The sequence below is a fragment of the Balaenoptera physalus genome, assembly GCF_965194825.1.
Source record: "Balaenoptera physalus genome assembly, chromosome: 7".
In the NCBI taxonomy this organism is placed as follows: Eukaryota; Metazoa; Chordata; class Mammalia; order Artiodactyla; family Balaenopteridae; genus Balaenoptera; species Balaenoptera physalus.
Window position 1 is genome coordinate 91,671,644 of NC_138886.1, and position 132,627 is coordinate 91,804,270.

Here is a 132,627-nt window from a genome sequence, read left to right on the forward strand (position 1 = left end):
ACTGTTGGTGGGAATATAAATTGATACAGCCACCATGGAGAACAGTATGGAGGTTCCTTAAAAAACTACAAATAGAACTACCATACGACCCAGAAATCCCACTACTGGGCATATACCCTGAGAAAACCACAATTCAAAAAGGGTCATGTACCAAAATATTCATTGCAGCTCTATTTACAATAGCCAGGACATGGAAGCAACCTAAGTGTCCATCAACAGATGAATGGATAAAGAAGATGTGGCACATATACACAATGGAATATTACTCCGCCATAAAAAGAAACGAAATTGAGTTATTTGTGGTGAGGTGGATGGACCTAGAGTCTGTCATACAGAGTGAAGTAAGTCAGAAAGAGAAAAACAAGTACCGTATGCTAACATATATATATGGAATCTAAGGAAAAAAAAAAGGTCATGAAGAACCTAAGGGTAAGACTTGAATAAAGACACAGACCTACTAGAGCACGGACATGAGGATATTGGGAGGGGGAAGGGTAAGCTGTGACAAAGTAAGAGAGTTTCATGGACATATATACACTACCAAACGTAAAATAGATAGCTCGTGGGAAGTAGCTGCATAGCACAGGGAGATCAGCTAGGTGGTTTGTGACCATCTAGAGGGGTGGGATGGGGAGGGTGGGAGGGAGGGAGACACAAGAGGGAAGAGATATGGGAACATATGTTTATGTATAACTGATTCACTTTGTTATAAAGCAGAAACGAACACACCATTGTAAAGCAATTATACGCCGATAAAGATGTTAAAAAAAACAAAACTAAAAATAGAACTACCATACGACTCAGCAATCCCACTGCTGGGCATATACCCTGAGAAAACCATAATTCAAAAAGATTCATGTACCACAGTGTTCACTGCAGCTCTATTTACAATAGCCAGGACATGGAAGCATCCTAAGTGTCCATCGACAGATGAATGGATAAAGAAGATGTGGCACATATATACAATGGAATATTACTCAGCCATAAAAAGAAATGAAATTGAGTTATTTATAGTGAGGTGTATGGACCTAGAGTCTGTCATACAGAGTGAAGTAAGTCAGAAGGAGAAAAATAAATACCGTATGCTAACACATATATATGGAATCTAATTTAAAAAAATGGTTCTGAACAACCTAGGAGCAGGACAGGAATAAAGATGCAGATGTAGAGAATGGACTTGAGGACACGGGGAGTGGGAAGGGTAAGCTGGGACGAAGTGAGAGAGTGGCATGGACTTATATACACTACGAAACGTAAAATAGATAGCTAGTGGGAAGCAGCTGCATAGCACAGGGAGATCAGCTCCGTGCTTTGTGACCACATAGAGGGGTGGGATAGGAAGGGTGGGAAGGAGACACAAGAGGGAGGATATATGGGGATATATGTAGAAGTATAGCTGATTCATTTTGTTATACAACAGCAACTAACACAACAATGAAAACAATTATACTCCAATAAAGATGTTTAAAAACAAAACAAAACAAAAAAAACAAAAGAGTGGCTTAATAAGGTTATTGAGTTATTGAGATGTTAACTAGACGTGGAACACAATTCAGTTCTAAGCTACTTTTGGATAGTAGACAAGAACTTTCTTTCTCAGTCTACTCATGTTGACTTCTGAATAATAGAAACAAAATGTAATAAAGAGGTAGTACACGAAAAATAATATACCTATCCCAATGCAAAAACGTTTTCTATTATAGTTCCCAGTAAGAATGTTAAATCAAAGGGTTATCGTGACTAGGAAGAGGGATTCAGGTTAAAAAGTTATTTGTAAGATTGTAGGATGAACTTCAAACATTAAATGAGACAGAAAGAGAAGATGAATCTCTCCTGAGACAAAGAGAGAAGGAAAGATATCTTTTGCTCTGGTTTTCTTCAGCATACACTTATGGTGCTTACTATGTGCTGGGCAAGGTTCTAAGTACTTTGCAAATATTACTTTGTTTAGTCTGCATTAACAATCTTTGTGGTCTAGGCATTATGTTACTCATGCTCACTTGAGGAAATAGATGCACACAGACATTAGGTATTTTTTTCTGAAGTCACAGAGCTGGCCCAGGGCAGTATCAGGCTTCAAACCCAGGCTCATAGTCACTATGCTGCCCAGCCTGTTTTCCTTTCTAGAACCACATGCAATCGGCCAATGTCAAAAGCATTGAACATACTTTCCCTTCAAGAAGAAACATATCCATGAAATTCTCTCCCTGTACTTGCATGGAGCACTCAGTTCTCTGCAGCCCCTGAGCCCTTCTGCCTATCTGCATATCCAGGTAGACCAAAGAAAGCCTTAGAGATAGAATACATATATAGATATATATCATATATATGTATTGTACACTAAACACACCTAAATCTCCATTTCCCTAAATCACACGTATACACATACATTCTTGGTCTCTGTGAAGGCTAAGCCATTGTGTAGTGGCTTTGGGTTGGCTACTGAACCTTCTAAGTCTGTTTCTGTACCTATAAACTAAGAATAAATGCACTATCTACCTCACTGGCTGAACAGAACTTATATTTTCCTCCTACACACGTACATCTTGGTGCTTCTCATTCCTTAGAAAATTCAGCTGTCACTAACACATTCCCTATTCTTAACATGAAACACTTCTCCCTCTACTCCAGACACAGATGACTTGATCAGGGCACATGTATTCAGAGGAAGTGTGACCTTATTTAGGCTGAACATATTAGAGACACCAAAATCTAGAACCAGAGATACCAGGACCGAGATGGTCAGAACCAGAAGGTTAAGGAACTCCTGGAGTGAAGGCTGCATTTTAGGGACTGTCCTGCTGGGGTCATGAGCAAGTAAAGGGAACACGTGGAACCAGGAGGAAGTGGCAGCTGTTCTGAGAAGTAGAGATGGTGCTTCAGGCAGCTCTGAAGGTACAGAGAGGGTACCTTTAGGTCTGAGACATCATTCTGCTACTCCAAGCATGGGCAGGCTATCTCTGTCACTTTGTCTCCTAGGAAACCCCTCTGCTTTTGGCTTCAGACAGTGTGCATGAGATTGTGGTCACTTGCAATCAAGTGATTTCTAAACTTGTGGGCTTATTGTAAAGATTAAATGAAATTAGACAAGGAAGCACCCCCCAAGAGAGTTGTAAGGCAACCAAAAGCACCATCCTCTGACATCTGATGCAAATTAAAACAAAAGGAGCAGAGAGCAGGCCACCCTAGGTTCCTGGAGCATGGGCCCATGTGTGGTGTGGTGAGTCCAAAGGGACAGGGGGTGGGGCCAGACCTGATGGGCAGCACAAAAGGTCTGCAGACTTCTCTAGAGATGAGCAGAGGGAGTGAGTCTGTGTTTGGGGAATGGAGAGGAATTGAAGTCATATGCTAAATTCACCAAAACTATTAAAAGATAGTTTGCTCCAGCAGAACCCAGCAGAGGTGGAACCCAGTGGAGGCAGAACCCAGCAGAAAATAATGACCTTTTAGGTTTGGAGTGTCCTTATTCACAAAAGAACCACAAAGGTGGGATCTTTGTTCACGAGCCGGGGGTCAGGCCAAAGCTCCTGCAGTGGGAGCTCTGAGTCCAAACCACTGGACTAACAGAGAAGCTCAGACCCCGTGGAATATTCATCAGAGTGCGGTCTCACAGAGGTCCTCATCTCAGCACCAAGACCCAGCTCTACCCAACAGCTTACAAACTCCAGTCTTGGAAGCCTCAGGCCAAACAATCAATAACAGAGGAACAAAATCCCACTCATTAAAAAAAAAAAAAAAAAAGTGACAGCAAAAAAATATGTCACAGATGAAGGAGCAAGGTAAAAACTTACAAGACCAAATAAATGAACAGGAAATAGGCAATCTACCTGAAAAAGAATTCAGAGTAATGATAGTAAAGATGATCCAGAATCATGGAAATAGAATAGAGGTATGGATTGAGAAGATACAAGAAATGTTTAACAAAGATCTAGAAGAACTAAAGAACAAACAAACAGAGATGAACAACACAATAACTGAAATGAAAAATACACTAGAAGGAATCAGTAACAGAATAACTGAGGCAGAAGAACGAATAAGTGATCTGGAAGACAAAATGGTGGAAATAACTCCTGAGGAGCAGAATAAAGAAAAAAGGATGAACAGAATTGAAGACAATCTCAGAGACATCTGGGACAACACTAAACGTACCAACATTCTAATTATACTGGTCCCAGAAGAAGAAGAGAAAAGGAAAGGGTCTGAGAAAATATTGCAGAGATTATAGTTGAAAACTTCCCTAACATGGGAAAGGAAAAGGCCCTGGGTGTGTGTGGAGGGGTGTGCTGGGCCTAGGCTCAGTGTGACCAGAAGGGGCCTTGTCGTGTGGAGCGTCAGGCCTGGGATCTGCAGGCTCCCCGAGGCCCACTGGGTGGGGGGAAATGCAGGCCGCATTTCCTTCTGGTCCTCCAATCCCCTGAGGGTCTCTCCCTGTCCCTGTTGTTCCCCTCGTTGTGAATGGGCCCCTCTGTGCATGGGAATCCCTCCCCTCCTCCAGCTGCCCCTCAGGGGCACCAGTCCCATCTGGCCTCCACTTCTCCTTCCCCTTCCCTCCCCCCATGTCCTACTGGGTCACTCAGGGGTTCCTCCAGTCCTCTTAGGTGTCCGAGGTCCCCCACCAACACCTGGTAGGTGTCCTAGCTGTGAGGAGACGCCAACTCTGCATCCTCCTACTCTGCCACCTTGACTCCAGCCCCCCAGCTTTTTTTCTGATGGAGATTTCCATGAAGTCTAGGAGCTGAAATAATAAATAAAAACATGTAAAAAGAGGGAACAGCCACCACCAATTACGGCAGATTGGCTCTGTGCTGGGGTCCTTGTTCACCACTTAGCTAGGCTTGCTCTGAGCCTAGGGATTAGCCTGAGGTGAAAGCTTGAGGTCTTCTCAGGACTTTTCTGAGCATGTCATGCCTGGTCCTGCATGTGGCTTTCTAAATTCCCCTGCATACAGGCTGCTTTGAAAGTCCTAATTTCCCAAATAGTCTCACTTCCAGCTTCTACCTTGGGCTTTAAATGGTCTATTATATTTCTCCACCCAGAATCTCTTGACCCAGGCATCAGTTCATTTACAGTTGCCTTGTAGTTTTACAAGTAGCACCTGCCATTTTTCTGTGTTCTGTGTTATGCAAAACAGACAAGAGCATCTTGCTTCAGGCTTTCAGGCTTTCGGGTTTCCCCCTGACAGGTTGGAATAGTGGTACACAATAATTTGTAAATAAGGTCTACTCTGCTCCAACCAGTTGGAATTGGAGAACTGGAAACCAGGCTGCTGCTGGCTCAAGACTAAGACCACTGTTATGTTGGGAGGAGTGGAACAAGAGTAGGTAAATGGCCACAAAACTTTCCTATCTCTTTGGAGATGATTTTTTCCAATTGGGCATTTGCTTGGTTGTGGAAACCTTTGATGATTTTCCAGAGCTCTTACAGAGTTGGTTTAGAAGCTTCTGATTGGTTTTTGTTTTGAATGTTTCTGTAGGGAAACGAGAGTTTGAAACTTCCTAGACCATCATTTTGCTGCCATCTTTCTTCCTTTAACTTTTGATATAAATTTTAGAATAAGCTTGTCTATTGTGACAAAAAAAAAAACCTGTTGGGAGTTGATAGGAATTGCATTTAAACCTACAGATCAATTTGGGAAGAATTAATATTTTACCATATTGAGTCTTCCAATCCATGAAAATAATATGCCTCTGTACTTTGCTTTTACCACTTGTTTAATTGTTTTCATCAGAGTTTTGTAGGTTTCATTATACAGATCTACATTTTTTAAACATTTATATTAAACATCTCAGTTTGAAGGCAGTTATTGTATACATTTATTTATTTATATTTATTTGTAGCACTTTTTATTTTTCTTAAACTGAGGTATAACTGACGTACAACATTATATTAGTTTCAAGTGGACAACATAATGATTCAATATTTCTATATGTTGCAAAATTACAACCACAATAAGTCTAGTTAACATCCACCATCATATATTGCTACAATTTTTTTCTTGTGATAAGAACTTTGAAGATTTATTCTCTTAGAAACTTTCAAATATGCAGTACAGTATTTTTAACTAGAGTTGCCGTGTTTTGCATTACATCCACATGATTTATAATATTTATTTTATAATTGGAAGTTTGTATGTTTTGACTACCTCCAGCCTTTTTGCCCACCTTCCTCACGCCCCACTTCCAGCAACCACCAAACTGTTCCCTGTATCTGTGAGTCTGTTTTGTTTGTTTTTCATTATTCCATATATGTGAGATCATACGGTGTTTGTTTTTCTGTGTGTGACTTATTTTGCTTAGCATAACACCCTCAAGGTCTATCCATGCTGTCACAAGTGGCAAGATTTTATTCTTCTTTATGACTGAATAATATTCCATTATATATATATATATATATATATATATATATATATATATATCTCACATTTTCTTTATCCATTTATTCATCACTGGACATTTTGGTTGTTTCCATAGTTTGGCTATTGTAAATAATGCTGCAATGAACATAGGGTTGCATATATCTTTTCAAGTTAGCATTTTGATTTTCTTTGGCGAAATACCCAGAAGTGGAATTGCTGAATTATATGGTAGTTCTATTTTTAATTTTTGAGGAAACTCCATGCTGTTTTCCATAATGGCTACAGAAATTTACATTCCCACAAGCAGTGCACAAAGTTTCCCTTTTCTCCCTATCCTTGCTACCACTTATTATTTCTTTGCTTTTGATAATAGCCATTCTAACAGGTATAAGGTGATACCTCATTGTGGTTTTGATTTGCAATTTCTTGATGACTAATGATGTTGAGCATCCTTTTGTGTACCTGTTAGCCAATTGTATATCGTCTTTGGACAATGTCTTTTCAGATCCTCTGCTTATTTTTTAATTGGAATTTTTTTGTTTGTTTTTGAGTTGTATGAATTCTTTACATGCTTTGGATATTAACCCCTCCCCTTATTGGATAGATGATTTGCAAATATTTTCTCCTATTCACTAGGTTGCCTTTTCACTCTATTGATGGTTTCCTTTGCTGTGCAGAAGCTATTTAGTTTGATGTACTTCCACTTGTTTATTTTTGCTTTAGTTGCCTTTGCTTTTGGTGTCAAATCCCAAAAAGAAAAAAAAAAAAAAAATCATTGACAAGATTGATGTTAAGGAGCTTACTGCCTATGTTTTATTCTAGGAGTTTTTATGGTTTCAGGTCTTACATTCAAGTCTTTAATCCATTTTGAGTTGAATTTGTGTATGGTGTAAGATACTGGTCCAGTTTCATTTTTTGTATGTGGCTGTCCAGTTTTCCTAACACCATTTATTGAAGAGACTGTCCTTTATCTATTGTATACTCTTGGCTCCTTTGTTGTAAATTCATTGACCATATATGAATGGGTTTATTTCTGGGCTCTCTGTCTTTTTCATTGATATGTGTCTCCCTTTATACCAATACCATACTGTTTTGATTACTATAGCTTTGTAATATAGTTTGAAATCAGGGAGCATGCATTTTCCAGCTTTCTTCTTCTTTCTCAAGATTTTCAGGGCCTTTTGTGGTTCCATACAAATTTTAGAATTGTTTGTTCTGTTTCTGTGAAAAATGTCACTGGAATTTTGATTGAGTTTTATTGAATCTGTAGATTGTTTGGGGAGTATGGACATTTTAATAATATCAATTCTTCCAGTACATGAGCATGGGGTATCTTTGTGTCTTCTTCAATTTATTTCATCAATGTCTTATAGTTTCAGTGTACAGGTCTTTCACTTCCTTGGTTAAATTTATTCTTCTTTTATTCTTTATGATACAATTGTAAGTGGGATTGTTTTCTTAACTTCTCTTTTGGTTAGTTTGTTATTAGTGTGTAGAAATGTGACATACTTCTGTATAATGATTTTATATCCTGCAAATTTACTAAATTCATTTATTAGTTCTGACAGTTTTTCGATGGAGTCTTTAGGGTTTTCTATATATTGTGTCATGTCATCTGCAAATAGTAACCGTTTTACTTCTTTCTTCCCAGTTTGGATGCCTTTTATTTCTTTTCCTTGCATAATTGCCCTGGCTAGGACTTTAGTGGTCGTCTTTGTCTTGTTTCTGATCTTAGAGGAAAAGCTTTCAGCTTTTCACTGTTGAACATGATGTTATTTGTGGGCTTGTCATACATGGTCTTTATTATGTTGAGGTATGTTCCCTCTATACCCACTTCATTGAGAGTTTTTATAATAAATTGATGTTGAGTTTTCTCAAAAGTCTTTCTGCATCTATTGAGAGGATCATACGATTTTCATTCTTCAAGTTGTTAATGTGGTATATCACATTGATTGATTTGCAGATATTGAACCATCCTTGCATCCTAGGAATAAATCTCACTGGATCATGTTATATGACCATTTTACTGTATTGTGGAATTTGTTGTTTACTCTGCACATGTTTGTGAATTTTCCAGTTTTCTTTTTGTAATCAATTTCTAGTTTCATACCATTGTAGTCAGAAAAGGAGCTTGATATAATTTAAATCTTCTTCAATTTGTTAAGATTTGGTTTTAGCTTTACATATGATCTATCCTGGAGAATGTTCCATGTGTACTTGAGAAAAATGTATATTCTGTTGCTTTTGGATGGAATGTTATATATATATGTTAAATCCATCTGATCTAACATGTCATTTAAAGCCAATCTTTCTTTATCGATTTTCTGTGTGGATGACATATCTGTTGATGTAAGTACGATACTCAAGTCCCATACTATTATGGTATTGCTATTTCTCCTTTAAGGCCTATTAATATTTGCTTTATTTATTTAGGTGCTCCTATGTTCGATGCATAAATACTTACAAATGTTATATACTCTTATTGGATTGACCCTTTTATCCATATGTAATGTCCTTCTTTGTCTCTTGTTACAGTCTTTGTTTTAAAGTCTATTTTTTCTGATATAATTATAGATAGCTACCCCAGCTTTCTTTTGGTTTCCATTTGCATGGAATATCTTTTTCCATCCCTTCAATTTCAGTCTGTGTGTGTCTTTAGCTCTGAAGTGAGTTTCTTATAGGCCACATATAGATGGGTCTTCTTTTTTAATCCATTCAGCCACCCTATGTCTTTTGATTGAAGCCTTTCCTCCATTTACATTTAAAATAATTATTGATAAGTATGTATTTATTGCCATCTTGTTAATTGTTTCCTGGCAATTTTGTGATTTCTCTGTTCTTTTCTTCTCTTGCTCTCTTCCTTAGTGGCTTAATGACTTTCTTTAGTTGTATGTTTAGATTCCTTTCTTGTTATCTTTTGTGCATCTACTCTAGGTTTTTGCTTGGTGGTTATCATGAAGCTCACATATAACAACTTATATTTTAACAGTCTATTTTAAGTTGATAACAACTTAAGTTTGAATGCATTCTATAGGTCAAAGTTTTTACTCCTCCCTCCTCACATTTTTTGTTTTTGATGACATATTTTACATGTTTTTATGTTGTATATCCCTTAACTAATTATTTTAATTATAAGTCTTTTTACGAGTTTTGTCTTTTAACCTTCATACAGCTTTATAATTCATTAATCCACTACCTTTACTATATACACTTACCTTTACTGGTGAGATTTACACTTTCATGTGTTTTCTTGTTACTAATTAGCGCCCTTTCTTTTCAGCTTAAAGAAGTTTTTTTAACAATTCTTGTAAGGTTGAGTTAGTGGTGATGAACTCCTTTAACGTTTAGTCATCTGGAAAACTCTTTTATCTCTCCTTCAGTTCTGAATATAACTGGGTGAAGTATTTGCTGGGTGAAGTATTCTTGGTTGGAAAGATTTTTCTTTCAGCACTTTGAATATATTGTGCCACTCCCTTCTGAGCTGTAACATATCTGCTAAAAAATCTGATGATAGTCTTATGGAAGTTCTTTTGTATGTAACAAGTTGTACTTCTCTTGGTGATTTTAAGATTCCCTTGTTATCTTTAACTTTGACATTTTAATTTTAATATTTCTTGGTATGGATCTCTTTAGGTTGATCTGCTTTGGAGCTCTCTGGGCTTCCTGTATCTGGATGTCTGTTTCTTTCCCCAGGTTAGGAAAAGCTTTCAGATATTATTTCTACAAATGTTTTCTGCCCCTTTTTCTCTTCTCCTTCTGGAGTTCCTATAAGGTGAATGTTATTCCATTTGATGTGCCATAAGTCCCTTAAGCTATATTAATTATTTTCATTCTTTTTTCTTCCTTATTCTCTGATTGGATGAGTTCCTCTGACCTGTCTTTGAGTTCACCTATTCTTTCTTGTGCTTCATCTTCTGTATTTCTAACTTCAGTTATTGCGTTCTCCAGTTCGGTGACTTCTATTTGGCACTTTCTTATATCTTCTATTTCTTTGTTGAAGTTCTCACTGTTTTCATCCATTTTCCTTCTGAGTTCAGTGAGCACTTTTATGACCATAACTTTGAACTCTTTATCAAGTAAATTACTTATGTTCATTTCATTAAGATTTTTTCCTGAGGTTTTATCTTGTTCTTTTTTTGGAGTATAGTCCTCTCTTTCTTCATTTTGCTTGACTCTCTGTGTTGTTTTCTATGCATTAAGTGAAATAGTCACATCTCCCAGTCTTGAAGAGCTGTGTGACAGATGAACCTTGCCATTTAACACTGTCTACTCTTGGTTGCCTCTCAAACCTTTGTGATTGTCTAAGCAGTTTATTTTTAATAGACTTGGCACACCCTCCCAGCAGTTGAGGGTGTGCCAAGACCAGTGAGCATCCCAAACTGGAGGATCTCAGTCAGCACCTAGATTCAGGTTGATAGGAAACCAGACAATTTGGTAACAGCTTTTAAAGAATACAAATATATTCGGTCCTGTGAGATTGCAAGTGTAAGCCTTGCTGGGCCCCAGAAGCAAGCAATCTGAAGATATTCCCTGGGGAGCAGTCACAAGAAAACAGGGCTTCAGATAAGTGTACAAGCTCCATTCTGGGAGATACCAGTGAACTGTAGTAAGGCAGAGTGAGGGTGGAAAGATGGTACCCCCAGCCTACCTTCCTTGAGAGCACATCCGTAGCCTCTAGATGTGTGCTGAACCTGAAGCCTGCTCTTAAGTCTTGTCCCTACTAGCAAATAGGCCTTTTTCATGTAAAGGCTGGGACTGTGTCTCAGTCTGATGTGTAGTGGTACATCCTGGGGGTGGTATCCTGCCAAGAACTGTCTCTCCAATTGTTACAGTCCCATGGGATGCAGAAAAGAGATCCCTCCTGGCCTCCAGAGCCAGGTGATCAAGGAGCATCCCCTGAGTGGAGACCACAAAAATGGGATCTCCCATCTTGGAGATTCTGGCTCTCTGGAGCACATCAGAAGGAAAGTGTGAAGATGATGCTTACTGGCTGGAGTGAGGCGGTGGGAAGAGTGCAAAGATGACACCATCTGAATGAAGGGGAAAAGGGAAAAGAAAAAAAGAAAAAGAAGAAAAATATATATATATAGCAAGACAGAGGAAGAGCAGGGAAGAAGGAGCCAGCTGGCTGGAGCACAACGTTGTCACCTGCAGGAAAGGAAAAAGGGGGGAAAAGATGGCACCTTTCAGCTTTATCAAGGCAGAGAGAGAGCAGGAAGATGGCACCCGCCAGCCTCTGTCCCTGGGGAGTATTCCAGCAGGCCCCTGTTCCTCAGATTAATGCTTTAAAATTGGGAAGTGAGTCTCTTTCACAAAAAGTCAGAGTGCTTTTCAAAGGGCTGCTTCTGCACTTGGCCCTGGGGCAGGTGAGTCTGTGCACAGGCCCTTTAAGAGCTGTTCCTCAGTTCACCACAGCCCTGTGGGTCTCATGGGATGTGCCTTGTTGGTCTTCAAAGTCAGATGTTTTGGGGGTCTATCTCTCAGGTGCCAGCCTTAAAAGGTGGAGTGCCCAATGTGGGGTCCAAACCCTTCACCTCTCAGGGAGAAGCTCCAGGTTTTGAGCTCCTTCCTGATTGTGTGTCTCCACACCAGGGATGGGATTTATGGAAAAATTGTGTCTCAGCCTTTCCTACCTGTTTTGATGTGGTTTCCCTCTGGTTTTCCTGATGTGAAGGGGTTGCTCCACCATCTTTTAGTTTTTTTCAGAGGAAATTTTTCCATATGTAGCTGTAGATTTGGTGTGTTTGTGGGAGGAGGTGGGTTCAGGATCTTCCCATGTTGCCACCTTGAACTGGAACCTATTTACTATGTTTTAAATTTTGGTTTTCAATCGTTCGGTTTGTTACTAGTATATGGAAATATGATCAATGTTGTGTATTAATGTTTACATTAATGTAAACAATGTACAATGTACATTGTTTACATGTAAACAATGTAATGTAAACAATGTTTACAATGTTGTGTATAGATCTTATATTCTGAGATCCTGCTAAAGCAATTTATTATAATTTATTATGAGTTTTCTTATACATTCCTTGGAATTTTCTATGTAGACAATTATGTCATCTGTAAATAATGACAATTATATTTCTTCTTTTCTAATATGTATGCCTCTTTTTTCCTTTTCTTACTGTACTACACTAACTAGAATCTAAAGTACTACATTGAAAACTAAGAGATGAGAGTGGACATTCTAACCTTGTTTTTGAACTCAGGGAAAAACATTCCTTCTTTCACTATTTCATGTGATGTTAGAAGTAGGTTTTCTGTAGACGTTCTTTATTAGGTTGAGGTAGTGACCTTCTATTCCTAGTTTTCTGAGCATTTTTAATATGAATGGGTGTTGAATTTCGTTAAATGCCTTTTCTGTATTAATTGGTGTGACAGTATGTGTTCCTTTAGACTCAGTATGGTAGATTACATTGATGATTTTTTACCATTGAACCAGGCTTGCATCCCTGGAATAAATTCCACTTGGTCATAGTCTGTTATCCATGTGGATTCTGATGGTAGGTATTCTTGTGGATTTCTTCTAGTAGGGTAAATTACGGTTCCCCAAAAAGGTCCGTGTTTAACCCCTCCTATGACAATATGTGAATGTTACCTTGTATGGAAAAAAGGACTTTGCAGCTGTGACTAAGTAAAAAATCTTGAGATGAAGAGATTATCATAAATTTTCTGGGTGGGCTATATATAAACACAAAGATTTGTATAGGAGGGACATAGGAAGAGTCAGAGTTGGAGAGACCATGTGATGAGGGAAGCAGAGATTAAAGTGATGCACTTTGAAGATGGAAGAAGGGACTAATTCCAAGGAATGCAGGCAGCCTCTAGAAGACAGAAAGGGAAAGGAGGCAGATTCTCCTGTAGGGCTTCAAAAGGAACAAGCCCTGAGACACCTTGACTAATAGACTACTGAGCTGCAAAAACTTTCTTTCACAAAGGGTCAAGGAGGGCTGGGAGCACATATGTGCTGCCCACCTGGACAGAGGAGGACCTGTGAGGCTGACCTACAGATTAGTGGAGGTGGAGAGACATGAGCCCCTTTCTTCTCCAAGCTCTTTGCAGGGTCCAGCAGAGAGCCATGTCACCTGTGAAAGCCTGCGGCCCCAGTTTTGCATGCTGATGGTGTAGGGGTCATGTTCAGGGAGTCCCTGTTGTCCTAACCCCTGCCTGGGTCCTGGGGAAGGAATCAGAACTCAGAACCTGGAGAAGAGCCTTTGGCCAGCAGGGAAGGGGCGTGAGGCCCGGGGCAGGTCTACAAAAGATCAGAGCATCTGAGTGCTTTAGGAGGAAGGGGCTTCAGAGGTGGGTCAGCACAGGCTGTGACGGAAGCTAAGCAGACTGGGAGGGGGGGCAGTTCAGGGAGACAGCAGGGGTCTGCTCCCTGCCCCTCATTGTTTGCTCGTCTCACCCTTATGAGCGGGTCATTTCCCCTGCTTTGATGATTCAAAGTCTCTGCCGGCAACCGCAGGACGGTGACTGAGGCCTCCACACTCCTCAGCATGGATCCCAGCTCCCACCCAGATCTGGGGCCGCAGACACCTCTCCCCCACCCCTGCTGCCCCTGTGAGCAAGCTGTTCTTGTGAAACACAGTCATAGTTTGTCAGGAGGAACTGTTTCCTATGGGAATACAAATCAGTGTTGATACCAATACACACACATGTCCAGCCATGGGTGGAAAGGGAAGGGACAGTAGTTCTGGGGTGTCTTTGCACAGCCCTAGGCCCCTAAGGCCAGTCCCCACAGCCACAGCCAGATGGGTCCTCCTCCCTCAGTTGAACGAGATGCTGCTGCACGGAAATCCCACAAGTTCCACAAAGGGGCCCAACTGTCGTTTCCCTTAGACACACCTGTAACAGGTGCCCCATGAATTTCCCCACGCCCATTCCCCTCGTTGCATCCTCACTGGGATTAAGAGGTAGCTGCCTCAACCACTCTCCACATTGCAATAATCCCAGTGGGACTAGAGAACGCTCCCGCTATGACGAGGCAGACAGTCCTGTCCCCATGGCCAAGACTTTTCCTCTCTGGTCAGGCCACCCACACAGGAAACTCTGGATGAGCGGAGGGTCACCCCAGCGCCATCGCCTGGCCACTTCAGGGAAGCAGAGAGCAGCTCCATAAAGACAAGGGCCGTCTCCAGGCTCCGTCCTAGAAACTGGTTAGTGTCCAGAGGGCTGAGAGGCACAAAAGCAGCTCTCCCTCCCCAGACGGTTCAGGGATGCAGAAGATGCTACAGATGCCCCAGAAGGCCCCTAGCCAAGCAGGCTTTAGAGAAGCGGATGATGAGGGGGTCCCTGGGGAAAGTGAGAGCTATGCGTTCCCAGGGGCAGCCTGAGGAGTCCTTGTCTATGTGGAGGAAAGGTTTGGCCACCTGTAGATCCATAGCTCCTGTGACCTCCCTCACCCTTCCTTCCTCTCAGGATCGCTCTCTGTGGAGCAGCTCCACACGAAGAAGATGACAGTGGCCTGAGAGCATTTCCCACCAAAACTATCTTTATTCACAATTTTCATACATCACTCCGAAGGTCCTGCCCACACCCACCTCCCCCACCTCCCTAACCCCCCACAATCCCAGGATCAGCACTGGGGTGAGGAGGAGCCCCTAGGCTCCCCTGGGGGCCGCCCTGGGGGGCTCGCCCTGGAGGGCCGGCCCGGCTGTTCCCTACTGGCTGCAGTGCTTCCTCGTCTTCTTCCTCCTCTTCCCTGTGACAAACGGGTCACGCTTTCTCTTTCTCGGCTGTGAGGGGCGAGCCAGCCCCAGAGCCAAGGCTGGCCTCGCAGAGACCCCGTGGCCAGCCCCGGGGATGGGCAGCTTCTCAGCAGTGGCTGGGCGCCCACACAGAGCCCGCTTCCTCAACTTGGGAGCGGCTGGTGGAGCTGGGCTGGGGCCTCTTGTCTGAGGGGAGGGGGCCTGGGGAGCACTCTGGGCCCCCCAACCTCCAGGGGAGGCCAGGCCTGAGGCAGGGGCAGGACTCTGGGACAGCCGGCAAGGCGGCAGGCTCTGCGGAGAGGCCAAGGGGGAGGCCAGGCTGGGGAGCGCCTCCTCGTCCTCACTGGACGCGTCCCTGGGCCCTCGGGCCTCCGGAACAGGAGACGCCTCTCTGAGAACAGACGCATCCCTGGGTCCCAGTAGAGGGCCAGTGCGCCTTTGACCCTGGGGAGGGGAGGGCCGTCCGGCCCGGAATGGAGAGACCTCCTGACGTCCTCGAGAGGGAACAAAGACTTTGGGCCCGAAAGGGCCAGTGTCTGCTCGGATGGGCCTATGAAGAGCCTCAACATCAATCTCTGGTGGGCAGGCTTCATCACTGACCCCTCGATGGCGGTCTTGGTCGTGCCTCTGGGCACCTTGGCCGGCGTGGGACTCAGATGGACTTGAGCCCATTCCGGGTGCACTGTGGCTCGGGGCTGCCGGCCCATCCTCGTCCTCTTTCAAGGCCAGGAGTCGTTTCTGCACCAGCTGGTAGGAGGGAGGAGGACAGTGACGGCTCCACGCGCACGTGTGAGAGGAGGAGCACTGGGCAGTGGGACAATGGCCCTGGGGGGGAGGAGGGGACGGGGGACCCCAGGACTAGACTCCAAATACAGACACGGTGGCATTCCTGCCATCCTCCTGCACCTTATTCCCAGCTGTGTGTCCTTCCCTCCGCTCCCGGCTCCCCATCCTCTCCTTCCTATCACCCTGCGCTGCACCCACCCCAGAGACGGCCTTTCCCCATGCCAGGCCTCCGAGGCAGGGAAGGGACGGACAGAGCCATGTGGGCCTCCTTTTCTGGGGCACTACCTCTCCCCTGCTCACTGGGGTCCCTCCGTGCCCTGGTCTTCCTGGGTGTCCCTTGTCTCCCCTGTTCTACCTGCGATCCCTCCCTCCTCTGGCTCCCCTGGGCCACCTCGTTTCCCCTGTCCCGTGGATCACCTGGGGTCCCCCCTCCCCTGGAGTCCCCTGGCACCCTAAGTGTCCCTCTCCCTCCCCTGGCTCACTTCTTCAGGGGTGAGTCCTTCCTCCTGCTTCAGCTCCTCAGCAAGGGCCAAGACATCCAACTGTGGGTCTGGGGAAAACAATTCTGCCGGGAATCGAGGATGAATGACTGCCTCCACCTTGGACAGAAAGAAGGGGCTGTGAGCATCCTTGGCCAGGTGTGGCCTGTGACACAAGAAGACCAGGAGGGAAAGTGAAAAGCAGAGACCCACCCCCACTCTCCTCCACAAGGCGGGGATGGTCAGCACACACACACACACACACACACATGCACATACACAGTCACACACAAAAGAGCACATATACAGCTGCACATACACAGACACACAAAGGCATACACACAGACACAAACATATACACACATACATCTGCGTAAACCTCCCCTAACACCAGGCTCAGGAACAAGGAGCTGAGCTTAAGTCCCATCGGCCTGAGCAGAACCCAGATCTTGGGTGCTGAGAGTTCCATGCCCTGGCATTTTGTAGACCCCAGGCTCCAGGGCCAGCCTACCTTGGTGACAGAGTCTTCTCGGGAACGCAGCTCGTCAGTGTAGCTCAAGAGACACGGGTCCAAGTAGGTGTCGTCCTCTTCCTGCTTCAGCTCATTTCCATCCTTTCCACATTCTGCATGTGACTTGCCTGGGGCTGAGTGGACGGGCCCCACCAGCGCCTCCATCCTGTCCACATACTCCCTCACAGTCTCAGGGGGAATCTCCTTGGGCGCCTTGGGCTCCGGGGTCCGCTGGGATCTGTGTGGCTTCGGATGCGAGGGCTGGGCCCTGGGGCCGGACATCCTGGGAGCACAGGCTGAGGCAGAGCAGGAGGAAGGGAAGGAAGGTGAGGGACTCGCGGTCCACCTCCTGACCACCGAGCGCACGTTGGTGAGGGCATTGTTTGGGGGACGTTGATGTGGGTGTGGGAGGGGTCAGGACCATCTGAAGCCTCATGCACAGTTGGAGAGGGGAGGTAAGGGCGTCATCTAAGAGAGTCACAAGTAAGGAAGTGGGGAACCTCCAATTTTCTAGGGGTCTCCCCATCAAGCCCACTTCTTAGGCAGACTTCGTGTGGGGTCCTTTGACAGGGAGGTGTGAGAGGAGTTACAAAACTGACCAAGTCAATACCCCGTAGTGACAAAGGGCAGCTGAGACCCCACCCCCCCCACCCCCCGCCTCGGTGGCTGTTTTGGTTGAAAGATCAATGCCCCTGTCTTGAAGGAAAATGATCCACATGGGGACGGTGGCCAACCCTAGGCCCCTGTTACCTGTGCCTTCAGCTCCAGTGGGAACCTGGGTGCCTGGCTGAAGACCCACTTTCGGGGCTGGGGGCCCCCGAGGATCCAGCTTCGGTGGGGCTGGAGGAGGCAGGTCCTGCGCGCACTGCATCCACTGCAAATGCTGAATGTGCATCTCCTCCTCGGCCACAAATTCCATGAACCTGGGGGGTGACGGAGGCACAGGCCACCCTGAGAAAAAGGCCTGGGTTCTGGAGCCCAACAAAGGCAGCCAAGAATGAGGCATTGGGAGAGGATGTGCCTTGGGGCCGTCAAGGCCCTGTGAGGTGCTGTCCACAGCAGAGAGCTGCTCCTGGAAGTGATAACAAGATCTGGGACTCTTCCTGCGTCACCAGCACTGGAGGGCATTCAACAGCATAGACCCAGGTCGCTGAATTGAAGCAGGTCAACGGGACACATGGCTGACCCAGGGGGCACCCTCCTCATGCCCCCGTCCCCATCCAGAACCACATGAAGGGCTGACAGCCAGAGGCTGGAACAGGCTTGTGTTCCCCACAGGGGTCCGTGCCCGAATTCAGGACCCTGGGCTAGGACTGAGACTCCTGGAACATAGACCTGGAGACAGGGCCCAGGAGAGGCTGGACGATGTGGATGCTGAGCTTAGACGAGAGGCCTTCCCATCCTCTGAGAGGCGCTTGTTTGTTTGCTTTTGTTTCTTAAACCAAGGGGATTACCATGGAGCAAACACTGGAAGGGCCGGAGACCCTTGGGCTGACGACAGCTGGCTTCCCCAGCCTCTTCAGGGATGCCAGGGTACCCACTCAGGGCACTTTTCATGAGACGAGGTGGTCCCAAATCTATGTTATCGGCCGCCAGCCACCCACCACTAAGGAAGCAGCAGGCTGGCGGGTGGAGCTCTTTCCCCGGCCCAGCCCATATGGCCGGAGTTGGACCCCTACTGGACTCACAGCTTCACCCTGCCCCGTCCTGAGACCTTCATGTCAAGGCAAGGGTAGGTCAAAATCATGGGAAAGCAGAGCTCCTGGTGGAGGAAGGACAGAAGTCTCAAACTCTCAAGGTGAGGGAGGGGTTTCTGGGGGACAGTAGGGCCCCTGGGCTGCGGGGCCCCTGTGCTGGGTGACAGCCCTTCTCCTCTGTCCTCTCTGATGAGCACCGCCACGGCCAGACCCTGCCCTCACCCACTCGCCTCACCCTCCACGCAGCCCCTGGGCCCAGGACGCTGACTCACTTTTCCGCCCTCTCGTAGTAGATCATCCGGTCAAGGTTGCTCAAGCGCCGCCATTCCTGCACGGCCCTCCGCAGTCCCTCCTCCTGCGTCATGGTGGGCTTCAGGCGGGCCAGGGATCGAAGCACTGGGCTGTAAGCACTCGGGGTCAGTCTCCGGGCCCAGCCCAGCCCCCACCTGCCTGACCCCACCCGCCCATGTGGACCACACATCACTCAACACAGCATGACTGAGCAAGAGGAGGGTGAGAGGCGGGCGTCTGGGAGGGCAAAGACAAGCCTTCCCGGCCACTGCTGTCACCGCCTCACACTCACTGAAGGATGACCCTCCACTCCCAGGCTAGAGCTGGGACATTGTGCCTTGGGGAGCTCTTTTCCTCCTCAAGGCTGCATTTTCATAATAAAAATCATCATCATCAATGAGGTGTGGCATGTGCCAAGCAATCTGCTCACACTTCATAGATTAGCCCAAGGCGTCTTCTGCACAGTCCTCTGAGTGAAGTGTAATTGTTCCCTTTTTACGAGGGACCGGAGGTTTAGGATGGAAATGCCTGCCAGGCTCACAACTCTAGTGGGAGAGAGCCCACGCCCTTAGGAGAGCTCTACCATCACCCTGTTCCTAGTGGACTTCTCCACAACGAAGTGGAGGCATGCATAAAGCGCTCTCCTGGGCCCCGCGCTCGTCCCCCTCCTCTGAAGTGACCTCCCCTGGCCATGTACACTCAAGTCCTGTATGAAGGACACGGCACCACAGGAGAGTGCGGCATCCACTCCTTGGCTCCTCACCTTACACCACGACCCTCTCTGACTGCAAGTCTTCAGTCCATATTACCATGAGTATCATGGAAGAGCAAGCTGGCCAGACTCACAGGGTGGTGGGGCCCGTTGAGATAGGGCACATTTCAGTCCTGATGTCACGGACTGGCAGGCCCACCCATGTGACCGACAATGTGCCTTCTCATAGCATGGACATCGCCCTCACACCTTCCTTCCAGTAGCCCTAGAAACCTAACGTGCGAGTCCATCCCCAGTTCCTCTTTATCTAAAAGCTCCCATAAGCTCAGGACCCCCTGAGCGTTCACTCACATGAGAAAGCAGGAAAAAGCTTCTGCATCAGGACTCAGGCGAAAGTGTCTCCGGGCCAGGGGCTTGAAGCGCTGCCAACGTCGGAAGTTACTGTACTCTCTCTGGGTGTTAGAGGAGCCATCCGGCGAGGCGTTGGGCTGGTTGGTGGCCAGGCGGCCCTCCCTGGAAGTGCCATGTGACCAAGGCCCAAAGTTCACTGGGCGAATGATAGGGGCCAGCTGGGCAGCTGGTGGTGGAGCTTGAGGCGGAAAGCCTGGGGTCCAGCCTCCCTTGCCAGCCTGACGTCCTCGAGAGGGAATAAAGACTTTGGGCCCGAACGGGCCAGTGTCTGTTCGGATGCGCCTATGAAGAGCCTCAGCATCAATCTCTGGTGGGCAGGCTTCATCACTGACCCCTCGATGGCGGTCTTGGACGTGTCCCTGGGCACCTTGGCCGGCGTGGGACTCAGATGGACTTAACCCTATTCCGGGTGCACTGTGGCTCGGGGCTGCCAGCCCACCCTCGTCCTCTTTCAAGACCAGGAGTCGTTTCTGCACCAGCTGGTAGGAGGGAGGAGGACAGTGACGGCTCCACGCGCACGTGTGAGAGGAGGAGCAGTGGGCAGTGGGACAATGGCCCTGAGGGGGAGGAGGGGACGGGTGACCCCAGGACTAGACTCCAAATACAGACACGGTGGCATTCCTGCCATCCTCCTGCACCTTATTCCCAGCTGTGTGTCCTTCCCTCCGCTCCCGGCTCCCCATCCTCTCCTTCCTATCACCCTGCGCTGCACCCACCCCAGAGAGGGCCCTTCCCCATGCCAGGCCTCCGAGGCAGGGAAGGGATGGACAGAGCCATGTGGGCCTCCTGTTCTGGGGCCCTACCTCTCCCCTGCTCACTGGGGTCCCTCCGTGCCCTGGTCTTCCTGGGTGTCCCTTGTCTCCCCTGTTCTACCTGCGATCCCTCCCTCCTCTGGCTCCCCTGGGCCACCTGGTTTCCCCTGTCCCGTGGATCACCTGGGGTCCCCCCTCCCCTGGAGTCCCCTGGCTCCCTAAGTGTCCCTCTCCCTCCCCTGGCTCACTTCTTCAGGGGTGAGTCCTTCCTCCTGCTTCAGCTCCTCAGCAAGGGCCAAGACATCCAGCTGTGGCTCTGGGGAAAACAATTCTGCCGGGAATCGAGGATGAATGACTGCCTCCACCTCGAACAGAAAGAAGAGGCTGTGAGCATCCTTGGCCAGGAGTGGCCTGTGACACAAGAAGACCAGGAGGGAAAGTGAAAAGCAGAGACCCACCCCCACTCTCCTCCACAAGGCGGGGATGGTCAGCACACACACACACACACACACACACACACACACACACACGCACATACACAGTCACACACAAAAGAGCACATATACAGATGCACAAACACAGACACACAAAGGCATACACACAGACACAAACATATACACACATACATCTGCGTAAACCTCCCCTAACACCAGGCTCAGGAACAAGGAGCTGAGCTTAAGTCCCATCGGCCTGAGCAGAACCCAGATCTTGGGTGCTGAGAGTTCCATGCCCTGGCATCTTGTAGACCCCAGGCTCCAGGCCCAGCCTACCTTGGTGACAGAGTGTTCCTGGGAACGCAGCTCGTCAGTGTAGCTCAAGAGACGCGGGTCCAAGTAGGTGTCGTCCTCTTCCTGCTTCAGCTCATTTCCATCCTTTCCACATTCTGCATGTGACTTGCCCGTGGCTGAGTGGACGTGCCCCACCAGCGCCTCCATCCTGTCCACATACTCCCTCACAGTCTCAGGGGGAATCTCCTTGGGCGCCTTGGGCTCCGGGGCCCACTGGGATCTGTGTGGCTTCGGGTGCGAGGGCTGGGCCCTGGGGCCGGACATCCTGGGAGCACAGGCTGAGGCAGAGCAGGAGGAAGGGAAGGAAAGTGAGGGACTCGCGGTCCACCTCCTGACCACCGAGCGCACGTTGGTGAGGGCATTGTTTGGGGGACGTTGATGTGGGTGTGGGAGGGGTCAGGACCATCTGAAGCCTCATGCACAGTTGGAGAGGGGAGGTAAGGGCGTCATCTAAGAGAGTCACAAGTAAGGAAGTGGGGAACCTCCAATTTTCTAGGGGTCTCCCCATCAAGCCCACTTCTTAGGCAGACTTCGTGTGGGGTCCTTTGACAGGGAGGTGTGAGAGGAGTTACAAAACTGACCAAGTCAATACCCCGTAGTGACAAAGGGCAGCTGAGACCCCACCTCCCCCACCCCCCGCCTCGGTGGCTGTTTTGGTTGAAAGACCAATGCCCCTGTCTTGAAGGAAAAGGATCCACATGGGGACGGTGGCCAACCCTAGGCCCCTGTTACCTGTGCCTTCAGCTCCAGTGGGAACCTGGGTGCCTGGCTGAAGGCCCACTTTCGGGGCTGGGGGCCCCCGAGGATCCAGCTTCGGTGGGGCTGGAGGAGGCAGGTCCTGCGCGCACTGCATCCACTGCAAATGCTGAATGTGCATCTCCTCCTCGGCCACAAATTCCATGAACCTGGGGGGTGACGGAGGCACAGGCCACCCTGAGAAAAAGGCCTGGGTTCTGGAGCCCAACAAAGGCAGCCAAGAATGAGGCATTGGGAGAGGATGTGCCTTGGGGCCGTCAAGGCCCTGTGAGGTGCTGTCCACAGCAGAGAGCTGCTCCTGGAAGTGATAACAAGATCTGGGACTCTTCCTGCGTCACCAGCACTGGAGGGCATTCAACAGCATAGACCCAGGTCGCTGAATTGAACCAGGTCAACGGGACACATGGCTGACCCAGGGGGCACCCTCCTCATGCCCCCGTCCCCATCCAGAACCACATGAAGGGCTGACAGCCAGAGGCTGGAACAGGCATGTGTTCCCCACAGGGGTCCTTGCCCGAATCCAGGACACTGGGCTAGGACTGAGAGTCCTGGAACATAGACCTGGAGACAGGGCCCAGGAGAGGCTGGACGATGTGGATGCTGAGCTTAGAGGAGAGGCCTTCCCTTCCTCTGAGAGGCGCTCGTTTGTTTGCTTTTGTTTCTTAAACCAAGGGGATTACCATGGAGCAAACACTGGAAGGGCCGGAGACCCTTGGGCTGACGACAGCTGGCTTCCCCAGCCTCTTCAGGGATGCCAGGGTACCCACTCAGGGCACTTTTCATGAGACGAGGTGGTCCCAAATCTATGTTATTGGCCGCCAGCCACCCACCACTAAGGAAGCAGCAGGCTGGCGGGTGGAGCTCTTTCCCTGGCCCAGCCCATATGGCCGGAGTTGGACCCCTACTGGACACACAGCTTCACCCTGCCCCGTCCTGAGACCTTCACGTCGAGGCAAGGGTAGGTCAAAATCAGGGGAAAGCAGAGCTCCTGGTGGAGGAAGGACAGAAGTCTCAAACTCTCAAGGTGAGGGAGGGGTTTCTGGAGGACAGTAGGGCCCCTGGGCTGCGGGGCCCCTGTGCTGGGTGACAGCCCTTCTCCTCTGTCCTCTCTGATGAGCATCCCCACGGCCAGACCCTGCCCTCACCCACTCGCCTCACCCTCCACGCAGCCCCTGGGCCCAGGACGCTGACTCACTTTTCCGCCCTCTCGTAGTAGATCATCCGGTCAAGGTTGCTCAAGCGCCGCCATTCCTGCACGGCCCTCCACAGTCCCTCCTTCAGTGGCATGTTGGGATTCAGGCGGGCCAGGGATCGAAGCACTGGGCTGTAAGCACTCGGGGTCAGTCTCCGGGCCCAGCCCAGCCCCCACCTGCCTGACCCCACCCGCCCATGTGGACCACACATCACTCAACCCAGAATGACTGAGCAAGAGGAGGGTGAGAGGAGGGCGTCTGGGAGGGCAAAGACAAGCCTTCCCGGCCACTGCTGTCACCGCCTCACACTCACTCAAGGACGACCACCCACTCCCATGCTAGAGCTGGGACATTGTGCCTTGGGGAGCTCTTTTCCTCCTCAAGGCTGCATTTTCATAATAATCATCATCATCATCAATGAGGCATGGCATGTGCCAAGCAATCTGCTCACACTTCATAGATTAGCCCAAGGCGTCTTCTGCACTGTCCTCTGAGTGAAGTGTAATTGTCCCCTTTTTACGAGGGACCGGAGGTTTAGGATGGAAATGCCTGCCAGGCTCACAACTCTAGTGGGAGAGAGTCCACGCCCTTAGGAGAGCTCTACCATCACCCTGCTCCTAGTGGACTTCTCCACAACGAAGTGGAGGCATGCATAAAGCGCTCTCCTGGGCCCCGCGCTCCTCCCTCTCCTCTGAAGTGACCTCCCCTGGCCATGTACGCTCACGTCCTGTATGAAGGACACGACACCACAGGAGAGTGCGGCATCCACTCCTTGGCTCCTCACCTTACACCACGACCCTCTCTGACTGCAAGTCTTCAGTCCATATTACCGTGAGGATCATGGAAGAGCCAGCTGGCCAGACTCACAGGGTGGTGGGGCCCGTTGAGATAGGGCACGTTTCAGTCCTGATGTCACGGACTGGCAGGCCCACCCATGTGACCGACAATGTGCCTTCTCATAGCATGGACATCGCCCTCACACCTTCCTTCCAGTAGCCCTAGAAACCTAACGTGCGAGTCCATCCCCAGTTCCTCTTTTTCTAAAAGCTCCCATAAGCTCAGGACCCCCTGAGCGTTCACTCACATGAGAAAGCAGGAAAAAGCTTCTGCATCAGGACTCAGGCGAAAGTGTCTCCGGGCCAGGGGCTTGAAGCGCTGCCAACGTCGGAAGTTACTGTACTCTCTCTGGGTGTTAGAGGAGCCATCCGGCGAGGCGTTGGGCTGGTTGGTGGCCAGGCGGCCCTCCCTGGAAGTGCCATGTGGCCCTGGCCCAGAGTTCACTGGGCGAATGATAGGGGCCAGCTGGGCAGCTGGTGGTGGAGCTTGAGGAGGAAAGCCTGGGGTCCAGCCTCCCTTGCCAGCCTGACTAACTCCAACAGCTGAAGCAGTCACAGCGGTCCCCATCACAGGGGTTGCTATGAATACGGGTGCAGAACATGCAGCACTCCTGCTGAGGGCCGCTGGAGCGCTCCAGTTGAGGGGGGCCTGAGTAACGACAAAGGTCTGAGTCTGGGGGGCCTCCACTGTCCTCCCTTGTGACCTGACTTGGACAGTGAGGTTGCAAGCCCCAGGGGCACTGGGGCCACGGCCACCATTAGCCACCATAGGCGTCCTGGGGAAAGCTGGCACCAGCAGGCTGCTGCCAGGAGGGAATGCTGGGGTGATGGGACGTGGCAGGTGCTGCTGCCAGGGTGGCCGGTGCTGGGCGCCAGGAATGGGTGGAGGGAAGGGCACTGCCGTGAAAGTAGACAAGGAGGCACCGGGGTTCATGGTCACATCCGTTCCCAGCACTGGACATGCTGTTGAGGCAAAGGAAAGGAGTGAATGGAGGAGGAGAATGGGCAAGTGGGACTGAGGCTTTCTGTGGCATCAGAGTGTAAATCTCCACAGGTGAGGGACACTTGGACAAGGGAAACTGTGCAGCGTGCAAATGTCTTCAAGTGATTTTCATGCCCTGACCTCCAGTTGAGAATTATTCCACTGGTGACCCCGCGCCCATCCACCAAGGTCCCTGACCCCTGTCTGCCGAGAAGAAATCGCCTCAGCAAGCACTGACTTGGAGAGCCTCCCTAAGGCACCCCCTGGCACCTAAGCCTCACAGGCTGTCTCCCAAGATCTGGAACTGGGTGGACATCCGCTCTGTGAGAAATGCCCCTCAGCCGGCGTACTAGCAGGTAGGGACCTTCTCCAAGGTAAGTTCTAGGCACCCAAAGGCCCTTTGTGGACAGGTATTGTGTAAAATATTAGGGCCCCACCTCCTCCTCAGTCCTCCTTTTCCTGATGCTCAGTAGAAATCCCCTCTTTCTTTCCTAGCCTCACAAAACAAAACAAAATGCTGGAAAATCTCTCTCTAATGGAATCCTGATACAAACCCATAACACTGGCCCAGAATGCACCTGCATCTCAGAACAACCCACAGCAGACACGTAACATGGGCCAGGTCCTGCCACCCCCTCCCCAGTGCCCAGAGTCACTGTCATCACTCAGGAGTTCTGTTCCTAGGAGTCGGGGGTGGGGGGAGTGGTGTGTGAGAAGTAGGCGCGTGTCCCTTAGATTCTGTCATTTCACAGCCAGTGATGGCTGCAGAGGATTAAACAAGGGCCAGGGAATTGTCATGTTACATTGGTCATGGGAGTACAGACCGCCTGTGGTCCTTCCCCCTCCAGCTCCCAATAACGGAAAGACAATCTGAGAAGCAGGCAGAAGCCAGTTGCCATGGCGATCAAGTTGTCTGGATCACATCCCTGTTCAGGAGAACAAGGTACACACCACGGTGCACCTAATTAACCAGAACAGATGTCATAGGACGTTTAATAATAACACAGAAGATCGTCTTCCTGCCCCTGGGCTACACTCCTTCCCCCTTTAAAAGAGGAAGCAGCCTTCACAGACATTCCACCCGAAACAACCCCACTCCACATCTGTCCCCTGTCCACGAAGGAGTGACAGGAAATATGAACAAACTCTTCCTCTCAAGGCAGCCTGAGGGTCCACCATGAGATACTGGACGAGATGAAGTAGGTCTGAAGTACTGCGATTCCACAAAAGGAAGAACAATTCAGAGCAACTCAGGAACCTGAGCCCTCTCTTGGCTGAAGTTACATGGTTGCCCATCCCCTGTTGAATCCAAAGCAACAGTTGTCTGAACTGAGAAGTGAGCTCTGGGCCTGGAGGAGTGGACGAGGTGTGGGCTGCGGCAGTTAGAGTAACCTCCTGCCTAGCTCTCGGAGAGGGCACTTCACTGCAGGTGTGGCCACACACAGCCCCACTGAATAGTTTTCTCACCAAGAGCATCTCTCCCCACGGCCCCCTTAGATACAGTAGGCTCCTGTTCAAATCCCTTAGAAAGATATGGTGAGGCAAGCTTCAGGTGCCTCAGGAACACAAGACACGTCTAGGCTTTCCTCATGACCCTCCCTGTGTCACCACCAGGACATCACACACATCCTTACACACACGTTTCAAAGTGGCTTGTCTCCCTTCTAGAAAGAATCAACCTGCCTGCTGCCATCCTTTCTCCATAGCCAGGGCAATTCCTCTTGATCCGCCTCCAATGACCCCTCCTCCCCAGTGCAGTCTCAGGTTTCTTCAGGCTCCCCAGTCTCCCCAGGTGAAATGTCCTCGTGTGTCCAGTGCTCTGTTCTCCCTCTACTTCAGTCCAACTGTGTGCCCACAGTGAAGTGTCACGTGTGAACCCAAAGGATGTGAGGGATGGCAGGGTCTCTGAGAACACACCCCCAGCCTATAGGCTTACCTCCTTCTGAAGCCATCCTGCATGCTTGGGCACGGACTACTGCTGCCTGGTAGCCTCAATGAGAAAAGTCAAGACCAGGACCCAGAGAGTGACCTGCTTCACTTCGCAGACGCTCAGGATCCAAGTGAAGGAGGGGCAGGTTTGAATCATAATAGTAGAATGTGGCTGAAACATTCTGCAGTGGGGGAGGGGCAGAGGGCACGTGGGTCTGGGTAGGGTGGGGGTGGGGAGACATTCCACGAGGGCTCTGGCAGGTAGGCAAGAACCGGAAGTTCCTTCCACCTCACACAGTGGCAACACAATTGGCGTGTGCCTCTTTACGCAGTTTATAGACTTTTTTTGATTCACGGCACCGAGGTTGGACTTGACGGTCCCTTCCTTTCACTTCTTTTTCCATCAACCTAGTTTTGTGTCCCTCAACACACTCTGCTTCCTACCTGGCTCTTGACTTAATTCAACAGAGACTAGACTTTCTGAACAAAATTCAGAACTGTTAGTCTGATAAACACTTGGGTATTTATGGCCACATGGAACTGAGTATTTGAAATTAGGATTGTCTCAGCAGATCCAGTGTCTTTGACTGCTGTATGTACATCACTCCTAAGGGAGTGGTCCTTGTGCTCCAACCAACATCCAGCAGGACCAGCCTTACTAATGATCCTTTGTGCTGCAAAGCCCCCGTCCATCAAAAAACCGTCATGCAGCCCCCATGTCCAAGACCAGAATTCACTAAATGTCTTTCTCATAGTATTCCATGGTTGTAAAAGATTTAGTTTTTTACCTTTTAAATGATTTTAGTATAATATTTTAAGCGAGCAACACCTTCTCATGGTTCAAAATTAAATTGTGCAAAATGGAATATGCAGTGGCGAGTCCTCCTCCCACCTCTTTCCCCTGTCAACCCAATCCTCTTTCCCGGAGGAAACCAGTGTTATCTCTTTCACTAAAATCTTCCCAGCGATACGTCATGCAACTAAAAACGAAGGCAATCTGTTTTCATTTTTTAAAATTCCTTCATTTTTTTTTCTAGATGAAAATTCATATATGTTCCAATATATCTGAGGATATTTCCAATGATTGTCTTTGTACGGGTATCGTGGCTCCTCTGTTTCTGCACTAGATTCCTAGAACAAGACTTTCTAGTCTCTTAAATTTCAAAGCACCTGAAAGAATAGGGTGGCTCGATCTAGTAAAGAAAAGTAACAAATGCCTAACTGATTTTGACTTTTGAATTTCACATACACAATGAATTCATTTTTAGTACAACTTTGTCCCATGCAACATTTTGGACATAGTTTTACTGCAAATTCTTTCCCTGTTTATCTGAAATTTACATTTAACTCGAAATCTGTATTTTATCTGGCAACACTACCAAAAAATCAGAACATACTAAGCTATTATCAGTTACTCATCCTTATGAGAAAGAGAACTTGGAGGGATGAGACTCAAGTGTGCACCTTGGCTCCAACAGAAAACACAACTGTAAACATACACAAAATCTGCAGGCTCTTTGGATGAAATGGATTTGGAAGAGCCATCATATAACACTGAACATCTTGGCTTAGTAGGGGTAAGGACAGAAGTAAGGAACAAGAAGGCAGAAAATCTTCTTCTCTTTCCTTATGTTAAAGGGACTAAACATCCTAGAGCCCTGGTTTTTCTAGGTGTTAAAAGTCCACTACCCATGAGATGGATGTGCACCTTGACACAATGCCAAGAGTTTATCCACCAGTGTCCAATCCCCATTCAGACAAGCCCACTTCCATCTAAATCCTAGCCTGCAAGCCCTGCTTACAAGTTTGTTAATTTCCTGTCTGCATTACATACACTTGCTCTTTACCATCTAGGCTCATCGTTGCATATGGCCCCATCTGCATGGGAATCATGGTAGCATTCCTTTTACAAAACTTGTTTGATTATTATTTTCATATTGAGAATCCATGTCAGTCAGTTTACCACTATCAAAATGATATGAAAGAGTATTCGTGTTTTGTGTTGTGAGAAGAGAGGACTGTTAGGAAACTTGTCAAGGGAGATGAAGGCTGAAAACCTCAGGATGGCAACCAAATCTCTTGGGAGACGAGATTCTCTCACTGCGGTAGCTGCAGTAGAACTCCAACTGATTGTGGGGTGTTGGGGAAGGAAACAGAGGTTTAGAAGGACTGTTCCACAGTGTGAAAAAGACTCCTGTTGGTGCTTAAGAAGTTCCTTGCCCCTTGTCAGGAAAAACTGACTCAGAAGAAGATGAGAAGATAAGGTGAGAATATTTCAAGCAACATCATGGTGAAACTTTATATCTAAAGAAACTTTAGACATAAAGTTTCTAAATGAACTTTATATCTAAAGAAACTCCTGTCGGGGACTGAAAAAAATAAACAGTTTGGGAATATCGCTCAGTACTGGAGCTTTTACAATGAAGGAAAACTCAGATGATTTTCAACCAATAACTTCATACTAGAGGGATGGTGAGGCAAAATATTGTACCCAGGCACTCGAGAAAGGCAGGCTTCCTTGTTGCTTCCTCCCTTTGTTCAGTCATTCAACCAATTATTTACAAGATTCTCACTCATAATTCTGATACAGTATTTGAAGGACTCTTCTCAAGGCCACTGATACAAAAATCGCACTGTGCAAAATTAGTCAGTCCCAATTCTGCAATCACTTTTGTAATACTTCAAAATCCTACACCCCAGGGACAGAGATAATCAAATTAGCCCAAATGTGATTTGGGAAGAGCAGTCACAGAAGGGAGTATCTAAAAGTCCTTTGGATCATGGTCTCTGACTATTCCTGCACAGAGGCTGCGGGCAGGCATTGACTACTGAGAAAAAACAACTCTGGACATGCATCACAAGCCTCAGAAGACAGTTCATCTTCCACTCAATCACGAAACATTAAAGAAACGAAGAGATACCATGTTTGTGTCCTGTGGAGTTTTCAAGTCTGGGCACTTGGAGGCGCTTACTGCTGTTAGACGTGAGGGGTCTTCAGGGGCATCCTGTTGAGTGAGAAATGCTCTAATCTTGCAATTGACCAGAAAGAGGATCTGATGATTGAAGTTTCTTTGGGAAGTATTACAAAGTCAGGTCAGTAAGTTGATCCCGCTACTATTTTTGTTGTTGTTGTTGTTTTTAATGCCAACTGAAAGTCTGCAAGATATTACAAAAAAGGAGGGAGGGAAAGTAAAATTGTTCCCATACTACCTGCTGTGTTGAAATTGGCCCAGATTGTCCACTCTCTGTCAAAGTTATTAAAAAAAAAAAAAAACCGTACAAAGGAAACACCTGTGAATCAACATTTATTGAAAAACCTCCATGTATTAAATACACTGAGAAAAAATATTCTAGTAGAGTAAATGCGTTTGGAAAAACTCTAGGAACGGAGTCAGGAGACAGTATCTTAAGAGTGTTTCCCAGGTCTGAATTCTTTGCTAGAATTGTTCTTTAACGGAAACTTCAGGCTTGCTAGGAAAAAGGACCTACTGTTTTTTGAAAGGCATAAACAAGAACCAAGGAACTGCAGTCTAAAGGGCATGAAAGCACTTGCCCCAATTTGAGGCTACTGTGCTTAGAGCAGAGCTCTCCAGAACTCTTTGTAGCTAAGTGCATGGGTTTCACGTGTGCAATAGAAAAATCACGAGTGCACATCTCACAAGAGCTGGTTTTAAGAAGAGACCAGCACGAAAGTTCCCGGCGAGGAGCGTCGCCAGAGACGCTCCGCAGGGTGCCCGACACTCCACCTCTCTCCTCTCCGGCAGAGAGCTGCAGGACCAGATGCCTGGGCGGGGCTCTTGGACACGCGGACCGCCGTCCTCCCACGGCTCCTGGCGTCTGTTGGGGGCAGTCGGCTCCGGAAAAGAGGAGCGCATGCGCAAGCGCGGGGGGTGGGGCCCCAACGGCCGTCCGGAGGGGGCGGGGCCTGTCATGGCGGCCTCGAGAGTCAATTCCAGGAACCCTGAGGTAAGGGGTACGGGGACTTTTCACCCCTCAGGTGTCACCGCTCTGCGCTGGTGTTCACCCTGTGGGTTATTTGTGCCCTTGTCCGTGTACGGAGACTCCCCACAATGTGGATTCATGCCCCCATAGAGCTCGATTCCCTTGAGGGGTTTACCCCAGGGTTATTGGCACCGCTGGGGAGCTGGCTGCATGAAGGGTTCAGTGATTGTGGGGCCTACAGTCGGGGGGAAATAGTGTGTGTGAGCTATTAAACAGGTGCCCAGGTGCCGTTCTAGGCTGCGCGTTCTGAAGAGTACAAAAGCTAGAGGGACGTTCTTGCGAGTTGAAAACCCTCATCTGGTTCCAAAGGTGTAGCTCAGGTGATTGGAAAATGAGTGAAGATCGAAGGAACACACTCATGGTTTCACTAGTGTCTTCCTTCTTGTCATAAAAACATCAATCACCACTTATGTTCAAACTGCATTCTTTTGTCAGTGATGGGAGCAACTTTGCTGAATGTGGTAATAAACATGTATTTGTAGTCTGATGTCAAATCATGATTGATTTGCAAGCATAGATGGGGTCTGTACATATTTAATTGGTTGGTGGGAATCTGATATGTAGTCAAATGTGTGGGTTGGTTTTGTCTGTGGATGTTTGTGTCTGAAGGGAGGTCATGCCTGTGTTTTTGTGAGAGTGTGTAAGAGTGAGTGTTGTATTTGGAGGGTGTTGAGATGTGACACAGGCATACTCAAGGAGTTGGTGGTTAGGTGTTTGTAATTAGGTGTTTGGGGAATATGTTTACATGTGTTTTTTTCACCCATGAATTTGGGGATTTATGTGTGTCTAATGGTGGATTTGGAAGGATTATCTGCATATGCATAAGGGCAATGTCAGGAAAAGTAGTGGTGTATATTACTTTGGGTGTCCAGTCTGTTTATTTTGTATATTTGGGGAATGTAGGATGATCATTTGTGTATTCAGGGCATGTTGTATGGTTATGGGGTGTTTGTGTGTGTGCATTTTCAGGAGCTGTCTATGTATATTTGGATGTGTAGAGGGCAAGTCTGTGACTATTTTATGGGACTGGTGGATGTTGTATATGTAGGTATGTCGTGTTTGTATGATTCTGTATTCTGCAAGATGGCAGAGTTAATTCTGTGTGAGAGGTTGGGAATGTGGGGTTATGTATATGCCAGTAGTGTGGTACTGTATGTGTATTTGGAACAAAGGGCATATAGGATGATATTATTGCATATTTGTAGTGTTCTGGGTAATTGTGGTTGCATTTGGGACTTGTGGAGAGTTATGTGTTAAATGAGTTTGTGTGTGTATTCAAGGGGCATGGCCACTTGGAGGAATGTTTGCTGAGGCTGTGCATTTGTAATTTTCAGTAGGAGCCTCTGAAGCTTATGTATTTTGGGAAGTGAGTATATGTGTATCTGATAAAGAGGTGGGGTTCTATGTTTCTACAGGGAAGTTGGACAATTGCATTTCTATGTATTAGAAATATGTGATATGGGTATTTGTTAGTACTTGCATATGTGTGAGCTGGCTCCTAATAGCTAGGGATAATTTGATATATGGAAGTTGTTTCATAAATGGTTTGCTGGAGACACCTGCATGTATCTTACTTGTGTATTCTAATCTGTGTGTGTGTCCATCATCAGGTTCATGCATTATCAAAGTTTGTTCATAAGGTATGGAGTTGTTAGGAGTATTCAAAGTGTATTTCTTTGGAGAATGCTAGGGTGTTTATACATGTGTTTGGTAGGAGTAAGAGGTGGTCTGTCTATATATTCAGGGTGAGGGTAGAAATATATATATATATAAACCCCCCCACACACATATACAGTTTATATGTTGGGGTAGTGGTGGGGAGCTTGTATTCTGGAGAGGTAGCATAATGTATAGTGTTTGGGAGGGGATCTGTATGTTCAGGGCTTGGGAATATTTGCATGTGTGTGTCCATAGGTGTGTGAGAATTGTGTATGTATATTAGTAAGACTGCAGAGGTTGTCAGTGTTTTTCTGTTTTGAGTGTGTCTGAGCATTTGGGGTGTATACTCATGAGGAGTTTGTGGGTGTGTGTATTTGTGATTTGTGAGTATATCAGGAGGCTTAGAGTCCTCTATGTGTCTATTTCCAAGTGTAATGCCTGAAGAATTTAGTGGTGTTGCTTGTATGTGTGTTCTCAGTATTAGTGAGGTGGACTTATATGTACAGTTGACCCTTGAACACCACACGTTTGAACCACACGGGTCCATTTATAGTGGATTTTTTTTCCAGTAAATACTACGGGACTACTACACGATCCATGGATGCAGAACCACTGCATGGAGGGTTGGCGCCCTAACCCCCAAGTTGTTCAAGGGTCAGCAGTATTTGATAAGAATAGGTTATTTGTGGCTGTGTGTGTTTTTGAGTTCCTGGGGCTTCTGGGGTATGTATTCTGGGGGATGTGAGAGTTTAGTTTGTGTGTTTGGAAACCAGTAGACGGTGTAGGTTATGTGTGTGTGCAGGAATCCTGGAGTATATGTATTTTAGGGCTGTGGGATTGCATATGGGTCTTTTTTGGGTTGCCCATGAGACAGTTGTGTACTTGGTGAGCCTGTGTGTTTAGGTACTCAGTGTGTACATCTGGATGGCATATTGGTTGCACGTGTTTGTTTTCAGGCCCATGTTGTGTGTGTATATATAGTTGTGAGAGTGGAATGTGAATATTCAGGGTGAGTAAGGTTTTGTCTGTAAAAATTTAGGTAGTAAGAGGTAGTCTGTTTGTGTATTTATTCAGGGTGAGGGTAGAAATGTACGTGTGTGTTCAGGATATATATATATATATATATGTATATGTACAAACACATATGTGTATGTGGTATCCTTTTGGTTATATATCTGTGATGGGAGTTGAGGGTTCTACTTGGGGTGTAAGTGGATTGTGTGCACAAATTCATAGGAAAAGGTATGGGATGTGCTGGAACTGGTTCATACTATCCTGGGATAGTCAATGGTGCATATCTCTTCCCAGCTCTGTGTTCAGTGAGGTCAGGTGGGTAGCTTGAAATTGGTCATGCTGGGAATATTTATACCACGTAGATAGCAGAGGTGAAGTCTTTCCCACCTTTCTCGGAGAGTTTTTTAGCACTTACCAGCACACCACTGATGTGCGTGTTTGGACGTATGTATGTATGAAGCAAGAATATTTGGGCATCGGTGGGTACGTATGGGACACCCATGTGAATTGTGAGTGGGACATCTGGGGCTATGGGCCCCTGTATATGTGCATTGACCCGGTAATCGTGAATCATTGCATTGCTCCTATCAGGTTGGTCTGTTCTTTAGGGCCAAAGAATCCCCATAAATGTTGTTGATTCCCAGTAGAAATCATGCAGATGGATACAGGGGTGTCTGTACCTTAGGTAGGTGGACACTCCTTCAGCATTTGTGTGGTCCTAGCATCTGGGTCCCTAGAAGGGGGGGCCTGGTGGACAGATGGCCATGCAGAGCAGAACCTTCACAGGTGTGTTGTTGGCGTGACAGGCAGCAGTCAGAAAGTCACGGGGCTTCCTGGATAGGCGGTCAGATGACCAAAGGCTCTCCCAGGAAAATACCCTGAGAATCAGTTGGACAGCTACAGGCGTTACTGGCTCTTCTGGGGCACAGCTGACGTGCAAGGACTCCCTCCACATGGGGTCCAGAGCCACGTGTCCCTGAGCGCAACTGCCCCAGGGTGGTGGGAACTGTTGCGTATCAGGCTGGTCAACTGTATCACTAGGTCTCAACCAACCTGTCTCCATGGAAACCTAAGTCCTCAGGGATAGGCAGGACCTCTAGGGATCAGTGAGCTGACAAGGACAGAGGTGAGGAGGCTTTGTCCCCGAGGGAGAGTTGGGGACTGAGACCTGGAGAGCCTGGGGAGTCCCACTCTGAGGAGATATGGCTCTGATATTCCCAAACCCTTTAGACATGTTCTCTGTTCTTTTCTGAAGGCTCATGATGCTTCTAGCAGTGGGAAGCTTATCTCAGTTTCATGCTTCTCTGATAGGATGAACTGACCCTTTTATTCACTATTCCACATCGAGCTGCAAACGCATCAGATGGAACCACGTGATCATTGTGGCCGCCAGCTGACCCCACAGCCACCTTGTGCCTCCCTTGGACCCACCCAGGAATTTCTGAGCCTTCTTTATGGTGAGTCTTGTGGCCTTTTCTCCCTCATTGTGAATCCTCCTGCCAATAAAACATGCTGTGAATGTTAACAAAAGGAAACCTCAAATAGAATTGGAGTCTGGAAGGCCCGTAGAGGGAGGTCTCATGCCGTGTCACTCATCATCAATTACCCCAAGAGGAAGAGGTCATTCACTGACCCCAAACAGGAAGTGCAACCACTTTACTACCCCAGCTGGAGGAGGGAAGACTTCCTTCCTGGCCAGCAACAAGAAATAGAAAATAGAAATAGCTAATAGAAAATTCCGCAGTTTAGCCAATGAGAAGCCATTGTCACCTGAAGTTTCACTTTCCTCCAGTGAACTTTCATTTTTTCCCTTGATGATGACTTTCTTTCCTTGTCCCAGCCTCTTTACTTTAAAAGCCTTCTGGGACTTTCCTGGTGGTCCAGGGGCTAAGACTCTGCTCTTCCAATGCATGGGGCATGGGTTCGATCCGTGGTCGGGGAACTAAGATTTCCACATGCCATGTGGCGTGGCCAAAAAACAAAAAGCCTTCCATGTTGTGTAACCCGTTGGAGTATCTCCCTTTCTATCAGATGAGATGCTGCCTGATTCATGAATCGTTTAATAAAGCCAATTTATTCAAACTTCAAAGTAAATCTTCAAATTTACTCAGTTAAATTTTGTTTTTTAATACATTGGTGGCATTCAGAGGTGGCCACTAACAGTTGAATATGTATCCCTCCAGAAATGTTCTGTATAAAAATATGTATGTGCACTTTTCTAAAATCCACTCTTATGATTCCTCTTGCCAACAGGATGATTTTATGATTAAGTGCTTATCATTTTAAAAAGAAGAAGATAAATATATTGGTGGCAGTGATGGGATCTGAAGCAAATTTCTGATAACTTTTGGGACAAGGAGAAACAGGTGTGGTGCCCACAACTCCTTTGAGTTCACTGTCTTTCTTGCCATTCCTGAAGGTTGTTGGTAAGCTCCTCTTGGTTTGAGCTCCATTTTCTTTGATTGAGTTTGTGCTCACAATCTAATTGGCTTTCCTTTACAGGGCAGGTCAGTTTGGCTGGTAGAGGATTCTCCCTGAGGCCAAACCCCTAGCCTTTCAGATGGAAATTCCCAGGACACAGTAACATCTCTTGGTTATTGCCAGTATATTTTTGAGTGGTAAACCCTAGCCCCTAATTTTGTTCCCTGGATTCCACATTGGGCACTGCTGGCAGTGTAGTCTGCACTTCCCCATCTGTTTGGCATCAGCCCTCAGTTTCCATGCTTGGAACTGTTGGTGGCGGCTATAGTTCTCCATTTTGTTAGGCATCAGTTTGCAGTCCCCATTCCTTGGGATTTGCTGGTTGGATCTTTTTCCTCAGTCCAGGGATCCCTGGGAATTGGTGGTGGTGCATACCAGGCCTTCTTTTGGCCAGGACATAGTAACATCTCTTTGTTACTGCTGATATATTAAGGCGCAGTTCTTTTGTGTGTTCTTTTGGGTTGACAAAGGCTAGCTAAGGAAATGAGATCCTTTATCACCAAAGAGTTGAGAATGCCAGCTTCTGGCACACCTGCTTATTTTATATTTGAGAACTATGGTCCTGGAGGCTGTAGATATTTAGAAAGATGGCAAAATTATACTAATACTGATCTAGAATTACAATGGTCATTGTGGGGAATGTTCCAGTTAGACAAGATTGTTCATTTGAGGAAAACACTGGAGAGCAAGGGTTCCCAAATTGGACAGGGAGAATGAGATGCCTGCTTTAATTGGTATGTAAAAGTTTACAGAAGGTTTCAAGATTCCAACATAGCTTCGTTTAGAGCTATGTTGGAACAGAAAGCTAATGAAAAATTAAAGAGACAAAAGGTACCTGAAACAAAAGACCATAGGACGGATGTGACTGCAGATTTAACTCCTACTGTCCCCCCCTTTCCTTTTTCACCTGAGTACTCTTGTTTTACTCATTTTCTGTCTGAAATACTTTTCTATTCCCAAGAGAATATTTAACAATTGCCATTTAAAGTCAAACTACCTGAGGTTGCAGGTGAGCCCCCTCAGGTGTCCTTTACCCCTTGGTCAAAGACTGAACTGAGAGCTATAGTCAAAGAATTCTCTAAACCTAGGGAGGAACTCCCAACATTTTTTGAAGAATTTAGAGTCACTGTCACGGCCTATGTCCCCAAACTGCTAGATCTTTATCCGCTTGTACACATGTTGGTAGGACTGGGGGAAGCCCCAGAATGGACGCGGGAAGCAAAATGACATAATCCCTAGGATGATATTCAAGATCCTCAACCTAAAAAGGCTTGCAGAATAACAACTAACCTTTTATAAGCTATTCCTAAAATCTTCCCTGCACACACTTGGTCTATTATTAATTGGCCTAATAATGATTAGCCTGTTATTCACTCATACAAACAAAAGAGGGGTGAATCTGTGGAAGACTTTAGAGCCAGTTTGTAGGCTCTCTTTTTACAGCATTTGGGGTTGCAAGCAACAAAAAGGCCACTCAGCCTACTTTAACTGCCCTCTTTGTAAATGGATTATCTTCTGAGATTAGTGGATTGATAAAAGGGCAGAAAATAGGCTGGGAGGCTGTAGGCCTGACTGAACTCCTGACTATAGCTGAGCATTTTGAAAGGACCTTGGAGCAAGATCACAAACAGAAATCCACCAAGCTCATAGCCTTACAGTTACAACAGCTCTAAGGCAAGAGACACAAAATAACACCTAGTCCTCCCCCATTACAACCTCCTAGGGGTCCATGATCAATTCGATGACCCAAAGTTGATGTTTCATTTGTAATCAGTGAAGACACTGGACAAAAAGGTGTCCTCAAAGGTGCTATGCAAACTCTTCACAAATGCTCTCATATCTGTCTCAAAGGGAGGGCCCCCCCATGACCCTCTCCCCTAGTTGGCAGAACTCCAGAGGTTCTCTGGTAAACTATTACCAGCAATTACCTTAAACAGCCCAGAGGAAAATAGAATGAAAATTGATGAAAAACTGCCAAATTTCAGTTGATACTGGAGCTATGCTTTCTACTTTAAACCCCACTCTCATATTTTACTTTGAAATCTACATTAAACCCTAACCCTAACTGTAAACATAATTACCTAACCCTTTAACACCCTACCCCTAGCGCTAACCAGAGCTGTGCTTTCTACTCTAAAGCCCACCCTCAAAGAACAACAGGTCCCTCTGAGTCAAGAGGATGTTTCCATAGTGGGAGTACCTAATAAAGTTCAGAGAGAATTTTTATCTCAACCAAGATTCCTTTTTGCCATGCAATATAGCCCCAGTTAATCTATTCGGTAGAGATCTCTTTTCTAACTTAAAAGGGCCAGTACATTTTGCCTCCAGTGGAGATCTCACCTTAAACTTTCCTGATCAACCTGAACCTGATTATTTATGTTCCCTACAATCTGTCCTGGACATAAAAGAGGAAGTTCAGCAAAAGTTCTCTAATTTGGTGGAGATGCCTGCAAATTTGGGGGCTACTTCTGACAGTGTTAACATCAGAAGAATAAAAAAATGCAAACCTATAAAGATTCAGATAGATGTAGCTAAACCTCTCCCTAGGTTTCCTCAACAACTGTTAAAGCCTGCGGTCATACAAGGTCTCACACCTACTGTAGAAAACTTAATTTCCCGGGAGGTAGTCATTCCTGTACTCGTCCCTGCAGCATGCCAGTCTTGCCTGGTTGGAAACCTGGCAGGATGGTGATTTGTCCAGGACTTGGGAGCCGTTAATAAAAATAGTTATTCCCTGTTTTCCTGTTGTTCCAAACCTAGCCACCCTTCTGTCACAAGTTTCAACTGACTTGGAATGGTTTACTGTTGGAGACCTTTGTTCACCTTTCTTCAGCATCCCGGAGACCCAACAGCCAATATCTATCTGCCTTTACTTGCAACAATCAACAATATACCTGCACTTTTATGCCTCAAGGGTTCACTGGGACCCCTTCTTTTTTCTCCCAAGTACCTCACCAAGATTTAAGTACCCTCTAGTTCCCTGAGAAATCAACCTTTTTACCGTATGGAGATAACCTCCTGCTGTACTCAGCTACTGTAAAGATTCCATAAGGCATGCATAAAAGATTCCATTGATTTGCTGCAACAGTTAGCTGAGAAAGAACACAAAGGAAAAATTACAATTATCTCTAGACTCTGTTCATTACCTAGGACATAATCTAAGCACTGAAGGAATTCAGCTATCTCCAGGGAGAATTAGGCTGATACAGGAACTTCCTAGACTCACAACTAAGTGCTAGCATTGTGGATTTCTAGGTTTAGCTGGTTATTGCAAGCTCTGGGTTCCAAATTTTTCTCTGTTACCTCTTCCCCTCTATGAACTTATTAAAGATTTAGTCCCTGAATCCTTTGCTTGGGAAGATAAACATAAGCAGGCTTTTATAAGGCTAAAACAAGCACTGCAAGAGCTGCCTGCCTTAGGGTTACCCAAATGATCAGGTTCAGGTTGATCCGGAAACTTTAAGGTGAGATCTCCACTGGAGGCAAAATACATTAGCCCTTTTAAGTTAGCAAAGAGATCTCTAACTAATAGATTAACTTTAGGTTATTCAAAACCTTTTACTTGATTTGTGCATGAATGGCATAATCAGGCCCCGCGGAACTATGTGAGCATGGTAGTAAACATAGGCCTTTTGCCTATTATAGCATGCAACTTGAGTCAGTTGCTTATGCCTATCTCAGTTGTCTTAAGGTTATAGCCACAACTGCAAATTTAGTGGAAGCCTTGGCAGATTTGACTCTAGAAAATGAAGTTTATTTGCAAACTCCACACATTGTCCACAGTCTTCTTAACTCTGAATTGACAACGTTTCACTGCAAGTGTCACTAGATTCACTTCCTGTGAAATCCTGCTTTCAGCACCTAATCCTTATCTTAAACTTTACAACGTTCTCAATCCTGCTACACTACTACCTCTGTCTCACAAAGGTGAGGACCATGACTGCAGGGTAACAGTGTCCCATGGGAATTCCCTGGTAGGCCATTGCTTAGGACTCCGAGCTTCCACTGCAGGGAGCGTGGGTTCGATCTCTGGTCGAGGAACTAAGATCCCACAAGCCACGTGGCGCAGCCCAAAACAAAAACAAACACAAAAACAAAACAAACAGAAAACAATGTCCCATTTTGTGACACCGTGTCCTGAGTAAAGATGTTACCAAGTCCAAGCTTGCTGTGCTTGCCGCACGACAGGCCAATAAGTCGGAGATGAGGTGTTGAGGCAAGGAATATGACTTTATTCGGAAAGCCAGCAGACCGAGAAGACGGCGGACTAAAGTCTCAAAATAACCATCTTATCGGGGTTTGGATGCCAGTTTGTTTTATAGCACAGAGATGGGGAGGAGATGAGGAGGTAAAGTAAAAGGGCCATAAGTTTTGCGAATATCCCCTGGAATGGCCAGCCTCAGGGAGGGGATGTGTTAATTTCTTCTTAATTGCAGCCATCCACAGGTGGACAGAGTCCGTATGTTTCCCTGAACAAAGGCACTTTGGTTTAACATTCAGGCAGAGGAACAGGGTTCCCCGAGGCAGGCCATTATGTACAGACAGTATCCTTTTAGTGAACAAAAGCAGCGGAAGGCAAAGGTTAAAGTCAAAGAAACAGATCCAACGTGTAGTCAGATTTGGCTCCTCCCTGTTCCAGTTCCCTACTGTCAATGTCCATTCCACAGTCTTGTGGAAAAAGGGGTGACGGCCCTTCTAATTGCTTCGTCAGATGGAACTTTCCGGGAGTGTCCACCATCGGTGCCAGTGTTCCAAACGTTGTTTTTTTTTTTTTTTGTTCCTCTCTGGAAAGTGTCTCCTTTACACCTGTAGCCTTAAAAATATATTCTCAGCCTAAAAGTTGAGAGTTACGATCTATTTGACGGAAATTTTGAGAGCTTCAAGCCTGGGAAGCAGCACCTCAAGGTAAGGAATTTAGCAGTTTTCTATGTATGGGAAGATGCAAGAGTCTGGGCTCACTGAAATCATTCATTTGATATGTACCTCAGCTACCCGGGGCCTGTATCCTATATTCTCATATCCTGAGTTTCGTCAGGGCTCACCGGCTCACGTTGGAGGGCTGCAATCGCTAATGACTGATGTGTCAGGCAATATTCCATTTCTCAGATCCTCTCCTCTTGGTCAGGATTTTGACCAATATTTGGGAGACACTTCAGGATCAAATTTTGTCCCATGGTGCTGGGAGGCTCATCCCAGGTCAGGGGAGAATTCTTGATATGCCACTCCAGGTGCTAGTTTTTGGACTAGGCCCTATTGATAATTAAAGATACTCTGGATCCTCTATCTAATTATGACCCAGGAGACATTTTCCCTTGTTGCTTCCTCCCATACCTAGAATCACACTATTACAATTATTTTATGTTATAAATGTGATCTATTTCCTCAAGATGTTTAGCCATAGAAGTATTGTTGGAGGCCTGGTTACATACTGGGTACTGTAAGAGACACCAATCTTATAAAATAGACAGGATATAAGTAAGTAATGCAGCTAGTAACGTTAACAAAGACACAGTGCAGCAGGGAGACACAAAGAGCAAACAATCTGGAAACAAAGAACAATGATCAGTATAACTACTTGTAATCCAATTGCAATAACGAGCGACCAGAGGTACCATAACTGAGTTAGTGAGCCATCCGCTGTTTCAGTGTACCAGCAGTGCATACTTAGACATGCACGGCTTAATCTTTGAGACAAGCATACGCTACTGGCAGGATCAACCAGGTAGAGAGAAAAAGATAAATGTTTCAATTCTGCTTACAAGGGTATAATTTAACAAATTACTGTAAGTCATAATTAGTTTAAGGGGAGAGTTTTGCTTACACCTGGAAAACACAGATTTAAAACAGTCATTTTTCAGATGGAAACCATAAAAATTATAACCATAGTCACCAGTTTACCCAGTTATGTGCAACTAATCGTTTTTGTTAACAGCTTTATGAAGCCATCAGTTTTCCCATTAGAATTCTTCAAGATCTTACCCAGTTCACCTTTATGGTCTGAAAACCAGAAACTTGTATTTATCCGAAGGTCCCTTCTATAAATCTTCTCGAAGAGGAAGCATTTTTGCAAAAGCATCAGAGTGAAACCATAACTGTGTACAATGACGAAAGACTTAAAAGGCACTTTTTTTTGGGGGGGGGGTGTAATTCAGATTTTATTGCTTATTATGTCATTCCATACAACTTTAGGTAAACACGTTGAGAAAATATACTGGGAGTATTAAACAGATGATGGCAATATTGATGAAAATGTTCAAGTGTTTTACATAAGGTAGTTAAGAGGCACCGCTGCCACCATCACCCCCCCCCCCGGAAATTTGTACATTTCGTATAAAAAGAGTAAAAATAGTTCATTGGCATTTAACTAGCATTATTCCTTGTAATCTATGAACCACGATATGCCTGAATAATTTCAGAATCTTCAGAGCAAAACAAAGCATTTTTTTCCAATAGCAGACATAGCAGTTTCAGTTTCTTTAAAAAACAAGCAAACAAATCAGCACAACAAAAACTATACACACAACCCCAAAACAAAAAAGTTGGCATATTCCAGTGGTCCGGAATTTTGACGTTTCTATCGCATTAATTCAAGAAATAAAATGTGATTCAGCATTTTAAAATGAGACAAGCTTCTTCACCATAGTTATACTTACTTTATAATTGAATCGATTTAACTGAAGCCAATGTTAACCCAGCAAAAACCATGGATATAATCAAACTGCTCTTTTGATAAAGAAACTCCTTTAAAAGTTAACTATTCTTTAAAAACTCAGACCCGAGCTGCACAGGTGTAATTGAGGAACCAACAACTGACTTCCAGAAACCACAGCAGCAGTTCTAAGTGTTTTTGAAGCTGGGGAGTATATACAGAATCACTGTAAACGGCACATACACATCAGTAACTTCCTGCTAAAACAGCATTTGAAAGACTTCTATGTCTATTTTTACAAAGATGAGTGGGCTGAGACATACATTTGGCTACTTGAAAAGAAACAGAGAAGGCACGTTTAAATCTGATTACGATGCAATTGACAAAGTAACGTGGTTACTGCGGTGACATGCAACACTTTCCGATAATAAAGAGAATTCTGACTGGTAACATTTTACCAGGACATACCAAATTTTAGGAACTCCATATAATCTATAGAATACCTGTATCATTTGGCATACAATGTAACCTAAGAAGATTTATTGCTTATTTCACAACACTTCCCGTGTAATTCAACATACCAAGTCAACCGAATTAGTTAATCTCTCTCTTTGGGATGTTTCAGGGGCCCTTTGAAGCACCCCAAAGTTAGCTAGAGCTCCAAGGAACTTCATTATAATTTGATTTGGGAAGTTTTGTCCGAAAAATAAGAAAAGGGTTTAAAACAGTCAGATAGGATCACATGTCACTGTGAAACAATAGTTATTCAGTTAGCCAAAGTAACAATAAAAGATTTCAAAGGCAAGTACAGAACAGATCTCTTAAAAGGTAGAAAAACTTAAAATCTGGTATCAAAGGCAGGCCAAAATCTTAAGAAACCTTGTCTTCTTAACAGAGAGAAAAGCGAAATTCAAGTTTTGCACCATCTTACTTTTAAAATTTATTGACTCAATTAAACTTATTTTAAACTTAGTCAATCCTGACCACGTACAGAACTCTTTTTTTCAGGGTCCACTTTCCATAAACCTTCTGTCACTTATTTTAGCACAATTCTGACTTTCAAGTGGTCAAATAGCTGGAGAGACTAATTTTAGATAGACCTTCCTAAAAGATAAGTTTTTTTTTTTTTTAATTTTTATTTATTATTTTTGGCTGTGTTGGGTCTTCGTTTCTGTGCAAGGGCTTTCTCTATTTGCGGCGAGTGGGGGCCACTCTTCATCGCGGTGCGCGGGCCTCTCACTGTCTCGGCCTCTCTTGTTGCGGAGCACAGGCTCCAGACGCGCAGGCTCAGTAGGTGTGGCGCACGGGTCTACTTGCTCCGCGGCATGTGGGATCTTCCCAGACCAGGGCTCGAACCCGTGTCCCCTGCATTGGCAGGCAGATTCTCAACCACTGCACCACCAGGGAAGGCCAAGATAAGTATTTTTAAAAGTTCACCTAAAGCTCTTATTTCATTTGCATTTTCTTTCCTTAAAAGTTTCTTCACATCAAGTTATTTCCTTGCCGACAAATTTGCAATAGATATAACAAGATTTTATTTAGCTTATATTAAACCTAGGCACAATAAAAGTATTATACTTAATGTTGATGACTCTAACAGCATGTCTATATTAATTAGATCAACAAACGAACGTTAGTACCAGGTCTTAATTAATACTGAATATTTCCCAGTTCACATGAACCTGAAGCTCATTTAGCTCAACTTCCCTTGTATTTAGAATAGTTTGGTTTGTAAGTGCTCACTTTTCTTTAAGCCAATTAAATAGAGTTCATCCACAAATCAACCTCAGCAATGTTATCCAAAGACAAAGACACATACGAGGACACAAACATACAGAGACGTCATAGTTGTCATTTCCAAATTTCAGCAGGGAGTCAGGTACAGCCACGTGAAACCCATCAGTTTACAAAAAGAGGTTGGATTCAAATTAGGTTTCTGACAGATGGAAAAAATCAAACTCACTTGTCTAGATGGCTGAATTTTTACAGAAAAGACACTTAGGTTTTTTATTTATCCTTGATAAGTCAACTTCTAAATTACTTTACCCTCTTTTAAAAAGATGCATTTTTAAAAGATGGCAGAGATGAGGGTTCCGGAGAAGACCAGAAAGGATGTTTGCATCTCAAAGATACAGGCAAGTTTTTCCTAGGATGACTTTGTTTCCCCTTTGTTTAATATTTACAAGCCTCTTAAGATAAACAGGGAGGGTTTGGGGAGTGGTATCTATTGGAGAGTCAATCAACTCGTTCCCCACTGTCAAAGTTCCCTGGGGCTCCTGTGGGGAAATTAGAATCGGACGCCTCAAGTCCAAGGGCGTCGCCTGGCCTCTTATAGGTTGTCAGCACAAGGGAAATTGCCCTGCTGTGGAAGTGGCTCCTGGTCCAAATTGGGTGGCCTGTGGAGTCTTAGATGATGATACTAAATCCGGCTCCTGTGTTCTGGGGGTTAACACAGAAACTTCTATTTGATCCCCGTGGATAGGGGAAACAGGAGGTGGTGAATATGATGGTGGCATGGGGGGAGGGTGGACAGTTGGAACAACTGCCGGTTCAGCTTGCTGTTTTGCAAAACACTTGTAACTGCGAGATCCTATAAAAGTTGAGTGAGCCATTCAGGGGCTACCGCCCTTCTGATCCTATATTTTGGGTCCGCACCCTATTACAATAGTATATCATGTGTTTCTTAGTCATAGGCTCAGGGCTACGTTTCACCCATTTATCTAATATAGGCCCCAAAGGGCTCTCCTTCAGGGTAGATGGAGTATTTCCCATTGTGTACACCAAAACGCAAAAGACGCAAGCAAACTCTGGCATCAGTGCACACCAAACCAAGACCAAAACCAACGAACCAGTTCCCAAATCGGTTCTGAGGGGGTGTAGTGGTGTAGGGAGCAGCCGGCTGGTCCAGAAGCCCACAGGCAGCTAGGAGGAGCTGTGTTAGTCCAAAGGGACTCATAGTCCATTCTCAGCCCAGAAGGAGCAGCCAGGGGGAACCAGTGGGAGGGCTTGACTAATTGACCTTTGTGCCTGCTATAAAGCTTATTGTTTAGCTCTTCGCCAGTAAAATATGGAGGGTTTGTACGTGGCTGCATAAATGGGTCTACGAATGATGGACAAGTGTGGTATTTGTTGCCTCCGGAGTGTGAAGAGACCTAAGTAAGACGAGTTGGGCTTGCTATAGTGTGTTGGGGGGCTGAATAGTTAACAGCTGAGGTTTAGCTGCAAGAGGAATTTCCTGGCTTTTAGAGGATCAGTTAATGCCCAGAAATGTAATAGTTGTGGAGAGCCCTTGAATTTTCTGTGGGGCAGCAGCCCAGCTGTATGTTATAGATGGGTCACCAACCATGTTAGGGCCTCGTGCACCAATGTCCTGAGGGGCTCTGGATTAGAACATCAGTATAGTGCCAGACGGTGCAAGGGGACACCAGGTCTTGCCAGCAAAGACTGTGGGCAATAGCTGGGCTGTTAAGATAGCCAGTAGGCAGACAGGTTAAAACACACTGGGTGCCTTCTGCAGTAAAAGTAGACTGCAGCTGGGACTCCTCAATAACTGGTACTGAATAGAACATAATAGCTAGATTGTCACAGCAAAGTAATTCCCTGGAGCCCTTTGGATATCCTTAATTAACTGGACAGTGTTGGAAATGGGAGCCTTACTAGTGGGGATCAGCATTGCTATTTCAGTAGTTGCTTATAAGGCACCACTCATTAAGAGCAGGCTTTAATAGCAGCCAAATGGGGGAATTGAAAAGGAGAAATGGTGTGTTTAATGACTTCTTCTTGTCATAAATTTTGAATTTTGGGCTGCAATCCCACAGCCCCCTGTCATACATGTTATTGGGGGATATTTGCTGTCTTAGGTGGCAGTCTTATGGGCTCCCAATATTCAGCTTCCACCAGGAAGACCAGGGATTTGGGTTTGTTCCAAATGGCGTTGCGGTACATCAGGGCATCCATAGCTGTAACGGGAAAGGGTAGGGCCAAAGGGGCTACCACCACTAAACGATTTTAATAAAGATTGTTTCAGTAGTGACATTCAATGGAAGTTGAATGCTTTCCACTCCCCTGACTATTATGCGTTGTAATCTAACGTGTGGCCCTTGCTTATAATTGAAGGGTTTCCCAGGAAGCACTGTAATTTGAGCTCCAGTTGTCAATGAGAGCCATAAGACAAGTTGTTTATGTGTGTCCCAAGGATAATTAGAGAAGTATATGGGCAGTTGTCCCAGAGGAGGGCCACGCTCCAGGGATCTGTCAGGTCCCTAAGGCAGAGGCCTTGGCAGAGGTCAGGGTACAGGATTCGGGGAGGTGACAGCTGCCCATCACTCCATTCTGCTAAAGAGTCTGTAACGCCTGAGCAAAAATTTCTACCTTGTGCTTGGGCTGTCCCAGGGTTACGTCATTAGGGACCCCGATCTCCAGAGCTGCCAATACAGGGAGGTCTGTTAGTCATCCCATGAAGGATGGAGCTGTGTGAAGCACCACCCCTTGGTGGAGACCAGTAAGGGCCCCAGAAGCCCCTATATCCCTTAAGGGTCCTCTGTTGGGTTCCTGGCCGATGGGGCAGCGGGGCCCATGTGCCTTTACTGGCAAGCGAGATTTGGCGCTTCAGAAAAATTATCTTTCTCATATCTAGCTACGACATGGATGCAGTCCAATGCCTGTTGTACTGTATCTGACGTTTCTTTGAATTGTAACAGCATGGCTTTATAATTAGGGGGAACACAGTTCTCCCCCTTCCCTTGGACAAATTTTTTCTAGAAAAATTTGCATTTCTATCATGGTATAGTTACATGTCTCTGTTTCTTGTTCATGCTGGTCATCCGATGTTTTGGTGCAATGGATGGTGACAGGGAATACCTGGAAGGGAGTTTTCCTCTTCCCTGACTCATATGCTGCCACTTCCCGTTAAGGGTGTCCCAGTCAGCCTCGGTGGGGTCAAGGGATGATTTGCAACAGCAGCAAGAATTGCAGCAACATAGGAGGCACTTACCTCAGCGGCATTTGCCCGCTCGGGGTGCCATGATGCCCCTGGTAGAGCTGCGTCTGTCATGGGTTAGGGCTGTGTGGGGAGCTCATGGATGTATGTTTGCCGTATAGGACGGTTTGGGGTAATAATAAAGCTGTGTAGAGACTGTGTATGTGTGATCTGGGGAGAGATGAGGGGCCTGAGTGCCTTTATGAGTGTACGGTTAGTGTAGCATGGTGCGGCTGGGTGGTGGGGCTGGTTCTGGGTGTTTTGAGGCTGTGTGTGCAGGCATTTGAGAAGAGGTAGGGGTATGCATTTTAATGTTTTGTGTGTTGGATCTGTGTGTATTCAGAGTATAGGGGTTAAACATATGCTCATCCTGTAGGGTAAGAGTTTAGGGAGTGTATTTTTGGTGTGGAGGAATTTGCAGAGACTGGGGTTGTCAGTGTAAATTGGGGTTGCTAGCTGTGTGTGTATAATCAGGGGATGTGACAGAGGCTGTTTATAGTATCTCAAGAGGGAGATGGGTGTATGTTTGTATTGGGGGTGTGAGTTCATCATGTGTTGTGGGGGGAGTATTTAGGAGAAGGTTGGAAACATTGTGTCTCTCTGATGGTATTTTGTGTTTGTCTCAGCTTCTGAGGCATTGTACATACGTGGATGTTCACAGCTGTGGGGGGACTGTATGTGTTATATTTGGATTTGGGGGGTTGTGTCTTATATTAAGAAGTATGTGAGTTTGGTTTGAATGTATTTGGCTGTTGTTGAAGGGTTTGTGTGTTTGCATTGGGAGGTTATATGGGGTTGGGTGGATTTTTGTGGGATATGAGGATTTAGGTGTTTGATTATCGGGGGCCGTTGGGGGTGTGTTTTTGTATTCAAGACTGTGGCTGTGATTTTATTGGGGTTTGTAGTGCATGTATATTGGAGCAGGAGGGTTCTGGGCACACAGGCACCTGCTTATAGGTAGGGAGTCTGTGTGTTTGAGGATGTTTGGAGCTCTGTGGGGCTGTGTGATGGTGGCACAGGCGACTGTGGGCAGGTGGAGTGTGTGTTGGGCTGGAAGGGAAACTCGAGGGCATGTTGGTGACTGTGAGGCGCCCATGTGAACTCCCACGTGGACTGACTTTGTTCCTTCTGACCTTCTATGGCTTGTACCCATCCTGATCTTCTGTGGCAGCTACTCCCCTGGAATGGTCAGCAATACTCTGCTCATTCTTAGCCACATGAGTCAGGAAATGTCACTTCCTCTGGCAGCTGGATGTGTCTCTTGCAAGTGAGTGGTCCTGGAGTCCAGGGTGCAAGACTGGTGGACAGATGCCGAGTGAGGCTGATTCCCCCATGAGCCCTCTCCTCAGTGAGGTGGCCAGGAGGTCAGGGCTGTATCTCCAGAGGGTCAGACATGGCCAGTCCTCTCTAGAATGTGCTGGAGGGGCCAACTCATTGAACGGACCCTGCCAAGAGATAAACAGACCCTGAGGACAATTCCTAAGGGAGAAGTCTATACCTACCCATCTTCCACTTTCTCCTTTGAATGGCCTCTGCCACAAGGTGAAAGCTAAGCCCCCTCACACGGCCCTTCTTGGCCTGGTCTTACTGACCGGCCAGTCTCTCCCCACATCCTGGCTCACTCTGGGCCCTCTGGTGATACCAGCATGAGGCCCCCCTGCATGTCAGTTCTCACCTCCTTGCCTTGGACCTTGCTGCCCTTGCTGTTTGTCCTGCTCTTCCTCCCCCAAGGCCGTGAGTCACCTTCTCTAGGTGGGAAGGATCCACTGAAAATGCAAATTTGGGTAATTACTGCATCACCTGAGTCTCTAGCACGTGCCAGGCACTATGACGCTTGCCAAATCCATAAAAACCCCACAAAGCGGATGTGTTATTAGTTGCACTTTGCAGGTGATGAAGCTGAGGTTCAGAGGTGAGCAACCATGACCAAGTACCCTGTATGTACCAGAATATCAATCAGACTGGTCAGCGTATCCAATAAAGCCAAACATTAGTCTGATCAGGACGCCTAGATGCCAGGCTGTAAAGGCGCAAAATATGTCCCAGCAAGAGAAGGAGCAGTGCCAAGTACCCCAGCAAAGAAGCAGAGTTCATATCCTGCTTTCTTAATCAAAATAGCTGCAGATCAACCCACAGTTTCCTACTCTGTTAATAGGAGGAAAATACCAATGTGCGTTGTCCTATAAAACTACCTTAAGATAGTATGTATGATCCCGAGTGCTTTGGTAATGACCCCAAATCATCATCATGAAGTTGGGATACTTCTTAAAACACTGCAAGTCTTACACACTGGCATATAGAATCTGTAAAGTCAGTTCTTTGGGTAATGATGGTAGATAGAAGTGGCCCAGAAGGACAGAAGACAGAAAATAGAGCAGAAACTATTTGTCCAGAGGTGAGAATGGGTCATAGCCAAGGTTCAAGCATTACTAGGAAGGTGGTGAAAATCGTAATGGGCACAGAGTGTAATAAGTCAAGGATATCTAATGTAGTTTCCAATGAAAGTTTGTGAAAGACATATAACTAAAAAGATAATAGGCTGGGCGGTGAAATAGTACAAAACATTTGATATATTTTTTACAAGGATAAAAGAAGATAGAAATGAACATTAAAGAAGTAGGTCAAATAGAAAAACTGTAAGATGGTAATAACCTCACAGTGTGATGAGGCAACTTAGATTTATTTTGTTTAAATAAATTGGTAGCCTATATTTAGAGTAGTTTTAAGTTGAAAGAGAATTTGAGCAGAGTATAGAGTTCCCATACACCCCCTCACATCTATTCCCCAAACCAAAGTTTCCCCTATTATTAACGTCTTGCATTAGTGTGGGGTATTTTTTACAATTGATGAGCCAAAGTTCATACATTCCTATTAACTAATATCCATAGTTTACATTACAGTTTACTCTGTTGCATATCCTATGGGTTTTGACGAATGTATGACAGGCATTGACCATTACAGTATCATACAGAATAGTTTAAGTGCCCTACCTTTTCCAGGATGTCATATAGCTGAAATCATACAGTATGTATCCATTTCAGTTTGGCCTCTTTCATTTAGCAATATGTGTTTAGGGTTCATCCATGTCTCTTCCATTTAGTACTCTTATAGCTCAAGCTGCCATAACATAATACTATAGGCTTGGTGACTTTAACAACTCACAGTTCTAGAGGCTTGGAAGTCTAAGATCACGGTGCTGGCCAATTCAGTGCCTGGTGAGGGCTCTCTTCCTGGCTTGGAGACAACTGTCTTTTCACTGTGTCCTCACATGGTGGAGAGAGACAGAAAAAACTCTCTGGTTTCCTCTTACAGGGGCACTAATAGAGCCTAATCCTCATGACATCATTTAATCTAATTACCTGCCAAAGGCCTCATCTCCAAATACCATCACTTTGTTAGAGCTTGAATATATGAATTTTGGGGGGACAGAATTCAGTTGATAGCCTCATTCTTCTAACAGTATAAAATATGATGAATAAAGAAAGCTCATCATTAAATTATCTCTTTTCTAGAGTTTCTGTCCCCATGTAGTTATCAACTCCTGGGTAAGATAGCCTAGGAAAGCAAAATTTTAAAAAACACATGAAGAAGTTTTTTTGTATCTCAAAATGATTTGAAGGCAAGAAACAGTGTTTGAGAGAAAATTGGGGAACCTTCCTTGCATAAGAAAAGGTGATATTCCTGTTCAGAGTTGAATGCCATTTTGGAGCCAGTCAAGCCAGGCTGAGGAAGCACATTCTAAGCAGAAGCAATAAAAATTGTGTGCAAAGAGCCAGGCTTGTTCTAGAAATTAAACAAGCCCCACTGTGAATGTGGAAGAGTGAATGAAGGGATGAGAAGCAGGATAGGTGAATGGAAACTAGGTTACAGAGGCCTATGAGTACAGATGGGCATATGCATGTAAGAACACTACTCATGGCAGGGAAAGAACCACCTGGATGTATCAGAAGGAACAAGTTCTTAACACTCACAAAGGGAAAAAAAAAAAGAAAGCCTGGTCTTCCCAGCTAGAATGGAAAACTGTTTAATACATGAGTACTCAGAATAGTTTTCAATCCTGAAATGTGGGGAAAAATTTAACATGGTCTAAACATTACTTGGGTTCCACCTAAAAAGCTTAAAAGCAAGACTCAGAAGGATAAAATTATTTTTAAGTAATTTAACTGCATCCCAGAACAAAGTTCAAGAATATGTACAGAAATACTAAAATATTTAGCACCAGAAAAGGAAAATCTACAGTGACTGTCATCCAATAAAAAAATTACCAGGTATATCAAGAAGCAGGAATATCGAACCACAATGAAGGGAAAAAAAACCTAATTAAAACTGACCCAGAAATAGAAAAATTAAAGCATTAGTAGACAACAAAACTAAAGTAGATATTATAATTATATTTCATATTTTCAAGAAGCTACAGGAGGGATTGGACATGTAAAGGAAGGTATTTTTTAAAAAGCAAATCAAAGTTTTAGAGATTAAAACTAAAATAGCTGAGATTAAAAGTACATTGGATAGAATTAACAGTAGATTAGACATTGCAGAAAAGAATTAGTTAACTGAACAAAAAGCAATATACATTATTCAAAATAAACACACAAAGAAAGAAAAAAAACTTAAAAAAGATATGAATATCAAGAGAATGGGAAGTCAAGTCATAGATGGGGAGAAAAATTTGTAAAAGACAAATCAGATAAAGGATTGGTATGAAAATATACAAAGAACACTTACTGCTTACCACTAAAAAAAGAGGACAACCTGATTAAAAGTGGACAAAAAATCTAAACTGACACCTCAGTAAAGAAGATATAAAATATCAAATAGGCATATGAAAAGATGCTCAACACCTTATGTGTTTGGAGAACTGCAAATTAAAACAACAATGAGAAACCACTATGCAGCTATGAAGAGGACAAAAATTCAGAACACTGACAACACCAAATGCTGGTGAGGATGCAGAGCAATAGGAACTCTCATGATTGCTGTAGGGAATGCAAAATGGTACAGACTCTTTGGAAGACAGTTTGGCAGTTTAATAAGAGAGTAAATATACATTTACCATAAAATGCAGCAATCAAGCTCTTTGGTATATACCCCAAAGAGCTGAAAATTTACGTCCATACAAAAGCCTGCACATGAATGATTGTGGCAGCTTTGTTCATAATTGCCAAAAATTAGAGGCAACCAAGGTGCCCTTCCATAGATGGATGGATTGAAAACAAACAAACAAACAAACAAAAACCTGTTCCACATTCATACAATGGAATATTATTCAGCAATAAAAGGAAATAAACTACCCATGAAAAGACATGGAGGAACTTAAATGCATATTACTAGGTGAAATAAACCAATCTGAAAGGGCTACGTACTGTATAATTCTTAACTATATGATATTTTAGAAGGCAAAGCTATGGAGACCGTAAAAAGATCAGTGGTTGTTGGGGGTTTGGGAGGAGGAAGGGAAGAGTAGGTTGAATAGGTGGAACACAGGGGATTCTTAGGTCATTAAAAGTATTCTGTGTGATATTACAGTGGTGGATACATGTTGTATTAGTCAGAATTCTCCAAAGAAGCAGAACCTATAGAATACATGCATGTGTTTGTAACAGGGAATTAGCTCTTATGATAATGGAAGCTGAGAAATCGCACAGTCTGCCATCTGTAAGCTGGAGACCCCAGAAAGCTAGTGATATAATTCAATCCTAGTCCAATGGCCTGAGAACCAGGGGAGGTGGTGATATAAATTCCAGTCTGAGGTCAGGAGAAGATGAAATATCTCACCTCACACCATGAGGCAGGAAAAAGGGGCAAATTCTTCCTTCCCCCAGCTCTTGTTCTATTCAAGCCCTCAACAGACTGGATGATGTCCACCCACATTGGGGGGGGGGCAATCAACTTTACTGAGTCCACCAATTTCAATGCTAATTTCACCTGGAAATTCCCTCACAAAATATACCCAGAAATAATTTTTAATCTGGGTCCCCCATAGCCAGTTAAGTTGACACATGAAACTAATCATCACAAGTCGACCCTGTGTCAACATGACACCCATATGCATCTCCTCAAATCTTACTTAATCCCCAAATAAGACAATAACAAGGTCTTAATTCCACTTGATATGATACAACAATTCTGAGTCCAATCAAAATACACTAACCCTATCCCCAGAAGAGGAGGTAAATCCTTGTGATATAACTTAAAGTACTATAATGTAAAATTAAGAGTACTTCCATATTATGATATAAAATCAATACAACTCATGTTACATAATAAGGGAATATGAGAGAGAAAAAACAAATACACACTTAACACAAATATATTCATAGCAAAAAAAAATGGTGTACTCATGACAATTACAGTCCTCGTTTCTGTAAGTGGTCAGTTATAGCTGGTCTTTGTAACTACTTTCTTATACCCATTCTGTATTCTTTCTATCTTCAGCAAGCACCTCAGCAGATCGTGGTTCTTCCCTGGTGGGTGACCAAATCCTTCCTTCTTGAATAGTCTGGGTCATTAGTAGCCCTGCCTAGACTGGGTTGTTGTAGTTTTCCACTGAGCTTAATCAAAGAACATGGTAATACTAAGGGATGCCTTAAGCGATCTACTATATCCAGATACACTTTTCCTTACTTCCGCGTGGAAGAGTAGTCCGCAGGTAGTATCCTTGTATCAAAAAACACTTTCCTTTCCTTCTTTGTCTGTTGATTCAGAGGCATGAGGAGCCCAAGGTAGCTGGGTGTTAGTCTTAACTCACAGTTCTTTGGAATCATTGCTGTGTCTCCTGGTAGAAGTATTTTCCCCTTTGGAACTCAGACCAGCAGAGCATAAGGTCACAGGAAGAAAAAGCCAAAATTTGATAGTGGGTCACTAGGGATAATACTGAAGAGTTGAAAATAACTATTCTCATTTTTGTCCCTTAAAATTCCTGGACCCGAGAATGCTGGCTATGGAAGAAAGAGGACCATATATTGGACTCCAATTCAGAGCATATACAACCCTCTGGAGAACCTTGCCCTGGGACAAGCAGAGGTATTGTCACATAGCCAGCCCTGTAACTGAGTCTTCAGAAGGCCATTCCACCATTCTGTCAAGCCTGCTGCTTCAGGTAAGACTAGTGAATTCCAAGGGCCCATTGCCTCACTTCATCTGCTGTGAAATGTATTCCTTGATCTTGAGCAATGCTTGCAGAATCCCATGACAATGATAAGTCATTCTGTAAGATCATGGATGGTAGTTACGCAGAAGTGACGTATGCAGGAAAGGCAAATCTGTACCCAGAGCAAATGTCTATTCCAATAAGAACAAAATCCTGCCCCTTGCACAATGAAAGCTGTCCAGTGTCATCAGTCTGCCACTGACTAGCTGGCTGATCACCCGGGGAATAACACCATATTGAGGGCCCACTGTTGGTCTCTGCTGCTGGTTGATTCTTTTTGATTGGGAATTCAGTAGTGGCTGTAGCCAGGTCAGCCTTGATGAGTGGAAGTCGATATTGCTGAGCCCATGCGTAACCTGCGTCCCTGTCACCATGGCCACTTTGTTGATGAGCCCATTGGGCAATGACAGGGGTGGCTGGGGAAAGAGGCTGACTGGTCTCCAGAGAACAGGTCATCCTATCTACTTGATAATTAAAATCCTCCTCTGCTGAGATCACCCTTTGATGATGAGCATTCACATGAGATACAAATATCTTCATGTTTTTCAACTATTCAGAGAAATCTGTTCACATACCTCTTCCCCAATTTTCTTTATGACCAACTTTCCAGTCATGCTTTTTTCAATTCCTGACCACCCAGCATGTCTGACCATTTCTCCTTCCAAGTGTTTCTCCCTCAGCCAGGTGCATGGCCTCCAGTTCTGCCCACTGGGAGGATTTCTCTTCACCACTGTCCTTCAGAGATGTCTCAGAGAGGGGCTGAGGGCAGTAGCTATCCACTTTTGGGTAGTGCCTGCATATTGTGCAGAACCATTTGTAAACCAGGCCTGCCTGAGTCTCCCTCCGTCAATTAATAATAGGGAAGTCCCCTTGACATCATAGGTGCAGGCTGGGAGAGAAAAGGTAGTGTAGCAGAAGTGAGGACTGTGGGCCTTTGAGCTACTTCTTCATGGAACTTACTTGTGCCTTCAAGACCTGCTCTGGCCTGATCACATATATACCATATCCATTTGACGATGGAGTGCTGCTGTGCATGTCCTCTGTTATGGCTTGGTGGTTAAGATACCACTTAGTTCATGATGGGCAGCTCAGGTCACATGGTAACTTGATGGCCCAAGGTTAAGTGTTCAGTCTCTACAAAGTTCAGTAGCAGACCTCTTGTTTCTCAAAAGGAGACTAGTTACCAAAATGATGGAAGGGCCTTGCTCCACAGTTCTTAAGGCCTGTGCTTTGATTCACCTATGAGGGCCTTCAAAAGGCTCCAGACAGCATCCTTATTTGCCACAGACATGTCAACACCATTGTGTCTTCTGGATCTTATGGCCCAAGTGGCAAAGCAGCTTGCACTGCAGCCTGGACCTGTTACACAGCCTTCTCTTGTTCTGGGTTCCATCCTAAACTAGCAGCTTTTGGAGTCACTTCATTAAAAAGTCTGGAGTAACACATCCAGATGAGGAATATGTTGCCTCCAAAACCCAAAGAAATCACTAAGAGCTGTGCCTGTGCTTTGGTTGTAGGAGGTGTCAGAGACGACAACTTATCCTTCACCTTAGAAGGGATATCTTGACATGGCTCATACCACTGGGCCCCTAGAAATCTCACTGATGTAGGAGGCCATGGCATTTTGTCTTATCTATTTTCTGTCCTCTGACACATAAATACCTTACCAACAAATCTAGAGTAGTTGCTACTGCTCGTTCACTAGATCCAACCAGCATAGAGTCAGCAGTGTAATAGGCCAGTGTGATATCTTATGGAAGGGAGAGTCAGGTGTATTTTCTAGCAAACTAAATAATGGCATCAGGCTGGAAAGTTGATATACTCATGAGGTAGGACAGTGAAGGTGTATTACTGGCCTTGCCAGCTGAAAGCAATCTGCTTCTGGTGGGCCTAATGGACAGGGATGGATAAAAAGGCATTTTCCAGACCAAATCCATATACTTACATACCATTTACCAGGGTGAGTGTTAACTTTCTCAAGCAATGAAACCACATCTGCAACAACAGCTACAATTGGAGTCACCACCTGGTTAAGATTATGATAATCTACTGTCATTCTCAAGATCCATCTCTCTTCTGCACAGGCCAGATAGGATGTTGTAGGAATCACCACCCCTGCCTCCTTCAAGTCCTTGATGCTGGCCGTAAACTCTGCAGTCCCTCCATGAATGTGGTATTAAATTTTATTTATTGTTTTCCTAGGTAGAGGCAGTTCTCCTGGCTTTTACTTCGTCTTTCCCATCATAATAACCCTCCCTCCACAGGTCAGGGAACAAATGTGGAGAATCTGCCAGCTGCTAAATATGTCTATACCAAGTATACATTCCAGAACTGGAGAAATAACCACATGATTGGTTTGGAGAACCATTGGGCCCATGGTGAGACAGAACTGAGCTAAAACTCCATTAGTCGCTTGACTTCCATAACCTCTACTCTGACTTTTGGGCCCCTGCAATGTTTTAGGTCTCTTGGAATTAGTATCATTTCAAAGCCAGAGTCCGTTGTTCCCCAAAAGGTCTAATAATTTCCTTTTCCCCAATGCACAGTTACTCTGGTAAAATGCCAAACATCATTCTGGGGACGGCTGGGGCAAGAATTGACAGTATAAACTTTCAGAGTGCACTGGGGTCCTTCCTCAATGGGCCAGCCTCTCCTTCATTCCAGGGGTTCGGGATCCATAAACTGGCTCATGTCTAGGAATGTATTGAAGGGATGTGACTCTCTGTTTTTATGATTTAGGTTCGACTTTTATTCACTTGACCTAGCACTTTTCTGCTTATACAGATAAGTACAAATTTAGTAGGCTTCCTATCTATTTCACTTCTAGGAACACCATGATCAATTAATCAACACCATAAGTCAGCATGAGTCAGACTATTCTGATTGCTGCTTTGACTCTGCTGTACATTAAGGTAACCATGTCCACTTTGCCTTCAGTGGTTGAATATTGTCACTTGGCCCCTACCACCTCAGGATTCAATTACCCTCTTTGCATTTAGGTTTCCCAATGCAGTGACTGCATTTCCCACTGTGAGGTCTGATCTACAGAGAAAGCAACCATAGAGTATTCAAGGTGTCAACTGAAAAAAAATGCGCAACTTAAAAGTTGAAAATTATGTTGCATTTGGAACATAACTGAGGACTTAAGCCTGGGATACAGCCTCTCACATAGCTCTGGGGACAGTTCCAAAGAGAAACAGAATATATAGGAGTTTTGCAAAAAAAACCCAAGTAATCAAACATCAAAACTTTCCTGCTAATTAAAGGAAAACCAGACATCTCAAGTTAACGATTTTAACACTTTTCTATGTATGGGAAGATGTAAGAATCTGGGCTTAATAAAATTATTCCTTTGATATGCACCTAAACTATCTAGGGCCAGTATCCTGTTCTTCTACATCTTAAATCCCCTCAGGGTGCACTATCAGGGGTGGCTGCAGTGGCTGGTGGCTTGGTGGCTGCAACATCCTTTGTTTACTGGTATGGCAGGTGACATTCTTTGTCCACAAAGGATATTGGGGATCCTCTCATAGATTTATTCCTCACAGTATTGATGGAAGGTAAAACTTCAGGAACCCCCCAGTCAGGTGAGCAGGTTTTAAGTGACAAATCTACTCTAACATTCCTCTATCCCTAAGCCTCTGAAGTTCTTCTCTAGCTTAAACTGAGGCAAGTCCAGCATTTCCAGGGTACTCATGGGGGGCCACCTTTTGGCCTATGTTTCAGCCAACCAACCAACAAAACTGCTAGAGCCCCTTCTAATTCCTCAAGCTGCAACAGTAAATGCAGAAGCCCTATTTAGTGAGCCCATACATTCAGCCTCATTCAACCTTATAAGGAATTCCTTCTTCCATTTTCCCACCCCTTTAGTACTTATTCCCACACATTTCCCAAGATTTGGTCTGTGTAACTTAGAAAATGGAAGTCATTATTTTGGAATGTAATGCACTTCCTCATGAGTCACAGATTGTATCCCACCTTTAGGGACCTGCTGAGCTTGAGTCTAGTTAAAGGTCCAGAAGTAAGGTGGGGTGGTAGGGGTGGGTCCTGAGGAGACTAATAATTATGTTACATGACAATTGCGTCAGGGGAGGCTATGACCCTTTCCTCAGGCAATGCAGGGTTAATCCCCTCAGAAGGAGATGGAAAGGCTGATACCCTGTATGTAGAGAGGCCGCTTCCACTGGGGTTGAGGAAGCCATCTCTGCTGGGGCCGGGGAGGCCAATACCACTGGTGATAAAAGATTCATCACAGTTTAGGGGCTCAATATCCCCAGCTTCATCAGGATCTTCCCACGGGTCCCCATCCCGACTTATAAGATCCAGTTCTTTCCCAATCAATGCCCTCACATTGATTCAACAGTAGATGCCCTTCAAAACTGGGAGTTCAACTTGCATTGTAATTCAACCAGTCGCACGATGAGGTTCTGTGCTTGATTTCCAGCCCTGTAGCTACAGGAGACAGTGGTCTCCTTCAGGGCACATGGTCATTTATGTGGCACTTGAGCTGGGAGTTCAAATCACCAAGTTCATCCTTTTCTTTCAGTGACATAAGAAGCAACAGAACAACATAATTTTATACACTGGTTTTCCAAAAATGTTCAAAAGTATCATATACGTTCATCCCAGAGAAATTAAATTTTATGTCCATGCAAATATCTCTACATGATTGTTTCTAGCAGCTTTGTTTGTAATAGTCCCAAACTAGAAACAATAAAAATGTTCTAGAATAAGTGAATGGTTAAACAAACCGTGGTACATTAATACTATGAAACACTACTTAACAGTAAAAAGGATTAACTACTGATACATGCAAGTACTTGGATGGATCTCAAAAAACATGCTGGGTGAAAAAAGCCAACATTTGAGGTTGGTGTTTGAAGGTCACATATTATATGAATACATTTATATAGCATTCTCAAGATGACAAAGAAGGAGACAGATAAGTGGTTGCCAAGTTTTAAGGATGGTGCATGGGGGCCGGGGTGGGAGGAAGGTAAGTGTGACTATATATCGGGGTAACAGGAGGGAGATCTTTGTGGTGATGGAACAGTTATGTATCTTGATCTTGGTGGTGGCAACACATGTGATAATATGGCACACATATACCTTGTAGCAATGTCAATTTCCCAGCTTTGATAGTATCCTATTGTTAGATAAAATGTAACCAATTAGGAAAACCGGATGAAGATTACTTGGGGCTTTGCTGTCCTATTTTTGCAACTTCCTGTCAGTTTATAATTATTTCAGAAGAAATCATTAAAAAAAGTAATGTGTTCAAATAAGAAAAAGTCTATATAGAAGTGTTTTTTTGAGGGTGCTAAACTCTTCAAGACAACTTCAACTTTCAGGCAGTCATTTTATCATTTGTAACATAATAAGAGAAGCAAAAATTGTATTAGGGACTATATCTTGGGGAAAATTTAATGTAATTTTTGACACACTGTATTCGAAACATTCGTTTCTGCTGAATAATATTTGCTAACTTTTGAGATAGGTTAACCACAGGTAGATAAATCTAGTAACCAATGAATAACATTAACAGAAAGGCAGTCTCTTAAGATACGTGATATCATGCTCTATGGAGTTTTTCATTAATTTAGACAATTTTGTAGAGCTCCGATGTCAAGGTAAGTGACAAGTCCAAGGCTGCTGAAACCTAATGAGAATTACAAGAGGTTACATGGTAAATTGTGGCAAACCGATTCCAGCGGTCCCCAACTTTTTTGGCACCAGGGACCAGTTTCGTGGAAGACAGTTTTTTCCACGGAAGCAGGGGGGATGGTTTAGGCAGTAATGTGAGCTACAGTGGCGGGCGTGATTCAGGTGGTAATGCAAGCAGAGTGGAGCAACAGATGAAGCTTCTCTCTCTCTCTCTCACCCACTGTTCACCTCCTGCTGTGCCTCCTGGTTCCTAACAGGCCTCGCACAGTGGGTTGGGGACCCCTGGATTAAGCGATGAAAATAAAGAGTTACAGAGCTGGTATAGAATTTAAAGACTTCACAGTGACATATTGTTTGAGAGACTCTGAAGTGATTTCGTGGTGTTTCCAAGTTTGCTGGGGACTGGGGACCAGGCCCAACCCAGACTATTTGGCCCCTGTACCGTGATCTTCCCTGAGAGCCAGGCTCTGTTGCTTTCCTGCACACTCCCCGCTCTTTCCTCACAAGTTGTCTTCGTAGCACTGTGCAGCTTTAGCCAGATTTCAGGGCACAGAGAGCCTGCCTTGAACTGAGAGCATCTCTCCCACAAATGCGCTTGAGGGCAGCCTGGGCTCTGCTCAGCTCTGAAGAGTCAGTCTTCAATGAACCCTATTACAGTTAAGGAGCTTCTCTGTAGCTTAAAATACTTGAGAAAGAGGAAAGAAAACTATTGTAGAAAGTATCTAATTGGAGCTATCCCAATCATATTTTTCATCAATGACTTTTGTGATTCCAGGCTTTTATAAGCGCAATGATTCTGACACATTTTTAGGGAGAAAAGAGAGTGTTCTTTCCTATTTTAGTTATACTCTTTCAGTCACTGTAGTTTCATAGTATTGAATGTACAAGACCAAAAACATCCACATGTTCATATTCGCATTTGGAAAGGTGTGCTTTAAAAATGTTTTTTAAATGCATTCTCACTCTCAAAGTCACAAGAATACCTTCTGCAATAGGGAGGAAAAGGTGACTGTTATTTCTCTGTAAAATCAAATATGATACAGACCAAGTGGTAGGCATTCAATGAACGTGGCCCCCGAGACCATGTGTGGTGGTGATAAAGCCCTGGGATAGGAGTGCTGGCCAGGTTCTTGGTCTCTGGGTGAGTTCTCTTCATCTGTTCCATTAGAGGATTGGTCCAGAGTCCTTTCAGCTTACGCATTCAATGATTCTGTCCCACTAGTTCTTAGGCAAAATAAAACAGAACAAAACAAAACAAAATCAATAAAAACCACTTAAAAAGTAAATGAGCAAACTCTGCCTGACCTAATGTGAAGGAGTCACTTACTGTTCCCTATTTTGAATGGTATCCTTGTAATACCTATAAGTGGTTATCTATCTGGGTATTAAAATGTTTTCATAAGGACCTGCTGTACAGCACAGGGAAAACACTCAATATTTTGTAATAACCTATATGGGAAAAAATCTGCAAAAGAATATATATATGTATATGTGCATATATATATATATATGTATGTATAACTGAATCACTTTGCTGTACACCTAAAACTAACACAACATTGTAAATCAACTATACTTCAATAAAATAAATAAATAAATTTTAAAAATTGTGTTTTCATGAGTAGATGCTCCATGAGCGAGCTGCTGGCAGGGGAAAACGCAGTGTGCTGCATCCGTGTGCTTTTTCTGTGCCAAGTATTATTTGAGGAAGGAAAAAAACCTGCAACAATTCTGCTTTTGCAACATGACTTGAATCACCAGAATGTCTAGAATTCCTGGGTTCTCAAGGTGCTATCTTTCAGTTAGCATGGAATTAAGGAGATGAGGGGAATGGAAGTCTAAAATTCAATCCTTAACTGTGAAATGCTTATTAATGGAGGTACATAAAGCTTAATATATTGGAAAGTGTGTGGACTCAGTCATTTAGTACAAAATATTTGGGGCTTACTATGTGACAGGCACCGTGTGACTTGCGGTGGATGTGTAAGGCTTGGATGGTGTTCCCAGGAAGCTCAATATTTAGTATGGCATCTTTACTCTAGTTCTGCCAATAATTAACCATGTGAGCACTTTGGAGGCTGTTTCATCGGCACTAAAAAGGAAAATGAGAGCACAGGGCCTGAGTCTCTCAGGGGTCCCTGTTTGCTTCTATGAACCTGCTGAGAGTAAGGAATGTATTCATGTGTCAGTTGGAGGATAAACTGTTACGTTCTCTTCTTCTTTTGATGTATGTACATATGTATGTATGTGTTTATTATTTATTGATTTAACTGAAGCTTAGGATTCTTTTTTTAATTTGGTTCTTCAATTATGCTCTAAATAGAGTTTGTTTACAATAGGCTGTTCCTTGACAGTTTTCTTCTGGGAAGACATGAAAATACAACAATTAGGTGTATCAACTCATTCAGAATGACAATGAATGAAGGGAGCAGATTCCCCTTCTTGGTGCCTCTGGCAGCCAGTGTGAGGGCCTGAACCTTGGGCTCGGCCACTGGGATCCTGCAACCCAAGACTGAGAGTCAGGAACAAGTGGGGAAAAGATTAAGAAGCAGTCGGATTTTATTGTTGTGATTGCAGTTGTGGAGTTCTTGGGGGAGGGGGGCACCACAGCAGGCAGGAGCAATGGCCTGTCCAGCTATATGGATGGGTCCAGGGCAGCTGAGCTAGAGCTCTTCAGTGGCAGAAGCAGTACTCTGGGTCACATCTTTCTTTTTTTTGATTGGTATCATTTTTTTTTTTAATTAATTTTTATTGGAGTATAATTGATTTACAACGTTGTGTTACTTTCTGCTGTACAGCAAAGTGAATCAGTCATACATATACATGTATTCACTCTTTTTTAGATTCTATTCCCATATAGGTCATTACAGAGTATTGAGTAGAGTTCCCTGTGCTATACTGTAAGTTCTTATTGGTTATCTATTTTATATATAGTAGTGTGTATATATACATCTTGACCATTTCTATGACACGTTGTTTTATAGGACCTGACTATTCTTCTGAACTAGTGACCACTTCCACTTTCACTTGTGAACCATTTAATGACCTGCTTACAAACCCTTTTCTTCCTGTCACTAAGTTGCAACTCTGATTACTTAGAGATGGTCTGACCCATAGGAGGGATGCGTCCACCAGCTGGCACAACAGTGGCTCCACTGAATTAAAGCTGATGCTGCCCCTGGCATCCTGGGCTCTGCTGATCACTAGGCAAGCTGGGAAAAAAGTGTTATGAGATGGGTGGGAGAAATCCTTTCTGATGATCAAAGGGATCTTCTGTCCTTCCTCCCTACATCTATAGCTTATGAAAATTCAAGAGGCAACAACACCACATTGGCTGGGCTGTGAAGGTCTCAGTTCCTTCAGAAATGAAGGTCTGGATCATGTCACCAAGTGAAGACACCAATGAGCCTGGTGCTGGCTGAGAACAAGGTGACCAGGGAGCAGAGAGTGGCTGAGGGACGTCACAGTATCACGAATGATGCAGAAGCACATGCCTACACATGTTTCCTTCCATGCTCCATAACTCATCTTCCTCCCCCATCCCTTTCCCTTGTCAGACCATTTTATATAGACCACTATAGTGATGGTTACATTCACCATTACTCTGTGGGTTTCTGATGATGTAGATGTGCCTGTGACCATCTTAGAGAAGGATTAGACAACATCCAGAGACCCTAGGATTGGGGCTGGATGCAGAGACTTGAGGTTTTCTGCCTTTGGTGAGTGGGTGGTACCCTTCCTTATCTGAAAGATAATTGTGTTCAGCAAGACTTACAATTTCTGGAATTTGAAGTGTGTATGTTACTGACCAGGGTTCTTGGCCTCCTTAATCAATAGAAATTGATCAGAGACCAGACAAGAAATTCAGGCAAAGCTTTATTGGGACCCCTGCTGCAGCAGGGGGAGCGAGAACAAGCAACAGGTTCCCTTGCTCACTTCCTGGGGGTGGGGGTGGGGGCAGCTGGTTCCTTATATGGGGGGGAGGTAGTGGTGTGTCCCGGGGTTGGGCCGGAGGGGTGGCTTAGGTGGTCTGCCCACCCCTTTGGTGGTGCTGAGTGCAGGGGGCATGCGCAGAACCCAGCCTTTGCTCCCGACCCCCGTTTTTGCTTCTAGCTCTTCAGAAGTGGCAGTTGGGCTTTTTTGGTCTTTCTGTATCTTTTGTCCAGAATTTGCCCCAACTGTGCATGCACGCAGTTATTTTTAGTCCCTTATAGTTTCTTTGCATTTTGTTGCTCTAAGAGACATTTGTCCAGGTGCAAGCACTGCAGCACTGCAGCAAAGGCTCCCAGGTCCCAGCCTGTTTCATGTACATGAATAGATGTAAATCTGGGAAACTGTGCTTGTTATTTTTCGACTGTCCAACACCCACCCGCCCCTGACTCTGTGGAATTAACCCAGATGTGATTTCCTATTGAGAGGCAGCGTGTTTCCTGCTACTGTGGAAACCACTTCACCTGCAGATGAGAGTGGGGCTGTGACCTGCACTCTGTGTTAAGCAGGTTGTTGTTCTTTTCTTCCACCCTTTTTCTTCTCCTTCTTCTTCTTCTTCTTCTTCTTATTATTATTTTGGGATAAGAACACAACGTAAGATCTATCCCCTTAGCAAATTTTTAAGAGCACGTACAGTGTTACTAACCAGAGGCACTATTCTGTACAGAAGATCTCTAGGACTTATTCATCTCGCATAACTGGAACTTTGTTCCCTTTAACTAACACCTTCTCTTTTCCCCCTCCCCTCAGCCCCTGCCAACCACCATTCTACTCTGTGCTTCTGTGATTTGACGATTTTAGATTCCTCACGTAAGTGGTATCATGTAGTATTTGTCCTTCTGTGTCTGACTTATTTCACTTAGCATAATTTTTCCACATTCATTCATGTTGTCACAAATGGCAGGATTTCCTTCTTTTTTAACACTGAATAATAGTCCATTATATATATCTCACATATCTTTTATCCATTCGTCTGTTGATGGACATTTAGGTTGCTTCCACATCTTGGCTATTGTGAATAATATTGTTGCAGTGAATGTAGGAGTGCAGAAATCTTAATGAGATCCTGATTTCAATTCCATTAACTATATACCCAGAAGTAGGGGCGGTTCCTCAAAAAAAACTAAAAATGAGAGGATTGTTAGCTCTTGGTTGGTCCTGAACAGGCAAAAATAAAGGGGGCAACAGGGTCCAACCAAAAGGCAAATATGGTCCTGCCCCCTCACCCACTCCCACCCTTGATCCAGGGGTATTTGGTTTCTACTTATTTCCCAAGCCCAGTCCTTCAGCCTCTTATTGATTCTGTGAGCCCATAAGATGCTTTAATAAATTCTCCGTTTCTTAAGGAAAATTGTCCAATAATGTTGCTCCCAACAAAGAATTATGCTACTCCTTACTGTCAAAAGGAATTTTAGCATTTATAATTCAGAGTTTACTGAATTGCAGTATAGTGCAGGCCTTGTAGTTTCATTACGAAGGAAATCCTGGTTTACTCCATTAAAAATCTGTGACCTAAAATAGAAGTTGAGTCAGATTTTTATTGACTCAAGCAACAAAGAAGAGTTCTGTTCTTGTGGAGTTTTGATAAATGCCTTAAGAAACTTAAGGATATCAAAGTGATTTAGAGAATTTCAGTAACCTTCCCAAAACATGTTCATACATGCTATCCTTATTCTAAATTGAGAAATGTGTAATGCAGTTTTATTATTTTGTGTGTTGATATTAATAATACATAGAGGTTTTTCTTTACTTTCTGATCATGAAACTCCACCCCTAGGGAATTCTGGCCTTTCCATGAAAACAAAATTCTCCATAAAAAGCTGTGGGGTGGGACCCTGGGATCCCACTCCAGCAGATGCCTTTATTTGATTTGATTACTTGTGTTGTTCTTCATCCCATTAGTTCCTTGCAATAAAAATTTCAAATGTTGCTTGTGAGACTGAAATGCCAATTAGTTGAATCAGATGAGAATCTGGGTCGATGATGAGTCCTTATACCCTTGCCACCTCCTAAGGTGTGAAATAGGCAGTTATGCCACATGGTATTTCCATATAAACTCTATCAAAACATAAGCTTATAAGTAATGACAAAAACTGAGACAATGACTTACCTCTATAAAATCTATTTTGAGATAGAAAGATATATGTGTAAGTCCAGCTGTAAATTCAGGCTCAATTCTGAAAGATGATTATTATTCAGACCCTGAAAGAGTTTTTTGTTTTAATTTATTTTCTTGAAGTATAGTTGACTTTACAATGTTGTGTTAATTTCTGCTATACAGCACAGTAATCCAGTTATATATATATATATATATATATATATATATATATATATATATACACACACACATATATATGTGTGTATATATATACACATATATATATGCATATATGTATATATATATACACATATATATATATATATATGCATTCTTTCTCATATTCTTTTCCATTACAGTTTATCACAGGATACTGAATATAGTTCCCTGTGCTATATGGTAGCACTTTGTTGTTTATCCATCCTATATATACTAGTTTGCATCTGCTAATCCCAAACTCCCAGTACTTCCCCCCACTCCCCCACATGGCAACCACAGGTCTGTTCTCTACAGACCTTGAAAGTGTTTTGAATATTTTGGATTAGATAAACAGGAAAACAAACATTCCATATTCTATCAAGAAGGATGAGAAAAAGGAATCAGGTAGATGTGTTCCAAATTTTGAAATTTTAACTTCAACTAAATATGAATGCATATCCTGTGATTCCCCTCAAACAGATTTACATTTAATTGAGAGTAGGAGGAAAAATTCTGTTCTGAAAGAGACAGAGACTGTTTATGGGAATGGAGACGATTACTTCTGAGGGTGGGAACAGTAATAATAATAGATGAATCTATAAAGATCCTGCTATGGCCAGGCATTGTACCAAGTCTTTCACATGCGTTAATTAATTTAGTCCTCACAGTCACCTCTGTGACATATTATTATCCCCATTTTACAGATGAGGGAGCTGAAGCACAGACAGGTAAATGACTTGCCCAAGTTCCACAGCTTCTGTGAAAAGCTAATTTTCAAAGTAAACATTTTAGTGCTATTTGACTTTTTAAACTATGTGCCTCTATTAATTTTGTGACTAAAATTTAAAAATTCCAATTGAATAGAGATTTTTTGCTTCCATTATATTTTTTTCTGGAAAAAATATTATTAAGTTTGCCCCCAAATACCACTGAATTATAAAGTTGCTTTTTACAGTTATACATCCCAAACTTAATGCAAAATTGAGATCTAAAGATAATAGGCAATATTTTATGTTGGTGTTTGTAATATCAGGGCACAAACTTTTAGAAGTGACTTTGTTAGCCAGCCCTCCTGTAACTAAATCTATTTGGAAATCTCAGCCTATTATCTTAAGGTGTCTTTAAAATGAATTATCGGAGTGGCTGGGTACATCTGTACTTAAAACACTATTTGTCTAATTGCTTCTACTTAAGTAAACATTACATATTACTAGAGATTTCAAGTTGATTTTAAATTAAATAAGATCTAGTAAAACAAAGAGCAACATAAACTGTTTTAACTTGCCCCTTGCTTTTGTTGTTTTCTTTTGTTTTGTTCTTCTTTTCAAAGAGTTTCTTACTGATTTCTTCAAAGGAAATCAGGAAACTCTACATGTTTCGATAAAGTTCTATCTATATCATAAGACCCAGGACTTCAGATGAAAAAGGTTTTATAGATAATCCTCCTCCTCTTGAAATATTTATAATAATCCAGGACATACCTTCCGGTCAATCATATCATCTAGATAAATACTATTTTTAGTTTTTATTACTTATTCAGTACCTATGGAGTATTACGTAATGCAGTGTAGTCCAATTTATATATGAAATACAAATTTAAATAACAGAATTTGGTGTATAGTGCACCTTTATGTCTTTTAAACATAGACATGTTTTAAGAGGTGAACTTTATCAACTTTACATGGACATATCGTTTTGGAAGTGGAGTATTAAGTTTGAATAGAATAAAGGTTTCCAAATGGATATTGGCTAATATATGCATTTATATATATACATATGTTATAAAAATAATTTTGTTTTATTCTCTAAAACATCACATACATGTTTTCACCCTGGGAATCATTCCTGTGTAAGTCAGTGCCTTAAAATATATATGCTAATAAACAATAGTCAATGTGCTACAAAAATAATTTAGTTAAATTTTTAAATGAACTTACCTTCTAGTGACCTCATTTCAATATTTATAGATTATAGGAATGAAGTACAGGAAACTGAATTTTACCTTATAGGGAACTTGCATTCAGGAGCACCATCAATTTTAGCCTGCAATGATTGTGCAAATATGTCTAAGAAAAGAAGCATGCACTTAGATGCAGAAATTCTTCCATCTTACAGCTTACAGTGTTTAAGAAGTTGATCTATATGCATATATAATAAGAAAGCTTTTAACAATATGCCTTTGAAATTCAGTTGTTTATACAAATATTTTTAGGACAATAAGTTTGAAGGATATGACAAGAATTTAGAGCACCAAAGTGTTTTGTTTTGTTTTTTAATTGCCAGGTGGTTAAACATCTTTGTCATAAAGCTACAGTAAAGGCACTCATGTGAAATGTACATGTGTGAGGTGTAAGAAGGGGTCTCCTCTCTTGGTTACACTATTGCCAATAGCTATTTCAGTCTCGTGAATTCAAACATAATTGGTGGATGCTCCAAGCTTAGAGTCCAAAATCATCCACACGTTTTTGATTGAAATCTCCCAAGATCTTAGACAATACTAAAACAAGGGTGGGAAGATGTTATATGGAGAACAAATGGAGCACAAGTACAATGAAATGTGATTTTTCACTTGATGAAACAGAGGTGAATTAGAAAATATAGAAGAGAGTGTACAAAATACCCCAAATAACAGCGATCTAAAGTCCCTATTAAAAGCTAGCTTTTCATACGATATTTTAAAAGAATCAAAAGAAATCATTTTTTTTGGTTTTAGTTCTTCAGCATTTTTTTTTTTTTTTTTTTTTTTTTGTTCCTCTGTATGTGTTGTGTCTTTTATTTTCTGGATATTTTAAAGATTTTCTCCTTATCTTTACTCATCAGTAATCTGAGTATGATGTGCCCAGGCTTGGTTTTCTTTGTATTGATATTTATCATGTTTGGGGTTTTCTTTTTTTTTTTTTTAATTAATTAATTAATGTATTTATTTTTGGCTGTGTTGGGTCTTCGTTTCTGTGCGAGGGCTTACTCTAGTTGCGGCGAGCCGGGGCCCCTCTTCATCGCGGTGCGCGGGCCTCTCACTATCGTGGCCTCTCTTGTTGCGGAGCACAGGCTCCAGGCGCGCAGGCTCAGTAATTGTGGCTCACGGGCCTAGCTGCTCCGTGGCATGTGGGATCTTCCCAGACCAGGGCTCGAACCCGTATCCCCTGCATTAGCAGGCAGATTCTCAACCACTGCGCCACCAGGGAAGCCCCCTTGCCTTGTTCTTAATCTTAGTGAGAAAGCATCTAGTTTCTCACTAATAAATATTATATTAGCTGTAGGTGTTTTGTAAATTCTCATTATTAAGTTGCAATAGTTCCCTTCTATTTCTAGGTTACTGAACGTTTTTGTCATGAATGAATGCTGGATTTGTCAAATGCTTTTTCTGGATCTATTAATAGGACCATATAGTTTTTCTTCTTTAACCTGTTTATATGAAGAATTACACTAGTTGGTTTTCTTATGTTAAACCAGCCTTGTATACCTGGAATAAATCCCACTTGCCCATGGTGTATAATTCTGTTCATACATAGTTGGATTTGACTGACTAATATTTTGTTCAGGATTTTTGCAACTATATTCATTTGTCTGAATTTTTCCTTTTTTTTGTAATGCTTTGTATGCTTTTGGTGTTAGGATAATGCTGGTTTCCTAGAATGAGTTAGAAAGTATTCATTCTAGTTCTATTTTTAGAGAATAAGCATACATTTTCCCTAAACTATTTGTTAAAATTCACCAGTGAACCAATCTGGCCCTAGTGCTTTCTTTTTGGCAGGTTATTAATTATAGTTTCAAATCCTTTAATAGATATAGGCCTATTGAGATTGTCTGTTTCTCCGTGTGTAATTTTGGTGCTGGAACAACTGGACAGCTACATGCAAAAAAAAAAAAAAAATGAATCTAGACAAAGACCTTACACTTTTCATATACATTAAATGGATCATAGAACTCAATATAAAATGCAACAGGACTTCATTAAAATAAAATAATAATAAAATAAAATGTAATGCCCCCGGTAAGCCTTTTTAGATTCTTCAATCATGTGTTTCTCCCTAATTATGCCTTAATTTCACCTGGTTTATACCTCTGCAATATTTATAAAAGAAATCTTGCATGTTATATGTACATGCCTATCAACTCCATTGGACTGTGACCTCGTTGAGGGCTGGTAGGATGTGTCATTCATCTTTGGTGCCAGTTCAACATTTGTTCTGGTACAAAATAGTAAGTAGAACATATCCTTTGAATTGAACAATGCAGAGTTTTGGTTAATTTAAAATTCAGTTTCACAGGCCTACAATTACTAAATGGTATAGGGACACAAAACTCTTTATAACTAAAACATTCACGAGTCCATTTATGAAATCAGTGTCCTCTCAGCTCTCCTTTGCTCATCGTAGTGGAATTGATCCCCACCCACCAGGTCAGGTGTTTGATTAGTTCTTTTTGATAGGGGAATGGTGCCAGTAACCACTAATCAAAACAATTGCAATGAAGTTGATTGCAAGGGAAATAGTCCCATCAAAGGAGTATGATTAGACTTGGTAAAAGAGGGGCAAAGGGAAGGGAGAAGGAAAAGCAGAAGTGTACGAGCAATCTCCCCAAGTAAGGGGGAAGACTAAAAAGAAGGAAGAGTGGGGCAGTGGTGGAGGTTCTCCCCAGGGTTCTCTCCAGGCAGACAGCGGGAACAAGCAGGGCAGGGAGGTGGTGGTGAGTAAGGACACCTCAGTGTTGTAGGTGTAAGGACACCTACAGTATGGAGCTGCAGGCTTAAACTTTCCAGAATAAATCTCAGCTTTGGATAGGAGCCTGTTATCAGACCCACCCTCAAATCACTAGGCACTAACTATCCTATGGAAAAGGGCAGAGTCCAAAATTTTGATTAAAAATAATATATGAGCTTAAAACAAATATAAGCCTACATATTTTTAACAGAGAAACTTAACATATCTACTAGATATTGGGAAATCTGAGCCCTTATGAACCCAAATAAAAGCAGGGAAAAGATAGCAGAGATACTGTTTGAAAGTGACCAGTTTTTTTGGTGTGTATGTCCATGCAGGTAGCCCTTCCTTTGTGTGCCCATGGTTTGTTGACTGGTGCACATTGTGCTACTCACAATTGCTCCTTGTCAAAGTATCATTTTCATAAATTAAACTCATGACTCTCATGCAAATGTAAAATGAGTATATGGCACAGATTTAATGAACCCATTAATAAGAGAACTGGCATGATGGTAGTGCTGATTCAAAAGAACTAAATGGGGTAGAAGCTTTTATAGTAGCTGGAAGAATTCTTAAATAGGATTACTGATTTTAGATAAAAAATAGCTCATGTTCTGTAGGGAAAATCAGCTAACATTCTGAATTTTGGAAATGGTATTTTCCATCAGAAAGGAATCATTTGCATCCCTACTGAACAGACATTATTTGTATTGCTATCTGACAGAAATCAAGGTACAAATCAACATCAACCCCTTCAGAATTACACCATACCTTTATCAATAGTAAATAACAAGTTAAACAAAGATGCAAAGGTACATGCCTAGAGATTCAGATAATCCGCAGGCAGGCCTGATAATCAAACCCTAGCATAACTAAGAAAGAACAGGCAAACGTCCCTTTAGTTTTTTTCAGGCTTTTGGATAATTTTCCTTAACGCCATTTTACAAAGGTTTTTCTCTTCCGTATCTTACTGATGTCAAGGAGACTAGAATTACTGGGAAGGGTATTCTCAGATATATTATCAAGTTATCCCATTGTAAAAAATACCAAAAACCAAAAAACTCATCTTGAAGCTATCCACATGATTAAAGAAAAAGTATACAATTTTGAGTGAGAGCAGAAACTGCTCTTAGAAAGCATAGTATTAGTGAGTTCTTACAGGCTCCCAGGTAGCTACATCATCAGAGAGAAGGAAGCACCAGAAGAGGTATTTTACCCATGTTTGGCCAATACGAGGGAGTGCAGAATTGCTTTTGACACAGTCTAGAGGCTGACATTGATACCATGCCAGAGACCCGTAAGCATGTTGTGCTTTCTCAAAGGTCTTCTCTGTGAGCTGAGCTGCCTTCGAACTTAGAACATGAATTGTATGGTTTTACCTTGAACAAGATTCTGGAAATAGTTTATAAAATAATATCTGCATATAGGCCTCACCTTGGAGAGAGCTCATTACATTCCTGGGCACTGCAGTGCTACCAGATATCATGAGAAATAGAGGCAGGACAAGAATACCAAGGGAAGGTTGCTCAGCATAGATGACTGATGTGACCATTGTGATGATTTGACCAACTCCAAAGTTCATTCCCATGTCACCACTAAAACATTTTTTCCCCTTCATTGCTAATGTCTGAGAGGAAATTTCTTTCCTCCACCCTCTTAGGTTTATTCGTAGGGGCCTGCAAAGTAAACTGACAAACGACAGAATAATGGAAGAAAAAACATAAATTATTTTAATTAATATTTTCTGTGTGAAAGAGTCCAACAGGAAGGAAGTGAAACTCAAAGAAGTAGTTAGACTTGGGGGCTTATATTCCATTTTTAAGAAAGGAAAGGGGGTTTGGAGGAAAGTGAGTAGGAAATATATGGGGAAACTGATGGGAGATAAGCGCTATTTTCATAAGGTTTGTTTATGTCGACTCACCTCAGTGCCCATTCTCCACCTTTGGTGACAAGAGTCACTCTCTTCTTCCTGGTTCGGGAGAGGGGGCCCCGGTCTCAGGGAAAATTCATGCCCTGCTTTTAGGGAGAAAAGGAGAGGGAAGATTTCTTCCTGCATCTGCTGATTTTCAATTGCTTTCAGCTCAAAACCATATTTATGCCAAAGTGGCATTTTTTGAGGTGGCATTTTTTTTTTTAATTTATTTATTTTTGGCTGTGTTGGGTCTTCGTTTCTGGGCGAGGGCTTTCTCCAGTTGCGACAAGTGGGGGCCACTCTTCACCGCGGTGCGCGGGCCTCTTATTATCGTGGCCTCTCTTGTTGCGGAGCACAGGCTCCAGACGCGCAGGCTCAGTAGTTGTGGCTCACGGGCCCAGTTGCTCCGCGGCATGTGGGATCTTCCCAGACCAGGGCTCGAACCCGTGTCCCCTGCATTGGCAGGCAGATTCTCAACCACTGCGCCACCAGGGAAGCCCTACTGCTTATGTTTTTGAACTCCCATTTTTCAGTTACATTTCTATTTGGAATAGTGTGGTAAAGTAGATGTCAATGGATTCAATGTTTTTCTAGAGTTTCTGTATTCCTTTTTAAAAACAGCTTTGAGATATAATTCACCTACTGTACAATTCACCTACTTAAAGTGTCCAATTCAATTGTTTTTTTGTATATTCACAGAGTTGTGCATTCATCTCCACAATCTATTTTATCCATTTTATTGATAAAAAAAATTTTCGACATTTTATCAATTTCCAAAACAAGAAATCTTTCTTTTTCTAGCCTACAAGTCTCCCATCTCCCACAGCCCCAAGCAAACACTCATCTACTTTCTGTCTCTATAGGTTTGTCCTTTCTGACATTTCATATCAATGGGCTCATATAATATATGGTTCCTTATGACTGACTAATTTCACTCAGAGTATTTTCAAGATTCCTGTACATTGGAGTACTTCATTCATCAGTACTTCAGCCTAAAAAAATATCACTGGAATTATGGAATAAACTTAATCCTTAAGGGTGTATTTTTTTAATTATCCAGCACTATTACAAGTTCTCAGTCTTGTTTTCAATTTAAAAAGACTTTTAATGATAATCATTAAAATGCTTATGGTTGAATTTAGATTCAGTTCTGTGCAATAAAATCAAATTGGTTATAACACAATAAAGGCCGTATATGAGAAGCCCATAGCTGATGTCATACTCTGCGCTTTTCCTCTAAGATCAGGAATACGAGAAAGATGCCCATTCTCGCCACTTTTATTCAACGTAGTATTAGAAGTCCTAGTCAGAGTAATTAGGCAAAAAAAAAAAAAAAAAAAAGAAATCAGTAGCACCCAGCTGGAAAGGAAGAAGTAATATTGTCAATATTTGCAGATGACATGGTATTATATATAGAAAACTCTAAAGACTCCACCAAAAAAACACCGTTAGAACTAATAAACAACTTTAGTACTGTTGCAGAATACAAAATCAATATACAAAAATTGGTTGCATTTCTATAGGCTAGTAATAAAACAATACCACTTACAATTGCATCAAAAGAATAAAATACCTATGAATAAATTTAACCATGGAGATGAAAGACCTGTACATTGAAAACTATAAGACACTGATGAAAGTAACTGAAGAAGACACAAATAAATGGAAAGATATTCTGTGGCTCATAGGTTAGAAGAATTAATATTGTTAAACTGTCCATACTACCAGAAGCAATCTACACATTCAATTCGATTCCTATCAAAATTCCAATGGCATTTTACACAGAAACAGAGCAAAAAAAATCCTAAAATGTGTAAGGACCCACAAAACACCCTGAATAACCAAAGCAATCTTCAGAGAGAACAAAGCTGGAAGCATCATGCTTCCTGATTTTAAGTTATATTACAAAACTATGGTATGGTATTGGTATAAAAACAGGCACATGGATGAATGGAGCAGAATAGAGAGCTCAGAAATAAACGCACACATATATGGTCACTTAATTGATCACAAAGGAGCCAAGAATATACAATGGGGAAAGGACAGTCTGTTCAACAAATGGTGTTGGCAAAACTGGACAGCCACATGCAAAAGAATAAAACTAGACTACTACCTTACACCATACAGAAATTAACTCAAAATGGAATAAAGACTTGAATTTAAGACCTGAAATCATAAAACTCCTAGAAGAAAACATATACGGTAAGCTCCTGGACATTGGTCATGGCCATGATTTTTTGGATATGACACCAAAAGCAAAGGCAATAAAAGTAAAAATAAACAAGTGAGACTACATCAAACTAAAAAGCTTTTGTACAGTAAAGGAAACCATCCACAATATGAAAAGGCAACCATTTGAATGGGAGAAATATTTGCAAATCATGTATCTGATAATGGGCTAATAGCTAATATATATAAAGATCTCGCACAACTCAATAGCAAACAAACAATCTAATTAAAAATGGGCAAAGGATCTGAATAGACATTTTTCCAAAGAACACATACAGTTGACCAACAGGTATAGGAAAAGATGCTCAACGTCACTAATCATCAGGGAAATGCAAATCGAAACCACAATGAGCTATCACTTCACACCTGTTTGTATGATTAGCATCAAAAGATAAGAAATAACAAGTGTTGGCAAGGATGTGGAGAGAAGGAGACACTTGTGCACTCTTGGTGGGAATGTAAATTGGTACAGACAGTATGGAAAATAGCATGGAGTTTCCTCAAAAGATCAAAACTGGGACTACCATATGATCCAGCAATTTCACTTCTGTGTATTTGTACAAAGAAAATGAAAACACTAACTCCAAAAGATATATGCACACCCATGTTTATTACAGAATTATTTACAATAGTTGAGACACGGGAACAACTTCAGTGTTCATTGATGGGTGAATGGCTAAAAAAATGTGATGCACACACTGGAATACTATTGAGCCATTAAGAAAAAGGAAATTTTGCCATTTGTGACAACATGGAGGGACTTCGAGAGCATTATGCTAAGTGAAATAAGTTAGAGAAAAATAACCTATGGTCTCACTTATATGAGTAATCTTAAAAAGAAAAAAAAGGAGCTCATAAATACAGAGAAGAGATAGTTGGTTGCCAGACTGGGGGGGTGGGGATGGGGGTGGGAAGTAGGTGACATGAGTGAAGGGGGTTCAAAAGGTACAAATTTCCAGTTATAAAATAAATAAGCCACAGGGATGTAATGTATAGCATGGTGAATATAGTTATTAATACTGTATTGCATATTTACAAGTTGCTGCAAGTAAATCTTAAAAGTTGTCATCACAAGAAGAAAGAAAAAAATCTGTGACTGTGTATGGTGATTGATGGTAACCAGACTTACTGTGATGTTCATTTTGCAATACACATAAATGTCAAATCATTGAATTGTACACCTGAAACTAATATAGTGTTCTATGTCAATTATACCTCAATAGAAAAATTCTTAGGTCAAGATCAGATGTTGATTTTAATTTTAAATTAGAAAAGGACTTTCAAGGATACACTCAACTCTGCCTCCCTCTTCCTACCCCAAAGAAGTAAAGAAAAATTGTGACCTTTTATGCCTTTCATAAAATTAGAAATTTTGTTTAAAGGGTATAATATATCTCAATTTAAAAAGTTTAAAAAAAAAAAAAGAATTTTTTTTCCTGGACACTCATGTAGTTGATTCTGTGAATTTATCCTTCTTTGTGATATGATAGAAGGAAGTTCTAGACTCTCCCTTTTCTCTATATGTATGCACCTCAGCTGCTGCCATCAGTGGACATGTGTGCAAGATGATATTGGAGCCTGTGGTGCTTGAATTGGGTAGGATGCTGGACAGCTGACTCTGCACTTCATTTTAACGTTAAGCCTCTCTGATTCTACTTGTGCCAGAATGTCAGGAAAAGTGTGTTGTTTATGCGCAATCCTGTGAAATGTTTATTAAGCACTTTTGGAAATACCATGCAGTATTGCTTTTATACTTCAAGTTCTTAGTTGTGGTTTGTTCTATCTTAGATACCAGTGTTTGTTAGTCCCCAAAATTCCTCCTGGGTTGAAATGGGCTGAATTGGAAAGAAATATTATAAGCAGATAAGGTAGGGGGTCTATGGAGAAAGAAAACCAGGCATGGCTTTCTGGCCATAAGAGAACACCTATTCATTTAGTACAAGCCATTTTGTGATCTAAGCCTGGCCAGAGTGCTTGCCCTTGAACAGGTCTCAGTAATTAAGGATCTTAAGGGAAAACAAGAATGCTGACTGTTATCAGGCAAGAGAAGTAGCACTAGTAATAATGTATCAGTTGTAAAGACTTCCAGTTCTGTTTCCATGGTAGGGATTAGCCTGAAGCACTCAAGCACCAGGTCAAACGGAACCTAAGGGATGATGGCCTTGACCTTTTCTGATCCTCCGGATTTCAATCAACTAAAGCCTGGGCTCTGCCTACCTCCCAAGTCCTTTCATGAATAGCCATGTACCCTTAGCTTAAAACTTCCCCAGTTTTGCTGTTTGGGGAGACACTGCTTTGGGAAAGATCCCTGGTGTTTTACTTACTTGCTGCAAGTAACAAATCCTTCCTTCTCTCACTCTTTGTCTTGGTTGTGTCTTTTGGCTCGACACCCACCAAGAGGCGAACCTAGTTTTTCGGGTAACAATATGAGGCTGACTATTCTCTAGCTGAGATTTTATGTAATTAGATGCATAATCTTTTGGTTGTTAAAACCAGGGCTTCCAAGGGCTAGTTATAGGGCACATAGCTCATCAGAGATAACCTGCAAAGACACCGTGCAGTGTGTTTTTTATCACACATGTGACAGTTCTTCTCCCTGCAGTCTGTCTCTCCATAATTGTTCTTCAGGATTTGTTGCCTGGGGGCTTATGGGAAAAATGACTCCTAACAGAAATACTATTCTATTTGATTCACAGTATTCTTTCAGAGGATTTAATGATAAATCTGTTCCCATTACAAGAGTAAAGTTACATGTATTCCCAGATTTAGATAAAACACACAGAAATAATTTACAGGGAGAAAACTGCTGAATAAAGAAGAAAAATGAATGGAGTCATGTTTTGATCTATGGAGAGCATTGAGAAAGGATTTCATTCGGGTGGGGTGAGTTGATCCTTCCTCTTCTCGGTAGGGAATCCTGAGTGCACAGACTGCTCCCAGGTGAGCAGGAAAACAGAAGACTTTGGTCAGGAACTGCCAAGGGTGTAGTTTCACTTAGAATCTACTTTCCTAGGCAGCCTGTCTGCACTTACACATATGAGGGTCCACACACTTCTGAACATCGGAAGTTGATTTCTTGTCTTTTATTTGTGACGTGTGCTGATTTCAAGTTCTCTTTTGTGTTTGGTGTGAACTCTGCAAACACATACATATATGCGCGTGCGTGATTTGTGGGGTTTGAATCATCACTTATAGAAATGTGCAAGATTAGATCTACACATTTTCTTCACCTTTCCTTTGTTTTGATTTTTTAAAATTTAATTTAATTTTATATTGGAGTATAGCTGATTTACAATATTGTGTTAGTTTCAGTTGTACAGCAAAGTGATTCAGTTATACATATACATGTATCCGTTCTTTTACAGATTCTTTTCCCATATAGATTATGACAGAATGTTGAGTAGAGTTCCCTGTGCTATACAGTAGGTCCTTGTTGATTATCTGTCATCTTTCTTATATAAAAGAGCAAAGGGCTGTGGAAACAGGTCACAGAATGCAGCGGACTGCCCCTGACCTGCAGGGATTTAGCTTGGAGGCCTTGGCGGTCCCGTTAGGCATCCTTTCTCCTCTGAGCCTGGAGCTCTAGCATCAGCCTACCTGATCCAGCGCCCTGTGGATGAGCATGGTGTTAAGTACTTGACATTCATTTTCTCCTGTAACCCTTGGATCAGTTCTCTGCTGGTAAGACTTCTATTACCTTATGAAACAGACAAGGAAGCTGAGGATCACAGATGCTGAGCAGCTGCCGGGGGTCTCACGGGTGGGTACCAACTCCCAGGGCAGCTCTGGGGCTGGTACGTGGAATGCTCAGCAGTTTCCATCCCTTTGTGCGGGTTTCAGACCTGTAATTTCATAATGGCTCTGTGACTGGCTATCATCACCATTCTACAAACAAGAAAAGTGAAGCACAAAGCCACGAAGTCTCCAGCGAAAGAAGGCAGCTGGAAAGGGGTAAAACCAGGAGTCGCCTCAGCTGTCTGCTAGCAAGTCCCTGCTTTGGGCCCTGCTTTGCCTGGTCTCTTCAAGCCTCCTCACCTGGGGCTGCCCTTGTCTTGGAAGATCATGTAATAGCCCCAGTGCTGTCCAGTGGACAGTGCTGTGCACTGCACAAGGACATCTGCCTGCAAATCTCAATCCCTCGTGGGCTGTTTCATCTCTGACTTGGAAAATCCATCCTGAATGTCTGCTCAAGTAATTTACCAGCATTGTCCTTTTTGGTTTTAATTGACATCAATTATTGAGGCGCCTTCTAACCCATTTTAAATGGATTTCCCATGAACAACTGAATAGAGTTTTCACAGGTGACAACTTTTCTGTTTCAGAGACCTGAGGGCCAGTGAGAAGGGGTTTCAGAGCTCAGCTGACCTGGTCCAAGTCTGGCTTGCTTTGTGACACATCCATTAAACTCTCTGAGGTTAGTCTGTCTATCCATTAAATGGGCAGAGTAACATTTACCTCAAAGGAATGCTGTGACCATTTATTCAGATTACACACACACACACACACACACACACACACACAGACTGTCTGTTGTATAGGCTTTAAAAAATATTAGACACTTAATGTAAATCATTAATTTATGTTTGCTTTAAAAATGAGAAATACCATATTCAGGTTCTGGGACATGTATTAGGCACTAGGAAAATGTCTGACTAATAAATGAAGGTCACTCTACCGCTTGTGGCTTTTTTCAAGGTTCTAAATGCACCCTCCGAGCAAGCTTTGCTCAGTGTTTCCCGGGACTGCTGATTGATGGGGTGGGTGGGAAGAGTTCCTGATTCCCAGGGGCCCTGAGTAGGCGTGGAGAAAGCTGGAAAGTTGGGATCAGAATCTACATATTTGGGTCAAATTCTACTTGTAAATTCTGTGGCCTTGCCAAGCTATTTACATTTTCTATTCCTGTTTTTGTTTTTTACCCAGGTTGCAGAATAGAAATAATAAAAACAGCTTTTCTGCTTTGTTCTCAGGCATATAATGCCCTACTCAAGGTTAAAGTTACTTTCATATTCTGATCCCTTTGGATGGTGCAAGAATGCCTGGACACTGTTCCTAAGTCTCAGCACATTTGTCATGAGTCTGGTCACAGTTTTAGGAGAGTATTGATCCTAGTGATGCCATGCTCATACCTCCTTCATTTACATCTGCTGGCAGCCTCTTTAGGAAGTAGAGGAGGCCATGTGACTTACCTCAAGGTCATGGATCTTGAAATCCTTCTTCCTCCATGGGCCATCAGGTCTCTATCTGTATACTCTGAAACAATTTATTTATCTGCTTATTTATCTATCCATTTATTTATCTATCCATTTATTTATTTATTTAAGATGCCTTTTCTATTCCATCATTTTTCAATATGAACTTTTGGGTAATTGTATTAAAGAATTTGAATGGAAAGGAATACACATACAGTATATAGAAGTTGATTCAAAACTCTTCATTCTTCAATTAAGTGTATTCAGTTTACCTACTTAACATAAGGTCACTTCCCTGATGATATTTGGAGTAAGATTCCTTCTCCCAGGATGCCAGTTTTTAGTTTTCTATATCTGCTGACCACAGTTCTCAAATCTCCAAGTAGGAATATACATAATAAAATGCTGACATTATAGTAGAAGTCGGGTCGGTGTTTTAATTAATTATTTTTTAATTTTAATTTTTTCCAGCTTTATTGAGATGTATTTTGACACATAACACTGTATATATAACCGTATATATTTCGAAATGATTACCATAATAAGGTTCTTTAGGTTTTTATTTTTAAATATGAATCATTAAATGAGTTGAGAAAACAAAAGCAGTCTTTTTTACAACAGTTCTCAGTACATGTAAATATTTTCTTCAAACCGGGTTAGTTACTTGTCCTAACTTCTTTTCAACCAAAAAAAAAAGAAACTCACCTTTTTCCTAGCATCGGTGTTAATGCTCAAGCATCATCAGCGTGGTGAAGCTCGGTCTCAGACTGAAGTCCACTGAACTGCTCAGCTGTTCAGAGTGGGAAACCTGCCGGTGAAGGAGCTAGGACCGCGGATTCGGATTCGGATTCGGAGCGAGCACAGGTTGAAGACCTTCACCGACTTGACTCGCACTTCCTCCCGCCACCGCCAGGAGCGCCCGGGACGCGTGGAGCTCGCAGCGCGGCGGGAGCGGGTGGGGGTGGGGGTGGGGGTGTGGCTGCAGGTTGGGGCTCCCGCCCCGCCGGCTGCGCAGGTTCGCCGAGCCCGGAGGAGGGAGCGCTAGCTACCCCGAGCGGGAGGGAGCTTGCAGACTCCGGCTCAGAGCAGCTGTCTGGACACCTTGGGTTTTGGGGTGGGGAGCCCCGGCGACTGTGAACATGGACTCCGCCGCGGGAGCCTGTCTCAGGATGCTCGCTCTTTTGTCTGCCCAGCCCTGGAGTACATTAGCAGCAGGGAATACTTGTGAGTACAGCAAATCTTTTAAAACTTATACTGTCAACTGAGAATTCGTGTTTTTTAAAAAAAATAATTGAGTTTTACAAATGGAATCACTGGTCTGCTTCTGAAAATGAGGCATTTAAAAAACATCGCAAAGTCCCAACGCTTGGATAGGATGGTTTACAATGGTTTTTCCACTTGTCAGGTCTGTAATACACAAAGCCTGTTTTTGACTTGTCTGTGAGCTGAATTTTGTCTGTGTGCTGTTGTTTTGAATATTCATTGAGAAAGCTCAAGTTCTAGTAAAACCTAAAATTAGCATGAGAATATTGAGGCGGAGAGAGACCAGAGAGAGAGAATAGCAGGAGATGAGGAGAGAAGAGCATGCCAATATGTCATTTATTTCTTTTTACTATGAATACATTTTGGAGGATTTATGTCAGAAAGGAAATCGTTGGCCGACCTGGCCGGGTCCTGCATTAGCGTAGATGTTTGCAGTTGGCGCCCTGCGGAATCGGGTACCAAGAACTCGGGCGCTGCAGCGGCGGGCAGGCTCCGCAGCAGAGCCCAGGCGGCAAACCTGGTTAGTCCCCAGAATTACGAGAAGGAGAGACCCCTCAGAATTAGAAGGCTTTTGCTTAAAGGAAAAACATAACCTGCCATTCAGGTTCATTTGCAAGTGCACATGCTTGTATATCGTGATGTGCTGTGTTTCTCATTTTGTTGGTTCAGTGAAGATGTATTAACCTCTCAGTTCTGGACTGGCAATGTGAGTCTGATCTAAAGATGCTAGCCAAATTGATTCAGCCGACCTCAAGGCATTTTAATCTGGAAATTGGAAAAAGTTTTCGAAGTGTTATTCAGATTGAAATCTCCACCATAGGGCTTTTCTTTCCTTGAGGGATTGGAAGAAAGCCCCCTTAGTCCTACATCCACACCCCATCCCCCTCAAGAATTTTTTTTAAATCAGGTTGTAGGGAGTAAGGCAAGCTATTATGCATTTCAAGAAAGTGCTAGTAGGCATGTTAGAAACCGACCTTGCTGCTGGGGGTGGGGTGGGCTGGGGAACCCTGCCCTTACCAGAAGTTTGTGCTAAAGTGAAAAGCATATTGTACAAATAGTTACCCTTCCAGCATTCATCCAGATATGCCCCGAGGCTGTGATAAGTTTGTGTTGTCATCATTTAGTATCAGCTCATTTAATGCCATATTATATGAGTCACTCCTGAAAATGAGCCTTAGTCTCCTTTAAGAAAATACTGCCCCGTGTTTCAGACGGAATCTTAATTTAGCTTTGGGCACAATTTCCATGAATTAATTAAAATGGGGGCATTTACATGAAATCCTTAGGTCCTGCAGTAAAGCATTTATCACTTTGCTAAGAAATTAAAAATGTAGTACTAAATGATTTGCTAGTATAAAAGAATTGTAGAATAATTTAACATAGTACACTGAGGTGCAATTAAAACGTCACCAGAGGTCACTCTTACTTAAAGGAAACATGGCTTCAAAAATCCTTCCCTTAGAAGAGAAGCAGAGTGCTGTGCTGCCTTTCTTGTCTCCTTAGTTGTGATTACAGGATATTGCAAGATCAGTTATTTTGATATTTCTTTATTTTCTGTTTGTATTTTATTCCCTGAAATGCACAGAGGTATCATGTTCTTCATACTGAGCATCTTTTTTAAGAGTCACATGCTCTGAGGTGCTCCATGTCTGAATATCCAGGCAGATAGCCTTTTCTGAATTGAGTATATCTCTAAGCTCAGTTCGTCTGGGTCTCTGGCTGACTCTTCAAATGTCAATGCTAGTTTTCACTTTTCAGCCTCTGTTTTATTTAGATGTGCTTAGTACTCTGATTAAAAGTTCAGTAAGTTCAAAGTACCTATGTAAATTTGCATGGCTAAGAACATTTTAGATACTATAGAGTCCTTGATCACTGCAAAGATGGCTACTATAGTTGTTCAAGTGTCAAGTATATATTTAAATGTCTTTGCAGACTTAAAGATTCATAGAGGGTACACAAACTGTTTGATCATTGCTTGCTAATCTCATTTGACAGTATCCTTTGTAGCAGTAGAAGTAATGGTGAATGAATCTTATTATAGTCTAGATTAGCTAATTTGACCAATTGGATTTTTCCTTAACTCTCGAATATTTGGGAGGTGTTTGTTTGTATGTGTAGATGTATATAGAAGCAAGGTATTTCAAACCCATATTTGAAATTTGTTACTACATAAATCAAGGTAGAGGGTTCTTTTAGTGCTGTCCCATCATTTGAGAAATTCTAAAGAGGAGTTTGCCAGCAGGATGGGATTTAGGCTACCAACAAGAAATCACGAACACCAGCATTTGCTCAAGTCTTTTGATCGCTAACCTTTTATTCCTAAGAAGTGTTTTAAGAACTCAAGTAATCTTTTCAGACAAGACTTTAAAACTAACAAAAATGAAATATTCTTAAGCCCTGATAAAATAATGAGAACTGTATGTAAATTTTTAAAAAGGTAAAGATCTTCTCCCCAAAAGGATACAGTGACATTTTTCCTCTATTTACAACTGGTTCTCAGTAGTAAATTAGTCAGACGGGGGGGAGGGGCGGGGGGGGTCAACCTGGGTGAGGTTCTGGCATAAGACATACTCTCATACAGGACTTGGTTGAAACATTTGCCATCTCAGAAATTATCCATGTTTTGACCTGAATCTTTATAATTAATGGGAAATTTTAAGTCAGGAGGAGTCTACACAGGGCGAGAGTAATGTTTCTAAATAGCCAAAAACATGGGCTTTTTTTTTTTTTCTCTTATTCTCTGTCTTTTTGAAGATAAAGCAACTTGAATGGACAGCATCCTCTAGGACCTGATATTTAAAAATTGTGCATCTCTACTTGGTCTGCCTTCTAGAGCTCTTTGTATTTAGTCAAGATGAAAGTGTTATACTAATGGAGTTATCCTCTTAAATGGAACTTGCCCAAGTTCCACAGCTTCTGTGAAAAGCTAATTTTCAAAGTAAACATTTTAGTGCTATTTGACTTTTTAAACTATGTGCCTCTATTAATTTTGTGACTAAAATTTAAAAATTCCAATTGAATAGAGATTTTTTGCTTCCATTATATTTTTTTCTGGAAAAAATATTATTAAGATTGCCCCCAAATACCACTGAATTATAAAGTTGCTTTTTACAGTTATACATCCAAAACTTAATGCAAAATTGAGATCAAAAGATAATAGGCAATATTTTATGTTGGTGTTTGTAATATCAGGGCACAAACTTTTAGAAGTGACTTTGTTAGCCAGCCCTCCTGTAACTAAGTCTATTTGGAAATCTCAGCCTATTATCTTAAGGTGTCTTTAAAATGAATTATCGGAGTGGCTGGGTACATCTGTACTTAAAACACTATTTGTCTAATTGCTTCTACTTAAGTAAACATTACATATTACTAGAGATTTCAAATTGATTTTAAATTAAATAAGATCTAGTAAAACAAAGAGCAACATAAACTGTTTTAACTTGCCGCTTGCTTTTGTTGTTTTGTTTTGTTTTTTTCTTCTTTTCAAAGAGTTTCTTACTGATTTCTTCAAAGGAAATCAGGAAACTCTACATGTTTAGATAAAGTTCTATCTATATCATAAGACCCAGGACTTCAGATGAAAAAGGTTTTATAGATAATCCTCCTCCTCTTGAAATATTTATAATAATCCAGGACATACCTTCCGGTCAATCATATCATCTAGATAAATACTATTTTTAGTTTTTATTACTTATTCAGTACCTATGGAGTATTACGTAATGCAGTGTAGTCCAATTTATATATGAAATACAAATTTAAATAACAGAATTTGGTGTATAGTGCACCTTTATGTCTTTTAAACATAGACATGTTTTAAGAGGTGAACTTTATCAACTTTACATGGACATATCGTTTTGGAAGTGGAGTATTAAGTTTGAATAGAATAAAGGTTTCCAAATGGATATTGGCTAATATATGCATTTATATATATACATATGTTATAAAAATAATTTTGTTTTATTCTCTAAAACATCACATACATGTTTTCACCCTGGGAATCATTCCTGTGTAAGTCAGTGCCTTAAAATATATATGCTAATAAACAATATTCAATGTGCTACAAAAATAATTTAGTTAAATTTTTAAATGAACTTACCTTCTAGTGACCTCATTTCAATATTTATAGATTATAGGAATGAAGTACAGGAAACTGAATTTTACCTTATAGGGAACTTGCATTCAGGAGCACCATCAATTTTAGCCTGCAATGATTGTGCAAATATGTCTAAGAAAAGAAGCATGCACTTAGATGCAGAAATTCTTCCATCTTACAGCTTACAGTGTTTAAGAAGTTGATCTATATGCATATATAATAAGAAAGCTTTTAACAATATGCCTTTGAAATTCAGTTGTTTATATAAATATTTTTAGGACAATAAGTTTGAAGGATATGACAAGAATTTAGAGCACCAAAGTGTTTTGTTTTGTTTTTTAATTGCCAGGTGGTTAAACATCTTTGTCATAAAGCTACAGTAAAGGCACTCATGTGAAATGTACATGTGTGAGGTGTAAGAAGGGATCTCCTCTCTTGGTTACACTATTGCCAATAGCTATTTCAGTCTCGTGAATTCAAACATAATTGGTGGATGCTCCAAGCTTAGAGTCCAAAATCATCCACACGTTTTTGATTGAAATCTCCCAAGATCTTAGATAATACTAAAACAAGGGTGGGAAGATGTTATATGGAGAACAAATGGAGCACAAGTACAATGAAATGTGATTTTTCACTTGATGAAACAGAGGTGAATTAGAAACTATAGAAGAGAGTGTACAAAATACCCCAAATAACAGCGATCTAAAGTCCCTATTAAAAGCTAGCTTTTCATAGGATATTTTAAAAGAATCAAAAGAAATCATTTTTTTTGGTTTTAGTTCTTCAGCATTTTTTTTTTTTTTTTTTTTTTTTTTTGTTCCTCTGTATGTGTTGTGTCTTTTATTTTCTGGATATTTTAAAGATTTTCTCCTTATCTTTACTCATCAGTAATCTGAGTATGATGTGCCCAGGCTTGGTTTTCTTTGTATTGATATTTATCATGTTTGGGGTTTTCTTTTTTATTTTTTTTTAAATAATTAATTAATGTATTTATTTTTGGCTGTGTTGGGTCTTCGTTTCTGTGCGAGGGCTTACTCTAGTTGCGGCGAGCCGGGGCCCCTCTTCATCGCGGTGCGCGGGCCTCTCATTATCGTGGCCTCTCTTGTTGCGGAGCACAGGCTCCAGACGCGCAGGCTCAGTAATTGTGGCTCACGGGCCCAGTTGCTCCGCGGCATGTGGGATCTTCCCAGACCAGGGATCGAACCCACGTTCCCTGCATTAGCAGGCAGGATGTAAACCACTGTGCCACCAGGGAAGCCCCCGAGTTCTTCAGCTTTTTTATAAAATAGCCTCAGTTGAAAATAATTACACTCATTAGTTTCACTCAGTAAGAGAATGCGATTCTGTGCAATCAGTTTGTCAGACATATATCACAAAAGAACACAACCGAATAAAATAATTGAGCATCCCTTCTCCAGACCGTCTTCCTCTCTGTTGCGCTCATGTTCCCTCTTTCTAACACCTAATTTCTATGCGTGGCAAGCCCTCCACCTCGGGTGACGCTTACTGTGTGAGTCCCCAGAAACCAGACGTCCATCTGTTCTTTCTTTCTTTCGATTACTTCCGATGATAAAGCCACTCCTCTGTTACTGAGGTGGTGGCAACAACGGATATTTGTAGTGCGCTCCATCTTTTGTATGCCCTTCATTGAAGGCTGCTGAGTTGGTAGCTTCACGAAGGAGGATGCACTCTTCGGCATTTGTACGTGTGTGTTTGGGGAAGAGGGTTTTGTAATCGTTTTCATTCAAAAAGAAATGCTGACAGCTTCACTCCAAATTAATAGTGTATACTTTTCCATGTCATCAATATTGACATTTGGAAATCTTATTCATTAGTCTGTGATCTGGAAGGAAACTATTTTAATGGCTCTTGGCGCTTGCATCTGTGATTCTCTTGTCATTGAAATCTGTAAAAAACTGATATTAACTCTGAAATTTTATACTTTTAAACATTATTGACTTCCTGGGAAGAAGTCATATGTTAGAACCTTACAGCATACACTTCAGCTATAGAAAAACTATTAAGTGCTGTTTATTTAATTTAATAACACAGATCTAGGCCATTTAATTTTTTAGCCAGATTTATTAAGATATAATTCACATATGATTATAACTCATCCATTTAGAGTGTAAAATTCAGTCGTTTTTAGTATATTCACAGATAGGTGCAGTGATCACGACGGTTAATTTTAAAACATTTTTGTCACCTCAAGAAGAAATCCCATACCTATCACCCTACTATCCCCACAAGCCTCCTAGCCCTAAGCAATCACTTACTGCATTTTTGTTAAATCTCTAAAACCTTCATGAATCAGCACTTTGCTACAAATCTACAACTCTCTCTGCCACTCTTTCTTTAATTAGAAACGTTTTTTTGAGCAGTGTTAGGTTTACAGAAATATTAAGCAGATATAGAGATTCCATTTATTCTATTCTCCTGCCAACGCCCCATTCCCTTTTCCCCAATTATTAACATCTTGCATTAGTGGTACATTTTCACAATTGATGAACCAATACTGATAGATTGTTGTTAATTAAGTTTTACATTAGAGTTCACTATTTGTGTTGTACGTTCTATAGGTTTGGATAAATGTATAATGACATGTATTGACCATTACAATCTCATACATAATAGTTTCAGTGCCCTAAAGATTCTTGTAATCTACCTGTTCATCATTCCTCTCTTGTCCCTAATTCCTGGCAACCCCTAATCTTTTTAGTGTCTCCATAATTTTGCCTTTTCCAGAGTGTTGTAGAGTTGGAAGATTTTCTTCCATGTTATCTTCCAGAAGTTTTATAGCTTCGTGTTTTATATTTAGGTCTGTGCTCTATTTTTACTTAATGTTCGTGAAAGGTGTAAGGTTTGTTTCAAAATTCACTTTTTTTTTTTTTTTTTTTGCATGTGGATGTCTAGTTATTCCAACATTGTTTGTGGAAAAGACTATCTTTGTTCATCATATTGCCTCTGTTCTTTTGTCAAAATCAGTTGACTGTATTTGTCTTGGTCTGTTTCTGGGCTTTCTATTCAGTTCCACTGATCTATTTGTCTATTCTTTTGCCCATACCACACTGTCTTGATTACTGTTAACTTTATAGTAAGTCTTGATTTTGGGTAATGTTAATCCTCCAACTTTGTTCTCTCCCTTCAATACTGTGTCAGCCATTCTGGGTTTTTATAAACTTTAGAATCAGTTTGTCAATATCCACAAGATCACTTGGGATTTTGATTGGGATTAATTAAATCTGTAGATCAAGTTGGGAAGAACTGACATCTTAACAATTTTGATCATCCTATACATGACCATGTAGTGTCCCTCCATTTGTTTAAATTATTTGATTTCTTTCATCACAGGTTTGTAGTCTTTCCTCATATAGATATGACACATATTTTCTTAGTTTTATACCTAAGTATTTCATTTTTGGGTGTTAATGTAAATGCTATTGTGTTTTTTAATTTCAAAACCCAGTTGTACATTGCTGGTGTACAGGGAAGCAATTAATTTGTATATGTGAAAAATGTATCCTGCAACCTTGCTATAATTGCTTATTAGTTCTCAAAGTTTTTTGTTGATTCTGTGAGATTTCCTACATAGATGATCATGTCATCTACAAAAACAGTTTTATTTCTTCCTTTCCAATTTATATACTTTTAATTTCCTTTTTTTGTCTAATTAGATTAGCTGTGAATTCTAGGACAATGTTGAAAAAATGTGTTGAGGCGATATCCTTGCCTTGTTCTTTTTTATTTATTTATTTATTTATTTATTTATTTTTGGCTGTGTTGGGTCTTCGTTTCTGTGAGGGCTTTCTCTGGTTGCGGCAAGCGGGGGCCACTCTTCATCGCGGTGCGTGGGCCCCTCACTATCGTTGCCTCTCTTGTTGCGGAGCACAGGCTCCAGGCGCGCAGGCTCAGTAGTTGTGGCTCACGGGCCTAGCTGCTCCGTGGCATGTGGGATCTTCCCAGACCAGGGCTCGAACCCGTATCCCCTGCATTAGCAGGCAGATTCTCAACCACTGCGCCACCAGGGAAGCCCCCTTGCCTTGTTCTTAATCTTAGTGAGAAAGCATCTAGTTTCTCACTAATAAATATTATATTAGCTGTAGGTGTTTTGTAAATTCTCATTATTAAGTTGCAATAGTTCCCTTCTATTTCTAGTTTACTGAACGTTTTTGTCATGAATGAATGCTGGATTTGTCAAATGCTTTTTCTGGATCTATTAATAGGACCATATAGTTTTTCTTCTTTAACCTGTTTATATGAAGAATTACACTAGTTGGTTTTCTTATGTTGAACCAGCCTTGTATACCTGGAATAAATCCCACTTGCCCATGGTGTATAATTCTGTTCATACATAGTTGGATTTGACTGACTAATATTTTGTTCAGGATTTTTGCAACTATATTCATTTGTCTGAATTTTTCCTTTTTTTTGTAATGCTTTGTATGCTTTTGGTGTTAGGATGATGCTGGTTTCCTAGAATGAGAAAGTATTCATTCTAGTTCTATTTTTAGAGAATAAGCATACATTTTCCCTAAACTATTTGTTAAAATTCACCAGTGAACCAATCTGGCCCTAGTGCTTTCTTTTTGGCAGGTTATTAATTATAGTTTCAAATCCTTTAATAGATATAGGCCTATTGAGATTGTCTGTTTCTCCGTGTGTAATTTTGGTGCTGGAACAACTGGACAGCTACATGCAAAAAAAAAAAAAAATGAATCTAGACAAAGACCTTACACTTTTCATATACATTAAATGGATCATAGAACTCAATATAAAATGCAACAGGACTTCATTAAAATAAAATAATAATAAAATAAAATGTAATGCCCCCGGTAAGCCTTTTTAGATTCTTCAATCATGTGTTTCTCCCTAATTATGCCTTAATTTCACCTGGTTTATACCTCTGCAATATTTATAAAAGAAATCTTGCATGTTATATGTACATGCCTATCAACTCCATTGGACTGTGACCTCGTTGAGGGCTGGTAGGATGTGTCATTCATCTTTGGTGCCAGTTCAACATTTGTTCTGGTACAAAATAGTAAGTAGAACATATCCTTTGAATTGAACAATGCAGAGTTTTGGTTAATTTAAAATTCAGTTTCACAGGCCTACAATTACTAACTGGTATAGGGACACAAAACTCTTTATAACTAAAACATTCACGAGTCCATTTATGAAATCAGTGTCCTCTCAGCTCTCCTTTGTTCATCGTAGTGGAATTGATCCCCACCCACCAGGTCAGGTGTTTGATTAGTTCTTTTTGATAGGGGAATGGTGCCAGTAACCACTAATCAAAACAATTGCAATGAAGTTGATTGCAAGGGAAATAGTCCCATCAAAGGAGTATGATTAGACTTGGTAAAAGAGGGGCAAAGGGAAGGGAGAAGGAAAAGCAGAAGTGTACGAGCAATCTCCCCAAGTAAGGGGGAAGACTAAAAAGAAGGAAGAGTGGAGCAGTGGTGGAGGTTCTCCCCAGGGTTCTCTCCAGGCAGACAGCGGGAACAAGCAGGGCAGGGAGGTGGTGGTGAGTAAGGACACCTCAGTGTTGTAGGTGAAAGGACACCTACAGTATGGAGCTGCAGGCTTAAACTTTCCAGAATAAATCTCAGCTTTGGATAGGAGCCTGTTATCAGACCCACCCTCAAATCACTAGGCACTAACTATCCTATGGAAAAGGGCAGAGTCCAAAATTTTGATTAAAAATAATATATGAGCTTAAAACAAATATAAGCCTACATATTTTTAACAGAGAAACTTAACATATCTACTAGATATTGGGAAATCTGAGCCCTTATGAACCCAAATAAAAGCAGGGAAAAGATAGCAGAGATACTGTTTGAAAGTGACCAGTTTTTTTGGTGTGTATGTCCATGCAGGTAGCCCTTACTTTGTGTGCCCATGGTTTGTTGACTGGTGCACATTGTGCTACTCACAATTGCTCCTTGTCAAAGTATCATTTTCATAAATTAAACTCATGACTCTCATGCAAATGTAAAATGAGTATATGGCACAGATTTAATGAACCCATTAATAAGAGAACTGGCATGATGGTAGTGCTGATTCAAAAGAACTAAATGGGGTAGAAGCTTTTATAGTAGCTGGAAGAATTCTTAAATAGGATTACTGATTTTAGATAAAAAATAGCTCATGTTCTGTAGGGAAAATCAGCTAACATTCTGAATTTTGGAAATTGTATTTTCCATCAGAAAGGAATCATTTGCATCCCTACTGAACAGACATTATTTGTATTGCTATCTGACAGAAATCAAGGTACAAATCAACATCAACCCCTTCAGAATTACACCATACCTTTATCAATAGTAAATAACAAGTTAAACAAAGATGCAAAGGTACATGCCTAGAGATTCAGATAATCCGCAGGCAGGCCTGATAATCAAACCCTAGCATAACTAAGAAAGAACAGGCAAACGTCCCTTTAGTTTTCTTCAGGCTTTTGGATAATTTTCCTTAACGCCATTTTACAAAGGTTTTTCTCTTCCGTATCTTACTGATGTCAAGGAGACTAGAATTACTGGGAAGGGTATTCTCAGATATATTATCAAGTTATCCCATTGTAAAAAATACCAAAAACCAAAAAACTCATCTTGAAGCTATCCACATGATTAAAGAAAAAGTATACAATTTTGAGTGAGAGCAGAAACTGCTCTTAGAAAGCATAGTATTAGTGAGTTCTTACAGGCTCCCAGGTAGCTACATCATCAGAGAGAAGGAAGCACCAGAAGAGGTATTTTACCCATGTTTGGCCAATACGAGGGAGTGCAGAATTGCTTTTGACACAGTCTAGAGGCTGACATTGATACCATGCCAGAGACCCGTAAGCATGTTGTGCTTTCTCAAAGGTCTTCTCTGTGAGCTGAGCTGCCTTCGAACTTAGAACATGAATTGTATGGTTTTACCTTGAACAAGATTCTGGAAATAGTTTATAAAATAATATCTGCATATAGGCCTCACCTTGGAGAGAGCTCATTACATTCCTGGGCACTGCAGTGCTACCAGATATCATGAGAAATAGAGGCAGGACAAGAATACCAAGGGAGGGTTGCTCAGCATAGATGACTGATGTGACCATTGTGATGATTTGACCAACTCCAAAGTTCATTCCCATGTCACCACTAAAACATTTTTTCCCCTTCATTGCTAATGTCTGAGAGGAAATTTCTTTCCTCCACCCTCTTAGGTTTATTCGTAGGGGCCTGCAAAGTAAACTGACAAACGACAGAATAATGGAAGAAAAAACATAAATTATTTTAATTAATATTTTCTGTGTGAAAGAGTCCAAGAGGAAGGAAGTGAAACTCAAAGAAGTAGTTAGACTTGGGGGCTTATATTCCATTTTTAAGAAAGGAAAGGGGGTTTGGAGGAAAGTGAGTAGGAAATATATGGGGAAACTGATGGGAGAGAAGCGCTATTTTCATAAGGTTTGTTTATGTCGACTCACCTCAGTGCCCATTCTCCACCTTTGGTGACAAGAGTCACTCTCTTCTTCCTGGTTCGGGAGAGGGGGCCCCGGTCTCAGGGAAAATTCATGCCCTGCTTTTAGGGAGAAAAGGGGAGGGAAGATTTCTTCCTGCATCTGCTGATTTTCAATTGCTTTCAGCTCAAAACCATATTTATGCCAAAGTGGCATTTTTTGAGGTGGCATTTTTTTTTTAAATTTATTTATTTTTGGCTGTGTTGGGTCTTCGTTTCTGTGCGAGGGCTTTCTCCAGTTGCGGCAAGTGGGGGCCACTCTTCATCGCGGTGCGCGGGCCTCTTATTATCGTGGCCTCTCTTGTTGCGGAGCACAGGCTCCAGACGCGCAGGCTCAGTAGTTGTGGCTCACGGGCCCAGTTGCTCCGCGGCATGTGGGATCTTCCCAGACCAGGGCTCGAACCCGTGTCCCCTGCATTGGCAGGCAGATTCTCAACCACTGCGCCACCAGGGAAGCCCTACTGCTTATGTTTTTGAACTCCCATTTTTCAGTTACATTTCTATTTGGAATAGTGTGGTAAAGTAGATGTCAATGGATTCAATGTTTTTCTAGAGTTTCTGTATTCCTTTTTAAAAACAGCTTTGAGATATAATTCACCTACTGTACAATTCACCTACTTAAAGTGTCCAATTCAATTGTTTTTTTGTATATTCACAGAGTTGTGCATTCATCTCCACAATCTATTTTATCCATTTTATTGATAAAAAAAATTTTCGACATTTTATCAATTTCCAAAACAAGAAATCTTTCTTTTTCTAGCCTACAAGTCTCCCATCTCCCACAGCCCCAAGCAAACACTCATCTACTTTCTGTCTCTATAGGTTTGTCCTTTCTGACATTTCATATCAATGGGCTCATATAATATATGGTTCCTTATGACTGACTAATTTCACTCAGAGTATTTTCAAGATTCCTGTACATTGGAGTACTTCATTCATCAGTACTTCAGCCTAAAAAAATATCACTGGAATTATGGAATAAACTTAATCCTTAAGGGTGTATTTTTTTAATTATCCAGCACTATTACAAGTTCTCAGTCTTGTTTTCAATTTAAAAAGACTTTTAATGATAATCATTAAAATGCTTATGGTTGAATTTAGATTCAATTCTGTGCAATAAAATCAAATTGGATATAACACAATAAAGGCCGTATATGAGAAGCCCATAGCTGATGTCATACTCTGCGCTTTTCCTCTAAGATCAGGAATAAGAGAAAGATGCCCACTCTCGCCACTTTTATTCAACGTAGTATTAGAAGTCCTAGTCAGAGTAATTAGGCAAAAAAAAAAAAAAAAAAAGAAATCAGCAGCACCCAGCTGGAAAGGAAGAAGTAATATTGTCAATATTTGCAGATGACATGGTATTATATATAGAAAACTCTAAAGACTCCACCAAAAAAACACTGTTATAACTAATAAACAACTTTAGTACTGTTGCAGAATACAAAATCAATATACAAAAATTAGTTGCATTTCTATATGCTAGTAATAAAACAATACCACTTACAATTGCATCAAAAGAATAAAATACCTATGAATAAATTTAACCATGGAGGTGAAAGACCTGTACATTGAAAACTATAAGACACTGATGAAAGTAACTGAAGAAGACACAAATAAATGGAAAGATATTCTGTGGCTCATAGGTTAGAAGAATTAATATTGTTAAACTGTCCATACTACCAGAAGCAATCTACAGATTCAATTCGATCCCTATCAAAATTCCAATGGCATTTTACACAGAAACAGAGCAAAAAAAATCCTAAAATGTGTAAGGAACCACAAAACACCCTGAATAACCAAAGCAATCTTCAGAGAGAACAAAGCTGGAAGCATCATGCTTCCTGATTTTAAGTTATATTACAAAACTATGGTATGGATTTGGTATAAAAACAGGCACATGGATGAATGGAGCAGAATAGAGAGCTCAGAAATAAACGCACACATATATGGTCACTTAATTGATCACAAAGGAGCCAAGAATATACAATGGGGAAAGGACAGTCTGTTCAACAAATGGTGTTGGCAAAACTGGACAGCCACATGCAAAAGAATAAAACTAGACTACTACCTTACACCATACAGAAATTAACTCAAAATGGAATAAAGACTTGAATTTAAGACCTGAAATCATAATAGAAGAAAACATATATGGTAAGCTCCTGGACATTGGTCATGGCCATGATTTTTTGGATATGACACCAAAAGCAAAGGCAATAAAAGTAAAAATAAACAAGTGAGACTACATCAAACTAAAAAGCTTTTGTACAGTAAAGGAAACCATCAACAAAATGAAAAGGCAACCAATTGAATGGGAGAAATATTTGCAAATCATGTATCTGATAATGGGCTAATAGCTAATATATATAAAGATCTCGCACAACTCAATAGCAAACAAACAATCTAATTAAAAATGGGCAAAGGATCTGAATAGACATTTTTCCAAAGAACACATACAGTTGACCAACAGGTATAGGAAAAGATGCTCAACGTCACTAATCATCAGGGAAATGCAAATCGAAACCACAATGAGCTATCACTTCACACCTGTTTGTATGATTAGCATCAAAAGATAAGAAATAACAAGTGTTGGCAAGGATGTGGAGAGAAGGAGACACTTGTGCACTCTTGGTGGGAATGTAAATTGGTACAGACAGTATGGAAAATAGCATGGAGTTTCCTCAAAAGATCAAAACTGGGACTACCATATGATCCAGCAATTTCACTTCTGTGTATTTGTACAAAGAAAATGAAAACACTAACTCCAAAAGATATATGCACACCCATGTTTATTACAGAATTATTTACAAGAGTTGAGACATGGGAACAACTTCAGTGTTCATTGATGGGTGAATGGCTAAAAAAATGTGATACACACACTGGAATACTATTGAGCCATTAAGAAAAAGGAAATTTTGCCATTTGTGACAACATGGAGGGACTTCGAGAGCATTATGCTAAGTGAAATAAGTTAGAGAAAGATAACCTATGGTCTCACTTATATGAGTAATCTTAAAAAGAAAAAAAAGGAGCTCATAAATACAGAGAAGAGATAGTTGGTTGCCAGACTGGGGGGGTGGGGATGGGGGTGGGAAGTAGGTGACATGAGTGAAGGGGGTTCAAAAGGTACAAATTTCCAGTTATAAAATAAATAAGCCACAGGGATGTAATGTATAGCATGGTGAATATAGTTATTAATACTGTATTGCATATTTACAAGTTGCTGCAAGTAAATCTTAAAAGTTGTCATCACAAGAAGAAAGAAAAAAATCTGTGACTGTGTATGGTGATTGATGGTAACCAGACTTACTGTGATGTTCATTTTGCAATACACACAAATGTCAAATCATTGAATTGTACACCTGAAACTAATATAGTGTTCTATGTCAATTATACCTCAATAGAAAAATTCTTAGGTCAAGATCAGATGTTGATTTTAATTTTAAATTAGAAAAGGACTTTCAAGGATACACTCAACTCTGCCTCCCTCTTCCTACCCCAAAGAAGTAAAGAAAAATTGTGACCTTTTATGCCTTTCATAAAATTAGAAATTTTGTTTAAAGGGTATAATATATCTCAATTTAAAAAGTTAAAAAAAAAAAAAAGAATTTTTTTTCCTGGACACTCATGTAGTTGATTCTGTGAATTTATCCTTCTTTGTGATATGATAGAAGGAAGTTCTAGAATCTCCCTTTTCTCTATATGTATGTACCTCAGCTGCTGCCATCAGTGGACATGTGTGCAAGATGATATTGGAGACTGTGGTGCTTGAATTGGGTAGGATGCTGGACAGCTGACTCTGCACTTCATTTTAACGTTAAGCCTCTCTGATTCTACTTGTGCCAGAATGTCAGGAAAAGTGTGTTGTTTATGCGCAATCCTGTGAAATGTTTATTAAGCACTTTTGGAAATACCATGCAGTATTGCTTTTATACTTCAAGTTCTTAGTTGTGGTTTGTTCTATCTTAGATACCAGTGTTTGTTAGTCCCCAAAATTCCTCCTGGGTTGAAATGGGCTGAATTGGAAAGAAATATTATAAGCAGATAAGGTAGGGGGTCTATGGAGAAAGAAAACCAGGCATGGCTTTCTGGCCATAAGAGAACACCTATTCATTTAGTACAAGCCATTTTGTGATCTAAGCCTGGCCAGAGTGCTTGCCCTTGAACAGGTCTCAGTAATTAAGGATCTTAAGGGAAAACAAGAATGCTGACTGTTATCAGGCAAGAGAAGTAGCACTAGTAATAATGTATCAGTTGTAAAGACTTCCAGTTCTGTTTCCATGGTAGGGATTAGCCTGAAACAGACAATCACCCCATCCCCCGCAAGAATTTTTTAAAAATCAGGTCGTAGGGAGTAAGGCAAGCTCTTATGCATTTCAAGAAAGTGCTAGTAGGCTTGTTAGAAACCGACCTTGCTGCTGGGGGTGGGGTGGGCTGGGGAACCCTGCCCTTACCAGAAGTTTGTGCTAAAGTGAAAAGCATATTGTACAAATAGTTACCCTTCCAGCATTCATCCAGATATGCCCCGAGGCTGTGATAAGTTTGTGTTGTCATCATTTAGTATCAGCTCATTTAATGCCATATTATATGAGTCACTCCTGAAAATGAGCCTTAGTCTCCTTTAAGAAAATACTGCCCCGTGTTTCAGACGGAATTTTAATTTAGCTTTGGGCACAATTTCCATGAATTAATTAAAATGGGGGCATTTACATGAAATCCTTAGGTCCTGCAGTAAAGCATTTATCACTTTGCTAAGAAATTAAAAATGTAGTACTAAATGATTTGCTAGTATAAAAGAATTGTAGAATAATTTAACATAGTACACTGAGGTGCAATTAAAACGTCACCAGAGGTCACTCTTACTTAAAGGAAACATGGCTTCAAAAATCCTTCCCTTAGAAGAGAAGCAGAGTGCTGTGCTGCCTTTCTTGTCTCCTTAGTTGTGAGATCAGTTATTTTGATATTTCTTTATTTTCTGTTTGTATTTTATTCCCTGAAATGCACAGAGGTGTCATGTTCTTCATACTGAGCATCTTTTTTAAGAGTCACATGCTCTGAGGTGCTCCATGTCTGAATATCCAGGCAGATAGCCTTTTCTGAATTGAATATATCTCTAAGCTCAGTTCGTCTGGGTCTCTGGCTGACTCTTCAAATGTCAATGCTAGTTTTCACTTTTCAGCCTCTGTTTTATTTAGATGTGCTTAGTACTCTGATTAAAAGTTCAGTAAGTTCAAAGTACCTATGTAAATTTGCATGGCTAAGAACATTTTAGATACTATAGAGTCCTTGATCACTGCAAAGATGGCTACTATAGTTGTTCAAGTGTCAAGTATATATTTAAATGTCTTTGCAGACTTAAAGATTCATAGAGGGTACACAAACTGTGTTTGATCATTGCTTGCTAATCTCATTTGACAGTATCCTTTGTAGCAGTAGAAGTAATGGTGAATGAATCTTATTATAGTCTAGATTAGCTAATTTGACCAATTGGATTTTTCCTTAACTCTCGAATATTTGGGAGGTGTTTGTTTGTATGTGTACATGTATATAGAAGCAAGGTATTTCAAACCCATATTTGAAATTTGTTACTACATAAATCAAGGTAGAGGGTTCTTTTAGTGCTGTCCCATCATTTGAGAAATTCTAAAGAGGAGTTTGCCAGCAGGATGGGATTTAGGCTACCAACAAGAAATCACGAACACCAGCATTTGCTCAAGTCTTTTGATCGCTAACCTTTTATTCCTAAGAAGTGTTTTAAGAACTCAAGTAATCTTTTCAGACAAGACTTTAAAACTAACAAAAATGAAATATTCTTAAGCCCTGATAAAATAATGAGAACTGTATGTAAATTTTTAAAAAGGTAAAGATCTTCTCCCCAAAAGGATACAGTGACATTTTTCCTCTATTTACAACTGGTTCTCAGTAGTAAATTAGTCAGACGGGGGGGAGGGGCGGGGGGGGTCAACCTGGGTGAGGTTCTGGCATAAGACATACTCTCATACAGGACTTGGTTGAAACATTTGACATCTCAGAAATTATCCATGTTTTGACCTGAATCTTTATAATTAATGGGAAATTTTAAGTCAGGAGGAGTCTACACAGGGCGAGAGTAATGTTTCTAAATAGCCAAAAACATGGGCTTTTTTTTTTTTTCTCCTATTCTCTGTCTTTTTGAAGATAAAACAACTTGAATGGACAGCATCCTCTAGGACCTGATATTTAAAAATTGTGCATCTCTACTTGGTCTGCCTTCTAGAGCTCTTTGTATTTAGTCAAGATGAAAGTGTTATACTAATGGAGTTATCCTCTTAAATGGAACTTGCCCAAGTTCCACAGCTTCTGTGAAAAGCTAATTTTCAAAGTAAACATTTTAGTGCTATTTGACTTTTTAAACTATGTGCCTCTATTAATTTTGTGACTAAAATTTAAAAATTCCAATTGAATAGAGATTTTTTGCTTCCATTATATTTTTTTCTGGAAAAAATATTATTAAGTTTGCCCCCAAATACCACTGAATTATAAAGTTGCTTTTTACAGTTATACATCCAAAACTTAATGCAAAATTGAGATCAAAAGATAATAGGCAATATTTTATGTTGGTGTTTGTAATATCAGGGCACAAACTTTTAGAAGTGACTTTGTTAGCCAGCCCTCCTGTAACTAAATCTATTTGGAAATCTCAGCCTATTATCTTAAGGTGTCTTTAAAATGAATTATCGGAGTGGCTGGGTACATCTGTACTTAAAACACTATTTGTCTAATTGCTTCTACTTAAGTAAACATTACATATTACTAGAGATTTCAAATTGATTTTAAATTAAATAAGATCTAGTAAAACAAAGAGCAACATAAACTGTTTTAACTTGCCGCTTGCTTTTGTTGTTTTGTTTTGTTTTTTTCTTCTTTTCAAAGAGTTTCTTACTGATTTCTTCAAAGGAAATCAGGAAACTCTACATGTTTAGATAAAGTTCTATCTATATCATAAGACCCAGGACTTCAGATGAAAAAGGTTTTATAGATAATCCTCCTCGTTTTGAAATATTTATAATAATCCAGGACATACCTTCCGGTCAATCATATCATCTAGATAAATACTATTTTTAGTTTTTATTACTTATTCAGTACCTATGGAGTATTACGTAATGCAGTGTAGTCCAATTTATATATGAAATACAAATTTAAATAACAGAATTTGGTGTATAGTGCACCTTTATGTCTTTTAAACATAGACATGTTTTAAGAGGTGAACTTTATCAACTTTACATGGACATATCGTTTTGGAAGTGGAGTATTAAGTTTGAATAGAATAAAGGTTTCCAAATGGATATTGGCTAATATATGCATTTATATATATACATATGTTATAAAAATAATTTTGTTTTATTCTCTAAAACATCACATACATGTTTTCACCCTGGGAATCATTCCTGTGTAAGTCAGTGCCTTAAAATATATATGCTAATAAACAATATTCAATGTGCTACAAAAATAATTTAGTTAAATTTTTAAATGAACTTACCTTCTAGTGACCTCATTTCAATATTTATAGATTATAGGAATGAAGTACAGGAAACTGAATTTTACCTTATAGGGAACTTGCATTCAGGAGCACCATCAATTTTAGCCTGCAATGATTGTGCAAATATGTCTAAGAAAAGAAGCATGCACTTAGATGCAGAAATTCTTCCATCTTACAGCTTACAGTGTTTAAGAAGTTGATCTATATGCATATATAATAAGAAAGCTTTTAACAATATGCCTTTGAAATTCAGTTGTTTATACAAATATTTTTAGGACAATAAGTTTGAAGGATATGACAAGAATTTAGAGCACCAAAGTGTTTTGTTTTGTTTTTTAATTGCCAGGTGGTTAAACATCTTTGTCATAAAGCTACAGTAAAGGCACTCATGTGAAATGTACATGTGTGAGGTGTAAGAAGGGGTCTCCTCTCTTGGTTACACTATTGCCAATAGCTATTTCAGTCTCGTGAATTCAAACATAATTGGTGGATGCTCCAAGCTTAGAGTCCAAAATCATCCACACGTTTTTGATTGAAATCTCCCAAGATCTTAGATAATACTAAAACAAGGGTGGGAAGATGTTATATGGAGAACAAATGGAGCACAAGTACAATGAAATGTGATTTTTCACTTGATGAAACAGAGGTGAATTAGAAACTATAGAAGAGAGTGTACAAAATACCCCAAATAACAGCGATCTAAAGTCCCTATTAAAAGCTAGCTTTTCATTGGATATTTTAAAAGAATCAAAAGAAATCATTTTTTTTGGTTTTAGTTCTTCAGCATTTTTTTTTTTTTTTTTTTTTTTTTTTGTTCCTCTGTATGTGTTGTGTCTTTTATTTTCTGGATATTTTAAAGATTTTCTCCTTATCTTTACTCATCAGTAATCTGAGTATGATGTGCCCAGGCTTGGTTTTCTTTGTATTGATATTTATCATGTTTGGGGTTTTCTTTTTTTTTTTTTTTAATTAATTAATTAATGTATTTATTTTTGGCTGTGTTGGGTCTTCGTTTCTGTGCGAGGGCTTACTCTAGTTGCGGCGAGCCGGGGCCCCTCTTCATCGCGGTGCGCGGGCCTCTCATTATCGTGGCCTCTCTTGTTGCGGAGCACAGGCTCCAGACGCGCAGGCTCAGTAATTGTGGCTCACGGGCCCAGTTGCTCCGCGGCATGTGGGATCTTCCCAGACCAGGGCTCGAACCCACGTTCCCTGCATTAGCAGGCAGGATGTAAACCACTGTGCCACCAGGGAAGCCCCCGAGTTCTTCAGCTTTTTTATAAAATAGCCTCAGTTGAAAATAATTACACTCATTAGTTTCACTCAGTAAGAGAATGCGATTCTGTGCAATCAGTTTGTCAGACATATATCACAAAAGAAAACAACCGAATAAAATAATTGAGCATCCTTTCTCCAGACCGTCTTCCTCTCTGTTGCGCTCATGTTCCCTCTTTCTAACACCTAATTTCTATGCGTGGCAAGCCCTCCACCTCGGGTGACGCTTACTGTGTGAGTCCCCAGAAACCAGACGTCCATCTGTTCTTTCTTTCTTTCGATTACTTCCGATGATAAAGCCACTCCTCTGTTACTGAGGTGGTGGCAACAACGGATATTTGTAGTGCGCTCCATCTTTTGTATGCCCTTCATTGAAGGCTGCTGAGTTGGTAGCTTCACGAAGGAGGATGCACTCTTCGGCATTTGTACGTGTGTGTTTGGGGAAGAGGGTTTTGTAATCGTTTTCATTCAAAAAGAAATGCTGACAGCTTCACTCCAAATTAATAGTGTATACTTTTCCATGTCATCAATATTGACATTTGGAAATCTTATTCATTAGTCTGTGATCTGGAAGGAAACTATTTTAATGGCTCTTGGCGCTTGCATCTGTGATTCTCTTGTCATTGAAATCTGTAAAAAACTGATATTAACTCTGAAATTTTACACTTTTAAACATTATTGACTTCCTGGGAAAAAGTCATATGTTAGAACCTTACAGCATACACTTCAGCTATAGAAAAACTATTAAGTGCTGTTTATTTAATTTAATAACACAGATCTAGGCCATTTAATTTTTTAGCCAGATTTATTAAGATATAATTCACATATGATTATAACTCATCCATTTAGAGTGTAAAATTCAGTCGTTTTTAGTATATTCACAGATAGGTGCAGTGATCACGACGGTTAATTTTAAAACATTTTTGTCACCTCAAGAAGAAATCCCATACCTATCACCCTACTATCCCCACAAGCCTCCTAGCCCTAAGCAATCACTTACTGCATTTTTGTTAAATCTCTAAAACCTTCATGAATCAGCACTTTGCTACAAATCTACAACTCTCTCTGCCACTCTTTTCTTTAATTAAAAACGTTTTTTTGAGCAGTGTTAGGTTTACAGAAATATTAAGCAGATATAGAGATTCCATTTATTCTATTCTCCTGCCAACGCCCCATTCCCTTTTCCCCAATTATTAACATCTTGCATTAGTGGTACATTTTCACAATTGATGAACCAATACTGATAGATTGTTGTTAATTAAGTTTTACATTAGAGTTCACTATTTGTGTTGTACGTTCTATAGGTTTGGATAAATGTATAATGACATGTATTGACCATTACAATCTCATACATAATAGTTTCAGTGCCCTAAAGATTCTTGTAATCTACCTCTTCATCATTCTTCTCTTGTCCCTAATTCCTGGCAACCCCTAATCTTTTTAGTGTCTCCATAATTTTGCCTTTTCCAGAGTGTTGTAGAGTTGGAAGATTTTCTTCCATGTTATCTTCCAGAAGTTTTATAGCTTCGTGTTTTATATTTAGGTCTGTGCTCTATTTTTACTTAATGTTCGTGAAAGGTGTAAGGTTTGTTTCAAAATTCACTTTTTTTTTTTTTTTTTTGCATGTGGATGTCTAGTTATTCCAACATTGTTTGTGGAAAAGACTATCTTTGTTCATCATATTGCCTCTGTTCTTTTGTCAAAATCAGTTGACTGTATTTGTCTTGGTCTGTTTCTGGGCTTTCTATTCAGTTCCACTGATCTATTTGTCTATTCTTTTGCCCATACCACACTGTCTTGATTACTGTTAACTTTATAGTAAGTCTTGATTTTGGGTAATGTTAATCCTCCAACTTTGTTCTCTCCCTTCAATACTGTGTCAGCCATTCTGGGTTTTTATAAACTTTAGAATCAGTTTGTCAATATCCACAAGATCACTTGGGATTTTGATTGGGATTAATTAAATCTGTAGATCAAGTTGGGAAGAACTGACATCTTAACAATTTTGATCATCCTATACATGACCATGTAGTATCTCTCCATTTGTTTAAATTATTTGATTTCTTTCATCACAGGTTTGTAGTTTTTCCTCATACAGATATTACACATATTTTCTTAGACTTATACCTAAGTATTTCATTTTTGGGTGTTAATGTAAATGCTATTGTGTTTTTTAATTTCAAAACCCAGTTGTACATTGCTGGTGTACAGGGAAGCAATTAATTTGTATATGTGAAAAATGTATCCTGCAACCTTGCTATAATTGCTTATTAGTTCTCAAAGTTTTTTGTTGATTCTGTGAGATTTCCTACATAGATGATCATGTCATCTACAAAAACAGTTTTATTTCTTCCTTTCCAATTTATATACTTTTAATTTCCTTTTTTTGTCTAATTAGATTAGCTGTGAATTCTAGGACAATGTTGAAAAAATGTGTTGAGGCGATATCCTTGCCTTGTTCTTTTTTATTTATTTATTTATTTATTTATTTTTGGCTGTGTTGGGTCTTCGTTTCTGTGAGGGCTTTCTCTAGTTGCGGCAAGCGGGGGCACTCTTCATCGCGGTGCGTGGGCCCCTCACTATCGTTGCCTCTCTTGTTGCGGAGCACAGGCTCCAGGCGCGCAGGCTCAGTAGTTGTGGCTCACGGGCCTAGCTGCTCCGTGGCATGTGGGATCTTCCCAGACCAGGGCTCGATCCCGTATCCCCTGCATTAGCAGGCAGATTCTCAACGACTGCGCCACCAGGGAAGCCCCCTTGCCTTGTTCTTAATCTTAGTGAGAATGCATCTTGTTTCTCACTAATAAATATTATATTAGCTGTAGGTGTTTTGTAAATTCTCATTATTAAGTTGCAATAGTTCCCTTCTATTTCTAGTTTACTGAACGTTTTTGTCATGAATGAATGCTGGATTTGTCAAATGCTTTTTCTGGATCTATTAATAGGACCATATAGTTGTTCTTCTTTAACCTGTTTATATGATGACTTACACTAGTTGGTTTTCTTATGTTGAACCAGCCTTGTATACCTGGAATAAATCCCACTTGCCCATGGTGTGTAATTCTGTTCATACATAGTTGGATTTGAGTGACTAATATTTTGTTCAGGATTTTTGCAACTATATTCATTTGTCTGAATTTTTCCTTTTTTTTGTAATGCTTTGTATGCTTTTGGTGTTAGGATAATGCTGGTTTCCTAGAATGAGTTAGAAAGTATTCATTCTAGTTCTATTTTTAGAGAATAAGCATACATTTTCCCTAAACTATTTGTTAAAATTCACCAGTGAACCAATCTGGCCCTAGTGCTTTCTTTTTGGCAGGTTATTAATTATAGTTTCAAATCCTTTAGTAGATATAGGTCTATTGAGATTGTCTGTTTCTCCGTGTGTAATTTTGGTGCTGGAACAACTTGACAGCTACATGGAAAAAAAAAAAAAATGAATCTAGACAAAGACCTTACACTTTTCATATACATTAAATGGATCATAGAACTCAATATAAAATGCAACAGGACTTCATTAAAATAAAATAATAATAAAATAAAATGTAATGCCCCCGGTAAGCCTTTTTAGATTCTTCAATCATGTGTTTCTCCCTAATTATGCCTTAATTTCACCTGGTTTATACCTCTGCAATATTTATAAAAGAAATCTTGCATGTTATATGTACATGCCTATCAACTCCATTGGACTGTGACCTCGTTGAGGGCTGGTAGGATGTGTCATTCATCTTTGGTGCCAGTTCAACATTTGTTCTGGTACAAAATAGTAAGTAGAACATATCCTTTGAATTGAACAATGCAGAGTTTTGGTTAATTTAAAATTCAGTTTCACAGGCCTACAATTACTAACTGGTATAGGGACACAAAACTCTTTATAACTAAAACATTCACGAGTCCATTTATGAAATCAGTGTCCTCTCAGCTCTCCTTTGCTCATCGTAGTGGAATTGATCCCCACCCACCAGGTCAGGTGTTTGATTAGTTCTTTTTGATAGGGGAATGGTGCCAGTAACCACTAATCAAAACAATTGCAATGAAGTTGATTGCAAGGGAAATAGTCCCATCAAAGGAGTATGATTAGACTTGGTAAAAGAGGGGCAAAGGGAAGGGAGAAGGAAAAGCAGAAGTGTACAAGCAATCTCCCCAAGTAAGGGGGAAGACTAAAAAGAAGGAAGAGTGGGGCAGTGGTGGAGGTTCCCCCCAGGGTTCTCTCCAGGCAGACAGCGGGAACAAGCAGGGCAGGGAGGTGGTGGTGAGTAAGGACACCTCAGTGTTGTAGGTGTAAGGACACCTACAGTATGGAGCTGCAGGCTTAAACTTTCCAGAATAAATCTCAGCTTTGGATAGGAGCCTGTTATCAGACCCACCCTCAAATCACTAGGCACTAACTATCCTATGGAAAAGGGCAGAGTCCAAAATTTTGATTAAAAATAATATATGAGCTTAAAACAAATATAAGCCTACATATTTTTAACAGAGAAACTTAACATATCTACTAGATATTGGGAAATCTGAGCTCTTATGAACCCAAATAAAAGCAGGGAAAAGATAGCAGAGATACTGTTTGAAAGTGACCAGTTTTTTTGGTGTGTATGTCCATGCAGGTAGCCCTTACTTTGTGTGCCCATGGTTTGTTGACTGGTGCACATTGTGCTACTCACAATTGCTCCTTGTCAAAGTATCATTTTCATAAATTAAACTCATGACTCTCATGCAAATGTAAAATGAGTATATGGCACAGATTTAATGAACCCATTAATAAGAGAACTGGCATGATGGTAGTGCTGATTCAAAAGAACTATATGGGGTAGAAGCTTTTATAGTAGCTGGAAGAATTCTTAAATAGGATTACTGATTTTAGATAAAAAATAGCTCATGTTCTGTAGGGAAAATCAGCTAACATTCTGAATTTTGGAAATTGTATTTTCCATCAGAAAGGAATCATTTGCATCCCTACTGAACAGACATTATTTGTATTGCTATCTGACAGAAATCAAGGTACAAATCAACATCAACCCCTTCAGAATTACACCATACCTTTATCAATAGTAAATAACAAGTTAAACAAAGATGCAAAGGTACATGCCTAGAGATTCAGATAATCCGCAGGCAGGCCTGATAATCAAACCCTAGCATAACTAAGAAAGAACAGGCAAACGTCCCTTTAGTTTTTTTCAGGCTTTTGGATAATTTTCCTTAACGCCATTTTACAAAGGTTTTTCTCTTCCGTATCTTACTGATGTCAAGGAGACTAGAATTACTGGGAAGGGTATTCTCAGATATATTATCAAGTTATCCCATTGTAAAAAATACCAAAAACCAAAAAACTCATCTTGAAGCTATCCACATGATTAAAGAAAAAGTATACAATTTTGAATGAGAGCAGAAACTGCTCTTAGAAAGCATAATATTAGTGAGTTCTTACAGGCTCCCAGGTAGCTACATCATCAGAGAGAAGGAATCACCAGAAGAGGTATTTTACCCATGTTTGGCCAATACGAGGGAGTGCAGAATTGCTTTTGACACAGTCTAGAGGCTGACATTGATACCATGCCAGAGACCCGTAAGCATGTTGTGCTTTCTCAAAGGTCTTCTCTGTGAGCTGAGCTGCCTTCGAACTTAGAACATGAATTGTATGGTTTTACCTTGAACAAGATTCTGGAAATAGTTTATAAAATAATATCTGCATATAGACCTCACCTTGGAGAGAGCTCATTACATTCCTGGGCACTGCAGTGCTACCAGATATCATGAGAAATAGAGGCAGGACAAGAATACCAAGGGAGGGTTGCTCAGCATAGATGACTGATGTGACCATTGTGATGATTTGACCAACTCCAAAGTTCATTCCCATGTCACCACTAAAACATTTTTTTCCCCTTTATTGCTGATGTCTGAGAGGAAATTTCTTTCCTCCACCCTCTTAGGTTTATTCGTAGGGGCCTGCAAAGTAAACTGACAAACGACAGAATAATGGAAGAAAAAACATAAATTATTTTAATTAATATTTTCTGTGTGAAAGAGTCCAAGAGGAAGGAAGTGAAACTCAAAGAAGTAGTTAGACTTGGGGGCTTATATTCCATTTTTAAGAAAGGAAAGGGGGTTTGGAGGAAAGTGAGTAGGAAATATATGGGGAAACTGATGGGAGAGAAGCGCTATTTTCATAAGGTTTGTTTATGTCGACTCACCTCAGTGCCCATTCTCCACCTTTGGTGACAAGAGTCACTCTCTTCTTCCTGGTTCGGGAGAGGGGGCCCCGGTCTCAGGGAAAATTCATGCCCTGCTTTTAGGGAGAAAAGGAGAGGGAAGATTTCTTCCTGCATCTGCTGATTTTCAATTGCTTTCCGCTCAAAACCATATTTATGCAAAAGTGGCATTTTTTGAGGTGGCATTTTTTTTTAAAATTTCTTTATTTTTGGCTGTGTTGGGTCTTCGTTTCTGGGCGAGGGCTTTCTCCAGTTGCGACAAGCAGGGGCCACTCTTCATCGCGGTGCGCGGGCCTCTTATTATCGTGGCCTCTCTTGTTGCGGAGCACAGGCTCCAGACGCGCAGGCTCAGTAGTTGTGGCTCACGGGCCCAGTTGCTCCGCGGCATGTGGGATCTTCCCAGACCAGGGCTCGAACCCGTGTCCCCTGCATTGGCAGGCAGATTCTCAACCACTGCACCACCAGGGAAGCCCTCCCCAAAGATTTTTATTTTTCCTTTATAAACTTGCCCTCACACCCCTCTTTGCTCTTCCCATCAACTGACCATTAGACATGATGCCATTAGACATCAGGTTAATTTGCATAGAGAATTTTATATAAATAGAGTCGTACAGTATATATTGTTTTTTGCCTGGTTTCTTCCACTGCCTAATTATCATGTAATTAATCCACATTCTTGCACTTATCTATAATGTGTTTATTTTTATTATCGACTGTTCTAGTATATGGATTTACCACAATTTGTTTATCCTTTCCCTTACTGATAAATATTTGTGTTGTTTCCAGGTTAGGCATTATAAATAAAACATTTGCTGTCATTAATCTTTTTAATTTTAGCCATCTAACAGGTGTGTAGAAGAATACCATTGTGACTTTTGTTTGCATTTCCCTAATGACTATCATATAGAATAGCTTTTTATGTGCTAAATTGCGTTACATATATCTTTGGTAAAGTGTCTATTCAAAATTTTTGGCCACTTTTTCAAAAGGTGGGTTTTTAAATTTGTATTATTATTTTAAAAAATTAAAGTATAATGACACACAACATTATATTAGTCTCAGGTGTACACATAATGATTCAAAATTTGTATATATTGCAAAATGATCATTGCAATAATTCTAGTTAACATCCGTCACCATACATAGTTACAAAATTGTTTTTTCTTGTATTGACAACTTTTAAGATTTACACTCTTAGCAACTTTCAAATATGCTATACAGTATTATTAACTATAGTCTCAGTGCTGTAGTTTACATTCTAATGACTTATTTATTTTATAACTGCAAGTTTGTACCTTTTGATCCCCTTTACCTATTTCATGCATACCACCATCCCCCACCTCTGGCAACCACTAATTTGTTCTCTAAATCTATAACATTGTTTTGTTTATTTGTTTGTTTCTGTTTTCCTTAGATTCCGCATATAGGTAAGATCATATGGTATTTGTCTTTCTCTATCTGACATATTTCTCTTAACATAATGCCCTCAAGGTTCATCCATGTTATCTCAAATGTCAAGATTTCTTTCTTTTTTTATGACTGAATAATATTTCATTGTGTATATATACTTTTTTTTTATACATTCATTCATCAGTGGACACTTTGTTTCCATATCTTGGCTATAGTAAATAATGCTGCAATGAACATGGGGGTGCATATATCTTTTCGAGTTATTGTTTTTATTTTCTTTGTCTAAAAACCCAGAAGTGGAATTGCTGGATCCCATGGGAGTTCCAGTTTTAATTTTTTGAGTAACCTCATACTGCTTTTCACAATGGCTATACCAATTTACTTTCCCACCAAGAGTGCAGAGGGGTTCCCTTTATTCCACATTCTTGCCAATGCTTATCTCTTATGTTTTTGGTGATAGCCATCCTAACAGGTGTAAAGTGACATCTCCTTGTGGTTTTGATTCCCATTTCCCAGTAATTAGTGATATTGAGCATCTTTTATGTGCTACCTGTTGGCCATTTGAATACCTTCTTTGGAAAAATGTCTTTTCAGATTCTTTGTTCATTTTTTAATTGGATTATTTGACTTTTCTGCTATTCAGTTGCATGAGTTCCTTACATATTTTGGATATTAACTCCTAATCAAATGTGTGGTTCGCAAATATTTTTTCCCATTCCATAGGTTGCCTTTTCATTTAGTTTATTATTTCCTTTGGTGCTCAGAAGCTTTTTACTTTGATATAGACTCACTTGTTTGTTTTTTATTTTGTTGCTTGTGCTTTAGGTGTCATATTCAAAAAAATCATTGCCAAGATCCTTGTGAAGAAGGATTTTTTTTATGTTTTCATCTGGGAGTTTTATGGAAGCCTGGTTTCAGGGCTTACATTCAAGTCTTTAATCTATTTTGTGTTAATTTCTGTGTATGGCGGAAGACACTGGTCTTGTTTTATTCTTTTACGTGTGGTTGTCCAGTTTCCCCAGCACCATTTATTAAAAAGACTGTCCTTTCCCCATTGTATATTCTTGGCTCCTTTGTTACAAATTAATTTACCATATACATGTGGGTTTATTCCTGGTCTCTCTATTTTGTTCCATTAATCAATGTATCTTTTTTTTATACCAATATATATCATAGTTTTGATTACTATAGCTTTGTAATATAATTTGAAATCAAGGAGCATGATGCCTCCAGCTTTGTTCTTCTATCTCAAGACTGGTTTGGCTATTTGGGGTCTTTTGTGATTCCATACAAATTTTAGAATTTTTTGTTCTATGTATGTGAAAAATACCATTGAAATTTTGATGAGGATTGCACTGAAACTGTAGATTGCTTTGAGTAGTATGGACATTTTCACAATATTAATTTTCCCAACCCATGAGCACAAAATATCTTTTTCTTTGTTTCCTCTTCAACTTCTTTCATTAATGTCATAGTTTTCAGTGTACAGGTCTTTCACCTCCTTGGTTAATAAAAGTGTGGGCATCCTTGTCTTGATCCTGATCTCAAAGGAAAATCTTTCAGCTTTCCACCATGGTGTATGATGTTAGCTGTGGACTTGTTATATAAGCCCTTTATTATGTTGAGGTATGGTCCCTCTATGCCCATTTTGTTGAGAGTTTTTCTTAAATGAATGTTGAATTTTGTCAAGTGCTTTTTTTCTGCGTCTATTGAGATGGTCATATGATTTTTATCCTTCATTTTGTTAATGCAGTGTGTCACATTGATTGATTTGTGGATATTGAACAATCCTTGCATCCCTAGAATAAATCCCAGTTGCTCAGGTATGTGATTCTATTAATTACTGTAGAATCTGGTTTGCTAATGTCTTGTTGAGGATTTTTGCATCTATATTTACTGTTCATCAGGGATTAAATCTTTGGGAAAGAAATAGGTGATCCAAAATGATTAGGTTATAAAACATGTTCTTATTAGATTCTTGTATTTATTTTTATTAGTCATTATATGAGCCATTTATTGATTTTATTTTTTTGACATCCTTTTCTGGTTTTGGTATCAGGGTAATGCTGGCCTCCTAAACTGAGTTTCAAAGTGTTTCCACTTCATTTTTTGGAAAAGTTTGAAAAGGATTGGTGTTAATTCTTCTTTGAATGTTTGGTAGAATTTACCAGTGAAGTCATCTGGTTCTGGACTTTTCTGTTGGGATATTTTTGATCACTAATTCAATCTCTTCTTGGTTTGTTCAAATCTTATTATTGGGTTTTAAGAGTTCTTTATTATGTTCTTTAGAGATACAAGTTCTTTATCAAATATGTTACTTACAAGTATTTTCTCCAGTCCATGGCTCCTATTTCGATTTTCTTAACTGTGAATGCTTTTTTCAAAGAGCAGACATTTTTATCATGATGAAGTCCAGTTGATTGATTTTTTCTTTTATGTATTGTGATTTTAGTGTCATATCAAAGAAATATTTGCCTACCCCAAGGTCACAAAGATTTTCTCCTATGTTTTCTTGTAAAAGTTGTATAATTTTAGGTTTTACAATTAGGTCTACAATCCATTTTGAGCTAACTTTTGTATAAAGTGTGAGATATGAATGAAAATTTATTTTTTGTTTACACAAGGATCAAATTGCTCCAGGACTATTTGTTGAACAGACGATCTTTTCTCTACTGAGTTGCCTTTGTAGCACAAAATTAAAACTATTATGTCATGAGTTTTGCCCAAACCCAGTCAGATTCCCATCTTGAAAATCCACCTTAAACCATTGGAGTTCAGACCCCTAATCTTGTAAATATGTTCCCACAACTCCTGCTTCTGATAACTGCTAAGATTCTGCCAAGGTGGTGTTCTCACTCGCTGATGGAGGTTTAAAAAACTTAGTGGTGCTTCATGGAGAGATAACCAACTGACAAATTCCAACCCAATTTGATAATTTCTTTATTTTAAATTGAAATAATTATTTAAGAATGTGTTTAGATAGGAGATATTATACTTTACTAGGGTTCATTTTGTCAGGTGTGATTTCACAAGGAGTTTTTTTATCATAACTTAAGATTTGCTGTTGTGAAAAATATTTGACAGTAGCGTTTGAAAAGCACAATTAGTCAAATTTGCACTTAAAATTATAATTCTTTTATTTTTAAATTAGAACTGTTTATCCTTTAATATTTAATAAGGGCTTCATAGGAGTGCTTCTCACTTTTATTTGTTTATTCATACAAAAATTACTTTTGGGAAACACTAGTTTGTAACACTGCAACAAGAAACTACAGGAACTATAGGACTAAAAACAGTAACATTTGGTCACAGCAACTCGTGGGAAACATAATATAAACTACAGCTTAGAGACCACGATGGTATAGATTAAGTCTTTGGGATAGAAATGAGTGATCCAAAATGCATTAGGTTATAAAACATATTCTTATTAGATTCTTGTATTTATTTCTGTTAGTAGTTATAAATATAAGCCATTTATTGAAGTCTCATGATATTTCTAGCCGTGACCATTTTCCAGGAAGTGTTTTTATAAAATACACGTGATTTTATACTCATATTAAAAATGTGGATACTGAGGGCTTCCCTGGTGGCGCAGTGGTTAAGAATCCGCTTGCCAATGCAGGGGACACGGGTTCGAGCCCTAGTCTGGGAAGATCTCACATGCTGCAGAGCAGCTAAGCCTGCAAGCTACAACTACTGAAGCCCGCGCCTAGATCCCGTGCTCTGCAACAAGAGAAGCCACCGCAATGAGAAGCCTGCGCACCGCAAGAAAGAGTAGCTCCCGCTTGCCGCAGCTAGAGAAAGCCCACGAGCCCAAGGCAACCAAAAATAAAATAAATAAACATAAATAAATTTTTTAAAAAATGTGGATACTGAGATTTAGAGAGTTCTGGTGAGGAGCAGAGCTCCAACGCCTTCCTCGTCTCCTATCCTGTTGGGCTCTGTACCCTCTCCTTCCCTAGGTCCACAGAACCTCAAGTCTATTGAAACTGATTTGGTCCTCTCTGCTCAATGTCAACCTGCCTGTTTTCTTTGTTACTTCTTTGCTCTAATACACTACCCAGATCGTGGCTTGGAGGATTTGTATGCAGGGTTATTTACCATACACAATTAGGAAACCCCTCCCCGTGTGTTCTTCGGTCTCCGGCCATGGCGTTGGCAGTAGTCTGGGCTCACTCTCACTTATCACTGAGCCTCTGATTGGCGTCCTGGCGGCCGAAGCACTGTCACTCATGACAGCACAGCCTTTCTCCTTCGATACTTTCATAATCTGAAAATGAAATGCATATCTTTCACTGGTAGGTTAGAAATAGAATTTTCTTCTCTACTTTTCGTTTGCAGACTAGGTTTTAAAGCCTCAAGTGACTGTGTGAACTTTATCTTGTCTCTGCCAGCTGTCTGCATCAGCAGCATGGGGTGACTTTGGTTGCCAGACCTTTCTCATGCTATCCACCCATCAAATGGCTTCAACCCAGGGTCCCAGGAGTGTGCTGGTTTCCTGAGGAACAAAATCCTATCTTCCAATAGAACGCTTAATTCCAGCTACTCACTGGCACATACAGAATCATACAGAGTTTGTAAACCTAGCTTTTCTTCTTACTACTTGGAGATTAATCCTATAATGCCCTCATTCTTCCAGAACAATAGTTCTCCACATGAGAATTAAACAATTGCTTCTTTAAGCCACATTGAGCCACATCTGGCAGGAAATGTTGTACTGAAAATTGGAAGATGTAACTGGTGGCTGGATTTGACATCGCTGAGTCTTTTGTAATATCCTCTGCTTCATTTTGCTGAGAAATGAAACTTTGCATTAGGTGGTCTGGAGTTGTGAAACACAAATGTGGACATATGGAAAAAATTCTCAAAGCTCTTTTTATTTTTCTTGAAGTGACAATATTGCCTTATGTTTAAATCCATTGAGTAGAATAATATTACTTATTTAAAAGCCTACATATTTTCAGCTTTATAATATCAGGCATGCCTATGGAAAGAAGCCTTTCATCAGAGATGGGAAATAGTGAGTATTTAGAATGACAATTGTAATTTTAGCAGTTTAACTGGGACTTTTTATTTTTTATTATTTGGTTAAAGGGCCAGATAGTAAATATTTAGGCTCTGTGGGCCTGCAACTACTGAACGCTGCCACTGCAGAGTGAAAGCAGCCTTGGACTGTACTTAATGAATGGGTGTGGCAGTGTTTTCAATGAAACATTGTTTAGACAGGAACAAAGCAGATTTGGACCTCATGCCAGTTTGTTGACCCTTACCCTAGAACAAACTCTGAGTTTCACATTCTTTTTTTATATCCACATGACCCTCCTTTCTAAAATCATCTGCCATCTGTATGGTGCAGTGCAATGTTAAGTTGCCAGATTTATATTTGTTGATTGTAAGTATGTCTCCCAAACTATATATTTATATGAAATTCAAATTTATCTGGGCATGGTGTATTTTACCTGGCAACCCTATCGCAGTGACCCTTTCCCCACATATTCCACCTTAATTTGGAGCTTGATGTCCTTCCCTAGATCAAAATCTTCTTTGGAAAATGTCTGAAGTTCTTAAAGATCAGCTGAGGGGGAATTTAGGGCCACACTGCCTTTCCTACAATTGCCTTTGTTGCATGTTAGGAACAATAATGAAGGAAAAGGAACAAAGTTTTTGTCTCAGGCTAAATACAAACACATCTGTACTTGTGCAAGAGAGGTTTGGTGGAGCCGTAATTTCCTTTCCATTCCCTGAACATCTGCCCTGGTCACAGGTTACCTATTGTTTCTAGGTAAGTGAATCCTGATGGAGTCAACATGGAGGACGATATTCAGAGAAGAGGGGTCTTAAAGGGACACCTATAAATTGTTTTAAATTTTAATATTTGGTGGCATTATGATATGATACAGAAGAGAACCTACCTAGTACAGAGTAAATGCTTCAGTGCATACATGTTCATTATCATCCCCTAGTCCTTTAACATCCCAATTATTTCAATTCATTCAATATAAAATATTCAAAGAAAAATTCTGCCCATATACTCTGTACTTGCTTAATAAATAAGCATCATTAAAGTTAAAATTTAGAAGAATGAGACTATACAAGTCACAAGATCAAGGTATTATTTCAGTCATTCTAAATGATGTTGGTATTTGAGTTCAAATTACATTGCACGCTGGCTCTGAAAGGGGCAGAATTATTTTCCAGAAAATGTTGGCAAAGATCTGCTAGGCTGTGAGAAGTTGGTTCTCATGTACTCTGGGCTGTGAGAGAACACTGTGTCCTTTCGCATAAACACGAGGGAAGGTGAACGGGCTCTGGGGACTTCTGATGGGGAAGATAATGAAAGGTGCCTTCATACCTCAGCTGTTCAGCACCATTAACCTTCCCAGTAATTGAAACACACAAAAGGGGGTGGTAAGTGAGAAGCCTCCCTCTCGTCTATTACCTGGCAGGTACAATTACTTAAGCCTTCAAATAAAGGAACGACTTTAGGTTCCTTTTCAACCATTCTTTACAAACAAATCAACCAAAGCTTTTTGTTTTTTAACTCTAATGTTATAATCATTTCTTTCTTTTGATTTGTGCCTGTGGATTAAAGCATACCCAGCTCAATAAGGTGGGCATTTGTTATTTAATTAATGTAACTAATAAAGTCCACCATGTAGAAAAGTTTACAGCAACAAAAAAAAGAGGTCTTAAAGGTTTACCATAGGAGACCAATTTACGATTCAAAGTGGTTTTAGACTGACAGGCAAAAATAAGATTTCATTTTCCACATGGAAATGAAAAATACAAATGCAAAATTTTAATCTACTTCAAGCTGAGGAATAACATCATATTGTAATTACAATACAAGGAAAATGAACCTAATCCTATAAATGTGTGTATGGACATGAAGGAAACTAGTTTTCATCAGTTATGTCAATGACATAACAATAGAGCAATGGAAGTGTGTGTGTGTGTGTGTGTGTGCAGGGAGTTGTTATTAACACTTCTCTATGCGAATTACACATGTACATATAAGAATGTATTTCTGTGATAAGACAAGAACATCTAGAAAAGCATTTTAAAAAGTAGTTACCTTTGCAAAAGCTAAAAGTTCCTATAATTAAAAAGCAAGTCATCCAGCTCATGTCACATACTCACAGTATCATCCAGTGGCATTTATATCAAAACTTGCTATTATAAGTTAGATTCTATTTGCTTTTGAATCTACTTGAATTATGCAGCCATTATTTGAGCTAAATTACAAAAATGTTAAATGTTTCTATTATCTAAATCAAGATGAAACAGAAAGATATTTCAAAGTTTCTGATACAATTTTTTTTCTTTTTTAAAGGGGAAGAGGAGGAAATGAGGAGTCTTTTTTTTTTTTAATTGATTGATTGATTGATTGATTGATTGATTGCTATGTTGGGTCTTCGTTTCTGTGCACGGGCTTTCTCTAGTTGCGGCAAGCGGGGGCCACTCTTCATCGCGGTGCGCGGGCCTCTCACTATCGTGGCCTCTCTCGTTGCGGAGCACAGGCTCCAGATGCGCAGGCTCAGTAGTTGTGGCTCACGGGCCTAGTTGCTCAGCAGCATGTGGGATCTTCCCAGACCAGGGCTTGAACCCGTGTCCCCTGCATTAGCAGGCAGATTCTCAACCACTGCGCCACCAGGGAAGCCCTCTGATACAATTTTAAGTGAAAATGGTGAGAAAGTGAAGCTGCCAGATGGCAAATATTTAATTTCTGCTCAGTTTTCTTCCATCACAAATACCCTGTGCTGGGCAGAGACTGAGGTCTAAATGGTCCTCATTCTTCACGCTCCTGGATTCACCCTCTTTGCCACATGGCTTTTCAGCTCCTTTTACTGAAGAGGCAGAATCTGTTCTCCCGACCCTTGATCCCGAGTTAGGTTATGAGATTTACTTCGGTCAATGGAATGCCAGCTGATGTGACACACGAAGATCAGAACAGACTTGTATTTTTCTGCTTCTTCTCTTAGTTCTGTGCCACCGCAGTGAGAGGTGCCTGGGTTTGTTTACTGCGCAATGATACACAAGTCCAGTCATCTCAGATGGGGCCATTCTCCATCAGCGGACAACAGCCTCCCAAAGGCAGGTGCACAGGAGACCAGAACACCTGCTGAGCCAAGAGTGTGGTCTTGAGACCCCTGAGCTCAGTAAAGTGGTGTCTGCCACTGAGGTTTCTGGTTGATTCACAGCATTATTATGGCAGTAAATAACGGATATTGCTGCTTATGTTTTTTAACTCCCATTTTTCAGTTACATTTCTATTTGGAATAGTGTGGTAAAGTAGATGTCAATGGATTCAATGTTTTTCTACAGTTTCTGTATTCCTTTTTAAAAACAGCTTTGAGATATAATTCACCTACTGTACAATTCACCTACTTAAAGTGTCCAATTCAATTGTCTTTTTGTATATTCACAGAGTTGTGCATTCATCTCCACAATCTATTTTATCCATTTTATTGATAAAAAAAATTTTGGAAATTTTATCAATTTCCAAAAAAAGAAATCTTTCTTTTTCTAGACTACAAGTCTCCCATCTCCCACAGCCCCAAGCAAACACTCATCTACTTTCTGTCTCTATAGGTTTGTCCTTTCTGACATTTCATATCAATGGGCTCATATAATATATGGTTCCTTATGACTGACTAATTTCACTCAGAGTATTTTCAAGATTCCTGTACATTGAAGTACTTCATTCATCAGTACTTCAGCCTAAAAAAATATCACTGGAATTATGGAATAAACTTAATCCTTAAGGGTGTATTTTTTTAATTATCCAGCACTATTACAAGTTCTCAGTCTTGTTTTCAATTTAAAAAGACTTTTAATGATAATCATTAAAATGCTTATAGTGGAATTTAGATTCAATTCTGTGCAATAAAATCAAATTGGTTATAACACAATAAAGGCCGTATATGAGAAGCCCATAGCTGATGTCATACTCTGCGCTTTTCCTCTAAGATCAGGAATAAGAGAAAGATGCCCACTCTTGCCACTTTTATTCAACATAGTATTAGAAGTCCTAGTCAGAGTAATTAGGCAAAAAAAAAAAAAAAAAAAGAAATCAGCAGCACCCAGCTGGAAAGGAAGAAGTAATATTGTCAATATTTGCAGATGACATGATATTATGTATAGAAAACTCTAAAGACTCCACCAAAAGAACACTGTTAGAACTAATAAACAACTTTAGTACTGTTGCAGAATACAAAATCAATATACAAAAATTGGTTGCATTTCTATATGCTAGTAATAAAACAATACCACTTACAATTGCATGAAAAGAATAAAATACCTATGAATAAATTTAACCATGGAGGTGAAAGACCTGTACATTGAAAACTATAAGACACTGATGAAAGTAACTGAAGAAGACACAAATAAATGGAAAGATATTCTGTGGCTCATAGATTAGAAGAATTAATATTGTTAAACTGTCCATACTACCAGAAGCAATCTACAGATTCAATTCAATCCCTATCAAAATTCCAATGGCATTTTACACAGAAACAGAGCAAAAAAATCCTAAAATGTTTAAGGAACCACAAAACACCCTGAATAACCAAAGCAATCTTCAGAGAGAACAAAGCTGGAAGCATCATGCTCCCTGATTTTAAGTTATATTACAGAACTATGGTATGGTATTGGTATAAAAACAGGCACATGGATGAATGGAGCAGAATAGAGAGCTCAGAAATAAACGCACACATATATGGTCACTTAATTGATCACAAAGGAGCCAAGAATATACAATGGGGAAAGGACAGTCTGTTCAACAAATGGTGTTGGCAAAACTGGACAGCCACATGCAAAAGAATAAAACTAGACTACTACCTTACACCATACAGAAATTAACTCAAAATGGAATAAAGACTTGAATTTAAGACCTGAAATCATAAAACTCCTAGAAGAAAACATATACGGTAAGCTCCTGGACATTGGTCATGGCCATGATTTTTTGGATATGACACCAAAAGCAAAGGCAATAAAAGTAAAAATAAACAAGTGAGACTACATCAAACTAAAAAGCTTTTGTACAGTAAAGGAAACCATCAACAAAATGAAAAGGCAACCAATTGAATGGGAGAAATATTTGCAAATCATGTATCTGATAATGGGCTAATAGCTAATATATATAAAGATCTCGCACAACTCAATAGCAAACAAACAATCTAATTAAAAATGGGCAAAGGATCTGAATAGACATTTTTCCAAAGAACACATACAGTTGACCAACAGGTATAGGAAAAGATGCTCAACGTCACTAATCATCAGGGAAATGCAAATCGAAACTACAATGAGCTATCACTTCACACCTGTTTGTATGATTAGCATCAAAAGATAAGAAATAACAAGTGTTGGCAAGGATGTGGAGAGAAGGAGACACTTGTGCACTCTTGGTGGGAATGTAAATTGGTACAGACAGTATGGAAAATAGCATGGAGTTTCCTCAAAAGATCAAAACTGGGACTACCATATGATCCAGCAATTTCACTTCTGTGTATTTGTACAAAGAAAATGAAAACACTAACTCCAAAAGATATATGCACACCCATGCTTATTACAGAATTATTTACAATAGTTGAGACATGGGAACAACTTCAGTGTTCATTGATGGGTGAATGGCTAAAAAAATGTGATACACACACTGGAATACTATTGAGCCATTAAGAAAAAGGAAATTTTGCCATTTGTGACAACATGGAGGGACTTCGAGAGCATTATGCTAAGTGAAATAAGTTAGAGAAAGATAACCTATGGTCTCACTTATATGAGTAATCTTGAAAAGAAAAAAAAGGAGCTCATAAATACAGAGAAGAGATAGTTGGTTGCCAGACTGGGGGGGTGGGGATGGGGGTGGGAAGAGGTGACATGAGTGAAGGGGGTTCAAAAGGTACAAATTTCCAGTTATAAAATAAATAAGCCACAGGGATGTAATGTATAGCATGGTGAATATAGTTATTAATACTGTATTGCATATTTACAAGTTGCTGCAAGTAAATCTTAAAAGTTGTCATCACAAGAAGAAAGAAAAAAATCTGTGACTGTGTATGGTGATTGATGGTAACCAGACTTACTGTGATGTTCATTTTGCAATACACACAAATGTCAAATCATTGAATTGTACACCTGAAACTAATATAGTGTTCTATGTCAATTATACCTCAATAGAAAAATTCTTAGGTCAAGATCAGATGTTGATTTTAATTTTAAATTAGAAAAGGACTTTTAAGGATACACTCAACTCTGCCTCCCTCTTCCTACCCCAAAGAAGTAAAGAAAAATTGTGACCTTTTATGCCTTTCATAAAATTAGAAATTTTGTTTAAAGGGTATAATATATCTCAATTTTAAAAGTTTAAAAAAAAAAAAGAATTTTTTTTCCTGGACACTCATGTAGTTGATTCTGTGAATTTATCCTTCTTTGTGATATGATAGAAGGAAGTTCTCGAATCTCCCTTTTCTCTATATGTATGCACCTCAGCTGCTGCCATCAGTGGACATGTGTGCAAGATGATATTGGAGCCTGTGGTGCTTGAATTGGGTAGGATGCTGGACAGCTGACTCTGCACTTCATTTTAACGTTAAGCCTCTCTGATTCTACTTGTGCCAGAATGTCAGGAAAAGTGTGTTGTTTATGCGCAATCCTGTGAAATGTTTATTAAGCACTTTTGGAAATACCATGCAGTATTGCTTTTATACTTCAAGTTCTTAGTTGTGGTTTGTTCTATCTTAGATACCAGTGTTTGTTAGTCCCCAAAATTCCTCCTGGGTTGAAATGGGCTGAATTGGAAAGAAATATTATAAGCAGATAAGGTAGGGGGTCTATGGAGAAAGAAAACCAGGCATGGCTTTCTGGCCATAAGAGAACACCTATTCATTTAGTACAAGCCATTTTGTGATCTAAGCCTGGCCAGAGTGCTTGCCCTTGAACAGGTCTCAGTAATTAAGGATCTTAAGGGAAAACAAGAATGCTGACTGTTATCAGGCAAGAGAAGTAGCACTAGTAATAATGTATCAGTTGTAAAGACTTCCAGTTCTGTTTCCATGGTAGGGATTAGCCTGAAGCACTCAAGCACCAGGTCAAACGGAACCTAAGGGATGATGGCCTTGACCTTTTCTGATCCTCCGGATTTCAATCAACTAAAGCCTGGGCTCTGCCTACCTCCCAAGTCCTTTCATGAATAGCCATGTACCCTTAGCTTAAAACTTCCCCAGTTTTGCTGTTTGGGGAGACACTGCTTTGGGAAAGATCCCTGGTGTTTTACTTACTTGCTGCAAGTAACAAATCCTTCCTTCTCTCACTCTTTGTCTTGGTTGTGTCTTTTGGCTCGACACCCACCAAGAGGCGAACCTAGTTTTTCGGGTAACAATATGAGGCTGACTATTCTCTAGCTGAGATTTTATGTAATTAGATGCATAATCTTTTGGTTGTTAAAACCAGGGCTTCCAAGGGCTAGTTATAGGGCACATAGCTCATCAGAGATAACCTGCAAAGACACCGTGCAGTGTGTTTTTTATCACACATGTGACAGTTCTTCTCCCTGCAGTCTGTCTCTCCATAATTGTTCTTCAGGATTTGTTGCCTGGGGGCTTATGGGAAAAATGACTCCTAACAGAAATACTATTCTATTTGATTCACAGTATTCTTTCAGAGGATTTAATGATAAATCTGTTCCCATTACAAGAGTAAAGTTACATGTATTCCCAGATTTAGATAAAACACACAGAAATAATTTACAGGGAGAAAACTGCTGAATAAAGAAGAAAAATGAATGGAGTCATGTTTTGATCTATGGAGAGCATTGAGAAAGGATTTCATTCGGGTGGGGTGAGTTGATCCTTCCTCTTCTCGGTAGGGAATCCTGAGTGCACAGACTGCTCCCAGGTGAGCAGGAAAACAGAAGACTTTGGTCAGGAACTGCCAAGGGTGTAGTTTCACTTAGAATCTACTTTCCTAGGCAGCCTGTCTGCACTTACACATATGAGGGTCCACACACTTCTGAACATCGGAAGTTGATTTCTTGTCTTTTATTTGTGACGTGTGCTGATTTCAAGTTCTCTTTTGTGTTTGGTGTGAACTCTGCAAACACATACATATATGCGCGTGCGTGATTTGTGGGGTTTGAATCATCACTTATAGAAATGTGCAAGATTAGATCTACACATTTTCTTCACCTTTCCTTTGTTTTGATTTTTTAAAATTTAATTTAATTTTATATTGGAGTATAGCTGATTTACAATATTGTGTTAGTTTCAGTTGTACAGCAAAGTGATTCAGTTATACATATACATGTATCCGTTCTTTTACAGATTCTTTTCCCATATAGATTATGACAGAATGTTGAGTAGAGTTCCCTGTGCTATACAGTAGGTCCTTGTTGATTATCTGTCATCTTTCTTATATAAAAGAGCAAAGGGCTGTGGAAACAGGTCACAGAATGCAGCGGACTGCCCCTGACCTGCAGGGATTTAGCTTGGAGGCCTTGGCGGTCCGGTTAGGCATCCTTTCTCCTCTGAGCCTGGAGCTCTAGCATCAGCCTACCTGATCCAGCGCCCTGTGGATGAGCATGGTGTTACGTACTTGACATTCATTTTCTCCTGTAACCCTTGGATCAGTTCTCTGCTGGTAAGACTTCTATTATCTTATGAAACAGACAACGAAGCTGAGGATCACAGATGCTGAGCAGCTGCCGGGGGTCTCACGAGTGGGTACCAACTCCCAGGGCAGCTCTGGGACTGGTACGTGGAATGCTCAGCAGTTTCCATCCCTTTGTGGGGGTTTCAGACTTGTAATTTCATAATGGCTCTATGACTGGCTATCATCACCATTCTACAAACAAGAAAAGTGAAGCACAAAGCCACGAAGTCTCCAGCGAAAGAAGGCAGCTGGAAAGGGGTAAAACCAGGAGTCACATCAGCTGTCTGCTAGCAAGTCCCTGCTTTGGGCCCTGCTTTGCCTGGTCTCTTCAAGCCTCCTCACCTGGGGCTGCCCTTGTCTTGGAAAATCATGTAACAGCCCCAGTGCTGTCTAGTGGTCAATGCTGTGCACTGCACAAGGACATCTGCTTGCAAATCTCAATCCCTCGTGGGCTGTTTCATCTCTGACTTGGAAAATCCCTCCTGAATGTCTGCTCAAGTAATTTACCAGCATTGTCCTTTTTGGTTTTAATTGACATCAATTATTGAGGCGCCTTCTAACCCATTTTAAATGGATTTCCCATGAACAACTGAATAGAGTTTTCACAGGTGACAACTTTTCTGTTTCAGAGACCTGAGGGCCAGTGAGAAGGGGTTTCAGAGCTCAGCTGACCTGGTCCAAGTCTGGCTTGCTTTGTGACACATCCATTAAACTCTCTGACGTTAGTCTGTCTATCCATTAAATAGGCATAGTAACATTTACTTCAAAGGAATGCTGTGACCATTTATTTAGATTACACACACACACACACAGACACACACACACAGACTGTCTGTTGTATAGGCTTTAAAAAATATTAGACACTTAATGTAAATCATTAATTTATATTTGCTTTAAAAATTAGAAATACCATATTCAGGTTCTGGGACATGTATTAGGCACTAGGAAAATGTCTGCCTAATAAATGAAGGTAACTCTACCGCTTGTGGCTTTTTTCAAGGTTCTAAATGCACCCTCCGAGCAAGCTTTGCTCAGTGTTTCCCGGGACTGCTGATTGATGGGGTGGGTGGGAAGAGTTCCTGATTCCCAGGGGCCCTGAGTAGGCGTGGAGAAAGCTGGAAAGTTGGGATCAGAATCTACATATTTGGGTCAAATTCTACTTGTAAACTCTGTGGCCTTGCCAAGCTATTTACATTTTCTATTCCTGTTTTTGTTTTTTACCCAGGTTGCAGAATAGAAATAATAAAAACAGCTTTTCTGCTTTGTTCTCAGGCATACAATGCCCTACTCAAGGTTAAAGTTACTTTCATATTCTGATCACTTTGGATGGTGCAAGAATGCCTGGACACTGTTCCTAAGTCTCAGCACATTTGTCATGAGTCTGGTCACAGTTTTAGGAGAGTATTGATCCTGGTGATGCCATGCTCATACCTCCTTCATTTACATCTGCTGGCAGCCTCTTTAGGAAGTAGAGGAGGCTATGTGACTTACCTCAAGGTCATGGATCTTGAAATCCTTCTTCCTCCATGGGCCATCAGGCCTCTATCTGTATACTCTGAAACAATTTATCTATTTATCTGCCTATCTATCTATCCATTTATTTATTTATTTAAGATGCCTTTTCTATTCCATCATTTTTCAATATGAACTTTTGGGTAATTGTATTAAAGAATTTGAATGGAAAGGAATACACATACAGTATATAGAAGTTGATTCAAAACTCTTCATTCTTCAATTAAGTGTATTCAGTTTACCTACTTAACATAAGGTCACTTCCCTGATGATATTTGGAGTAAGATTCCTTCTCCCAGGATGCCAGTTTTTAGTTTTATATATCTGCTGACCACAATTCTCAAATCTCCAAGTAGGAATATACATAATAAAATGCTGACATTATAGTAGAAGTCGGGTCGGTGTTTTAATTAATTATTTTTTAATTTTAATTTTTTCCAGCTTTCTTGAGATGTATTTTGACACATAACACTGTATATATAACCGTATATATTTCGAAATGATTACCATAATAAGGTTCTTTAGGTTTTTATTTTTAAATATGAATCATTACATGAGTTGGGAAAACAAAAGCAGTCTTTTTTACAACAGTTCTCAGTACATGTAAATATTTTCTTCAAACCGGATTAGTTACTTGTCCTAAGTTCTTTTCAACCAAAAAAAAAAAAAAAAACTCACATTTTTCCTAGCATCGGTGTTAATGCTCAAGCATCATCAGCGTGGTGAAGCTCGATCTCAGACTGAATTCCACAGAACTGCTCAGCTGTTAAGAGTGGGAAACCTGCCGGTGAAGGAGCTAGGACCGCGGATTCGGATTCGGATTCGGAGCGAGCGCAGGTTGAAGACCTTCACCGACTTGACTCGCATTTCCTCCCGCCACCGCCAGGAGCGCCCGGGACGCGTGGAGCTCGCAGCGCGGCGGGAGCGGGTGGGTGTGGGGGTGGGGGTGTGGCTGCAGGTTGGGGCTCCCGCCCCGCCGGGTGCGCGGGTTCGCCGAGCCCAGAGGAGGGAGCGCTAGCTACCCCGAGCGGGAGGGAGCTTGCAGACTCCGGCTCAGAGCAGCTGTCTGGACACCTTGGGTTTTGGGGTGGGGAGCCCCGGCGACTGTGAACATGGACTCCGCCGCGGGAGCCTGTATCAGGATACTCTTTCTTTTGTCTGCCCAGCCCTGGAGTACATTAGCAGCAGGGAATACTTGTGAGTACAGCAAATCTTTTAAAACTTATACTGTCAACTGAGAATTCGTGTTTTTAAAAAAAAATAATTGAATTTTACAAATGGAATCACTGGTCTGCTTCTGAAAATGAGGCATTTAAAAAACATCGCAAAGTCCCAACGCTTGGATAGGATGGTTTACAATGGTTTTTCCACTTGTCAGGTCTGTAATACACAAAGCCTGTTTTCACTTGTCTGTGAGCTGAATTTTGTCTGTGTGCTGTTGTTTTGAATATTCATTGAGAAAGCTCAAGTTCTAGTAAAACCTAAAATTAGCATGAGAATATTGAGGCGGAGAGAGACCAGAGAGAGAGAATAGCAGGAGATGAGGAGAGAAGAGCATGCCAATATGTCATTTATTTCTTTTTACTATGTATACATTTTGCAGGATTTATGTCAGAAAGGAAATCGTTGGCCGACCTGGCCGGGTCCTGCATTAGCGTAGATGTTTGCAGTTGGCGCCCTGCGGAATCGGGTACCAAGAACTCGGGCGCTGCAGCGGCGGGCAGGCTCCGCAGCAGAGCCCAGGCGGCAAACCTGGTTAGTCCCCAGAATTACGAGAAGGAGAGACCCCTCAGAATTAGAAGGCTTTTGCTTAAAGGAAAAACATAACCTGCCATTCAGGTTCATTTGCAAGTGCACATGCTTGTATATCGTGATGTGCTGTGTTTCTCATTTTGTTGGTTCAGTGAAGATGTATTAACCTCTCAGTTCTGGACTGGCAATGTGAGTCTGATCTAAAGATGCTAGCCAAATTGATTCAGCCGACCTTAAGGCATTTTAATCTGGAAATCGGAAAAAGTTTTCGAAGTGTTATTCAGATTGAAATCTCCATCATAGGGTTTTTCTTTCCTTGAGGGATTTGAAGAAAGCCCCCTTAGTCCTACAGCCACACCCCATCCCCCTCAAGAATTTTTTTTAAATCAGGTTGTAGGGAGTAAGGCAAGCTATTATGCATTTCAAGAAAGTGCTAGTAGGCATGTTAGAAACCGACCTTGCTGCTGGGGGTGGGGTGGTCTGCGGAACTCTGCCCTTACCAGAAGTTTGTGCTAAAGTGAAAAGCATATTGTACAAATAGTTACCCCTCCAGCATTCATCCATATATGCCCCGAGGCTGTGATAAGTTTGTGTTGTCATCATTTAGTATCAGCTCATTTAATGCCATATTATATGAGTCACTCCTGAAAATGAGCCTTAGTCTCCTTTAAGAAAATACTGCCCCGTGTTTCAGACGGAATTTTAATTTAGCTTTGGGCACAATTTCCATGAATTAATTAAAATGGGGGCATTTACATGAAATCCTTAGGTCCTGCAGTAAAGCATTTATCACTTTGCTAAGAAATTAAAAATGTAGTACTAAATGATTTGCTAGTATAAAAGAATTGTAGAATAGTTTAACATAGTACACTGAGGTGCAATTAAAAAGTCACCAGAGGTCACTCTTACTTAAAGGAAACATGGCTTCAAAATTCCTTCCCTTATAAGAGAAGCAGAGTGCTGTGCTGCCTTTCTTGTCTCCTTAGTTGTGATTACAGGATATTGCAAGATCAGTTATTTTGATATTTCTTTATTTTCTGTTTGTATTTTATTCCCTGAAATGCACAGAGGTATCATGTTCTTCATACTGAGCATCTTTTTTAAGAGTCACATGCTCTGAGGTGCTCCATGTCTGAATATCCAGGCAGATAGCCTTTTCTGAATTGAACATATATCTAAGCTCAGTTCGTCTGGGTCTCTGGCTGACTCTTCAAATGTCAATGCTAGTTTTCACTTTTCAGCCTCTGTTTTATTTAGATGTGTTTAGTACTCTGATTAAAAGTTCAGTAAGTTAAAAGTACCTATGTAAATTTGCATGGCTAAGAACATTTTAGATACTATAGAGTCCTTGATCACTGCAAAGATGGATACTATAGTTGTTCAAGTGTCAAGCATATATTTAAATGTCTTTGCAGACTTAGATTCATAGAGGGTACACAAACTGTGTTTGATAATTGCATGCTAATCTCATTTGACAGTATTCTTTGTGGCAGTAGAGGTAATTATAGTCTAGATTATAGACTATTATATTCTATATATTATAGTATTATAATATAGATTATTATATTATAATACAATATAATAATCTATATTATAGTATTATAATATTACATATATTACTACCGTATTATAGTCTAGATTACATACTATAGTAATATGTGATAGTCTAGATAGTCTATATAGTGTAGATTACATATATAATTACTATTATATATAATATATATTATATATATTACATATATATTAGTCTAGATAGTCTAGATAGTCTATATAGTCTAGATTACATATATAATTACTATTATATATATAATATATATATTATATATATTACATATATTATTATTACTATTATAGTACATATAATACTATCGTATTATAGTCTAGATTAGCTAATTTGACCAATTGGATTTTTCCTTAACTCTCGAATATTTGGGAGGTGTTTGTTTGTATGTGTAGATGTATATACAAGTAAGGTATTTCAAACCCATATTTGAAATTTGTTACTACATAAATCAAGGTAGAGGGTTCTTTTAGTCCTGTCCCATCATTTGAGAAATTCTGAAGAGGAGTTTGCCAGCAGGATGGGATTTAGGCTACCAACAAGAAATCACGAACACCAGCATTTGCTCAAGTCTTTTGATCGCTAACCTTTTATTCCTAAGAAGTGTTTTAAGAACTCAAGTAATCTTTTCAGACAAGACTTTAAAACTAACAAAAATGAAATATTCTTAAGCCCTGGTAAAATAATGAGAACTGTATGTAAATTTTTAAAAAGGTAAAGATCTTCTCCCCAAAAGGATACAGTGACATTTTTCCTCTATTTACAACTGATTCTCAGTAGTAAATTAGTGAGACAGGGGTGGGGGGTGGGGGGGGGTGGGGGGGTGTCAACCTGGGTGAGGTTCTGGCATAAGACATACTCTCATACAGGACTTGGTTGAAACATTTGACATCTCAGAAATTATCCATGTTTTGATATGAATCTTTATAATTAATGGGAAATTTTAAGTCAGGAGGAGTCTACACAGGGCGAGAGTAATGTTTCTAAATAGCCAAAAACATGGGCTTTTTTTTTTTTTTTTCTCTTATTCTCTGTCTTTTTGAAGATAAAACAAGTTGAATGGACAGCATCCTCTAGGACCTGATATTTAAAAATTGTGCATCTCTACTTGGTCTGCCTTCTAGAACTCTTTGTATTTAGTCAAGATGAAAGTGTTATTCTAATGGAGTTATCCTCTTAAATGGAATGCAAGAGGAAAGTTAGAATATAGATTCCAAGTTAGAGCCCTGTTTTCCAGAAGTTGTTGTGCAGACAGTGGTTGGTTTGGTCACTTCCTACCGTGAGCCACAAGTGGAAGAGGGCAGTAGCTCTCTGTTTTAGGATTATCCCTGTGAATCTACTATTTGTTTATGAACTTTCAGATCTTTTTGGGAGGGGGAGGAAGAAGAGATATAATCTGAATAAGAAAATGTCAGTGTTTTGATTGCATATTTAGTATTGTAAATCTGTCTCCTGGATCGCATGTCACTTTGAGGAGTAATGTTCACTCTTTCCCGATTAAGGAACAACACAATTGGAAGTTAATTTACAGCTGAATTATTTTCCCCATATAAGTAAAGTGCCAGCTATAGCTAGTAGCTGCTGTCCTCCCTAACTCTACTCCCCAGTGAAAAGAAAAAGGACTGAAGTCTCTGAAAAGGACTGAAGCCAGTGTTAGACATTTCAGCCGCTGTTGATGGTGATTATTTGACGTAAATGATGATATTTATAGATCCAGGGGTTCAATTTAGTGAGTGTTACACACTCATCCGCACCTTGTTAAATCTCAGTACTTGTAATTTTCTCTAGAAGTCTTCTTTTGTTTCCTCCCCCTGTCAAAAGTGCCCTTCTTGTTGTGAGAATAAAAGCTGTATTTCTGGCCCACTACAGGTGGGGCACACAACTTGAATCACTGTTCTAGGAGTGGTAATCAGGATTTGTTTTTATCCAACAATGTCTCCTCCCTGTTATGTCCTGCATATGTATGAGAGGTCTCTGCCCTTGGTTGGGGGAGCAGATCAAGCCCATTTTGTTGGCCAGCATGGGAGACAAACATGTGCTCTTCATGTAATACCTAGTGCTTGATCTAGGCAAATATATTAGCACCTCAGTTTGAAGATTTGTATCAGATTTGAATCCTTTCTTCACTGGAGCAATGGCTCCTTATGTGCTAAAGTGTTACTGTATCATCTTTAATGAAAGTTTATTAATATGATCCTCTAATAGATATTATCACACAATATTATTCTTTTAAAAGAAAAATAACATAACACAGTATAATAGTGAGACACTTGTTGTATAAATTATCCTAACCCAATAACATGATTAACCTTAAGAATTTGGTATAAAAATACATGAATTGCAGAATGGAGAAACTGAACATAATGCTACAACTGCTAAGAAATATAAAATCGTGAGAATTGATTTAAGTGAATGTCTAATAGTGTGTTTATCAAATGTCTCTTCTCAAGGGTATTGTTTGTCAGAACTCCTGTCATTTCAATGGGCACAGATTCTTTGTAATTATTTGCTAAGTGTCATCGACATATTCTATTGCTATGTGAGCACAGTCACTCTCAAGTAATGCCATGTGTGCTAAGACAATACAGTCCATAAAGAAGTTTTCACCTTGGGTAATATGGACTAAAATCCTGCTACTGTTTTAATTGGTGCAGGCTTCTTTTTGTCTCAATAGTGTGCTTAGTGGTTTTCTAGAGTGAGTCGAATCCTCCAAGTTAATCAGGATTATCCCTGTGAATCTACTGTTTCTTTATGAATTTTCAGATCTTTGGGGAGGAAGAAGAGATATAATCTGAATAAGAAAATGTCAGTAGTTTGGTTGATATTTAGATTGAATTACTTATGTCTACCTATTTCTGAAAGGCATTAGACCGTATGTAATATGTTCCTTGGTTTAGGGAGGGAGCCTATCAGAGGATGTGCCCCTGGAGCAGGTGAATGGGGAATCCATTCGTGATTCAGTGAAACATGTTGGGGAAAATGAGCATAGAATATGGAGAGAAGTATTTAGTAAGCACTGGAGCTTGGACTTGTTGGAAAGAGTCTTCAACAAACTGGTAAACGGACCGTGTTTTTAAAAAAATCATATTTGAATAAACTTCCCAGAAATACTGAGGTCAGAATATTTTTGAAAACTTCGGGAAAACAACAACATTTTTTTCTCCAAAAAAACTTACAAAGTCTATGTGACTATCAACACAGAGTGACAGGCAAGGCTAGAGCTGTGAGGGTCCTGAAGCTTATGCAACTGGGGGAGACTCTTTAAGCAAACAAACAAACAAAATGACCCTAAAGACACATTATCAGTGACCCTCCCACGCCTGAAAGCCTGTTCTGAGGAGAAGACTGGAGCTCAAGAATGTCTGCTCCTTTGAGTTGATTTGGAAAAAAAAAACCCAAATCATTCAAGAGTACTAAATAAAGGACATATTCACTGACAAAAATCTCAATTAACTGAGCAAATTTGAATTTGAATTTTTCCCTTTAAATCAAAATCAGAATTTGAATATAAAAGTATACTTATAAAAGTATAAAAGAGTTCAAACAATTTGGAATGAATAGATCCAGGGTTGACCTGCAATTCTAATTCTAATCCTGACAAACAAATATGAAATTAACCTCTGGATCTTCTCCCCACTTAACTTTTCAGAGCCTTTAAAGGCTTGGCTTCAACATACAAAGTTCTTCAGAGTAACTTCCAAAGTGTCCCCACTCAATCTGCCTACCTGGGGCCCGTGGCGGTGCTGATTGCTATAGGCTCTGTTGCATCGTATTGAATAACTTTTAA

At 41.0% G+C, this 132,627-nt stretch overlaps 1 protein-coding gene and 1 long non-coding RNA gene across 2 annotated transcripts; one reads left to right on the forward strand and one right to left on the reverse strand.

Moving 5' to 3' along the window:
* Positions 1-11,499: 11,499 nt before the first annotated feature.
* LOC309665198 (NUT family member 2D-like) lies at positions 11,500-17,130 on the reverse strand (the record flags this gene model as incomplete). Its single annotated transcript, XM_082471402.1, has 4 exons — positions 11,500-11,503; positions 15,203-15,819; positions 16,341-16,457; positions 16,849-17,130. The coding sequence occupies 4 exons, from the start codon at positions 17,128-17,130 to the stop codon at positions 11,500-11,502; spliced, it is 1,020 nt and encodes a 339-aa protein (XP_082327528.1).
* A 13,962-nt stretch (positions 17,131-31,092) lies between these two features.
* Positions 31,093-81,961, forward strand: LOC309664530. The gene is made up of 4 exons (XR_014265894.1): positions 31,093-31,161; positions 35,182-35,327; positions 80,248-80,339; positions 81,831-81,961. It is a non-coding gene; the product is annotated as an uncharacterized lncRNA (long non-coding RNA).
* Positions 81,962-132,627: the final 50,666 nt, after the last annotated feature.